Source organism: Marmota flaviventris, chromosome 1, assembly GCF_047511675.1.
Source record: "Marmota flaviventris isolate mMarFla1 chromosome 1, mMarFla1.hap1, whole genome shotgun sequence".
NCBI lineage: Eukaryota > Metazoa > Chordata > Mammalia > Rodentia > Sciuridae > Marmota > Marmota flaviventris.
The window spans coordinates 86,066,495-86,204,694 of record NC_092498.1 but is presented as its reverse complement, the minus strand read 5'-3'; the positions used below and the strand labels follow the sequence as shown (position 1 = coordinate 86,204,694).

At 48.7% G+C, this 138,200-nt stretch overlaps 10 protein-coding genes and 2 long non-coding RNA genes across 23 annotated transcripts in view; 10 read left to right on the top strand and 2 right to left on the bottom strand.

Moving 5' to 3' along the window:
- Positions 1-35,205: 35,205 nt before the first annotated feature.
- Positions 35,206-38,094, top strand: Hoxa13 (homeobox A13). Its single transcript, XM_027939720.2, has 2 exons — positions 35,206-36,124; positions 36,838-38,094. Exons 1-2 carry the CDS (start codon positions 35,206-35,208, stop codon positions 37,080-37,082), a joined length of 1,164 nt encoding a protein of 387 aa, XP_027795521.1. The 3' UTR covers positions 37,083-38,094.
- Positions 38,095-50,029: 11,935 nt separating this feature from the next.
- Hoxa11 (homeobox A11) lies at positions 50,030-52,394 on the top strand. Its single transcript, XM_027939716.3, has 2 exons — positions 50,030-50,735; positions 52,162-52,394. Exons 1-2 carry the CDS (start codon positions 50,030-50,032, stop codon positions 52,392-52,394), a joined length of 939 nt encoding a protein of 312 aa, XP_027795517.1.
- An 8,457-nt stretch (positions 52,395-60,851) lies between these two features.
- Hoxa10 (homeobox A10) lies at positions 60,852-63,346 on the top strand. The gene is made up of 2 exons (XM_027939624.2): positions 60,852-61,833; positions 63,010-63,346. Exons 1-2 carry the CDS (start codon positions 60,852-60,854, stop codon positions 63,282-63,284), a joined length of 1,257 nt encoding a protein of 418 aa, XP_027795425.1. The 3' UTR covers positions 63,285-63,346.
- A 4,488-nt stretch (positions 63,347-67,834) lies between these two features.
- Hoxa9 (homeobox A9) lies at positions 67,835-72,783 on the top strand. The gene is made up of 2 exons (XM_027939626.2): positions 67,835-70,368; positions 71,449-72,783. Exons 1-2 carry the CDS (start codon positions 69,786-69,788, stop codon positions 71,685-71,687), a joined length of 822 nt encoding a protein of 273 aa, XP_027795427.1. The 5' UTR covers positions 67,835-69,785; the 3' UTR covers positions 71,688-72,783.
- A 5,585-nt stretch (positions 72,784-78,368) lies between these two features.
- Hoxa7 (homeobox A7) lies at positions 78,369-81,375 on the top strand. 2 transcript variants are annotated; one of them, XM_071613911.1, is made up of 2 exons: positions 78,369-78,951; positions 79,340-79,878. In XM_071613911.1, exons 1-2 carry the CDS (start codon positions 78,573-78,575, stop codon positions 79,531-79,533), a joined length of 573 nt encoding a protein of 190 aa, XP_071470012.1. In that variant the 5' UTR covers positions 78,369-78,572; the 3' UTR covers positions 79,534-79,878. The 2 variants fall into 2 exon arrangements, with proteins under 2 accessions (XP_071470012.1, XP_027795440.1); XM_027939639.2 differs by lacking the exon at positions 79,340-79,878 and adding an exon at positions 79,888-81,375 and having other exon boundaries at positions 78,392-78,951.
- Positions 81,376-82,738: 1,363 nt separating this feature from the next.
- On the top strand, positions 82,739-127,333 carry Hoxa3 (homeobox A3). Of its 7 annotated transcripts, none has more exons than XM_071613892.1 (6): positions 82,739-82,827; positions 94,959-95,060; positions 108,012-108,207; positions 112,373-112,455; positions 123,571-124,222; positions 125,610-127,333. In XM_071613892.1, the coding sequence occupies exons 5-6, from the start codon at positions 123,691-123,693 to the stop codon at positions 126,419-126,421; spliced, it is 1,344 nt and encodes a 447-aa protein (XP_071469993.1). In that variant the 5' UTR covers positions 82,739-82,827; positions 94,959-95,060; positions 108,012-108,207; positions 112,373-112,455; positions 123,571-123,690; the 3' UTR covers positions 126,422-127,333. The 7 variants fall into 7 exon arrangements, with proteins under 7 accessions (XP_071469993.1, XP_071469992.1, XP_071469982.1 ...); XM_071613891.1 differs by having other exon boundaries at positions 108,012-110,393; XM_071613881.1 differs by having other exon boundaries at positions 108,012-112,455.
- Positions 83,411-88,137, bottom strand: LOC139706226 (uncharacterized). The gene is made up of 3 exons (XR_011707861.1): positions 87,743-88,137; positions 86,435-86,722; positions 83,411-83,508 (listed from the first exon to the last, which is right to left on the bottom strand). It is a non-coding gene; the product is annotated as an uncharacterized lncRNA (long non-coding RNA).
- Positions 87,208-89,533, top strand: Hoxa6 (homeobox A6). The gene is made up of 2 exons (XM_027939663.3): positions 87,208-87,847; positions 89,259-89,533. The coding sequence occupies exons 1-2, from the start codon at positions 87,406-87,408 to the stop codon at positions 89,516-89,518; spliced, it is 702 nt and encodes a 233-aa protein (XP_027795464.1). The 5' UTR covers positions 87,208-87,405; the 3' UTR covers positions 89,519-89,533.
- Positions 89,654-94,113, top strand: Hoxa5 (homeobox A5). The gene is made up of 2 exons (XM_027939662.3): positions 89,654-92,103; positions 93,078-94,113. Exons 1-2 carry the CDS (start codon positions 91,209-91,211, stop codon positions 93,326-93,328), a joined length of 1,146 nt encoding a protein of 381 aa, XP_027795463.2. The 5' UTR covers positions 89,654-91,208; the 3' UTR covers positions 93,329-94,113.
- Positions 104,274-106,325, top strand: Hoxa4 (homeobox A4). Its single transcript, XM_027939659.3, has 2 exons — positions 104,274-104,975; positions 105,528-106,325. The coding sequence occupies exons 1-2, from the start codon at positions 104,345-104,347 to the stop codon at positions 105,872-105,874; spliced, it is 978 nt and encodes a 325-aa protein (XP_027795460.1). The 5' UTR covers positions 104,274-104,344; the 3' UTR covers positions 105,875-106,325.
- A 3,694-nt stretch (positions 127,334-131,027) lies between the features above and the next one.
- Positions 131,028-134,452, top strand: Hoxa2 (homeobox A2). The gene is made up of 2 exons (XM_027939665.2): positions 131,028-132,393; positions 133,036-134,452. The coding sequence occupies exons 1-2, from the start codon at positions 132,009-132,011 to the stop codon at positions 133,773-133,775; spliced, it is 1,125 nt and encodes a 374-aa protein (XP_027795466.1). The 5' UTR covers positions 131,028-132,008; the 3' UTR covers positions 133,776-134,452.
- A 142-nt stretch (positions 134,453-134,594) lies between these two features.
- The window catches only part of LOC139706194 (uncharacterized), a 3,723-nt gene continuing 117 nt past the window's right edge, over positions 134,595-138,200 (bottom strand). Inside the window, exons 1-5 of one of the 5 annotated variants that reach the window (XR_011707843.1) lie at positions 138,037-138,200; positions 136,790-136,973; positions 135,540-135,701; positions 135,143-135,448; positions 134,595-134,732 (exon numbers count right to left, since the gene is read on the bottom strand). The exon at positions 138,037-138,200 is cut by the window's right edge and continues 117 nt beyond it. This is a non-coding gene — a long non-coding RNA (uncharacterized lncRNA). Of the gene's footprint in view, positions 134,733-135,142; positions 135,473-135,539; positions 135,702-136,789; positions 136,974-138,036 lie in introns of all 5 variants that reach the window. The other 4 variants (XR_011707841.1, XR_011707844.1, XR_011707842.1 and 1 more) reach the window with 4 other exon arrangements.

Here is a 138,200-nt window from a genome sequence, read left to right as displayed (position 1 = left end):
ATGTTTGTTCACCACTGTTTTTTCCACTTTTTCACCTCCATGTATCTTTTTGTGCACTTACACCTCATGATGTCATTATCTAATTTGCTCCTAACTCACCCTCTCATTCCTCCACTGCCTAAGGACATGGAAATCTTGTCTCACTCTGTGACAGATCAGAAAGTGATCTGAAACTGCTACAGCTGGAGTGGGAAAATTTGTCCTACCTGGAGATTTCTCTCACAAAAGGAGACCAGGAACCTTAAGATGTGACTAATTGTCTTGCTAGCTCCAGAGTGGAGAAGAGCAAATCTTGCCTATCTGGGTACCATGCCTGACCACTCCCTCTTCCATCCTGCTGGACAGTAGATAGAATGGAAAGAAGAGCCTGGGGAATAAGTGGGAAAGGTGAGGAATAGAAACAGGTTTTCTGAGCCTGGTGCAGTGGCTCATGCCTATAATCCCAGTGGCTTGGGAGGCTGAGGCAGGAGGATCGCAAGTTCCCAGCCAGCCTTAACAACAGTGAGGCCCTAAGCAACTCAGTGAGACCCTGTCTCTAAATAAAATACAAAATACAACTGGGGTTGTAGCTTAGTGGTTGAGTGCCCCTGAGTTAAATCCCCCATAGTCCCCTCCAAAAAAAGAGAAAGAAATAGGTTTTCTGTGAGCCCCAAGAACTGGGGCATATTAATCTTGACACATACAGAACTCTGTAAATGCCTCCCACAAACAGCTTCTTAGGTTTGAGTTTCACAAAAACACTTTGTTTTGTTTTTCAGAGCTGAGGGATAGAATCCAGGGCCTTGAGAATGCTAGGCAAGTGCTCTACCACTGAGCTAAACTCCCCACCCCCTAGTCCCCACAAGGACTTTTCCTTTTAGGACATTTTAAGATGATGATTTAGTGGAGCGTGGTGCACATGCCTGCAGTCCCAGCGATTCAGGAGGCTGAGACAGGAGGATCACGAGTTGGAGGCCCTACTGAGTAGCTTAGTGAGCCCCTCAGCAGGTTAGTGAGACCCTACTCATACTTAAAAAAAAAAAAAAAATCAAAAGGGCTGGGGTATGTCAGTGGCATAGTACCCTTGGGTTCAATCCCTACTACCAAACAAATTAATAAATAAAACATTTTTTAAAAGTTAAAAAAGTGATTTAGGCATCTGCTCTGACTGGTTAAAAGCAAATAGCTTTAGAGGAAACAAAAGGGTCCAAGCCACATAGCTAAAGATATAGATGCTTTTTCATTCTCTCAGACTTTTCTAGTATTAGTTACATCCTGAGATGCTATTTAATAAGTTAAAAGTTAGAACAAAAGTTATAAATTAGGCAGCATGGGACCATGGTACTCCCAAGGATACCCAAAATAATGTCCAATGCCCAAGAATAAAGATAGCCATAAATATCTTCTGAGAACCGGGTACTATTCTAAATGCTTTACATGTACATGTACATCACTTAATCCTTGAAAATCCAGGAGGTAACTATAATTATCCCCATTCCACAGCTGGAGAAACTAAGTCCAAGAAGGGTTAAATGTTTGCTCAAGTTCACACAGCCTAATAGTGGCAGAGTTGAGATCTGAATCTCAACAGTGTGATTCCAGGGGCCAGGCTCCTGCTTACTGAATTAAATCCCCGCCTCTGGAAGCCCTCAAAGGATTGATTTTGTTTCTAAAGGTGGCTAACCTAGTTGAAGCTCTAGAAGAATACTTTGCCAGGAATTCATAGCATTAGTGGCATTAATAATGATTGACAGGTGGAGGTACACATGTAGCATTGTGGTAGAGGGCATGCTTAGCATGCATGAGGCTCTGGGTTCATTCTTCAATACCCAAATAGTAGTATCAACGATAACAGTTGGACAGTCTTTCTTATTCAGGTAACACTTTCATACCCACTGTCTCATTTGATACAATAGGCTGTGAAATAGAAAGAACATCTACTATTACAATCCCCACTTTACAGAGGAAGACACTGAGTCCCAGAGAGATTAAGTACCTCCTCCAGGGTCTCTCAGCTAATGAATGGCAAATCGAGGAGCACTATTATTTCTTTTTTAAAAAAATATATATATATATTTTAGGGACTGGGTTGTGGCTCAGCGGTAGAGTGCTTGCCTAGCACATGTGAGGCCCTGGGTTCAATCCTCAGCACCACATAAAAATAAATACATAAAATAAAGGTATAAGAAAACAAATTATATATATATATATATATATATATATATATTGTCAATGGAGTTTTTATTTATTTATTTATTTATATGTGGAGCTGAGGATTGAACCCAGGGCCTCACACATGCCAGGCAAGTGCTCTACCACTGAGCCACTACTCTGGTCCCAGCCCCACTATTATTTCTTTTGACTTGTTTTTTTTTCTTCCATTTTCATTTCAGATACATATTCATGTGCCATCATATCTTACCATCTATGAACAGCCCAGAAGGACTTCCCCATCCAGCAGTTTGCTGGTTCCTCCTCAGGTGTCGAACAGGTTAAGAGGGGATAGAGTTGTTCTTTCCAGTTTCCAGTTGAGAAAGTCAAGATTTGAAGAGGTCAGAAGACTTGACCAAGTGTGCACAAGATCAAAGTGTCAGACTCTTCATGGAGCAAAAGTTTGAATTTTGTAATGAATTCTACAGAATGAATGAATTATTCTCAGGCCCTGCCCCATCCTTAAAGCCTGGCAATACTAACAGACTTACACAGGAAAGGCAGACAGTTGTAAAATGCCACCAACAACGTACAAGTATACAAGACATAATGTACTGTTAATGCAAGCTTTTATTAGAATGGACTTAAGTTGTTTCATTGCTTTCATTATTGGCAATATGTCAATTTTTGAATGTTTTCCTAATTATTCTGGAGTCAGCCTTACTGTTCTTGGAAAGAATTAGAAGAGGAAAGAAAGGTCACTGTGACAAAAATAGTTATGGAAAAGGCCGAAGGAACCCAGATCTGGGATTTAACTTTGTCCTGGTCCAAAGCCCTGAGGAAGGGGTTTGAATATTTTTGCATGTGGCAACAGTCTTTATCAACTGAAGAGCCAAATTCACCAAAAACTGACCAGGTTTTCTTTCATTAGAACTGTGCTGCCATCACAACTCCCATCTTTTCTCACAGGCAACTAAAAAAGGCATGTGCCTTGGCACCAAATGAAGAATATGGCTTGTACACTCATTTAAATCTCATAACAACTCTCAGAGGGAGAGACCAGTCTCCTCATTTAATGAATGAGAAAACCAAAGTGTAAAGAAGTCCAGTAACTTGTCTGAGGTCACACAATAATAAATAGGAGAATCAGGGAGAACCTCATGCTTGTAAATTTTGTTTCCAATGGCCTTGAATTCTCTTTCTCTATGGATGTAGAGTGTGAAATCTTCTGGTCCAGCAAGAGAGAAGCATCAAGAAGCTTTTCTAAAGTGGAGTGAGGCCTCAATTTCTAGTCTAGGAAGGAGAAAGACAGATCCTAGGGGTTTGGGGGAAAGGAAGTTGATCTATAATTGCAATGAGAACCTAACTGATAATGAAGCAATGCTCTCCAACTTGCCCAGCAAAGACTTCTGGTACTTCAAAGAAAATTAGAGACGTGGCAAGAGCATGTAGTTGGAAGCCAGCCAGACCCAAGCTTGAAGCAAAAGTTTGAATTTTGTAGTGCAGTTCTAGCTCTTACCAGCCTGACCTTGGGCAGCCCAGAGCTGCAGGATGTCAGATCTAAGATGCGGCTGTCAGGGGAAAAATAAGAGGCTGCCTCTTGGAGCTGTTCTCAAGATTTAATGAGATGTCAAATGAACAGGGCCTTGCACAGTGTCTGGCCTACAGTGGGCACCTTGTAAGTTCAAGTTCCTGCTCATCACCTTGGCTGTACCCCAATTCCACTCTAATATACCTGTAACTCTCCTGTCTCAACATTACTCTCTTGATAAATGAGAAGCAGCAGTGAATGGAAAGGAAGGGTGAACAATGACCAGGGAACTATATCATAAGTTTTTGTACCCTCTCCCTACATGGGAGCTAACATATGCACAACTAGGATGCATTCACACTTCTGTTGGAAGTAAAAAAAAAAAAAATGTGGAGATGGTAAGTGTGAAACTGAAATAAAGAATTGTCTGAGGGCTCAGGATGTAACCCAGTGGTAGAATGTTTGTCTAGAGTATGTGAGACTCTAGAATCAATCACCAGTACCAAAAAAAGAAGAAGGAGGAGGAGGAGGAGGAGGAGGAGGAGGAGGAGGAGGAGGAGGAGGAGGGGGAGAAGAAAGAAAGAAAGAAAGAAAGAAAGAAAGAAAGAAAGAAAGAAAGAAAGAAAGAAAGAAAGAAAGAAAGAAAGAAAGAAAGAAAGAAAGAAAGAAAGAAAGAAAGAAAGAAAGAAAGAAAGAAAGAAAGAAAGAAAGAAAGAAGGGGCAGGGAATCATCTGGCTTAGAACTTGACGTCTTTGCAGTGCTATTGTAAATGGCATCCAAGACCCTTTGTCCTTTCTACAAAGGACATTCACTGGGATCTGAAATAATGAGAAGGAAAACAAGATATGCCTAGTAAGATAGTAGAATATTACTTTTATGGTGAACTAAAATCAGCTGATCCATAAATAAATAATAATAGAGTATAGGTATTACTCTCTTAGCTATAATGGCATTTTTTAAAAAAATTTTGGTACCACGCATTGAACCCAGGAGCACTTAACCACTATGCCACATTCTCAGCTCTATTAAATATTTTACACAGAGAAAGGATCTTGCTTATTGCACAGGACCCTACTAAATTGCTGAGGCTGGCTTTGAACTTACGATTCTCCTGTCTCAGCTCTGGGCCACTGAGATTACAGGCATGTGCCACCACACCTGGCCCACAATGGCCATTTTGAATAATGGATAAGAACATAGACTCAAACTAGACTGCTTGAATTCTTTTTTGGCAGGAGCAGGAGGTGGGTACCAGAGATTGAACTCAGGGCACTCAGCCACTGAGCCACCTCCCCAACCCTATTTTGTATTTTATTTAGAGACAGGGTCTCACTGAGTTGCTTAGCACCTCACTGTTGCTGAGACTGACTTTGAATTTACAATCCTCCTGTCTCAGCCTCCTGAGCTGCTGGGATTAGAGGTGTGTGTCACCGAGCCCAGTTTAGACTGCTTGAGTTCTAATTCCAGCTGTGCCTCTCTCATTATACTTCTGTGTGATGTTAGGCAAATTACTTAAATTCATGCCTTAGCTGACTTGTCTGTAAAAAGGAGCCAATGAGGATAAAATGAGTTAGTACATATAAAACACCTAGAAGAATATCTAACACACAATAAGACTCAATAATTGTGGGATATTACCATTATTGTATGGTAATTTCTTGAATGGGAGCCTGAGGGACCACCATGAGTTTGTGGGATGAAATATAAAAATGAGTAAAACAAAAACCGCATGCCTGCAGCAAAAATACCAACAGGCAGCAACATATATGGAGAGCCCAAAAGACCTGAAGGGTTTTTTTTTTTTTAAGAGAGAGAGAGAATTTTAATATTTATTTTTTAGTTTCCGGCGGACACAGCATCTTTGTTTGTATGTGGTGCTGAGGATCGAACCCGGGCCGCACGCATGCCAGGCAAGCGCGCTACCGCTTGAGCCACATCCCCAGCCCCGTGGAGGGTTTTTTGTTTTGTTTTGGTACCGGGGACTGAACCCAGGGGTGCTTAACCACTGAGCCACAATCCCAGCCCTTTTTTTAAAAAATATTTTTTAGTCATTGATGGACCTTTATTTAATTTATTTATTTGTATGTGGTGCTAAGAATTAAACCAGGGCCTCACATGTGCCAGGCAAGCACTCTACCTCTGAGCCACCACTCCAGCCCCAATCCCAGCCCTTTTTGATATTTAGAGACAGGGTCTGAGTTGCTTAGTGCAGATGTGCAAGACTGCACCCAGCTAAGACCTGAGTTTTAATACTGGCTTCACTACTAGTAGGCTTGGACAAGTCACAATCTTCAGGAGCTTCAATTTCCTCCCCTGTAGAAGGGGATGAATAATCCCTGATTTGCTTTCTTCATGTAGTTATTGGCCCATATAGAGCCCTGCTGCCTGTCATCTTAGCTTTTATCTTTGGACCACAGAGCACACACTCCTGGGAGGAGCTGCATGTTGGGGCATTCCCTGCTCAGGGCCAAGTGATCCATTCACACTTTGTCATGTTGTAGGGATGGGAGGGAGGAGGGCTGGTGACATAATGGAGGAACTGAGGAAGACATGGGTGGACTTCCAAGATAGCTCAATGCCCTCACATTGTTATCCAAGGACATCCTGCTCAGTGTCTTATAATACCTGACTGCTGTGATATCATTCATTACCAAAAACTATTCCTGTCAGTCTCTTTTTTTACTGTGATGAAAGAGATAAAGTTTGAAGGTATGGGACTTTATCTGGTATCTATGGGGGTGAATATGTTAAAAGAAGAAAGAGAGAGAGAGAGAGAGAAAGAAAGAAAGCCAGCCATGGTGGCACACGCCTGTAATTTCAGGAACTCAGGATGCTGAGGCAGGAGGATCCCAAGTTTAAGAGTAGTCTCAGTAACTTAGCGAGATCCTTTCTCAAATTTTAAAAAGTGGGGGGTGGGTGGGGATGTAGCTCACTGATAAAGCACACCTGAGTTTAATCTCCACTTACCAAAAATTAAAAATAAATAAATAAAAGAAGCCAGGCTTGGTGGCACATGCCTATAGTTTCAGCTACTCAGGAGGTTGAGATGGGAGGATCACTTGAGCCTGGAGGTTTGAGGCCTACCAGGGCAACATAGTAAGGCCCAATAAGAGGAGCTGGGGATATAGCTCGGTTGGTAGAGTGCTTGCCTAGCATGCACAAGGTCCTGGGTTCAATCCCTAGCACCAAAAAAAAAAAACAAACAAAAACTCCAATAAGAAAGAGAGAGAGAGAGAAGCTAAACTTGATCCTCTCACCAGATCTACTTCTAGCTTTTTGTCCCTAAGCCCAGCAGAAGTTTCAGGTGTTATTAATCTTCCTCATGAAGGTCACAGAAATCTCCAAGGACACTTTAACTCAATCTATATAACATGTACTGAGTCCCTACTATGTGCCCTACACTTTGCTTGTAATTACATAGTTAACTGTGACAGAGACATCTCTCTCCCTCTCCCTCATCTCCTCTCTCTCTCTCACTCTCTCAGACAGGATCTTGCAAAGTTGCTCAAGATGGCTTTGAACTTGCCATCCTCCAGCCTCAGCCTCCAAGTCACTGGGATTACAGGCATGCAACACCATGTCTGGCTCACTCTCTCCTTATATGATGAAAGAGCTTCCAGCCTTCATCTGTGCACATGGCTTTCAAGTCTAAAGCCCATATTCTCCTGCCTCATTGCACTTGCAACAGAAAGTAGCCTTGTAACTAAATTCTGTCCCGATGGAAATGTAAGCAGGAACATCATGTGGCCATTTCCAGGAGCATTTCTGAACTGTAAGGTATAAGCCTTTGCATGGTCCTTGTTTGTTTGCTTTCAGTGCTGGTCATCTAACCCAGGGCCTCACAGATGCTACACAAGAGCTCTACCACTGACCTACATCCCCAAGTCCCTTGCATGTTCTGTATTTTACCTGAGTCCTACCTAGAGCTTGTCTACTAACCTTCTGGGCCTACATAGACAAAGCAAAAGGGTAGCAACGGGGGCTTGCCTAGCATGTGTGAGGCACTGGGTTTGATACTCAGCACCACACAATAAGTAAATAAATAAAGGTATTTTTTAAAAAGGTAGTAACAGCACTCCATGATGTCATGGAGCTTTGCACCAAACCTGGAGCCACCTGCCACCCCCCACCCCCCAGGTTTGTAGGTAAGAAACTTAATCTTTTATCATGGTTAAGCCACAGTTAATTTAAATTTTGTTTTATTTGTGTTTGTTGGCACTGGAGATTGAACCCATAGCCTTACGGGTTTGATATACTAAGCTAATATATCATTAAGCCATATATCCCCAGTCCCTATTTTAGGTTGTGTGAGACTGACAGTCAGTGTTATTTCTCATTAGCATTATATGAGACAAAGTTCTTGACCTATGGAAGCTGAGCCTGCAACTCCCATGAGAATATACCATACCTATTCTGTTAATGTCTTGTCAACAAAGAGCTAAAGAGATGTCAAGAGGCTGAGTAGTAGAGCTCTATCCTAGCATGTGTGAGGCCTTGGTTCCATCCCCAGCACTGTAAAAAATAAATAAGGAAGACACAGAATCATTTAGACTCTGTTCTAAAACAGAGTCATTAGAACCAAACACCTACAAGAGAATAGGAAATGTAGGAGTCATATTTTCTAAATGAGAAAAAGTGAAACAAATGTCGATTTTCCTAGTCTTCCTGAGCAATGATAAAGGTGTGTGTGTGGGCGATTATGTGTGGGCGCCAAAGGGATCAGATTGGCACTTTCAAACTGGGCAGGTCTATTTTCAGACTATAATTGAGAATGAGAAATACCTGCCCACAATTTTAGGCAGTTGTTTCCTAGACAAAAACTCCACACCTGAAAGCAAAACTCATGCCAGCACTCTTGGATTCTCTTCGTTCTGTAAGTGTAGAGAGAGCCAAAGGTTGGTTCAGAGCCCAAGAGCCTGGATCAGAGTTATGTGCAACATCTTTGGCCCTTGGCTATGTTTTATTAAGGCTCCTGTGCAGCCAGGAGAATGTATCAATGGTCAGGGAGGTAAACTCTAGCTAGGCCTGTCCTTACCACGGTTTAGCTGGGTGACCCTGCAGAAGTCACTGCACTAGTTTGGTCCCTCATGAGTGAGCAGAGTACCAAGCCCAACTCTGCCACACACTGGGTGACCTTGGCCAGTTCAAATATCAGAAAAAGGGGTTTCTTTTTCAGGGTGCCCCAACTGTAGCAGTCTGTGACTCCAGCAAGGGACACACACCAATGCCTACACAGAAGGCTGTCAAAAGAAATGGGAGAAGTGGCCTTGGTAATATTAGGGACTTAAAAAGAGGGAGGCAACAGATTCTCGGCTCTACTTGATAGTATTGGCAGATACTTCATTTTCAAGTGTTGGAAACTGATATTTGTTGAAAATATTTTTTAAATTTCTATATTGACCAATTACTACAGCTCAGAAGTGGCCTGGGGGGCCAATTTGGGCTCCCACAGTCCAGTAACCCAAGAAAGATGAAGACTCAGTGGGAACCTGGGACAGTGGTGGAGGAGATGCAATCACTCGGAGGTCACCGCATCCTGGACAAGGTTGGGGTTGGCTGTTCTGAGCTTCCACCCCAGTCTCAGTGTCCCCAGCTCCTGAGTTTCTGAGGTGGTCTAGGTCAGTCCAGGCCCTTTTCCTCTCCCCTCAGACTGGTGACACCCAAAACAAAAATAAAAATGAACTCCCAAGGCGCCCACACGTAACTGCCTGGTCCTGCCAAGCCCAAGACAGGGTCGTGCGCCTGCGGCCCTGAGCCTAGAGCAACATGAAGGACCTTCCACACTGGGAGCAGTTTCTGCAAGAGGCCTCGGTTTTAGGGACTCGGGCTTGAAGAGGAGGAAGTAGGGACACCTAAGCGCGCACTCCCTGCGGTGGCCGCCTGGGCTCTGCTGGTTGCAAGCTCAGGGAGACCTGCAGGTGCCGGGTGACGCGCGCGGCGCCGGCGGGCCCCGGGGCTCTGGCGCCTCCGGCTGTGCGCACAGTCACGCCGGCGGAGAGCCCCAGGGCTCGCGGCCTCGAGGCGGGCGGGACACTCGGGTGCTGGCGGGAGGGCGGCAGGGCCGGGCCCCAAAGGTTCGTATTTGTTGGGAGGAAATTCGACGCTCCAGGAGCGGTGGCCCGGTGTCTGCGCCCTTTCCTGTCTGGGCTTAAAAAGGATTCTCCGTCTGCTGAGAAAGACTCGGGCTGCGGGCTGCGGGCTGCGAGGTCCAGGCCCTCTGAATCGCAGAAGCCCTGCACCCACGAGGGTCCTCGCCTCGACCCGCCCCTCCACTAGAACCACGCTCCGCGATCTGGTGCTCCTTTCAAGACCCCCACTTATTCCAACCTGCCCTCCACCTGGGAGGAGCTCAGTCAAGTTCAAATAAAGAAACCCATTTTCAATATCATTTGTATGAAGATCTGTAAAAACAAATTGCAGCGTGCGAAGACAACGTCACTTTGGTACTATTGGTGAAATGGGAGAAATAACACAGTCTAGTATCCCATGTTTAAGGCAAGTAATAAATTTTGTGCGTTCTTTATCCTGTTAAAAAGGAAAAGAAAAAGTAAAGCCTTTTGGGAGGCAGTTTTGACATTTGTAAGTTTAGTTATTATTCAGTTTGTCTTCAAAGTGTCACTTCTGGAAAATTTTCCTACATCCTACGTCCAAGAATATTTACTACATCATTTTCATCTTAATGAGAAAATGGAACCAACTCAATAGTTCATCAATATGTAAGTAAAATGATGGTTAAATAAAATATTTAGCATAGATATACTTGATATACAAAGAAGATCTGTGTATTCACAGGCAAACAGGTCTAAGCTTACATTAATTGAAAAGAGTAAGTTGCAAGGAAAAAAATTTGTATAGCATGATTCCACATTTGTTAAAATGCAGAAAGAAATTCTAAGCAAATGTCTGCAACTAATCAGATATGATCAGTGACTTTTCATGGGTGATTATATAGGAAACATATGTATATTTTATATGCACATATATCTGGAGGAATATATGCCCAACTGTTACTTTAGAGCAGGGGGGGTGTGGGGGAATTAACTTGCCACAGCATATATTTTTTCAAAATTTGATATCTCTCTAAATGAGCATGCATTAGTTTAGTATTTCCTCCCACACAAAACAAGAATGATTTTTAAAAATCGTATCCCTTTCCCATCCCAAGACTACTAGATTGTTATCACTTGTCTGCTTCTCTCTGATCTTTTCATTACTGTGTTAATTTTCCCTTCAAACTCTTCTGCCTGTACAGTATCTAAGAAATCGGCATTCCTTTCATTTTCACTTACGATTTCCTGTTTTATACATGCACATAGTTTTAAATCTTTAAAAAATGTTTTATTAGTGCATTATAGTTACACATAATAGTTATATGTATTTTTTACATATTCATACATGCATTTAATATAATTTTCTGTGTTCCAATTCCCGGTACTTCCACTTTCCCCCCTACCCCCTCTCTCCTTCCTGTCATACTCTACTGGTCTTCCTTCTATTTATTTACCTTTTTTTTTTTTAATTGGTGCACTATAGACATATATAAAAATGGAAATCATTGTGATATATTTATACATGTAAATCTTTTTAAACAAGAGAAAGAATAGTATTTCCACTCAAATCGTTCATACAATTTAAATGGAAAGATCTGGTATAGTATTTTTTGACCCTTGGAAGTATGACAGGTTTTGTTATTCTTTGTTTGGGGTGGGAGTGGGGGTTGGACCCAGGGCCTTGTGCAGGCCTGGCAAGTACTCTACCACTGAACCACACCCCCAGCCCACCATCAGTTTTTTTACTTCTCTCAAGTTCTGTATCAATATGGCCTGTTATGTTCTGTAACTGCACATATTCTTTCTCAGTGCAGCAAACCAAAAGAATGGATTTTTAGGGGCTGGGGCTGTAGCTCAGTGGTAGAGTGCTTGCCTAGAACACGTGAAGCACTGGGTTTGATCCTCAGCAGCACTACATAAAAACAAGTAAATAAAATAAGAATATTCTTTCCATCTACAACAACAACAACAAAATTTAAAAAGAGTAGATCTTTAAAACACAGTATTTGTTTCTATTCAATTTGGAAAGACTTTATACTGCCTGGAGGAATAGATTGGAAAGGTGAAGAAGATTTCCAGGGGCAGGAATGGGGGTGGGAATTGCACTCTTGGTTGAAGGACAGGCAGTGGGAATGAGGCTGGGGGAGGAGGATGTGAGTTGGAGCTTGGGCTGTGATTCTGGGATTGTTTAAATCAGTCCAAACGTTGTTCCAAAAACTTGATCTCAGTTCATACTATGGGAATGAGCATAGCCACACTTCAAACATTTAGAAATGAAGGGGTTGTCTGGCATTTTAAAATATTCATACAGAAAAATGGCACTCTGCAACAATAAGCAGGGAGAATCCACCCCCCACCAGGATCTGATGTGGTTCTTATTTACACATGAAACAACATCACATTTCTTTAAGCAAAAATCTTTGGATATTCCAGGCTCAAACTCATACAATGTAACTCAAGATTTTTGCCCAGACTCTGACATCTCTCCTTTTTTCTTAAAGTGAGGATCAAACCCATGGGTGCTTTACCACTGAGCCACATCCCCTCTCCTTTTTAGTTTTCATTTTGAGACAGGGTCTGGCTAAATTGCCAAGGCTGGCCTCCTGGCTCATCCTTTCAAGTTGCTGGGATTACAGTCCTGGAACACTGTGCCCAGCTTCTTCCCTCCCCCACCCCAGGCTTTTAATAGGCATTAATATCATCAGGGTAAACTACAGGTGCTCTGCATTCAAATCCTGATCCTTCAATATATTAGCTTATGACTGTGGTCAAGGTATTTTACTCCTCTGTGCTTCAAGTTTATCATCTCTAAAATGGAGCTAATAACACTACCCAGTTTGCAATATGTCATGTAGTTTTTAAAAGCCAGTAGATAGGGCTGGGGATATAGCTCACTTGGTAGAGTGTTTGGCTTGCATGCCCAAGGCCCTGGGTTCAATCCCTAACACCACATAAAAAAATAAAATAAAAGTCAATGGATATAAGGCTTGTAGAACAGTACCTCACACATACTAATAGTTTCATAAAAGTTAGCTACAATTAATATTTACTCTTTTATCCCCCCCAAAAAAAGCTTATTCTTCCCCACTCTGCCCTCTTTAAGACACTGTCACCTCCACATTGTACAGTTTAGTGATTTTTAGTGAATACCAAGTGGTGCTATCGTCACAATATATTTTAGAACATCTGCACCACCACTCCTAGTAAGATCCTTCATTCCTTCATAATCTTTTATAATTAAATGCCCTCCCATCTCCAGCTTGAAACAACTACTACTTTCTGTCTCTATAAATCACATTTTCTGGACATTTTCAGTAGATGGATCATACAATAAGTGATCTCATATCCAGCTTTCTGTACTTAGCTTAATATTTTAAGGTTTACCCATGACACAACATGACTCAATAATTCTGTCTGTTCTGATCAGAATAATTTTTCTGCCATCTCTATGAAAATTACATTATATGACAAGATTGAGAATTCATAATTAAAGTCAGCTCTTATTGCATCTAGGCACTCCAGGTCCTGAGTTAAATGCTTTATTTTCATCATTGAACTTTTGCAACAACCTTATGGGCTAATTAGATGACACTATTATATCCATATTCAAGTTGAGGAAAGTAAAGTTAGAAATATAAACTTATTATGTTATGAAGCTAGTAGGTGGCAGACTGGGGACTCAAATCTAAGTCTCTGGTTCCAGAACTAAAGCTAGAATCACTCATCTTGCATTTTTAAATGAGTAAGTGGTCTTTGAAATACATACCTTTCTTCTTCACAAAAACAGAACAAAACCCAGGGAAGCATTCATATTAGCCCATAATGGAGAAATGACCACTGGTATGTAAGGAATTCTTACTCTATCATTTTCTCCACACTCATGCTATCCTGTTCTGAGATCTTCCAGCTCCCTTGGTTTAAGCTGGTGGCCTGAGGACTCAACTCTGCTGGATCATGATTTTCATCTCTGAAGAGTTGGTCCTAGGGAGTTTTCTGGTGTACCTCCAGGCCAGGCAGTCTGAGAAGGAAGACTTGGGTGCTCCCCAGGGAGTTAGGCCTCCTACTGTTTATTTTTAGGTTAGAATTCAAGGCATGGCCTTAGCACAAAGGGGCTGAACCCTTCTCACCACCACCAAACACCCTGTGGTTCTTTAGGGGACTATCCAGCAGGAAGATTCTGCTCACACAAGCAGCAACATCCTTTTCTAAAGCCAATCTAGGAGGACTCTTCAGTTATTTAAAGTAGTAACTTTTCTGGGATTTCATGGTGAGACTCAGGCCCTACATTTGTTCCAACAAGTCTGCTGGAGACATCTTCAAACATATGTTATTATGAATGTATTAATATTTGTATTAGTAATCAGAGAGCAATAAGCTGCATTCTGAAGCTGTCCTTCTGAGATACACCCCATCTACCCTCCTCAGTCACAGGAGAAAGGGTCTCCACAGTGAAGGCCACCCTTTCACTCCATTGAGGAGGGCCACAGGGATTGCCAGGTAGCCTAGGTGCTCTGTAACAGGCTGGAAGTGAGAAGCCAAGCTCCAGTCCCTTGACAAGACCTAGAAGCAAGTAATCAGACAAATTTCATAGCAGCTCAACAGTTGGTAAGTAAATAAGGGAACATCGTATTGACAGCACTTTATTGAATGCAATGCCCTCACACATTGCCAATAAATTTCCCAGAATTGTTTTTTTTTTTTTAATAAATATTGATGGTAGATATTAGAATAGAGACTCTCTTTGATGACAGTAAGGTGCTGGTTATGTTCTGTTCTCTTGATAGGTTGCTGGTTACACAAGTGGTTTCATTTTGTGATATTTTGTTGATCTTATGACATGCACTTTTTGTATGTAGGATTTCAATAAAACTTCTCCAAATAGACAAAAAAATAAATATTTCAGAATGTAAAGTGCTTAGCACAACGCTTACCAAGCCGTGGGTGAATATTAAAAATGTATTCGTTGACTGTATGATCTCATTTGAGCCTAAGGTACCGGGCAGGCAAGCCCACAGTATTATCCATGTGATCATTATGACGTTTTCTTCACCGGTTAGAAGTTCCGTGATTTTACCCAGGATCACGCAGCGCGGAGCCAGGGGCGCTGGCAAGAAACCCTTGGGTTCCTCCCCACCGAGAGGGAAGAGGGTGCGTCCCGACTTCCACCTCCGGACTGCGGCCACATGGGGTTGGGAGGGCCCTTCCCTCCGCGAACCCGGCGGAGGGGAGGGCGCGCGGGAGGCGCCTGTGCCAATCCGCAGCCTGGATCGAACTCCGAGGACGTGGCCCGGCCCCGCCGGGAGGACGCCTCGCTGAGTCTGAGCCTGGCCCGCAGGACTTTTGCCGACCTGTAGCCTGGCTCCGTGGGGCTTCGGTTTTCTTGCGGTCGCTTGCCAGGCGTCACCCGCCCGCCAGTCCACCCGTGGCGACGTTTTGCATCCCACGCCCTGGGACCCCCACTCAGAGCCACAGTGCCCTCTGACCTGTCCCTGAAAATAATGTTTGTTTGTTTGTTTTTTGTCCCCTCATCACTATTAGCTATGTTCCTACGATGGGACTGACGGTGACAGAGGGGGAAATAACAGAAATGTAACAACAGCACAGCTCTTTAATATTCTTTTTTTTTTTTTTTTAACAAAAACAAGCAAAGTCACAAACAGAAGCTTCCCACAGGGTTCCCTTTGACCCGATTAATGGCAAATGCCAAGCCCTGGGTTTCCCCTTGTGGATCCTGCTCAGAGTAGTAGAAAGAGGAACTGTCTGCCACTGAGCAGAAAGATCTTATACCAGTCACTAACCCTCTGCCTCTATTTGCATACCTGTGAAATGGGGATAACACCAGTACTCAGCTCATAGAAGTGTTGTGGGGGACCTGGTAAAATAATCCCTACAAAATACTGCATTTGACACACAGCAGGTGCTGGATATACTTCCTTTACCATCCATCTCTAGCCAAACATTGCTGTACCTAACATCTCCCTTGCATTTCCTCCATCCCCAGACAACTCACTCTCTCTGCCTGCCCAGGCCAGAGATACCCGCTAGACCCAGAACAACACCCCAACCTCCTTGCTTCCCACCTTCAACCAATCCCCTAGAGCCCTCTTAGCACACTATTCATAAAGCTTCATCCCTGGGTTCTTATCTCAGCTTTTCAGTGCTAATTTATACTGTAATGTCACCTCATCTTTGTCTCATCCACAAACCCACACATGCACGCACTTACAGATTGTTAGGGCTACTTGAGGGTAAGGTTCACTGAGCTCATGTTAAATGCCTAGTGGTGCCCAGCACATCATTTTGCTGACTGGATAAATGTCTGCTCCTAGGAAACTCTGGGCTGTGGATAGAGAAGGCTGGCCCCACCTCCAGCCTCCCCACCCAACCTTTGCAGCCCCTCCCCCAGCCCTGCAGCTGTGGTGCTAAAAGGTAAGCCTCCCCCTCCACCAACTCAGAGGCCATATTCACCCTAGCCGTGGTGACAGGTTGACGACTCCTATAACAGGCCCCTTTCCTCTTCTGGGGGGGTTCCTGCCTTTACAGAGCCTGGTGGAGGGGCCACCAGCAGGGCCGGAAACCTGGGGAGACCGTCTCTGGCTGCCACTGATTTCTGTTAGTAGAATAGATGTTTTTCTACAATTACAACCTTCCCTCCTTCATTATGTCCCCCATGTTCCTGGAGTAGTAAATACCAGGGATATGCATTACATTTCCCATAACTTACTTTCAATTATCCGAAAAGCTTCTATTAATAGACCCACTGTTGACAAGGAATCTGGCCCTGAAGCTCAAAATAAGGCTTCCAGGGCAGTGGCTACCTGCTTAGCACAGAAGTGCCTACCTCTCCAATAGCTGAACTCTGGGCCACTGTCCCTACCCAAAAAGTTAATAAAAGACAACAGAAATTAGTGGTTAAAATATGAGCCCTGGGCTGGGGATATAGCTTAGTGGTAGAGCCCCAAGCTTAGCATATGCAAGGCCCTGGGTTCCATTCCCAGCAATAAAAATTGAAAATATGGGCCTGGATCCAATACCTGGATGCAATACTAGCAAGATAACCCTTACTAGCTGAATAACCCTGGAGAAGTTAATCTGTCTGGGCCTCTGTTTCCCCATTTGTGAAGTGGAGATGATTATAATAAATTTCTAGAATTGTGTTAGGTAGATTAAATGAGTTAATTTTTGTAAAGTGGTCAGCACTTTCTAAGAATCCAACAAGTGCTTTTTGTCAAATACCTAAAGATATTTGTCAAATACCTGAAGACCACGATTTTCAAATGGACCTTGTTATCCCTAAATGTCTATAACCCCTTCTTGTACTGAAATATACATATAAAGATCGCACAACTTAACCTTCATGTTATTATTGACATTCAAACCTAATGGAACTATCCTTGGGAATTAATCAATTTCTCTTCATTTTTATGTTTCTTCATTTTTGTTCAATGTGGACACATTCTAAAAGGAAATTCAAAAAGGAGGGAAATAATATGATTAAAATAGTTGGATTATAAAAAATCCTTATTTTTAAGTTGATTTTCATCTGTATTATGATAGTAGTGCCAAGCTTTCAATAAATTATGCCAAATTCACTTTCTCTTGGTCCTTAGCAGATTCCAGAAAGCCTCAGAATCAAGTTGGTTGGGTCTCAGAGCTGGAGGAATGAGACAGGTGCACAGCTATAGAGCCACTTACTGAATAAGACTCTGCCTAACATCATTCTAGAGACAGTCTTTCACCCCAACATGTGCCACAGGCTCTCCACTCACTGACAACATCATTTACTGGTATAAATTGCACAAAAACCTGACTGTTTCCCACTTCAAGGCCAAACACACCAAAGAAAACAACCTTATTTTATTCAAAAATGCAGAACAAGGTGAGGCCTAGATCCCCCTCCCCTAGGTTTATCCTGAACACATGGACACACTCACGTTTATCTTGGAATCAGTGTGTGTGTGTGTGTGTGTGTGTGTGTGTGTGTGTGTTTAAAGAGAGAGAGAGAATTTTAATTTTTTTTTCAGTTTTCGGAAAACACAACATCTTCGTTTGTATGTGGTGCTAAGGATCGAACCCTGGCCTCACACATGCCAGGAGAGCGCGCTACCGCTTCAACCACATCCCCAGCCCGAATTCAGTGTGTTTAAAGGTTTGGATTTGAAGCTACATCTTCTTGATGAGGGTGTTACAATGGGGATTCAAGATTCATGATCCACCTGGCTGTAGAGGCCCAAACTAAAAAACAAAGTATCCACCAGGCTCCCTCTCCAAAATACTAAAGATCATATTAACCAAAGATGTCCACTTTTACCCTAGAAATGCCTGCCTCATAGAGGCTCAAACTGGCTGTTCTTAATTGGAGGTGTTTTTTTGCCTCCCAGGGGATATTTGGCAATGTCTGGTTGTCATTGGAGTAGGGGCTACTGGCCTATAATAGAGGCCAGAGATGCTGCACCATTATCCAGCACACAGGACAACTCCACAGCAAAGGATTATTCAACCCAAAATGTCAGTAGTTTCCAGGTTGAGAAATCCTGGCCTAGGGTAAATCCCACCACCTTGAAAGGAGGGTTCCCTCAGGACTCCTCCAGCTATTGAAGAAAGAAGCAGCCTGGAGCCTCAGAAGGGAAGCCCTTCTCAGGCCCCAACTAAGAATGGGGAGGTACAGCAGACCCCTTCCTCCTCCTGCTTTGCCTCCAGAACACAAAAGCCTGGCATCTGAAAAGATTAAATAAAATCCATGATTCCCAGCTCCTCAGGCTACATAACCCTGCCCCCTCATATCCTATTTCCCTCCCGCACCCCTCACTCTTGGAGCACAGTTGGAAATTCAAATTGGAATCTTTACTGTCCAGCCCTCAAAGGCTTGGCCTAGCTTGCTTCCTCTCCCAGGGACAAAGTCTTCTGGCCGTCCTGCCTCCCTTTGAGATGAACCCCCAACCCTGCTTCTTGCACCAACTGTAAGTTTTTCTTTCCCCATTTCCCCCTACCCTCTTTCTCTTTCTAATTAAGTCACTTCCCTGGTGTTGGGGGTGGGGGAGGGTTCTGAAGGCTTCTGTGCTGCAGATTCTGGGGGCCTACAGCCTTATGTTTTTTTGTGAGGTGCCAACCATGCTGTGATCATTAAACCCCACAATGGCGGTGGTGGGGTGGCTTTTCTGATTGCTGTTAACCTGGGAGCCTGCTACATCTTGTTTATCAGACTTGTTTTAATTCAGCTTGGTCAGGTTCCAAGTGTTGAGGTGGAGATTAAAGGCAACTGAAGAATCCAATTAGCTGCCCAGTCTTCTTTAAGCCAAAAACTCAGGTCACAAACTAGATCAAAGTGAAATTATTTCTCGACAGCTCTGTTCATTAAGGGGAGGGTGGGAGCTCACACTGCTAAGCTGGGCTCATTACTGGGACTGGCATTTTAAATACAGTATCTCCCCCAAATTACATGTTTCAGAGGTCAGAGGGAGAAACTCAGATTATCTTACATGAAGTCCCTGGCTAATAGAAAACAGAAAGCCAAAGAATGAGCATATAGCTTCTAGGAAAAGATTTAAACAAGGATCCAATTTTCTTGGGCAGGAAAATCAAATCTGGAAATGAATTGGCAACAAGCACTTCCAACCAAGGAATCCCTCCTCCAGGGACCTAGAAAACTGAGAAATGTAGGTCTTCCAGGTGGCCCTATTCACCCATTTCCCAGAGTCCTTCAAAACTCGTTCCACCTCTTTCCTAGTTGGGTACAATTGCAAGAGAGATCCCCTTGCTGCTCAGACAACCCAGCCAAACCTCTCCCCAGCCTCAGGACATAAGCAGCCTTTGGAGGGAAAACACTCACCATTTTTGGATTCTGGGTCTCATGCAGAGTCATTTCCAACAGCAAGAGACTCCTCTGGGTTTTTCTGTGTCTCTTTGGGCTCTTTTGAGGCAGCCGAAGAATAGAGGAGGAGGACAGCAAGGAAGAACCTGATCTGGTTCACTTTCCATAGAGAGGATCAAATATTGTATTGCTGTGAGGGTATTTAGAAACTCAGAATTCTATATGAGAGAAAGAGGGAGAAAGAAGCCAAAAAATTTACATCAGGACAGCAGTCACAGGACACAGGTCCTCCCTCCTTCCACTATGAACACAGATTTTGATCCGGAGTCAGGAAATGTACAGAAACAATGGCTTTTTCTCCCATTTGTCTCCTTCTGCTTGGGAAAATCTCCTCAGCCTCTGAGGCAACCAGGCACCCTTGGGTTAGAAGATGGCATGTTTGGGACCTTCAGGCCACATGCTTGTGGGACAATGAATGTGGTTAAATTTTAATTTTTCAGCCTTTAGAACATAGCCACCTCTAAGGTCTCTGAAATAAATGAGACCACCAGTGAGATCTTTCCTCAACCTTCTTTTTACCCAGATAGGACCTGGGAGCAAAGCCGAATGCACTTACAGGTCTGACTTCCTTGGGTGGAAGAAAAGTGGGAGACAGTAGAGAATATAGGGAGTAAGAAAGAACAAGAAGAGAGTCTGAAAGCTTTAGTCCACACCTCCTGCCAAGGTCTTGCTGTCCCTAAATATCTAGCTGATGCATAATTAACTTGCCCTTTCAGGTCTGAGGAAGCCTTGGAAAACTCATTATGCAGAGTCACTCAAAGCATAGGGTTCTCTTTGCGGATGTAGCCACCCAGGACCCCCACTAGCTTTTTCCATCTGTGGCTAGAGCCTGTACCCTCAAGAGAGAGATTGGTGGTCTTGGCGTCCTCCTCCCAAAGGTTGGTGAATCTTAGGGCCCCAGATCCCAAGCACCAGTAACTGTAGAGGAGAGGGATTCTCTTTGGATGGTGTATTTGGAGCAGGAACAAATCACGTCTGCTAGATTTTGTTTTTCTTCTCTGTGTGAACGTTTCCCTCCCTGGGATTTCGTCATCCTCCCAGATCCTTCCACGCCCGCCTATTCTCCATGCCCTGGGGCGGCAACAGCGCTGCCAGGCCTCAGAAAATGCGCCCTGGATCCCAAACAGATTTTCTTACATGGCCCACGACACAAATCGAGCTTCCAATGGTTTTGTTTTGTTTTGTTTAAAATCAGCGACCTAAAACGAGTTTCAAAATCCGAATTTTTTTTCTAAGGAGACAGGACTTAGGCTCAAAGGCGGAAGGTCGCGTTAAAGGGAGCCGGGACCCAATGGCTCCCGACGTATCTCTGCCCGCCTCCAGCAAAGAAGCCCTTAGGCGGGCATCGCCCGCAGCCACTTCGCTGGGGCAGAACTTGTGCCTTGCGGGTCGCCAAACCAGAGCTCGCCGGCCTGGCACCTGGACTAAGGGAGGCCCCAGCAGGACACCGCGGCCCTATTTGTTTTTGTCCTAAAAGCCCGAATCAAAATGGAAATTTGGGACCGGGGTGGGGTGGGGTGGGGGAGCTACTATTGGCTTGCAAATGCACACCTTTGTTGCTCAGGGGCCGGGATACACGCAAGGCCTGCGGTTCCTGCAGTAGTCACTTTCACTAGGCGGGCGGGGCCACAGTCTGCACCCGGGGACCCAGTGTATGCCACTGGATGGGGAAAGGTGCCAGTACAATACCTTACAAGGTTTCCGGAGAGCCCAGGCTCACGTCTTGGCCACTGGGAGGGTGGGGGATTGACTAGTCCAGAGGACGTGCAGGCCCGGGATGGAGGCGGGGGTTCCTCATCCCAGCTGTTCTCCTGGCCCCGCGGGACCTGGGACCCGAAATAGCAAGTTCAGCCCGGGTCAGCCTTGCCAGAGCTGACCCGGCACCCCACCCCCAGCAAAAGTAAGTCCGTGTCTTTGAGAACTGCTCCCGGTCCGGGACCTTGGCCTAGCGGTCTTATTTCAATCCCAAGCAGCCTCGGAAACCGATTCGGAGAGGGCGATCAAGGGAGGGTGCGGAAGAGCCCAGAACAACCCTGCGCAGCTGGAGTATCTGCCCCTGCCCAAGGTGGGCCAGCTGCAGTGCCAACCGCCAATCAAAGCCTGGCCAGGGCGTAGGCACTACGGACCCGCATGGGCCGCTCCTCTGCTGGGCTCGCTCCTTCTCTCTCTCCTCACGCCTCCTCCCTCCCTCCCTCCCTTACTCAGAGCCCTTGAACCTGGAAAAGAGGACGCCTGATAGACACTTCGAACGATCCGGGATGGGGCGGGTTCGGGGGGAGAGCGAGAGAGAAGAAAAAGAAGAACCCAGTTGGCCACAAAAACGCTGCTACTCATTCTCAAAGTTTTCCTGGCTTCTCGTAAAGGTGGCCGGGGCCATTTACAGTAAGAGCAGAATAATGTTTGCGACTGTACGACATAATTATCTCCAGACCTGCCTCTCGCCCGCCCCCAGCTAGGGTTTTCACCAGCGAAAGCGGCTAATGCATTTGCACACATTAAACATCTTGAACGCATAATTACAGGCTGCAGACAGGCTGGACAATAAAATATCTCGGCTCGATATTTTTGGAAGCCTTTTGCGACTGTGCCTGGAATAAACAACAACTGCTTTCTATATCCTCAACCATCTAACTGCAGTCACCATTATTTCAGTACACCCCCACCCCACTTCACTAGTGCTTTTGAGAAACATGGGGTAGGTGGCAGGAATCAGTGGGAGAGGTCTGCCTGGCCTCAGGCTATGCAGTGGGATGGTATGAGCAGAGATGACTAGAATACAAAGAAGAAAATGTGTTTTGAGTCCTGGGGATCTACTTCCTCATTCCAGTCCCACAAGTGGGGCCCACTAGGCCTCATAGCCTCTGGACACCAAGCCCTCTCCACTGTCTCCCTATAGGCGAAGACTAAAGCATTTGAAGGAGGAGATTGTCATGTTCCTGACTCACAACCTTACTTCAAAACGCAGCTCTAGGGGCTGGGGTTGTGGCTTAGGGGTAGAGCGCTTGCCTTGCATGTGTGAGGCACTGAGTTCCATCCTCAGCACCACATAAAAATAAACAAAACAAAGGTATTACATCCATCTACAACTAAAACAAAAATTTTTTTAAATGTATCTCTAGACTGAATTGACTTCAGCCACCTGAGAAATCTGCTAAAAAAAAAAAAAAGAAAGAGCTGGCTACTGAAGCAAGACTGAGAGGAAGAAGCTCAGGTAGTTGTTTTCATCCATGTGGTCTGGGACTCTAGCTTCCCCATGAGTCTTAGCTGACTGGTCTGTAAAATGGAGATGATTATAATATCCTTGGGACCTACTTCACAGGTCGTTATGACGAAGCACTTAAAAAAATTTTTATTGCCATATAACTTACATATAGCCAAGCATACAAATCTTAAGCACCCAGCTCACTGAATTTTTATATATGTATACACTTGTGAAACTACTACAAAGATCAAGATATAGGGTATTTCCAGCCCCCAGGAGGCTCCATGAAGTTTTAAAACTAACTTTAACCAGTGATAATATCGTCTCTAACTAGAGAGGTCAGCTCCCTAGTCTAGTATATGAAGCTTCTTGACACTTGGGGGTGAGAATTGATAAACCATAGGCTGGAGATGTAGCTCAGTGTTTAATCTCCATCATCACCACCACCACCACAGCAACTACAAAAATCAATAAACCAAATATACACTATTCTCCCGTAGTTAGGAGCTGTGGAAATCTCAAGTCTGGGGAGCATGCAGGGGTCTTATCTACAGACCCTCAGGCACTAGGGGTTTGGGGAAAATTGAAGATGATTCATTTTTTTAAATATTTATTTTTTAGTTTTAGGTGGGTTGTAGAATCTATAACCTGGGTTCTAGATAGTAACTTAAGACAGAATAGTTAAAAATTTTATTTTACATGTATGTGGTGCTGAGGATCAAACCCAGAGCCTTGTGCATGCTAGGGGAGCACTCGACCACTGAGCCACAATCCCAGCCCCAAAGATGATTCATTTTTGAGTCAATGAACTTCTGTTGCTGTGCATAGCTGGGGCTTTAAGTCTTTGGCAGGCATCTTCATTTCCAGGTTAGGGGGTGAGCCCCAAAGGAATCTAAAAACCTCTCCCAGGAGAAAGGAGTCTATGTTGATGCCCATAAAACTGAGGTCCAAGCCTTGGGATACCTCCTTTCAGCATTCTCCCCTGAATTCAAATCTGGTTTGATGTATGGAGAAAATTTCCCCCAGAGGGACACTTGACCATGTGTGTTTGAGAGAGGAGGACTTCCTGAGAGTGTAGCTAACATCTAAAACTGGTACACTTTACAAATAATACCCCCAAAAAATTCATTTTAAAAAAACAGTGGGGGCTGGGGTTGTGGCTCAGTGTAGCACACTCGCCTAGCACATGCAAGGCCTTGGATTTGATCCTCAGCACCACATAAAAATAAATAAAATAAAGTTATTGTGTCCAACTACAACTAACACACACACACACACACACACACACACACACACAGTGAGAGGCTTCACAATACGTGCTGTCCTGACCTTGGGTGTTTTCCTAAATATTGCCTAAGACAATTCTCCATGACAGGTGTACTGGCTCAAAAAAGTTACGTTCAGACCCAGTGACTCAGCGAGTGAAACTGAAGCTAACCTTGTGTGGCCCACAGGAAGGGCTGCTACAACCTGGGTTCTAGATAGTAACTTAATGCTAATGAACTTGGCAACCTTCAAAACAGTTGGCTATGTTGGCTTCTTCATGAATACTAGATCCCCCTCCTTTCCTGGGTGATGAGCCAAGCTGGGAGACAATGAATCAATCAAATCACTGACCATGACTTTGGAACTTCAACCATTCTCTTGGATTCTGAGGAAATTGGAAGTGCCTCTTGGAATTTTTAACTATTCTGTCTTAATAGCTATAAAAACTGTGCTCTGGTCGTTGGTCCACCCTGTGTTTCCACCCCCAATCCCATTTTTCAGTCCACTTTGGAGTTCAATGGGGTGACCAAGGCTTTGATTCCCCACCCAGGCCTAGGCAGAGGCAGGGGGGCATGGTAGGGACCCAGCACTGTGCCCTGAGACCTTGGACCCCACAGTGTCTGCCAGGAGACATCGGAGGAAACGGGTTTACCACCTGGGCGACCTTGACTGCAACCGATTAAAGTTTAATCCGAGGTGTGTGTGTTCAGCCTTGCCATGTTATTTAAACACATCAAAGGTCATAAAAAGATTCCAATGGCATGAGCCGGTCGGACGCGGGCCAGCAGGGAGCCAACATTTGATTCTGGTTGATTTCCAGAGCCAGGATGTGGAGCACGGGACGAGGAGGGGGTCATTAGAAATAAAGGGAAAGGTTTCCTTTCTCAACGAAACGCCAGACTTCCAAAAGAGGCCGGGGAAACCGAGTCTCATACATTGGGACAGAAACAGCATCCTGCAATTCCGATTAACTGGGAAGACATCTAGTGGGAAGAGATCGCAACTGCAGCGGCGTTCAGCGATCATCCCCAGCTTCTGCCCACCGCGACCTCCACCTGGGCTGACTGGGCGCGGGTGGGACGGTGCAAAGAGAAGCCCCTCTCTTCCTAGCCGCCCCTTAGACAGTCGAGTGCTCGTTCGGCTATCTTAAAGATCCCCAGGCCCCAGACTGCGCTTCAACTCAGGGGAGAGGCGCCATTTCCACCTTTAGAGGAAAGATCCGACTTTTGTCACTTTCCTCTTCTCCATGTTGGGGTCCTGGTAGCCAAATGACATCACGAAAGGCTCCTGAACCCGGAGCGGGCAGAGCTCTGGAGCGCGCATATGTGGGTTCTCTTGGAGCATCCTGAGTGGCTCTGGGAATCAACAGATTTCCTCAGAAGCCAGGTGAGTTTCTCGCCAGCTGCGGATTCCTCTAAGCACGTTAGCAGAGCGCAGGAGCCCCGCTTTCCAAGATGCGCAGGCAGCATTTCGCCTCCATCTCCTTCGTAGAGTGTCAAGTCTTATACCGGCTGGCACCTCCCAGTCAGTCTAATTTCTGTAGAAGACTGGGCTGTCCGGTTGCCCCTGCAAAAATAAGCCTCACATATAGAGTGCTGTCTCGTCTTTGTTCTCACAGCTCTAGGAGCTGTTACAAACCTGAAGGCTGAAACAGCACTCTGTACAGTCATCCCTACGTGCCACGGAGATGCCAATTGCAGTTTCACCTGCTTTGAGTGGGGGTTCCCTTTCTAGGAGGCCTCCTGGCTGACTCCTTTGGCTGGGTCTGAGTTTCCCCTTCTTATTCCACTTATTGTAACATCATACCATCCTAGAATTGTCAGGAAGAAAAAATATCACCAGGATGTCCCTTTTTTGGATAATACAGAAGGCCCAGACACACTGCTTCACATTTCAATATATGAATCTCAGGACATTTTGTAGCCACAACTGGGCCTTGAGGCAGGGAGGTCTGCATCTCTGCTCATAGACTTTTCAGGTCCTCTGGATGGAACTACAGGGGACAGTAACTGCTATAGGTAGTTGCCCTCTATAGGGTTCCTACACCCTTTAGTGCTAGAAATCATGGCTAGCCAGGACTGTAGCCTCCTCTTCATTTTGCCCATCAAGTGTTGTTCACCACTCCTACCCATATGCCTCCCCAGGGTTTGGACTCTCCTTGTTTCTCAAAGGAGGGCTCAAGTAACCCTGTTCTCTGTTTTGTGCTACCCCACCTTCCCAAATGAAAGTAATTGAAAATGGTGGGGAGTCCATTCTAGGCAAAATGCCTTGGAGTCTTTTATAGATATCACCATCTCTCTTCACACACAGAAGTGCATTCCCCAAAAGTCTGTGCTCCTTTTGTCCCCCAACTTCCAACCCCCATCACTTATTGATGGGATGAAATTTAGCCATTCAGATAGGGAGACTCCCTTAGATTTTACTGAATCAGATACAGACTGTTGAAGCAGGATTCGGGGGTGGGATGGGAGGAAGGTGTGCAGTTGGATTAACTAGATTTAACTTCAGGGAATGAAAAATATGATGTGTGGATTGCAAGTGGGGCCTGCAGTGTCCAGCCCAGGCTGAGCTCAGATGAACTGATGTCTGAGCTTGGAGCCTAGCTGATCCCCTCTTCCCTTCCAACATAACACAGGACCTAGAAAACCCCCTTCTAGCCCACCTGGCTAGGCTGGCACTGAACTCCTAGCTACATCCAGCAACTCCACCCCCATTCCCAGCCAACCCCACTCTGCCCCATTCCCAGTACAGGCTGTGGGGACATCTATTCTTCAGGGTGACAAACGAGTCTGCTTGCTCTCAGTGACATCAAATTACTTTGCACCAGCCCAGGGTCCCGTGACCCGACATAACCTCACATTAGATCCTAAAAATGTAAAGAAATATGGCCTTTTTAAAAGTGGCTGAGAGCACATAATTGCTAGCAGGCTTGAGGGTTGTCCCCAACTCAGCTTCTGACCTATGCTTCCAAAGCCTATACCAGCTGGAATTCACATGCTCTGACTCTCTATAGACAGAAGTTCAATTGCATTTAACTCTGGAGCCTAATCACGTTCTCAAAGTCCAGATTATTTTTATGTAGTTACAGAAATCACAGAAGGCTTGCAGCCTAAGCTGTAAGTAGGACTCACCAGTCAGGGATGGTGGGGGAGGGGGCAAGGCAACCAGGCTTCGGCATAAAAATAAGTTTCCACACAATGTGGGCTTCTTCTGAGCTTCAAAAACACAGGCCTTCCTTGAGCTACCATGGCTTAAATTTTTGTTGAGAGTTATGGTTTCATTATTTTTTATTCTTCTCCCCCCTACCTCCGTTCCTCATACTCTCCCAGCTTGTCTCTAATGCGTCCTTTTCCTTCTCTCGCTCCTCTGAATATTCTCATTTGTGCAGTTTCCACCCTGACCCTGACCTAAGCTGTCACCCCCATGAGAACTCCATACTAGGACCAGGGGACCATGGACGCTCCTCCCCCAAGACACTGATCCTTAAGCCTGGGAAGAGATCAATCTTCCTAGTGCCCCACAGGCTGTATTCAGGGGACACATGGGTAGTATTTCCAAGGCTTTCTGCTGCATACAGTTGAAATTGTTAGATTGATAGAATATACATAAATATCTCCTTTTGTTTAATTTACACACCCCTTATGAGTTTGGTCAACTAGCTCTTATGCTATAAAGCAGTTACATATGCTTAGTATAAAATCATCCCAGATATTTAACAACTCAAAAGAAAAAGGGGGAGAGGGATAATTAAGAAACCATAAACAATCCAACACTTTGCTATAGAAAAAGGACTTGAGGTTAGAACTTATTAAGTAGCTGACTGGTACAGGACTTGTCAAATTCAATAATTTGCAATTTTTTGGTTTTGCCTTTTTGGTTTCTAAAATTGCCAAAGCTTTTAGTTAAATTACCTTTAGCATTCTCTGGAGAAGATCATGCTCCTAGTCAATTAGACCACTGAATTAAAAGAAACCTCAATGTCTTTATTAATTCTTTTTAAAAATCTCTTTATCTCAGAGGGATATTGTTAAAAATACATAGAATTACATTTCTTCTTGAAAACTATGTCCCCTGTGACACAGTTTTACCAATATCAGTCCAATAAAAAATTTCTCTTCCTAGCTTAATTATGAGAAATCTCTCTAGAATTTCTACCAGGGAAGGACATGTGTTGAAATGAGAAACAGTCATTTGCCTACTAATAAGTGAATATATATCAAGTTTAGGACGTGGAAAGAACCAAGGCAGAGTTTTTCATCTCCCCACAAAACTCTGGATGCAGCCATAGAATCTTCAATTAAAGGGCAATTATGTAGACAGAAAAGGGTGATATAAATCTCCTTCATGCATATACATTTTTATAAAGATGAGGCATACAAAATTTTAGGCAAGGTATGATCACCACCCAAACTTTTTCATCAAAAATTTTCCTGGGTGGAACCTCAAGTTCATTTTAGATTGTGATCAAAACAACTCAAGTTCAAGTCTTTTTCTCAATCCTGAAATATACCTTCAAAATCTTATGTTGAGAGTGCAATGATTTCATGTCTGGAATTTAATTTTAAATATGAAAAAGGAATGGAGCTGGATGATGAAACATGTAAGACAAGATGATAATAGGTGTTGAAGCTAGAATTTGGGCGTATCAGGGTTCAGAACAGTTTTATGTATTCAGGAATTTTCATAACAAAAAGTTTTCTTTTTAAATTGTGTTAAACAAAGGTGGAAAACTATCCCTGCAAGAGGGTCTAAAAAAATAGTGATCTATTGAATATCATCTGGTGTTGCCTATTTAATCTTTAGTTTCCAGGACCAGAAAATGACCTTGTTCGTTTTTTTCATTTCTCCGGAATCAGCCGACCATCCCTGATGGTTTCTTTCCGGCAAGCTCCCTTTCCCAACCCATAAACTGAGTATCCAAACCCAAGGTTGAGGGCTGATTAATGGAGCTTCCGTACTCGGCTCCCCTCACCAGAGTGTAAAGACCCATAAAAACTAATATCAAAAGTTTTTATTGAGTTGCTTCGTTTCTCTGAGCATTGGGCCAAACCGGGCTCCAGCTCCGGGGACAAAGGGACGGCGGCTGCTTCATGAGCAGCACCAGACGCTGCAGACCAGCTCAGTGAGGGTCCCCAGAGCCCGCCAGAGGTTCTGAGAAGGACATTCGAACCAGGTAAATGCCAGTGGGGACCTGTTCTTCCACTGAGAACAGGTGTATTTACAAAACCAAGGAAGAGGGAATGAAGAGTAGTTGGAAAAATCAAATGGGTAAAGGGGATGCACCAGCCACCTCAAAGTATGTCATCAGGCTGGTCTGACAAGGTGAAAGTTTTTTCTTAGGGGTTGGTATGATGCCTGTTTTTCACCCACACCACATTGGATGTGCACAGTCACTGCTTGTGCATATTCGTTGGATGTGTGAATCTGTGCGTGCTTACCAAGGCGCACACATCATGATTACAATGTATCATGTGCCAAGTATCAAGTCTGATTACAACTCAGTGTGCACTGGAAAGAGTCCTGAATCCCCCTTCCTCCTGGCTGTACTGGTGAATTTCCTTCCTTCTGTCGCTTTGTGCTTTAAGAATTCACAGCCTAGGTCTGGGGCACGGGAGCCCTTAGGGAGGGATGGACTCCCGCGGGCCCAGGCTGCCTGGCTGCCTGCACTGGTTTCTCGGGGAGAAAGAGCAGCCTGATGGGGCCAGACTTACGTACAAACCCTCTACTTCCTTCAAACGCTGAAATGTCTTCAGTGTATTTGTTGACATAAAGTATCCACAGCCCAGCACTGGTTTCCTGTTTTGTTTCGGGTGTGAGCATCAAGCTTGGGAGGGGGTGGGGGCCGGCGGTAGGATTCCTTTCGTTCAGTGGAGGGATTGACTACGTCGTCATTGTCGTCGGGTGCAGAGACTCCTCGTCCTTCTCATGTCAGAATCGTAAGGGGATTCTCGGGACCATTCCGCTTTTTCCCAACTCCGACCCAATAAATGGCGACTTCACTCCCTGGGTGGATTGGGTCCCAGAAGGCTGGTGCCCTCACCCGCTGGCCAGCCAGGCACTTTGGGAAGGCGGGTCCTCCTCCTGGAGGTTCTATTAATACCCGGGAGTTCAGTTCCCCTGTACCAACGCACCTTCAGGTCTTTAGGCAGAGGCTGTTTCCAGGTTCAAGGAGGAGCATGATAATGTTGGGGGCAAGGAGCCCTCCCTCCACCACCACCTGAACCGCCTGCTTCGGAATCACTCAGAGCCAGATCTCAGGGACCTTAGCACTCTCCCCTCACTCCAAATTTGTCAAGTTTGCGCCAACCCTGAGGAGTCCGGGTGCTGCTGGCTGCTACTATGCAGTGGCAGCTATGCACTGGGAGTCTGGGACTCAGGGCTGTTTGTTTTAAGTGAAGAGGTGCTGCCTGTCTCCTTTCTCAAAGGCTCCCTGGACAGGACAGGGCAGTGTTGAAAGTGGTGTCCTTCCTGAAGTGGTCTTTCCTAGTGGCTTTGTGGTCCTGGATGAAACCTCCCATGCACAGGAGAACTGCTCCTTCAAAAACTTGCTTTCCTCAAAATCCACCCTACAAGGGGATCTTAAAGGCAAGGTGGGGTCAGTGTGGGTCTTCCTCAACCACACATTTCTATTTTCAAATGTTAGCATTTGGTCACCAGGATGGAAAATGACTTCCCATAGTCCAAACCTAGCCCCACAGCCTTGAAATTTCAGGGCCTTATTATTGCTTCAAATGCTCAAAAATCTAGAACAAAGGCTTGAATGACTCACAATGCACCATTTCCCTACCCAATGGCCAGCTTTAGCCCAGGTTTCAGAACCTATATGCCCCTTCCCTTTAAGAAAAGAGGGTACAGCTTCCACCCCAGCGGAGATAGGGCTGAGGACACTCAAAAAGCCAGAATGAACATAGTAGTCCTCTACTTGCTTGCTTCCCAAATGCTGTGCTCTAGCGAGGATTCAGAAGTGCCTACCCTGTTTGAGAATTTTCCCCTTCTCAGTCTTTCCTGGTGAGCCTCAGTCCCTCAGTCATTTTTTTCTTTCCTTCTGGATTTTTTTTTTCTTCCTTTGCCATTATCTCTGCTCTCCCAGTCCCCCTGGGGTGGAAGGGAGAGGGTTAAGATATTCTGCAAAGGCAGCTCGTAAAGCTGCTTGGATACATTAGAAACACATGAATATCCTGAAATACAAAGTGTCTTTAAAACCAACCAAGGAATGTTTATCCTAATGCTGGATAGATGCAAAGAAGTAGTGCCAGGAAGCAGTGCTGACAGCGTCCTCCAAGTTAAAGTGAGAGCAGGTAAATTTCATTTGCAAATGAAAATCAAATTCAATTAAACCTTGGTTACCCTTTGTCCCTTTTTTCTTCCAACCCTGGGAGAGTAGGGTACCCTGTCCCAGGCTGTCATGGAATCCCCCACCCAGAAAAACCCAGCCAAGGTCTTTGTCTTCAGGGGGAGGCTCCAGGGAAGCCGAGGCCCGACAGGATGCCCTGGCCCGACCCAGGAGGTAAGAAGCCAAGGCATTTTGGAGCAGGAGAAAGGCTGTGGAAACGCCTTGAACAAAGGTTTTGCTGCAGCTGCGCCCTCAGGTTCTGCCGGCATTGCCCTCTCAGGGCTCTTCCAGAGAAATCTGGGCACATCAGGCAGAGGTTGGAAAATGAGCCTAGTCTCTCCAGCCTCCACTCCTGCAGTCCTCTGCTTGACTCTGTTGCTCAACTGGCCACTGCTGCCTGAAAATCCCAGTGGGTGCCTTGACTTCCACAGCCTAACCCATGTCTGAGGATTAAATTATTAAATTGATGGTACTTCTCTGCAATCTTATAGGAATTCCTGAGCCTGGGGAACCAAAAATTTAAAAAAGGATGAGTGTGGCTCAGAAAGGTCAGACCCCACTAGCTGGGCAGGCAACCAAATTTTCACCTTACTTTTGAGAAAAGAGGAAGAATGCTGGGAAGGTCCACGATGATACCTTCCCAAAACATAGTCTGGTCTTCATTGTCCTCTGACCTTTCTTTTTCCACAGCAAGCCATTTTTGTGGCTGCCTGGTGGATTAAGAAACCATATTGAGAACCATTAATGAATCTCTTATATTCTTCAGTGAAAGAAGGAAGAACAGTGATTATTCTTACTTCAAAGTGTGTAGAAATTCTAGAAACTCAGATCCAAAATTATCCACAGAGCTCATTCAAGTTCTATAAACCATTCCTGCAGATTGATGGCTATAACTCAATATCTAGAAGGACATACAGACATTTAAAAATAGTGAAGGCATGCCCAGACGCCTGGTAGAAAAATCACATCATATATATCGAGATCCAAGACAAGAAGGGACAAGCAGGCTGCCTCCCTCTAAGAAACCATATCTTGAGAATTTTTTTAAAAATTGATAGGGAGACATAAATCTCAATAATTCTAGCCCCAGGCCCTTGCTTGGAGGGGGTGCCAAGTGTGGAAAGCAAAGCAGAATGAATTTGAGAAGCGACCCAAAGCCTTCCTCCCTGCCCCACCAGGCGCTATCGCTCCCAGACAAACCTGCTTGTGGCTCCTCAGAGGACAAGATGAAATCTTGTCTCACCATTTTTGGTGTGGAGGGACCCAGTCGACTTTGGCAGTCTGGGGCTGAGGCCCTTCCTCTGTTCGCTGGGCTCCCGGCTCCGGTGAAGTTGGCGGGGGAGGGAAGAATGTAGAGCTGGCCTTAGCCGCCGCGTGCACCAGCAACCGCGCCACGGCCAGAGGTGAGCTGGCACAGGCGCCGGCTGAGGGGGGCTTCCCAAGCAGTGTTTTCGTTTTTCTGGGTCTGGCTGGAAAACAGAATAGACTACGAAACCCTAGCCAAGAGCAGGGCGGAGGCAGAGAAGAAGAGTCCGTAAACACCGCCCCAAAAACTCTACGAAGGCAGAAAAAAAAAAAAAATGCTGGGTAGCCAAACAGAGCCAAAAACTAGAATTCCGGAGTAAAAGGGAATTAAGAATGAGGGGAGATGAGCGGTGGGCCTTATGCAGCCGCCTTAGTCTCCAAGTTTGCGAGGCAGTTTTCTCACGCTGACTAGACTACAACTTTCAACTTGACCTTGGCCTCCAGCCGTGTCTGACCCGTATGTAAAACCGCCCTCAAGTCCCTAGGAACTGGGGCCTCGAACCCTACTCTTTTTCTTTGTCACCGTGAGTTTTACAATGCCACTTGGAGAGAGGAAGGGGGTGGGGGATGAGGAAAGGGCCGGAAAGTAACACAAAAATCAAATCTTTACAGAGTCTGGTTCCTTAGTTTGCAAATGACCAGTCACGGAGAAGGTAAACTGGGGGCAAATCAATATTTACCCAGAACTGCTAAAAAGTCAAGAGGGAAAGGAAGCACTGGGTGGGGGAGAGGGGAGGGCTGGGGGGTGTAAGAGAAGGTTTTATGGGGCGACATTTACATTGGTCAGGGCAAGCTTGGAATCTGGGCAGATAAAATCCTAAGCCAGCTTCATCAGTCTGGACCATGCAGGAAGCCCAGGGTGCTTGAAGAGCAAAGCAGTGGGGTGGTACATGCAGTGCCCTGAGTTTAGGGATGAATCTGCAAGCTGGGACCAAAGAGCAGGTCCGAGCCTGGCTGCTCACCAGTAGCCTGAGAAGGAAGGGAGTCCAGTACTCTCCACGGCTTGCATGGTCCCGAATGTGCCCACTTTCATTTTGAATGCCTGTTCCCTTTATGGACAACTGACCAGTTCACAGTCACAAAATCAGAAGTGGAAGTATTTGGCCCCAAAGTGGCAGGATCTTCAAAATCCCTCACTAAAACATGATGACTCCAAGAGGGGTAGTTGCTTTGCTCTGCCAATACCAACATCCACCATGCTCCCAGGAAAGGGTTGCATTTCCTAGGCACAAAGGAAAGACTTCTAGGTTAGTTCTTGGGCACTGGGCACCCTCTGCAGGTTGGAGCACCAACTTGGTGGGGAAGGCATTGAAGCAACCCCTTTCTCTTCCCAAACAGAATGAAATTGTGGGATCCCAGATGCCAAAAGTCAGGTCCACCCCAGGCTCTATGCAACAGATTGCTGAGGCCCCAGATCTGAGGCTGGAGTTCCAGTCAACAGCCCAGCTGGAGCCTGTTCCTCCAAAGCCCCTTCTAGGAGAAGCCAGCAGAACTGGTGGGACAGGAGCACGGTGAATGTTGCTCTTTCCATCTCTGTCTCTGAAGAAGGAGGAAGAATTTTACTGGGTCAGAGTAAGAAACAGACTATATTCCTAAGTGTGTGAAGGCGACTGTGTGCATGTGTGTGTGTTTGTGTGTGTGTGTGTCACTGTAGGGTATCATAAGTTGTTCAGAGTCTATGGGCCTAAATGTAAGTGTATAAAATTGCCCACTGACATAGGTACAAGGAAGGGAAGGGAGCTCCTAAATGCAGTCCAAGTTTTCCAGTGGAATGTCCTGGGATCCATGAGCCAGGCCTTTCCGAAACAACCAACAAGCAGCAAACGCCCTGTCCCTGTTCCCCTGGAAAGAGAGCCAAATTGAGAATGTGACATTGTCGAAGCCAAAATTCGCACAGTAGACCTAGGGTCTCCCTGCTTAAAGATACCTAGAAAGAGAACCTCCCAAAGGCCCCAAAAAATACCCAGCCCGAGCTGGGCTGATCCCATCCTCCCCAGTCTCTCATCCCTGGTCATTGCTGGATTTACCTGACCAGTCCCCACGGCCTCAGGTCGCAACCCAACTGCTTGCCCACGTCCCCTCCCCGACTCTTGCGCTGAGCTGGTCCTCACTGGGATAAGGGAAGGGAAGGGGGGATGCGAAAGTCACGCCCTTCCCTTCCTGTCCCACCCGCCGGGTTTTCTATACCCCACCCGCCTGCGTCCCCCTCCTCTCCCCTGGGTGTACGCGGCGCGGCCGCACGGCTAGTGCTAGTGCTAGTGCTGGCGCTGGTGACGGCGCGGGCGGCGGCGGGGACCGCGGGTGCACAGAGCGGAGCTGGGTCTGGAGCCGCCCGCTTTGCATACGCCGTGGGCGGAGCGGGGGGGGGGGCGGGCCAATGGGCGGCCGCCTGGCGCGACCCCGCGGGGCGCGATCCGCCCCCCTCGCTCGGGCCCCGGTCCCGCGCCGCGCGCTCTTCACTTCTTGGGGGCTTTTTAAAACAGCGCCACTGGGGTCTTCTCCATGCGGCTCGGGCTATGACAGCCTCCGTGCTCCTCCACCCCCGCTGGATCGAGCCCACCGTCATGTTTCTCTACGACAACGGCGGCGGCCTGGTGGCCGACGAGCTCAACAAGAACATGGAAGGGGCGGCGGCGGCGGCAGCGGCGGCGGCAGCGGCAGCGGCGGCCGGGGCCGGGGGCGGGGGCTTCCCCCACCCTGCGGCTGCGGCCGCGGGGGGCAACTTTTCGGTGGCGGCGGCGGCCGCGGCAGCCGCGGCGGCCGCGGCCAACCAATGCCGCAATCTGATGGCGCACCCCGCGCCCCTGGCGCCGGGCGCCGCGGCCGCCTATAGCAGCGCGCCGGGGGAGGCGCCCCCGTCGGCCGCCGCTGCCGCTGCCGCCGCCGCCGCGGCCGCCGCAGCCGCAGCCGCCGCGTCGTCCTCGGGAGGGCCGGGCCCCGCGGGCCCGGCGGGTGCCGAGGCCGCCAAGCAATGCAGCCCCTGCTCGGCGGCGGCGCAGAGCTCGTCGGGGCCAGCGGCGCTGCCCTATGGCTATTTCGGCAGCAGCTACTACCCGTGCGCCCGCATGGGCCCGCACCCCAACGCCATCAAGTCGTGTGCGCAGCCCGCCTCCGCCGCCGCCGCTGCCTTCGCGGACAAGTACATGGATACTGCCGGCCCCGCGGCCGAGGAGTTCAGCTCCCGCGCTAAGGAGTTCGCCTTCTACCACCAGGGCTACGCAGCCGGGCCTTACCACCACCATCAGCCCGTGCCTGGCTACCTGGATATGCCGGTGGTGCCGGGTCTCGGGGGCCCCGGCGAATCGCGCCACGAGCCCCTGGGTCTTCCCATGGAAAGCTACCAGCCCTGGGCGCTGCCCAACGGCTGGAACGGCCAAATGTACTGCCCCAAAGAGCAGGCGCAGCCTCCCCACCTCTGGAAATCCACACTGCCCGGTAAATGGCGCCCCCTTTGCAACCCCGGTCTTCCGGCTCTGCTCTAGATTCTCCTCAGTTCATGCCCGGGGTCACCCGGGTGCCCCTCTGATCTTTCCTTGGCCTGCCCTCGCGGCGCTGCACCCCCTGGGAGACTGACCCCGGCTGACTGACGCTGTCCGCACCGCCCTAAGTTGAACTGGCCCTGCTTGGGTAAGGGGTGCTGGGAGGGAGCTTGTGGGGACCCTGGCTACCTTCCTTCTCCCTCTGCGCCCCGCCCTCTCCAGCCCTTGACAAGAACTTAAGGATGAGAAATTGACCTGATATTCGGTTCATCAAATTGCCACTGTTCCTTATCGGAGGAGTAACCTTACTTGTAGAAGCATTGAGTGCTGGGACTCAGAGCAAAGTGAGAGGAACCAGGCACATGAGTATTGTTACTCTGAGTCGGGCGCTAAGGTGTGGGCCGCTAGGCTAAGCTATTGAGGGAAAACACGCTCTGCGTGTGCAGGATAACCCCGTTGGGGTGGTCACTGGAGCTTTGGGAGATTTCATTTCAGTGCAAAACTAACCATCCTCCCGGCTAACCCCCAGGCTTTGGCGTAAGGCCGGATTGTACAGCTCGTGGCAAAGCGCAGCCGGGCACTGCAAGGAGGGTGGCTCAGATCGAGGTGTCTTCTGTGTCTGGCCCAGGTCTGATCCTTGTGTAACTTGCCTTCTCCCCTGTATTCCAGACGTGGTCTCCCATCCCTCGGATGCCAGCTCCTATAGGAGGGGGAGAAAGAAGCGCGTGCCTTATACTAAGGTGCAATTAAAAGAACTCGAACGGGAATACGCCACGAACAAATTCATAACTAAGGACAAACGGAGGAGGATATCAGCCACGACGAACCTCTCCGAGCGGCAGGTTACAATCTGGTTCCAGAACAGGAGGGTCAAAGAGAAAAAAGTCATCAATAAATTGAAGACCACTAGTTAATGGATTAAAAAGTGGAGCACAGGGCAACTTGAAGAAATGCTTCAGAACTGATTGTTTTTGCCCAGCTAATGGTAATAATGCTTAATAATAATCGAAGAATTGGAAAGAGAGACACTGGCATTTTGCTGTCTTAAGTGGGAATTTCTTTTTAATGGAATCTACAACTTTTTAAAAACTTTTTAAGATGGTAAAGACTGACAGTTCTCCCGCCAACAGACCGTTAAATGACAAATTCTAGAGTCAAACGTCAACCCCTAAATACGAAATTTCAGATAAGTTACGCACTTACTAAAATCTTGTAAGTATTTATGTGACCGTTATATTTTAGGACACTGTGTTAGATGGTAATGATTTGAAAGTTGGTTACAAAAGCAAGAGTCTGTTGTAAACATCTGATTGTTCTTCTTCGGTCGCCATTCCCTTTGCATGTTAAGTGCCTGCTCAGGTAAATCTTAGTGAAATTCCTACCATTGTATGTTCTGAAAAATGTTTCATATATAGGTTTAAAGCAAAAAAGAGAAGGCACTGAAATAATGGTCTTTAATTTTTATTATGAAGGGAGAAAGGAGAGAAAACTCTTCCGAGGATCATTTGTCTTGATAGTAAATACAGCCTTTAATCCTTTGAGGCTAGAAGGAAACACCAGGTTGGTAATGTCCTTCTAATAATAGCAAGCATATTTGTGATTGGACTACCACAATATTAGAGATTTTCCAAAGAATTGAGTACTTTTTAAATGTTTAAATTACCAGATGATCCGCAGGGTTGACATTATGTTAGATCTCCCAGAAAGTCCTACCCAAACATGAAGGACTTCAGTTTGAATGCAATTCCTTTTAAAAAAATTTTTAATTGGCATTTTCCAATATTTTCTAAACGTTTTGCTGGATAAATCTTTTTTTTTTTATTTTTAGAAAACTCTGAATGGAAATCCATTCCCCTGAAATATTTAGATGGCTACATTCTGTATTTTGATCTATTAAGGTGTTAGTATTTTCCTTGTTTATTGTGTTATGAGACTTCATTAGAAAGTTTAGGGATTCGTCTTCACTGCACATTTTAAACCAAGCAGTTATTTCAACCAGCACATTCGGTTTGTTCATATTCACTATAAAATGCTATCTTGTAAATAAAGACATTCAGCACACTGTGAAAAAATGTATTTGTGCACCTGCTTTTTAAATATTTCTACTAAAAAATTAGACTTGTATATAGTAATATAGTGGTATTGATTCTGTTAATAAAATAGTCACTGCCATTAAAACCTGAAGGAAAAACTCATTACTTTCCTGTGCTAAATGCGCACTTCACCGAAAGAAAAGGGAAAGGTTTGTATCATACAAGCCAAGGACCATTCATGTCTATTAATTCAGCTTTTTTTTTTTTTTTTGCTTCAAATTTTTTAAGAAAAGAGGAAAATTCCTCTTAGCCAAAATCCTAAGTGTTCAAGGAGATGAAAGTATCACTTATTCTGAAAAGGATAGAAGAGAAAGGAGGAAGAGATAGTACAAATTCCCAAGTTCCCTGTGGAAAATGAAAACCAGTTGTTTTGTACCAGCAGTGCCTAGGCTATCGTATTTTAAAATCTGCTCTTGGATTTGAATGTGTCTGAAAGGGCAGGTTTTGATATTTTTTGAAATGACAGGACTAGGTAAGGCCTTAAACCTTGACCTTGACAAAAAAAGACAATTTGTGACCTTGACTTTTGACAGCTCATGAATTGGCCTAGGTTGGATTAGTAGATCAAGGGCGCCACCTCGTGTTGACAAGCCTTCTTGTAATTCTTCAACTTTAAGGAAATCAAAACCTCTTACCTCCTTGACTTGTTGTTTTAGAGATTTAACACTCATTCATTTGGCTTCAGGTGGAGTAAATTTGAATATATGTAAATTATACATGTGCCTGTATATATGTGAATATATCATATGTGTGTATACATGTATACATTTGCATATCAGTGCTTGTGTGTGCTTGTATATATAATTGTAGAATCTGTACAGATATAATAACATTAATTGCTGATGACCCAAGACAATGTAACTTAAAGTGATTTCTAGAGTTCAGGTACAAAATGTTTGTTACATGATGAAGTTTTGTTCATTTTTTTTTTTAATGGCCAAGTTTGATTTGTCTTCACAGCAGCTCAATCAGATTTCTGAAAATCCATTTTAAAGCTGTACATTTTTGTTACAGTTCAAGAGGTGTTCTTAAATAACAATTTTCTTTCCTGGCCCTCGCCCTCCAAGGTGGTCTCCCACCCTAATTAGAGCTATTGGGGAGTCTTTACGGCAAATAAAAAGTTTCGAATGCCTTGCTAACTCTAGAGTTCTAGAGTTACATTTCAGAAATTCAAAGAAATCCACCTCTCAAGAGGTCATTAAAGAGATCTTATAAATATCTCATATCTACAAAATGACCATAATATGGAGGCAGAAGAAGAGTTATCCTGAATAGCTCAGAGCTGAGTGCTGCTCCAGGGTGGTGTGCAATCTTATATTGATGCTTACAAATCTTCCATTTGATTTGTGGGAGAAATAAATATGTTTAATATTAACAACCACCATCAAAACTATAATAATAATATTATTATAGCATTATATCTACTGTTTATTGACCCCTAATTACACATCAAGTGCTGTGTTCAGAGTCATAAATAATACATATGTATGTTTATATATTTAATATACACATAAGTTAATTTTTGTCAAATCTACACATATATTGAAACGTTGGTGGAACCAGTAGTCTTGGGATGCAAAATTTTCAGATGCTGATTAAGTTTACCTTTATGTTAGAGGAGAGTAATAGTGAGTGGAAGAATCAGATTCATAATGATGGAAAATGATATTGGTTGATTACAAACATGGCTGCTGTAAACCTCTATTACCTTTCCTGAAGACTGAAAGCTTTAGAAATGAAGAGTTATGGAAAGAATCTGAAAGTTTTAAAGAAAAAAAAAAAAAGGATGGTTCTGAAACATATATTGAATGGTCTCATGAAGTGCAATCCTATTTGGCTGCCTGGAGGATTTTCACTCCACTTGTGGAAACAAATGAAAATGCTGCTGCAGATCCACCTCCTCACGTCTTGTTCCACAATTCCATTTCTTAATGAGCTACAATCAAGCCAAAGTAATGACTTTCTCCCAAAATGTTTAAAGTGGTGGAAAATCCCCTCAAAGCTGGATCAAACAGTGTTCTTATGAACAGCTCCAAAGGGGGCTCTCCTGTTGATGGAGGATATTTTTCCTTAGATGTAAGGAATATTTTGAGCCTCAGGCCTAGGAAAGAGGCCAACAACATCTCCTCAGCCGGAATACTGCCCCTTTCAAAAGCCACCACCACTGCAGGAACCCTGGGTAAAGTAGTACCCTTCTTTTTCTTTGTCCATTTTTTGAAACTGTAATGACAGAAGATATGTCAGAATGGGTCCCCCTTCTAAAATGGTTATTTATAGTGTTAATCTTACCTAACTTCCTTCTTATTTAAAATATTCATGAATCTACCAGATAAGCTTAGGTGGGCATGGATTTTGATGGCTCCTTAATGCCTAAATAGCACTCAGCCTAAGACCTTTAGAACAAAGACAACCAGGAGGACACCAGCCTCCTTTTGCAACATAGGAATAATAATGTCAGACACTGACCCATAGATGGTATTAATGAAAACCTGATCCAAGTATTTGTTTCTAAAAAGAAAATTCTTACTGAATAAAAAATTATAAATATGAGACTTTAAAAAAAAACACCTTAGTTTTCCGATATGCTCTTCATATCATCAAATTTATTAAGTTATTCTAAGTGGATGATTATAAAATGTCCCAGGGTGTTTCACCACAATTTATGTCTGATGCAGAACTGAAGCCATCCAATTAAATTGTTCTTGTAATAGTAAAGGAAAGAAAAAAATTAAGGAGTAAAGGAAAATTGTTCTTTTTTAAAATTCAATTTAATTGAAATAGTTTCATAGAAATTCACCATAAGGCAGTGAAATTCAGCTGACAGTGATACATTTGTGTGCCAGTACTTAACGACCAAATTTCACCATATAACAGATATGTGCAGATTACTCTGTTGTGTGTGTTTGGACGGTTGGGTGGGGATGCGGCATCTCTCTTCCTCTGCGAATTCCCCAGTTCAGGAATGGAGACAGAGGTTGCCCAGGACTACTAATCCCTAGACCATTTTGGTTCAGAGGCGCCCTTCTGGACTCCCGGACCTCTACGAAGGAGACGCTGGAGACGCTAGCGGTTTCTGATTTATGGGCATTCCTTTAAACTTGATCGAATGCGTGTCAACAGCCCAAGACCTGCAGAATCAGAGAAATGTGCAGCGAGTTGCTCGCGTCCCATTTTTCATAAGCAAAGATGTAGCCTTATCCGAAAGGCCTGAGGAGATTTATTCCTAGGTTTTAAGACAGGCATGCTAATTCAGTTTTTATCTGCTCAGTCGCCTGGTAAATAAGAGCCAGTTGCCTTCTTTATGAAAATATCCACTCAATCCTCACGCATCTAGCCAGCACCGACGAATGCCTGAGAGATACTTGCTATTTTAAATTTTATTTTAAAGAAAAAAAGACGCTGGTACAGAAAAATTCCTCGGTGAAAGCCGCCAGGGCCTTGCCACAGTTGATTTTATTTCTGAAGGGCTCTATCGCGCGGCTGAGAGCTGGATCCACCCGGCAGAAATCATTACAACGGGTGTCAGGTTTTCAAACCTTTGGTAGAGGTTGTGTGGCCGCACGAGGCCTCCTCCAGTGCAGGGGTGTGGACAAGTGGGAGAAGCCCCGCTGTGGACTCAAGAGAGTGGCCTGGTGGTGTTGTACCCGTCGGGACAGAGGCCCCAAGTTCTCCACGCTTCCACATGAACCCCCTCCTCAAAATGGAGGCTCCAACCCTTACTGAACCTCCTTTACTCCGACGGCTCTAGGGCTAGCCAGAGACGCGCCGCAGGAACCGAGGCAGAGATCTGGACAGTGGAACCCGAGGCCCGCTGGACTTTGGAGGGCCGGGGACCCGCTCGCTCGGTGAGTCTCCCCAAAGCTGCTCGCTGACGTCACTGCAGGCCAAGCTGGCCCAGCGGAGCTCTGTATTTAGCTATTTGATGAGGACAAGCCGATTCAAATGAATGTTTTGTGCGGGTGCCCCCTTCTCCGCCCCGCCCCTCCCTCCCCAAGAGAATAATCGGGTATTTAATCTCTCCTGGTCTTAATTCTTGGCAGCGTGGAAGGTGGTTTGCAACGGGAAATAAAACTTGACAGGAGCATTTTCTCTAAAAGGGGTTTTGAGACGGGCTGAAAAGAAACCGTGTTTTTCTCTACCAAATACTTCCGCTTTCTGAGCCCGGAGTTGAGCCGTGCGATGAGATCCGAGGGAGCCAAGCGCCAGCTGGGTGCTTAGGCCATGTTTTGGACCCGAGCTGCCGAATCCCGGCGCTCCAGACAGTTGCTTTCTCCACCTGGGCGTGGAAGCGCCTTGGGCCTCGCTGCGCCCGGCGCATCTGCCAGGTCGGGCTCTGTGGGCCCCGGCGCCGCCCGCAGCCTGACGCCAGGACCCAGCGCACCGGGTCTTAGCACAGGCGGGGGCCGGGGTTGGCATCCAGCGTAGTACCCAAGCGCTGGCTGAGGGTACCTGGGATCAGGCGAGAGAAGAGGGCCCTGGAGAGGGTGTAGCTTTAGCTCTGCGCCTTCTGACCTGGGGGAATTGGGACTAGAGCTCCCAGGGGAGGTGGTGAGAGCAGCGCTGGGGGCTTTGTTTCTCCGCCAAAGGCCTGGGAACACTGCGCAAAATGGAGGGGGGTAAGGGGGTGAGCTGCGCAGCATGCGTGGGTTGTCTGGGCTGCTATTGGGTGAAAGAGGCTGGAGACAGCCGCGTCCCCCTCCCGGCGGCGGCACAGAGAGCTCTCTCCTCTCTCTCCATAAAGGTCAAGTCCTCGGCGCCACTGCCGCCTCCACGGTCAGGGCCGGTGGCGGTAGCTCCCGACCGCAGCCGCAATTTCAGGAAGGCTCAGATGTACAATTGGCGGGGTCATCATTCCTGCTGCAAGTGGGTTCTGGTACCTTGGGTTCCAGCACTGGAGCAGTATTCTTTCTTGATTTCCAACGCCCTTACTCCTATCCCTATTGGAAAGGAGTCCCGGGAACAGGGATGACCCAGACTATGTCCTCGTCCCGGAAGAGCGGGATCTTCCCCAGCCCAGAAGACTTCAGAACCGGCCGAGGCCTACCCGGGGCAAGAGGGAGCACCTGCAAGCCTAAGGAGCAGATGTGACTGGGATGGAATTCTGGGTCCAGGTAGGAACAAGTGGCCTACAAGACCAGCGGCCTAGTGCAGGAAAGGAAAGCAAAGGCCCTGCTGAGGTCCCGGAGTCCAGGCCCTTCATCACGGTATGGCAGACCTTTGGGGAACCTCTATGCTCTTCTGCCAGAAATCTGCACCGAGGAGGACTCTGCCGATGTAAAGATTTCAGATTCCTGGACCCCAAGAAGCCTTCACTATGCTATGCAAGGAGGGGAGCCCTTTAATGCCCTGCCCATAGCCTTCCTGCTGTAGGTCAGTGCTTCTGGCTCAGCAGCAAACATCTTGAGCCTATTCTGCTTCTGTGGCTGGCTATCACTCCAGATGAACCAAAGAGGACCTACAAATGATTTTTTTTTTTTTAAGACTGAAAAGCTGGGCTTTACCCCAGGGCTGCAAAGGCAGGGTTGGGTCTAGGGTGGGGATAGGGTGGAGATATATAGCAGAAGGGATTCCAAAGTATCATGGCAGAACTGCCTGGCAGTGTGGGTAACGAAGGCTCCTTGGGCAGGGGTAGATAGGAGCAGAGGCTCTTTTCAAGCATGGAGTGTGAGCCACCAACAGCACTAGTAGAAATGAAGCTTGGGGTAAGTTGAGATCCTGTGAGCCATGGCCTTGGGAACTAAGACCAGGACATAGAGCCAACCTTCTGGTTGGACTGCCCTCTTTTGTCATCCTATTGCAGGTACATTCGGCAGGAGAAACCCGTTTGGGCCGAAACTGCAGGGAAAATAGACGGCAGACACTGAGAACCAGGGCTTTGTGCTTTAATTTTCCCCATCTACTTGTTCCTGCTCGATAGGAAAAAAAAATAAAATCTTCTCTAATGAGTTGGCAACAGTAAAAATAAAAATAGTTCTCAAAGGTAGTAACCCTCCCTTCTCCCATCAGTTTGAGACCCACTAAACTAAATGATAACCAGATTGCTTGGGCATTTGAGACACTCAGCTGAACCCTATGCCCTACCCCCCAGTGGCCAGAGGAAGAATATGGACTTCTTCAGGTATTGAGGGGCACTGGAGGATGATTCTACCCGTTGGTCAGACCAAAAACCAACTATGAGGTCAAGTTCAAGGCACTATCTGTTCCTGTGCTTTAGGGAAGAGTAAGAGAATTTAAGGGGAGGGTTGGTGCTTGACAAAGTGACAAATTAATCCCTGCCTTCACCTTGTAGTAACAGAAGTGTTCCCATGATATTTTATTGAAGCAAAAATGGTAGATTGACCATGATCTTCCAATAAACCATTCCCTCAGAACAAATACTTAGAGATCTCTTGGGCCATTGCATTCAATCCATCTCCCTAGCCCACTACCAAGGACAGTAACCCCAAGGACACCTCCTACTTGGAAGGAAAGATTCTCCAAATAGAGACCTGGCCTTCAATCCTGTCTAGAGCTCTGTGGCCATTTCCACCTTCATCCTCCTGGCTGATTCTTGCACCTGTGTGCATTATGGTCACCAGGGTAGCAATAATCTTCTCTTCAGCTTTTTCAAAACAGTCAACATTTGGGACAGAAGAAAGTAAGAGCTTATGTCAGCAAGAAGAGGCAAAATATTAAAGGTGCCCTAAGAAATCCATTGAGAAACAACTGTAGACAATTAGGAATGAGATTTGGTCTGACAAAGGTGTCCAACCCTTCCCAGGTCAGCTACTGTTGGAGATTGCTGAGGCCAGAAAAGCAGGAGCTGGGTCCCCAGAAGAAAAGTGTTGGTGAAGGAGGGAGCGAGAAAAATAAAGCAGACATAGTAGGGATTTGGGATGGAGTAGTCCAAAGAAGGAGGTGAGAGACCCAGTTCAGATCTAGACAGGGGAGGTGGGAAATCTAATAGACCCCTCTCTCTATGCCTGCATACTAAGTGCCCTCCAGTGGCATCTTAGCTCTTGCACAGCCTAGAAAAGACATCAGAAAAAAGCAGGAGAACTGAGAAGGGAAGACTGGCTGGAAAGAGGCAGGATAGGAGAAGAGCTAGCAGGAACTGCAAGAGAACAGGACCGGTTTGAGAAGGAATGTGTTGAGTGGGGGCAGCTTGGTTTGACATTCACACTGTGGACCCTATGGACCACTAGCTTGCATTCAAAGGGCTGCAAGTATAGGCACTTGGAGACTTCAGATTTTCAGAGTCAGGGGACAGGGAGCGTCCCAAGCCAGGGAGCATCCCAAGCCAACCCCAAGGATAGCGAGGACAGCCTTGCCAGTTGGGGTTAGGAAGCTTGGAGTCCAGAGGTGCTCTCTGCCCCACAGCTCAATCCTCCCTTGGAGTGAGAAGATGTTAAGCTGACTGTCAAGTGATGGTTTTTGCAGCACCTGTCCCTTGAATGTGTTGGAAATGCCCCAGGCACAACAACCGGGGTAACGGGCTTCCAATTGCCCAACTGCGCAGTGACTGCCCCGAGGCCACCCCGCCCAGGCTTTGTGGAGGGCTCGCGGCTGCCCAGACCTCCTCTACTACAAGAAAAAGCGGATGCGGCAGAGGCGCCTGGACAGACTTTATTCTGATATCCCGCCTGGGAAGGCGGGTGGAGCGCGGGTTGCACTACCACCATCCTCAGACAGTGGCAGTCAACCCTCCAAAGAGGGTCCAGGAAGCGATGCGCAGCACCGCCCCCACCCCCCAACTTTAGAACAAACCAGAAGAAGCCTCAGAAAGGCTTGGCCAGTTTTGTTGACCAAATTTTGTTAGCCATTTCCGCCTGACAAGGCTGGCGCGGGCGCCGGCCTTCTCTCCGGGTGGCCACCTCCAAAAGCTACGCCGGGAGAGAGGGGGCCAGCCCTGCGGAGATCTGCCTAGAACTTGAAGTTCGGAAAAACAAGGAGAGATTGAACCGGCTCCCTCCCTTCTTTACAGACACACACGCACCGTCAGGCCGCCGCCACTTCCTGCCTTTGTTTTTCTTCCTCCAAACATTTTTGGCCTCGCGCATTAGCCGCCGGGGAGCTCCGGATGGACGATTAAAGGAAATACACGCCGAAGAGTGTTTTCTGAAGATGGCCCCGCGCTGTGGAGCTCTTGAGAAACGGCAGCTTATGGGAAAACAGTCGCCAGGGCCAATGTCACAACCTTGCCCGCCGCGGTCTCTTCAAGAATTGGAACTCGGACTTGGCTTTCCGGGGTGGCCTTATTCCCATTCGGTTCTTCCCCAGAGCCCGGCTCCGCTTGGCTGCTGGGCCTCCTGCAAAGCCGAAGATTCAGTTAGGCTCATAGGAAAGTCAAAACCAAGGTTCTGCAGTTCTCTCTCCCGTTCTTCCCCAAGATTTGGTCGGAACCTCAGAGCGGCGCAGACCCCTTACCCCTGCCGCCTGCATAGAAGAACATTCACACTACCTGTGCGTATTCCGCGCAAGTGGGGCGGAAGCGGTCAAAGCTGGGAACGTTGCGCAGCCTTGGGATCTGAGCACCCGCTTCTTGTTCCTGCTGGGGAACTAAAAGCATTCTGCAGCTCCGGGGCGTTTTCCCTTCTGCTGGCATCAAAAGCCTCTTCCCTCATTCATCTTCACGGCAGCGCCCCCACACGCCCCCTTCCAGGTTGCAAGTCCCTCTGGGCACCCGGCTTCGGTACAGCTTGCCCAATTGCCCTGCCAACCACTCCGGAAGCTCCTTCCTCTGTCCCCATGCTTTCCTCGGGAATTCTCCTTGTCTCCTTGCAGACACCCTTAGGATCCAGACAAGCAGGCACCCACTCAGCTTGGCCCTGGAGGACATAGAAGGCAACGGTTATGCAGAGCACGCACAGACCCATACCCACCTTTCTGCAAGAACTCCTTCCCCCTGGCACCAGGGAAACCGATCTAATTAAGAGAGGGGCTGTATTCTGCCTGGGGAGGTAGCTTGGCGTCCCCCAGCTGGTGGGCCACCGTGGCCCCACTGCTCAGACACAAGCTGAAGTTGACTGCCAAAACTGCTATAAAACCGCAGGTCTGTCTAGAACTGTTTTCGGTTCTCCTAGACGCCCCCGGGGTTCAATTATGGTCTTAAAAGCCCTAATACAAGTGCAAGAATTTGTTTGCCTTCACCCAGGGGCGGGGCGAGCCCTGCAATGGTGGCGCCTTTGTTATGGCAAAGTCACTGAAACCCTTCATGCATTCCTTTTGTTCAAGGTAGGGGTGGTGAGGACTGGGTGGGCTTCTGGGAGAGAGTTTGGAAGAGTCAAAATCAAGGCAGAAAGATAAGAAACTACTCAAATACTGCTGTATGAAACCTCTCTATCTCTCTCTCTCTTTCATATTCTGTCTCCAAGAGCAGATACTGTATAGAGAAATAAATATTTTGCCTTGTTGATCACTGCTGGAAATAGAAGTTTTTTCACTGCAGGACAATCCCATAATTGTGATTCCCAGCTTTAGGAGGTCTCAAGCTACCCTTCCTCAATAACCTTCCCTCCCACTGGACCTTCTTATTCACACTGCTGCTGCCCTCTATGCAAGCCACAGTGGACAAATATGTCAAGCTGAAGATACACGAATAATTTCAAGTTTAGCTCTCAGGGATTCAAGGGGCATGAAAGTTCTTGCAGCAAATCCTGAATAAAGAGTTCATTAAACCATTGTGTCTGAGTAGCTTGATTTGTAATAAGCAACCCTTGTGTGTGTGTGTGTGGGGGGGGGCACATAAACATTAATGCTAATAAATTAGTTTACTCCACTACAGAGTAATTACTTGATATTATTGATATTTACAGGGTATTCAAATGCAGTGGTGGGTCATTATTTGGAGAAAAGACATAATGAGAATATTTTTTCCAGTGCAATACATGATTAAATTTGTTATTGAGTCGGTTACAGTCAGCTCAGCAATAAATACATTAATCGATGTTGACACTTAAATACCAAAGACCTTAGAGTTTATACTCTAAATCTCTCCACATATATAAAGATCTTTGGCTATTTCATAGATGCAGAAGGGAAAAGGTTTCCATTTTTGATTTTTGGACTTCTTTCTCTGACACCCCCACTCCTTCCTAGAGTTGTGGGGAGGCCTCAGGTCTGTATTCCTATTCCTGGCCCTACCTGTCTGCTCTGTGCCCTCTCCCTTCTTTCATTTCCCCCCAAATATTATTCCTTTAATCTGCAGAATGATAAACATTATTTTGCCTATTTAATTTCCCAATTTCCTTCTCCCAAGAAAGGTATGTTCAAACCAGCAACTATGGCCTCTGCTTTTATCTTTAGAGCAAACCTAACCGTTTTAAGGCATCCTTATTGCCCAAGGTGCAGGGAGTTGGAAAGCATCTCTCTCTCTCTCTCTCTCTCTCTCTCTCTCTCTCTCTCTCTGTGTGTGTGTGTGTGTGTGTGTGTGTCTTTCTCTCTCTCTCTCTGGTATTGTGCTCCTTCTCTGGAATGAGTAGCCGAAAGACACAGAGCTTTCTGAGTTTCTGCCTTGCACATCTCTCACTTTCATTCTTAGGATGTGCAAGGGGGAAAAAAAGAGGCAAGTCACCCCTTTCTTGGTCAGGACTCCTTGGCTATCACTCCCTCCTTGCTGGCCCCCCTTTTCCCTCACAGCCCCATAGCTCAGCAAGCATCCTGGCAGGGTCCCCCAAAGGTGCAGCATACCCAGGGGAAGGCTCCTCGGATGTCAGCGCCTCTAAAACAGCCCAAGGCTTGCCTCAATTGCATGGTTTCCCGATTCCTCAGCTCCAGAAGACCAGGCAGGCATGCGGACCGGAGAGCAGAGGCGCAGCCCCAGAGCGTCTGGCTCTGCCGAGTCACTGGAACCCAGGCAGGCTGCTAGGAGAAGGGGGTTTCTCCAAGGACAGCGGGTGGGGTGAAGAGACAGGCGGGGAAGATTAAGGGAAAGGTGGATCCCGGGTGAGACGAAGGACCTTCCGGACCCCGCGAATCATTGACAAACCGCGGGGGAAGCCGCCTTGGTTCTTGGCGGTTTAGGGACGGAAGGCACTAAAGCGCTTCGGAAGTGACCGTGAATGCGAGCGTGTAATCAAGCCACCGTGCAAATCAGACAAGCCTCGAGGCGGGCACATCCACGGCTGCGAACCCTGGCCCCAAAAGGGGTCTGGCTAGCTTCTTAGGCTGAGGTGCTTCCCAGAGCAAGCCTGTGGGAGGGGGGCTGAGAAGAAGGGGGTGAGAACGTGAGTCTCCAGAAGAACACACTCTGAGACCATGGGCCACACAGCTTCGGGCTTCCACCTGGTCACCCCCAACCCAGAGCATCCTTCACCCAGCCGGGGAGTGGGGGTGGGGATGTCGGGAGTTCAGATCTCTCACCGCCCAGGGCGCACTCGAGGGCCAGGATCATGCAGCTGAGCAAAAGCGAGCTGCACCGGGGCGCACCCCAGCCTCACCGCGCGCCGGGAGGCCCCCCAGCCAACATGAGTTACACCGGCGATTACGTGCTTTCGGTGAGAACACCGAGTGACGATCTGTTGCTTCCCCTGAGGTGGCTACAAAGAAAGGAAGCCGAGGAGGGAGGGGAGGGGAAAAAAAGGAAAGGGGGGAAAAAGGCCCGGACTAGCTCGCAGCTTGTCAATTTCAACATCGGGTCACATGACCAGCACCTCCCTGCTAAGGATGGGGATAGATTTCCACGTCAGCTTACGTCTCCAAATTTCTACTTCACGGATCCGCTTCAAAGAGGCAGCTGCAGTGGAGAATCATGTTAAGCTCGGCTACTGCGGAGAGCCCAAGGTAGCCCAATGATGGATTTTGATGAGCGTGGTCCCTGCTCCTCTAACATGTATTTGCCAAGTTGTACTTACTACGTCTCGGGTCCAGATTTCTCCAGCCTCCCTTCTTTTCTGCCCCAGACCCCGTCTTCGCGCCCAATGACATACTCCTACTCCTCCAACCTGCCCCAGGTCCAACCCGTGCGCGAAGTGACCTTCAGAGAGTACGCCATTGAGCCCGCCACTAAATGGCACCCCCGCGGCAATCTGGCCCACTGCTACTCCGCAGAGGAGCTCGTGCACAGAGACTGCCTGCAGGCGCCCAGTGCGGCCGGCGTGCCTGGCGACGTGCTGGCCAAGAGCTCGGCCAACGTCTACCACCACCCCACCCCCGCCGTCTCCTCCAATTTCTATAGCACGGTGGGCAGGAACGGCGTCCTGCCACAGGCTTTCGACCAGTTTTTTGAGACGGCCTACGGCACCCCGGAAAACCTCGCCGCTTCTGACTACCCTGGGGACAAGAGCGCCGAAAAGGGGCCCCCAGCGGCAACGGCGACCTCCGCGGCGGCGGCGGCGGCGGCCACCGGCGCGCCGGCAACTTCAAGTTCGGACAGCGGCGGCGGCTGCCGGGAGGCGGCGGCGGCGGCGGAGGAGAAGGAACGGCGGCGGCGCCCGGAGAGCAGCAGCAGCCCCGAGTCGTCTTCCGGCCACACTGAGGACAAGGCCGGCGGCTCCAGTACGTATAAAGGCAGTGTGCCCCGCGCTTTATGAAAGGGGAGTTGGAAATCTAGCGCAGCACCGCTGTTAAATTTTTATATGCTGTTTTATAAGCATATAAGGTTTATGAAGGGCCTTTAGGTTTCCCCCAACAAAACTTTGTTATAAAAGGCGGGATCACGTGGCGAGTGCTGAAATTGGCCGTGAAATACCCACCGGCCAAAGCATGCCTGCAAAAAAAAAAAAAAACAACTCCCCTTTTCCCTTTTTTTCCTTTCCCAGCTCCCAAACTCGGCAGCTCGATCCCGCTCGGGGCCAGCTCCAGGCTGGGGAGCCGGAGGTGGGCGCCTGTAAATTCCCCCTGCAAGGGCTTCAGGAGCCTTTGATAGCGAGGTAATCCGGAGATTTTTATAAAAGCCATGTGTTGCGCCGGGACTCTGGTCCCGGCTGGGATTCAAAGGCATCGCTTTTTAATGATGGCGCTAGGAGAGCGTTTAACAGATAAAGTGGCCCGCTTAGCTCGAGCAATATATTAAAGAAACAAATTAACCCAAAGTTGGCCTTTTTGTCCAAAGGAAGCCATTTTCCTCTGGCGCTGTGGCAATTACGTGCCGTCTTCTGTCCAACTGCATGTTATTCACAATTGTTATTAAATCTGTCAAAAGTGAATTTTGGGTTTTTTTTTGTCTCATGGGTTTTTTGTTGTTGTTGTTTTAAGGGGGGGGGGGGAGCAAATTGAGCCTGCCTGAAGCTTCGGAAAGCCTCTATTGCATCCACCCTACCTAAAATAGCATCCCTGCAGCCCCTGAAAGCCCCCTGGCTGTGTGGTGGTGGTACTTAACTGAAGACCAAGGATAGGGGGCCTTCCGCTGCCACCTCCCACCTCGAAGGAACTGGGAGACTGGTGGAGGCGGCAGAAGGTTGTGGCCAGGACTCAGGCTGACAAAGACCGGGCAGCCGCCCCAGATGTTAACGATAGAGGAATCGTGGCCGCAACAGGGAAAGACTGGGGCCCCGGCCGCCTTTACTACCTCGGGAACAGGCGGTCCAGGTGCTGAAGGTGAAATGTCCGCAGGCGGCTGTTTGTTTAGTCTGGCGGGGCAAGAAGCAGCCAGCAACCCCCACTCGGCTGCTTTCAAAGCGGCTTCAGCAGAGCAAACTCGCCTGTTGCTGTGAGGAGCCCTCCTTTCTGCTCAGGGGGCAGCAGGAGCACCTTCCCCGGGGGCCTATCTAGGGAGCTGCCTTTTATCTGCGGCTGAGCCTCCCATTGCAGCTTGTCCCCTGCCAGCAGTAGGAACTTGAGGCCAGGGCCTGGAGAGACCTTAAGGGGACTTAGGCTGAGACTCCAGATCCTGTGGTGAGCCCCTTTCCTCAATTCGGGGCTCTGGTGAGGGGGGATTGCAGGCACTGTGCCTGACTCACCCCCTGCCTTTCTCCCTCCATAGGTGGCCAACGAACCCGCAAAAAGCGATGCCCCTATACCAAGTACCAGATAAGAGAGCTGGAGCGAGAGTTCTTCTTCAGCGTCTACATCAACAAAGAGAAGCGCCTGCAACTGTCCCGAATGCTCAACCTCACCGACCGTCAAGTCAAAATCTGGTTTCAAAACAGAAGAATGAAGGAAAAAAAAATTAACAGAGACCGTTTACAGTACTACTCAGCTAACCCACTCCTCTAAGGCTCCAGCCTTCTGGAAATGGGTGGGGGGGCTTCATACATATGAGATCATATGCAGATTTTGCCCTTGACAAGGTCAAGCCACACAGTGACTTTTGAAAAAAAAGGAGGTGTACAAGAGAGGGGAAGAAGCTGCACCAAGATAGCTCAACAGGAGGGGGCCTGGGATTCTCTTGGTTAAGATCTCAATGGTTAAGTTTCCTAATAATAATTGGATTCTGGGAGTTGTGCATTCACTAGAATGAATGGTTTGGGACCCCTGGTGGTTCATTCTTGGAGCCTGTAGAGCCTGAGGCTGGGTGTGGCCTCCCCTGGGGGACTAGGCCTCCTGACAGGGCCCCTGGAGACCAACGCCTCCCAGGACCCTCCACACAGAGCCTGCCCTACCCTAGGACTCCTAAGTCAAGAAGCTGTGTGCCCTCCAAGCCCAGTTCAGCTTGAGGACACAGGGCAAGGAAAGGGGAGGATTCCTAGATGCCCAGAATGAGGCTGCTTTCCAAAACCAATGTGAAAGTCAGTTGAACTAAGAAGTAGCTATGAGGTGGAAGAAGGCTGAAAATCCTTGAGGGAAAAGAAATCTACTGTCCAGGTGGTGCTGGTGTCTTTCTATCCCTCCTAGCTACTCACCATGCTGTTCCAAGCCTAAGCTCCTAGCAGTCACCTCCTGCAGCCCACCTGGATTTTCTTCCTGCCAAACAGGGTTCTTCTTCCCAGCCTGCTGCTCAGGCCCAAAGCCTGGTTGCAGAGTGGACTATTCCCTGAGGTGGAAGACATGAAAAAGCAGAGAGGCTGCACCCAGGCCGCTGGCCCCTGAATCTCCACAGGAAATGCCTGTGGAGTGCAGCAGTTTGGCAAAGTCTCCACCACATTTAATGAAGCTTGGACTTGCTCAGTGTGGGGCAGCAGAGCAGCTGGCCTGGCCATCAGGTCCTAGGATATGGCTATGAGGGGCTGGAGTCCCCCATAGTCCCCATTTTTCTTGCCACTGTCTGCTCTCATTGGCTCAGAACTGAGCTTGGAAGCTTCCGGCGGCCTTCCAAGAGCTGGAGAATGATTTGGAATTATTTTAAATGATAAATATTATATTATATTATATATATATATTTCCCTGAAGGAACCAAAGCGAATTTTAAAAGATGCAATGTAGAAGGGGTAAAATGAAAATATTTAAAGGCTCTAACTGTTTACAGTGTTCCACGGTTAAACATGCTCACTGCTAAGAATATTTGAATGTACGCTTCATACAGGGATGGTGTTCAAAAGACTTGTAAATAAAGAAACCATAACCTAATTTGTTTGAATACAGTTTTGTTTTGTCATTAGGTGATTCCCTTTGGGATGTTAGAGGGTGGGGAAGGGTATTGAGAATGGTCTTTTTAATCTCTTGCAACATTTGGAAAGTGTTAGGGGATGTTTGGAGGCAGTTCAGCCTGCCAGGACCTGAGGACCTCATCTGAGAAAGCCTCCCTCTGAATCTTTTCTGCCTCCCTACGTTAAGAAGTGTCCAGTGGCTCTGTGTCATGGAAGGGCTGGCCTGTCCTGGATTCTTACCCACTGAATATGTCACAGCATACACAGGCAACAGGGCACGAGGAAAATAAAGACAGTGGAAACCTGAGTATTGGGTCCTGGTGTGACATTCCTCTCCTTGCTTGCTTTTTACTGCCAAATGTCTCCCCTCCCCAACACCCTTTTTACTACTAATAGGACAAGGTTATCAAGCCCCTCAGGGAATGAGGAGGTGACTGAATCAGAAATTTGGTACAATAGAAACCAATCTTAAGAAGCCAAGGTGGTTGATAAACCATGTCCTTGTGGAAAGTGGGCTCCTAGGGGTGGGATCTCAGGCTCTAGAATGCGGTACTTCATCTTCTCAGAGTAACCTCAGCCCTAGAGAAAGCCTTGGGGCCTAAAGAGGCCAATGGGCCTGACCCCAAGTTGCCCTTGCTTACTTCAGGATTGGGAGGCCTGAGTAGAACCCCTCTGGGATGCCCTTTTGATCCCCTTCAACAAGAAGGGAATCAGTCTGGGTACCAGAGCAGAGCAAATTCTCAAGAACCTCTAAGTGTGCTTTCTCCCCAGCTCCTAGATGAGGCAGTCTTTTCTTTGGGAGAAAAGATGCCGGTTTCCTCTTTGTTTGCTGCCTTTGAACTTCTGCCTTAAATTTGGACATCACCCATAACCTTGAGGGGCAGGGACGAAAGGACAGAGCCTTTTGTTGCCCACCCCACCCTCTCTCCAGCCACCCAGACAGGGCCAAAGCAGCAAAGAGGGTCGCATTTGAAGAGAGGCCCCAGACCCTGCTCTGTTTGTTTGTTTGTTTGCCTAACTGGCCCGACAGGGGAAGCCAAGCTGAAAGGCCAGTAGAACAGACCCCTAGATGAATGTCTAGGTTGACAGACACACAGAGAAGAACAAGGGCCCTCCTTGGGGGGCTGGGAGGGGGGCTGGCAGGGAAGCCCGGATTTAGGGAAAGACTTCCTTTGGGATGGTTAAAGATTAACCAAAGTCTCTCAAGTTGCTAGATAGAGTCTAGCCAGGAGAACTGCTCTCGGGCGGGCGGCGGGCGGGCGCGGGTTTGATTTCTGAGCCCTATAAAAGCCCATCCTCTGATGGCTGTGACAATGTGGTCGTAAACCCGTCCGGGGCTGGCCAATTTGCATATTTGGATTGCGCCGCTATAAACCCGGCTGGGGTTTTGCAGCAATTTCTTAGATGTAAAAATGAGATCTCAATAGCAACGGGCTAGGCACATTCTCTCCTTCTGTCCTCTCTTCCTCTCTGCCGGGAGCTGGCTTCCCTCTCCTGGCTAGAGGCTGGAGACTGGAGCTCCGTCTGAGGCTAGTCGCGCAGCCGCCACGAGATGGCGCACTTCCGATCAATGTCAAAGCCGCCGGGGAGCCGGGAACCCCAGCGTGATTCTTGGCCTTTGTTTGCTTCTGATTCTAAGAGCAGCACGGTACATTATTTCACTTGTGCCGCTCCCCTTCGTATTAAAAGGTGTGTGTGGGGGGGGATCACGCATAAGAAGTAGTTGGTGTAATCTAGAGCAACGTGCCTTCCCTAGGCCTCGCCGGCGTCGTGGCGCGGAAGAAGCCACTTGGCAGTGATTTCGGAAATGTGTCAAGGTAAGAGGACACAAGTTTAGCACTTTCACTATTGTATGGGTGGGAGTGAGAAGGTGGCCATTGTCTAAGCAGGGGCCGGGAACCTAACCGGGTTTGTGGGGTGACGCAGGAGACGTTCGTCCCACCACCCCCACTTCTCCCATCGCTCCCTAAGGTTGGAAAGCAAAAGGAGGCCTAAGTGAGAAAAGTTGTTGATTTTAGCTCCGAGCGCCAGGATTTCACCCAAGGAGGTCTTTTGATTTGGTGGAAATACTCCAAATAGGATGAGCGAGGGTGGGAGGTATCCAAGCTAAAGGGTTCCAGCCCCGCTGAGATAGGGAGCTATGAGGCAGGGGAGAAATTGGAGGACTGGGCAAACAGAAAGTTTCTACTCAAAACAATGGGGTGGTCTTCATCGGCAGCTCGCTGGAGCAGTCTTATTCCCTGGGGCAGACCGCCAGAGGCTGTTGGTTTCCTACTAGGTGAGGTCTGAGGTCTGCCTAGCAGACAAGGGAAAACCTTTGTTTCCAAAAAAGGCCAATTCGGTGAAGTTGCATTTGATTCTTAAGACTGCTGGAGAAGTCTTTGTATTGCTTATCTGGAATGTGCTGTTATAAACCTAGCTGGGATTTTGCAGCAATTTCTTAGGAGAGAGGGAGAGAGGGAGAGAGGGAGAGGGGGAGAGAGAGAGAGATCTTTTGAGGATTTTACAAATATGCAAAAACGCATTGGTAAATACCTATCCATTTTCAAAGCGGACTAGAGGATAAAGTCTGAACAAGGGGTCATTCCTTCAGGGCTGTCATAAATGGAATTTTAAATTATCAAAATGCTAACAATTTGGAGTCCAAATTAAAATTCCCTTTTCCTCCTGTATTTAAAATTTTATTTCAATATTTTAACAGTTTTTTGAAAGCATTATTTTCTTTTCCCAAATATGCAGTATGTGAGATTCTACAGGGAATCCTAGAAAAAGTAGATGTTGCCTCTCTACATGTATGTAAATTTTGCTTATTAGAATCACTAGTCTTTGTTGAGAATGGGATCCCCAAAAAAACTATGTCAGAAAAAGGCAGCCATGAAAAAAACAAAAAAACACCCAAACGGTGAGCGGCTCTCTGCACTAGGAGCTATTCCTACAACCTCAGATGGGCCTTTCGTTTCAAGGCAAGGGGTCATTTATTGTGGGCAAAACTAAGAATATTGCAATTTAAGGAGTGTGTGAAAAGGCCTCAACACTCCCCCACACAATGCGGGGAAGAGCTAGCTTGGTGGTTGGATTTAGAATAATTTTAAAGCTTGTTTAAGAATAGATTGCACCTGACCGGTTAAAAAAAGACACATTAAATATCCCTGGAACTGTTGACATTCTTAAAAAAAAAAAAAAAAAAAAAAAGCCAACAGAAAAAGAACGTCATTGTTTTGGGAAATTTTTTAGTTATGCACAAATTCGTGAATTAGAGAAAACACAAAATTTTTGTTAATGCTGAATATGAAAAAACAGCATTCTTTCTTTATTTATTTTTTCCTTCTACGGAGCATCAACCCAACCCCACAGCCTGCTGGATAATTCAGAAGCCAGAAAGTATTGAGAATGGCCTCCAGATATAAATTGTTTACTAGCTATCTCAAGCTAGGGAACTCATTATTTTTCCTGTAAAAGAACACAACTTGTTTTTCGTAATTTATTTCTCCTTGTTTGGAAGGGCCTACTCAGGAAGAGGAATCGGCTTCTAGTGAACTGCAAAGTAATTCTCCGCTAACGGGCTTGCATGTTCCACGGGCCTGATGTGTATCTCAGGCTCCGTGGAGGGACCCAGTGTTATCATCAGGTAGAAATGGGCAGTTTTTACTCCTGAATAAAACTTAGGCTCTGGCTGCCGCTGCAGAGGCGGCGGAACCGCAGCGGCACAAGCCTGGTGGAGGCAAGCAGGCACCCGGGGTTTCAGGTCAAAGGCATCCTGAGCAAGAGAAAGAAATTCAGGGAGGAAGGGTGAAAGGTAAGAAGGCAGACGGGCAAGAGGGAGAGACAGTGGACAGAAGGCGACCCATGTGGTAGTTGAATCGCTTTTCTTAATCTCTCCGGAATGGGAAACCTCCGGAAACCAAAGCGATCGATAAACGAAAGGAATATTTTATTGAGGAGGCTAACACCTAGAGAGGTCCAGGAGGCTTGGGGCTGGTCAGGAATACTCGGGGCTCCAGACCAACTCAGATGGCTGAGGAGGCACAAAGTAGCATTTAACTTGAGTTTCTGCTGCGTTGATTCTCTAGCTCGAACCAGCCACAGCAGGTCAGTCCGCGAAGGGAGCGAAGGGAACCAAGGGAGCGCAGCTGCGGGCTCTTCTTTCCTAACTCAACAGTCCCAGTGCGGGTGGGACCCAGGTCCTAGGCTAGAGAGGATCTTCCATACAAGCCTGCACACTTTTCCCTCCCTTTAATCTAAGTTCAAACTCAACATCCGATTGCAGGGGGTTGGGGGAGTCACGCTGGAAGAACTCATACCAACCACCGCAAAGGTCCATGAAGACCCAAGTGTCAACCCCAGGGGCTGTGATGCTGGTGGCAGGCCTTCCCGCTCCTTCACTCTTTAACAGGGGTGGCCTTTTGTAGCAGATGCAGTATGTATGCTAAGCTAACTTTTGTAACCTTGTTGGCACGTGCAGGCTCCTGGATCTCATCCAGCATAGAAACCCATTTGGCGGTCCTACAGGGCCCTGGCCAAAACTAGCCTGAGGGGTGCCTGCAGCAGGGCATCAGGGTGTCTTAGATAGGCATTTTTCAGTGTAAGTCAGATTTGCCTTTTATTTTTCAGGGGGGTCCCTGACACCCTAAAATGTTAAGAAAGACAGGTTTACATCAATGTCTTTCACTTTATTTTTGTAGCTTTCACCATCTCAAACATACTCTCCAATGGCAACGGCCCTTTCCAAATTTGAGCCTGGAAAGTTGCTTTTTACATTGGATCCGGACAGGCAGGACGCTGGGTCCTAATCCTGGCATGCTGGCCTGCTGGGGCTCATTCTCCTCAAAGAGCCTTTCTCACTCTTGCCACCTATACTTGCCACATGACCTTTCCAGAGAGGCACAGGCAGTGCTGAGGAGAAAAGTGTCTTTTTTGGGTAGCCCCCAGTTTTGTAGCATACCCAGGTGGCACTGCTAAACACAATTCCAGTGAGTTTTACCCTCTTATTGAGCAGAGCAGGGACCAGGCAGATCCCAAAAGCCCAACGTAGGGCCCTAGGCTGCAGCGCTGTGAGCTCTTCAGTGCTCAGATTTGCTGGCTACTTAGGCATAGGGGGATGAAAATTTGTCTTGGCCTGGGGTGCAGGAACAACTCTCTCCAAGAGTGGAGAGTTAGCGATGTGTCAGCACAGTGTGGACCCGAGTCTTGATTCCGATTGTGCTAAGCAGCTGCTATAGCTTGAGGACTGAAGCTGGAAAAAAACTGGCTCCCTCAAGCTCTCCTCCTCTCTCATTTTTCTTTGTCCTTCTCTCCTCCATTCCTCTTTATTTTTCTCTCCACTATCGCCTTGTTTTGTATTCTGATACCTAGTCTGTGTAGAGCCGGTCATCACAGGGATGGAGGTAGAAGTGGCTGGAACACTGGATGACCATAGCAGTGGCATGGCCTCTTGGGCACCAATTATAAAGCAGCCACAATGGCAGCTGTTGGATTCTTAGAAACCAGAGCCTGGGCTGTACCTAGCTAGCTCTCTCGTGCACTCTTCAGGATTCTCTCAGGATGCCTATCTCCTCAGGTTGAGTTCATCCTGGAAGGAAGCATAACAGACCACCCGAATGTAAAAGTCTTTCCCTGCCACTGGCAGAGAGGTCTGATTGCTCTACTTCCTGGGATCCCCAGGGTCAGTAACTCCAGCTTTAATTGAAGCTGGATGAGTAGCCAGCCTGGGTCATTCTGGAGACCTGTAGCCCACAGGTCAGGGGCAAGGCAGAGACCTCCCCGGTTCCACTGGATCCAGCCGGAAAAGGTCACATTTCCTGAGCCTGGTATGGAGGCCCACACTTGGGGGCTAGCGCCCCAGGCTGGCCATTTCCAATTGGCTAAGAAAGCACCCCTGAGTAGGATCCAGTCAATGTTTGTTGAGCAAAGGGTCTGGCTTGGAACTCTCCTATAAAAGGGTCACAGGCCCAGCTCAGTCGCTGAGGTAATAGATTTCTTCACCCTGGGCCTTGTTAAAATGTGCACACCTTAGGAGGAAGAACTGCCCCAGCCATAGGTTTGGAGAGGATGGAGTAAGAGAGGTGGGGAGAGGCAGAAGCTTAGTGATATCAGCTTTTATTATAGCCTCCAGGAACATAGGAATGCCATGGCCCAAAGGAGAGGAAACAGTGGCAGAGGTGTCTGCTGGGCACATTCCTCCAAGTTTCCCCTTCCAGGTCTCTCCATCCTAGAACAAAAACCCTAGGGCCAAGCTTTCAATTCTCTTAAAGGACCTGAGTATGGGATCTCCTCAGGGTGTTGGTGAGGGTGTCTGGACCTGGCTCTGGCCTCCTGTCTGGTGGGGAAAGTCTTCCAGCCAAGGATGCCAGTCACTTCCCATGCTCACTTACACCAGACCTCCAAGGTTCCCCAACAGGAGATGTATAAAAGGCAAGCCAGGTGAGCACTGAAGAGGAGTAAATCCTGACTGGATGAGCCCACGGGGTAGGACACTGTTGGAGGCTAAAGGATCAGGGATCAGCTATTGCATTTGGGGGAGTATTTGGTGTGAGATGTCAGAAGTATGGCAATAGCTAGCTTCCAGTTTACTCCAGACACTGTGAGGATCCCAGTGGCTTTGGGACCAGGTTTGCTACTTTGGGAAACCAGATTCCAGAGATGGGGCCACTTCCAGGTCCAGAGCTGAATAGGAAGAACGTGAGTCCCCGACAGGGTTCCTATATGTAGTCACAGGGCACCTGGGCCTAGTGGCCATTTCTGCAACAGGGATGGGAGCACCCAAGGCGGGCTGGGGTGCGCACCGTAAACACCCCACTTGTTAACTGCGCAGGGCCCAAGAACACTTCCAACAGACCCCCGCTTAGGGCTCACATCAGAATAGGGGCGGGGCGAGCCTAGGGCCAGGCCCCCCACCAGCCACTTTAGGGCAACCCCCACAGCTCACAGCCTTCGGGCCAAGGTGTCAGGCGTGCATCTCCTGGCCCATCAATACAGATTACATATTTATATCAATCGCGGGCTCTGAGGGCGCCCTCGGAGAGCGGCCCTGCGCCTACGAAATCAAACTGGGAGTGGTCGCGCGGAAACTCTGGCTCAGGATTGGCTGCGGACGCCCGCCGCGGTGCGGGGGGATTGCTAATCGTATTCAGCATGTTTTGCACAAGAAATGTCAGCCAGAAAGGGCTATCTGCTCCCTTCGCCAAATTATCCCACAACAATGTCATGCTCGGAGAGCCCCGCCGCGAACTCTTTTTTGGTGGACTCGCTCATCAGCTCGGGCAGAGGCGAAGCGGGAGGTGGTGGAGGTGGCGCTGGGGGCGGCGGCGGCAGTGGTTACTACGCCCACGGCGGGGTCTACCTGCCGCCTGCCACCGACCTGCCCTACGGGCTGCAGAGCTGCGGGCTCTTCCCCGCACTGGGCGGCAAGCGCAATGAGCCGGCTTCGCCTGGCGGTGGTGGCGGTAGCGGGGCCCTGGGCCCCGGAGCGCACGGCTATGCGCCGGCGCCCATAGACCTGTGGCTAGATGCACCCCGGTCCTGCCGGATGGAGCCGCCTGAGGGGCCGCCGTCGCAGCAGCAGCAGCAGCCACCTCAGCAGCAGCCGCCGCCCCCGCCACAACCACCCCAGGCCCCACCACAGGCCACCTCGTGCTCTTTCGCCCAGAACATCAAAGAAGAGAGCTCCTACTGCCTCTACGACTCGGCGGACAAATGCCCCAAAAGCTCAGCGGCCACCACCGATCTGGCCCCCTTCCCGCGGGGCCCGCCGCCCGACGGCTGCGCCCTAGGAGCCTCCAGTGGAGTGCCAGTGCCCGGCTACTTCCGCCTCTCTCAGGCCTACGGCACGGCCAAGGGCTACGGCAGCAGCGGCAGCGGCGGTGGCGTGCAGCAGCTCGGCGCCAGTCCATTCCCGGCGCAGCCCCCGGGGCGCGGTTTCGACCCGCCACCGGCACTCGCCTCTGGCTCGGCCGATGCCGCCCGGAAGGAGCGAGCCCTCGATTCTCCGCCGCCCGCAACGCTAGTTTGCGGCGGCGGCGGTGGGGGCTCGCAGGGCGACGAGGAGGCGCACGCCTCATCCTCCGCCGCGGAGGAGCTCTCCCCGGCCCCTTCCGAGAGCAGCAAAGCCTCGCCCGAGAAGGACTCCCTGGGTAAGCAGGGCGCGCCAGAGGGCTGCAGTCAGGAGGGTAGACAGGCAGACCCAAGAAAAGGAAGGAGCAGAGAACCAGGAGTCCGCGCAGCAGCCGGCCAGCCTTGGCCCAAGCTGCAAGCAGGCTGACCTTGTGAACTCGCTTTTTAATATTTGGGCGTGGGGATGCAGTAAAAATTCATGTCCAGCTTAGAGGCCCACACCAAGACATTCTCAGCGCTGGCCCCGGCTCACCCTGACTGGAGGCGACGACACCAGCGAGCAGCCCCCCTCCTGTGCATGATCTTCCCTGTGGCCCGGAGCACCCCAACCCCTGGTCCGGGCCCAGCCTGCACGGCGCGGCCCACGCGGGGGGAGGAGGAGGGAGGGAAAGTGGCTCGCCCGCAGATAGTGCGGATGTTTGTAAGGCATCCAAAATAAGCAGCCGCCAGCGCCAATAAATAAGCCCATTAACCGGCGAAGTTCGAGTTTACGATCCCCCATGCCTTTTTCAAAGTTGCAGGAGGGGCGGGAATCCCTGTTGCCAGAGAAGAAAAGACAAATCCGGCCTGGACGCCGGGGCCCAGAGCAGAAAACTAGAGAGGGGCTATTTCATTTCCCCTGGAACTCAGAATCGCCCAGCTGCATACCCCTGGCTCTTGCAGAGATGCAAGGGAGGGCCCTTGACCCTAGAATCAGTTTTTCTTGCCTTCCCCATTGGCCCAATTATGCCCTTCTCCTCTTCATCATGAGCAATGGGGGGGGGGGGCTGTAGTAAAACAATCCGCTGCCGGTCCCCCATCAAAGAAAGCAGTCCTTTCCCCCAACCTGGAGGCTTCAGGAAATACTTGTCTGCCATAGAGGAGATGAAAAGAATGGCGTTAAGTTCAAGATGTGCAGCCTGCCCTCCCAGGCCTTTCATTCTACAAATACCCTGGCAGCTTTGTGCTTAAACAGGTGTTTGGGGGAAAAGTGGAAGAAAATGTAAATTTGAGGGGTGGGAGTAGATTGAAGGCCCATTCAATTTGCCATGACTTTTGGAGGAACTGCTTGTTCTCCGCAAGCCAAACAGGGGCATAACCCTTCTCTCTGTGACTTGGGGCATCCCTCTTATGGGAAAGACGTCTGGAATTCACCCCCGCGTGCAGCCCGCGTGGCCTCGACTTAACCTTCCCCTCTGTATTCTCTTAAACGCCAGGCAATTCCAAAGGCGAAAACGCAGCCAACTGGCTCACTGCAAAGAGCGGCCGGAAGAAGCGCTGCCCGTACACCAAGCACCAGACTCTGGAGCTGGAGAAAGAGTTTCTGTTCAACATGTACCTTACTCGAGAGCGGCGCCTAGAGATCAGCCGCAGCGTCCACCTCACGGACAGACAAGTGAAAATCTGGTTTCAGAACCGCAGGATGAAACTGAAGAAAATGAACCGAGAAAATCGGATCCGGGAGCTCACAGCCAACTTTAATTTTTCCTGATGAAGCTCCAAGCGATGCTGGGTTGTTTTTTTTTTTTTTTTTTTTTTTTTCGATGCCAGAGCGCCCGTCCCCTCCCTCTGTCTTCAGCCTCTTCCCCAGAACTCGCACCTGTGTCGGAGCCCCATTCTACCCTTCCACACTCGCCATCTCCCGGGCCGTTACATCTGTGCAGGGCTGGTTTGTTCTGACTTTTTGTTTCTTTGTTTGCTTGGTGCTGGTTTACTTGTTTTCAGGGGGAAAAAGCCATATCGCGCTAAATTCTATTGAAATAGATATTGTCCTAAGTGTCAAATCCTGACTGGGCTTGGTTTGCTGTCTAGGGGTCTCAATGCTTGAAATAACCCCTATCCTCCTCCTTCCATCCTTCCAGCTATTTTCCTGCCCACCTCAGACAACCTAGCCAGAAGACGGAGGTCCCACTGTCGGCCCTAAGGTGTCTGGCCTGAGGTCAATGGTGCAAGGAGCCGCCACTGGGTCCACTTGCCTGGAGGGCTGGGCTGTGTTTAATCAGGGGATTCAGGCCCCTGGGTTTCTTTTTTCTTCTTCCTTTCTTCCTTGGCCAAGAGAAGGGCATACAGGCATAGACATGCAGGTTGGCAATAGAGCTTGGCTTTGGCTGATTGAAAAAGCAGAAAGAGAATGATTATTTTTTCCTTCCTCTGTAAGATATCCCAGCTTTAAAAGAAAAAAAAAAGTGACCAAGAGAAGGAAACTTCTCTTTTAGATTGTGTAAGGTCTTGCATTGCCTGACTAAAATGTTTCATTTACCTCTGAATTTCCATTTTCTTCTGGCTGTTGATAATAATGTAGTTTTGTTTATATGTGTGGAATTAGTGGATTTTTTTGTCATTAAAATCGTTACCACTGGTAACACCCGAAAAGCACACCACAATTCTCCCTGTCTTGTGGAGGTTTATTATTATTATTATTATTATTTTACACTTTTTACATCTTTTTGTGTGTGCATGGCTTTCTGAAATTCACGGAAGCTAGGAGGGCTGAGGCAAGAAGAATAAACTAGAGAAGGGAGACATTGTTTGGATTTCCTTTATACTGTGAAGTTACATGCATAAAAGGGTCAAACCTGTAGGTGCAGAAAAGAGAAAAAACCTATAAATACAAATCTGTATAAATGTCTATTATTATGAAAAATTGCCAATCATGTTTTAAGCAAATGCATTCTATCATTATTATAAATGTTAGTTCTAGCTCTATTTACTTCTAATCTTAAATCAGAATAAATTAATATTGTATTGCTGCTGTGCGTGGAAAAAAGACGATGTTTATGTTCTTATAGAATAAAAGCTGTGGAATGAAGCTTTTTAATTTTACCTCTTTTTTTTTTTTTTTACTTCTTATCTTCACCTTCCACTTTATTCCATCCACCACTTTTACAACAGGAGTACTAGCCTGAGCCCCCTGCAATTACTTTAGGCATCTATTTAAATATTACCTAGACGGTCGTAATTTGTCTGGGCCCTATAGCCCTGGTGCCGTAAGGTTTGTCGGCTTTTGTTCAGTTTTATGACTTGCTAGTATATCTGGATTGTGGCTGTCTTGGACCAGTGGTTTCAGTTGAGAGGGGAGCTGCATAGGCAGAGGAAGCTAAACAGGATTTCTTTCGGGAGCCCCAGAGAGGCTCGTGGAGGCCAGTTATTTTGCGGGTGCCCAGGTCCCAGATGACCCTTTGCCTAAATCCGGGGGAGCAGGCCTGGTCCGCTGCGCATCTTAGTGATGCGACCGCGGTTAGATGGACCCAGGTCTGGCCGCCCCCTCCCCCAGCAGAGCCTCCCCCACCTGGATGCCCTCGGCAGGGCCACGCATTTCCTGCTCGCCGGAGGTGGGGGGGGGGGCGACGTTAAGGGGGAGGGGGCGCGGGAGCGCGCGTCTCGGCGGGCGGGCGGCTAGGGGAGAGAGAGAGGGGGAGAGCGAGCGGCCGAGGGGAGCGAGCGTGGAGGCCTCCGCCAAAGAACCCGGCTCTGTGCTGTCCTCTGGCGCTTTGAGTCGCCCACGGCTGCCGCCGCTCAGCGGCGGTTCTCGAAGCTGCAAGATTTGGGAAACCAGCGCGCGCTCTGCTCTTTCCCAGCTCTCTTCTCGCCTTCTCCCCTCCTTCCTTTTTCCTTTCTCCTTTGCTTTCCCTCGCTCCCTGCCGCTGTCCCTCCCTCCCCCAAGCTTACCTTTTTGGGGACCGGTGGCTTCTCCCTCCATGACGGGTTTGTGGCAGCCCGAGGCATTCGGTGGCAGCGGTGGGCGCAGGTTGCCAAGGGACTGGTCCAGGCATGATCTCAGGGTTCTCTCCTTGGCGGCGGCGGTGGCGGCAGCGGCGGTGGCGGCGGCGGCGGCGGCGGGCGAGGGAGCCCCGCGCGGGCAGCACCAGAACTGGTCGGTGATTTAGGTAGTTTCCTGTTGTTGGGATCCACCTTTCTCTCGACAGCACGACACTGCCTTCATTACTTCAGTTGAAATCGTCTCCAGGTACCTGTACGCGCGGGGGCCGGGCCGGGCGGGGCATCAAGGCCCCGGTAGTGCCAGGCCTGCGGTGGCAACCTCGGCTTTCTCAGCGCAGGAGCCTCTCTTCTTCCTTAGCGCTGTGCCAGCCAGCAGGCCTCATCACTCCCCTAACAACACCTGGCCCAGAGCAGGTACCATCAGGTTAGTTGCTCCTTCGCGGATGCCGGGGGCGTGGTAAGAATTCTGGGCCCCGGGCCATTCAAGGTCAGGGGCGCTAGCTTCAATCCTGAGCTGCTCCTACTGCAGGCCCGCGCCTGGCCTGGGACCCCGCCATTCCCTTGCAAGGCTTGAACACACACACACTCCTATCTGGGATGTGAGCTCCGGAAAGATCCCTTTGCCAGTGGGAGAGCCAGAGAGCCAGGCCGAGATAGGAGGGATAAGGGTGGACAAGGGCTGGTATCCTGGCCTTGTCACTTAACCCTTCCCTCTGAAAACGCTCCCTCTGCTCCCAGGAGCCACCTCTTTTTTCTTCCTTCTTCCTTTGCTCCTTCTTCTTTTATCCTTTTATTTTCTTTGCTCCTTTCCCCCTCTTCCCTTCTCTTTATTTTTCTTTCATCTTCTGTTTCTTTATCTGATTCTCAGTCTTGCTGCCTACTCTCCTTTTAAAATCCTGGAGAAGAAAAGGGCTGGTTTGAGAGAAAGCCAGAGGTCTTATTTTTCTCTGGGCGCTTAAGTAAAGGTCGGAGTCTGAAGAGGAAGGGTTTGCGTGGGACCGCTGTCCAGGACGTGGGTTTGGCCTGATGTGCCTCTGTGCAGACAAGGCCTCGGTTATGATCACGACCGGCTGGCGGCGGCCTTGCGTTCCTTCTCCCTGTCGCTAACTGGCTGTCTGGGAGACCAGATTAGGGGGCACCCGCGGTGTCTTTGTGTGCCCACATCCAGGGCAAGGAGGCGTTCACCACCCTCACCCGGAACACGGGCTGAGGCCCAGCCAGACGTAGTGGAGCCAGACCACTCGGCTCCATCGGGAAGTTCCTTGCTGGCTCTGCCGGGCCTGCAGGTCCCATCTCACTCAGGCTTTGACTGTGATGGGGGAGCTCGTTAGGGCAGAGCTTGACTGTTTGCTTGCCAGGGGCAGGCACCAGGTTCAGAATATATTCGATCTGGCCGCTTTGTACAACTGGGTGCTGGCGAAGAGGGCTCTTTCCAGCACCAGTAGGTTCAAATAGGTGAAAGGAATCCTAAATTCTAGAGTCATCGAGATACAAACTTAAATCCTTGTCTTAAGCTAGGGGCTATGGATGAAAACCAGCTTTGACCATTCTCCCCACCGAAAACTGAAAATAATCCATTCCCCTTTCCTCCAAAACACTCACATAGCCTTCAGACTCAATGCCCACAGAGCTGTACTTCCCTTCCCAGCTCAGCTGAGGCCCAGGGATTGTTTTCATTGCTCCGCTGGCCAACCTGTTATCTGAAAGACCGGCACACCCGGTTCCCTTCAACTTCTCTCTGCTATTTTCCGGACCAGTGTATTGGATTTATTTCAGAGGTTTATTTCAAGGTTTTTGGAAAATTCTCAGCCAGGAAGGGGCAGTTTGTAATCACACCCATTTATTATTTCTTTATGGACATGCAATCCCTTTAATAAAAGCAGAAGCAAAAGTATGAATATTCTGTTTCCAAGCCTCTGGGCTCAAGAGGGCCAATATTTGGTTTTGTGAATCCCCCCCCCCCCTTTTAGGCACCAGTATCAGCTGCTTAACACTCAATGCTTGGTGATTATTTAGTAATTCGCCTATTGTGGGATAAGGCTATTTAAAGCAACAGCTTTGTATTTATTTAAAAAATACTAGTAATATAACGTGTCTTCTCTGGGTACAAATGGAAAGGACAACCAAGCATGCTCTTCCATTTACAAACAATTACAAAAAGGGAAGTTTTCCTCCAGAGTTAAAATTTTAAATGGAAAATCTGAGTCCCTGTGGACTGTGGGACATTTAGGACACCTTGGGCTGTGATAGGGGTGGGGATGACGCATAGGAATTTACACGGAAAGGAAAATATTAGGGGGGAGGGGGTTGTAGCGGCCGGGACAGGCCACTTCGCTAGTTCATTGTGTAGGCCACCTTTCTCAGCGCAGCGCGGAGCAGAGGAAGGGGCACACGTTTGGAATCTGCGTGGCTTCCCAGCTTCCCTCCCCAGTATATACTAACAATTGAGGGTCTCAGCCTCTAAGGATAGGGATATGTTTTCATGATGTGGTTTTTTTTTTTTTTTTTTTTTGGGGGGGGGAGTACTCGAACTTTTGGTGAGAATGAAAGCCAAAAGTTAGAAATAAATGCCTGAGGTCGCCAGCCTTGCTGCCAGCTAAGTGGACTAATGAGAAACACACTTCCAAGCATAGTGTTCACACGTGAATTTAATTACCCCATTTTAGGAGTCGCTACTTTCTGTTTGGAATTGTGATGGGTTTTCCTTTTACCTTTTCTTCCAAAAAAACAATAGAGGCTGCGGCCTTTTCATTTGCTTTCACCCCCCAAGACTCCAAAGGGTGAGAAATAATCTCCCCAATTTGATCAGGTCAAAGGATGAGATTAAAGTCAATGCCCTGTGCCCGATGCCCCGTTTTAATTTCTAGTCCTGGACTTGAGCTGCGGCCGCCTTGCTTTGGGCCTTGTAACTCTGTAACTCTGTAAAGTTACTCGGTTCCGTCGGTAACCGAGGTTGGGCACCGGGTGATGGCCAGAAGGGAGGGAAGAAAGGATCCCTGAAGGGCATTCATACTGGGTGCAGGACCTTTTATTCCAGTGCGGGCTTCCCAGTCCCTGGAGCCTTGGAATCTCTTAGGCGGGACTGCCTTTTAGCAAGCCGAACTCCCCTTCTATTGATGCTGTCTGGCGGTTTTTAACCATCTTTCAGACCTCAGTTTAGGGCCTTGGCGAATAGAGCATAGGACCAGGTCGCTAGCGGCCTCCAGCCAGATGAAGAGGTGCAGAATGCTCTGGGCGAAGGAGTGTGCAGCAGGGTCCTGGGTCAGGGGCCTAGCGCTGCACAACCAGACTACTCTCAAAAGCTTCACCTTGTGGCAATTGGCAGCTCCCTCACTGCCAGCTCCTGGATGAAACAAGTACGAACTTGGGGGGCTGTCAGGGTGCTAGACTTTCTTTTACCGCAGGCTGGGGTGTGGGTGGCAGACCAGATGGTTCCCCCCTAGATAGTCAGTCCCTGCTGGGCGAGCTCTGGCAGGGGCCAGTGTCTACTCTACTTGGGACCCATACTGCGTTGGATTTGACTTTTCGCGTCCGTCCAGGGGAAGACTCCCGAGGACCGCAGGGATTATTTACAGGGAGCTCGCCAACCAAACACAACAGTCTAATTTAACCTTTCCAAGGCCTCGTAAATTTTTACAGCTGGGAGCCACGGCGAGGCAAACGAATCTGTTGGTCGTTCCCGACTTCCCAACCAGTCTGTGTGGCTTCTGAAACAATAACTCCTTATGAAATATCATAAATATAGATTTAAATACAGTAGAGCGAGAATGCGATTTGGCTGCTTTTTTATGGCTTCAATTATTGTCTAATTTTATGTGAGGGGTTCCTCTGGCCGTAGTCGCATGCGGGACCCGCGCCTTCCTGATGGCGTGATTAATTGTGATATAAAATAGTCCGCTTAAGAAGTGTGTGTGTTGGGAGGGGGCAGGGGAGAGAACAGAGGCAAGGCCAGATTTGATCTTTTAATCTTCGTTGGCCACAATTAAAACAAACCCGATCGTGGAGCGGCGTGATCCCTTTGCATAAAAACATATGGCTTTTGCTATAAAAATTATGACTGCAAAACACCGAGCCATTAATAGCGTGCGGAGTGATTTACGCGTTATTGTTCTGCCGGGTGGACACGTGACGCGCGCGGCCAATGGGGGCGCGGGCGCCGGCAACTTATTAGGTGACTGTACTTCCCCCCTGGTGCCACCAAGTTGTTACATGAAATCTGCAGTTTCATAATTTCCGTGGGTCAGGCCCGGCCGACCAGGCGCGGGACACGGCAATGGCCACCACCGGGGCTCTGGGCAACTACTATGTGGACTCGTTCCTGTTGGGCACTGACGCGGCCGACGAGCTGAGTGCTGGCCGCTACGCGCCAGGGGCCCTGGGCCAGCCCCCACGGCAGGCGGCGGCACTGGCCGAGCACCCAGACTTCAGCCCGTGCAGCTTCCAGTCCAAGGCGGCGGTTTTCGGCGCCTCGTGGAACCCGGTGCACGCGGCGGGCGCCAACGCCGTGCCTGCTGCAGTGTATCACCACCACCATCACCACCACCCCTACGTGCACACCCAGGCGCCCGTGGCAGCGGCGGCGCCGGACGGCAGGTACATGCGCTCCTGGCTGGAGCCCACGCCCGGTGCGCTCTCCTTCGCGGGCTTGCCCTCCAGTCGGCCTTATGGCATTAAACCTGAACCGCTGTCGGCCAGAAGGGGTGACTGTCCCACGCTTGACACTCACACTTTGTCCCTGACTGACTATACTTGTGGTTCTCCTCCAGTTGATAGAGAAAAACAATCCAGCGAAGGCGCCTTCTCGGAAAACAATGCTGAGAATGAGAGCGGCGGAGACAAGCCCCCCATCGATCCCAGTAAGTGTCTTCTCCTCCAAATCAGCCGCCGCCTCCACGCCGGCCCCCCGGATCTGCTGGCCCGTCAGCTTTCTTTGAGCCTGCCTTCGTCCTTGCTGGGAACCTCCCCGAGCTGGGACCGGGAACCAGAAGTTGGTGTTTGGGACACCTCAGACGGGGCCCCAAGTCCACAGAACTGTGACGAGCAGGCCTGCAGGGCTGGGGAAAGGGGAGGAGGCTGCTGCAGCGAGAGGGGGCGGGGCGGGCGCTACAAGCCGAGCCAAGACCCGCCACCCCTCTACTAGGCTGCCCAGGCCCAGGACTGAGCTACTTTGGGCCGTTCTTCGAAAGCAGCGCAGCGGAGAGAGTCTTTTGTGCAGCCAGATTGTTCGCGAGCGGCGGCAGCAGCAGCAGCCGGGCAACCTGACCCCGGGACTCAGGGGGACACGGTCGATTCCATCCACTTCTTGCCTTCAGCCGGTGGCGGCGTAAATCCTGCCTAGGATGAGGCTGCGGGAGATCGGGCCGCAAGGGTCCCCTTTCCAGATTATTCAAATAAGCTGGAGACGTGATTAAAGGCGTTGGGGCGCCCTGCCGGCCAGCCTAGCTTTCACGGCCTTCCAGGAAGGTCAAATAAGAAGTGGGAAGAGTGGAGGGAAAGCTGGGGAAGGAAAGACAGAGTCAGAGAGAGTCAGGGGGAGAGAGAGAGAGAGAGAGAGAGAGAGAGAGAGAGAGAGAGAGAGAGAGAAGCATTCTTAAATTTTGCCACACAAACACAGCGTCTCGTTTCCCTCTGCGTGGCCCAAAAGGAGATCGGTTTCTAAATTTCACTCTCTTAGAATGTGCAAAGAATGGGAAAAAGAGGCAGGGACAGAAGGATAGAGGAGAAAGGAGGGCGGTGGAGGGGAGGGGGAGCCTAGGTTTTACTGCGGGCAATTGTAAGTGACCGTCCGTGCGTCTGTCTGCCAGGGTTCCATTGTGTCCGAAGCTGGGCTGCCTTCCCTAATCAATTCAGCAGCGTCCTGCATATCGACCAGACACCCACCTCGTACCCAGCGAGGGTGCTTCTCCTTCTAAACCCAGTGTCTCTCTCCTCCGCAGATAACCCGGCTGCCAACTGGCTTCACGCACGCTCCACGCGGAAGAAGCGCTGCCCTTATACCAAACACCAGACGCTGGAACTGGAGAAAGAGTTTCTGTTCAACATGTACCTCACCAGGGACCGCAGGTACGAGGTGGCCCGACTGCTGAACCTCACCGAGAGGCAGGTCAAGATCTGGTTCCAGAACCGCAGAATGAAAATGAAGAAAATCAACAAGGACAGAGCAAAAGACGAATGATGCCATTTGGGTTATTTAGAAAAGAGATGAGCTAGAGAAAAAAAGACAGGACTGCTTGTCCCCTTGTCCCTGTTCTCCCCCAACCCCAGCCTCCACCACCCTGCACAAAGCGGCTCTAAAACCCCAGGCCTCATCTCCCCCCTGGCAAACCCTGCTCAGGCTGGCTCCTAGGCCTGCAGCTTTGATGGAGGAGGTATTGTAAGCTTTCCATTTTCTATAAGACAAAGGGGGGGGGGTGTGCATTAGCGCTGATGGCTGTGTGTGCTAGCTTGTATATATTTAAAAAAATCTACCTGTTCCTGACTTAAAACAAAAGGAAAAACTACCTTTTTATAATGCACAACTGTTGACGCGGGCTGTATAGTTTTTAGTCTGTGTAGTTAATTTAATTTGCTCTTTGTGCGGCAGATCGCTCTGCCTAGATACTTGAACACTGTGTTTTATTGTGGTAATTATGTTTTGTGACTCAAACTTCTGTGCTGGGTGATGCACCCGTTGTGATTGTGGAAGCTAGAATTCAATTTGAACTCAGGTTGTTTATGAGGGGGAAAAACAATTGCATAGAGTATAGCTCTGTAGTGGAATACGTCTTCTGTATAACTAGGCTGTTAACCTATGATTGTAAACTAGCTGTAAGGATTTCCCAGTGAAATAAAAATTTTAAAATGGGGGGAGGTTCTTCAGGATTGATGGTTTCTCTACTTAAGAAATGCAGGCATTTTAGTCTCTACATATGCTTTATAGTCTTATCTTGTTCATGTACATATAATCTATATATTAAAGAAAAAGTTCATAATCAGACAAGCTTGAATATTGTTTTTGCACCAGAGGAACAGTGAGGAAATTCGGAGCTATACATATGTGCAGAAGGTTACTACCTATGGTTTATGCTTCATTTTAATTGGGGGAAAATGCTTATTGTAATTGAATTAATTTTATTGATAATAAATTATACACCACAAAACCGCCATTGGGCTACTGAACATTTGTATTCTTGAATAATCTGGGTTTTCCATCGGGCTGAACATACACTGTATATTTTGCAATAGTTACCTCAAGGCCTACTGACCAAATTATTGTGTTGAGATATTTAACTTTTTGCCAAATAAAATATATCGATTCTTTTCTTTTTTTTTTTTTTTTTTTTTGCGGGTCTGCTTTTTGCACCTTCTCCGCCGTCGGGAAGTCTGGGCAGAGTCTCTGACTGGAGGCCAGACTAGGGGTGTCGGGGAGGGAGATCCCTAATTTTGCGTCTAGCCTGCGTTGGAAGCTGAGACCTGCCAGTCACGGCGGGGCCTAAGCTTTCCCAACGTAGCCAACTGCCAGGCGGCACAAGCAGCGGAGGAAGACTGACTGGAAAAACACGAGGCCTGGACTCACGACCTTGTGTCTATTCACTGGACCGCAGGGAACCTCGGACGAGATGGGCTGGGGCCTGGGTATCTCTGACCAGTACTGGTCAGTACCGGTGGAAAGACCACTTGTTCATCCTGGTGCCCCAACAAATTTCCCAAACTCGGGTCCACAGCCGCCTGCGGCCTTTCCTAGCAAGGTGGGAGGAGTGAGAAGCGCAGGACCCACAGGGCCCGCCTCCTGAGGAGGCTCTGAGGAGGGAATCGCAAACCTCACCCGCCATCGTGGCTGCCCGCTCACGCAGCTGGGGACTTGCACGGGATTCAAGGCCTGCGCTCTCTCCCCACTACGTCCTGGAAGCCAGGCCCGGGAGAATCTGCATCCTGCCCCACAACCCCCTCCCGAGAGCACAAGTCCTGGCAGAGGCAGGGCCCAGGCAACCGAGGAGCCCCGAAGCGCCATAAAAGAAAATGAGGGCTGTTACCGTTTATGGGGTGTAAAGGGCTGCGGAGGGAATGGCCACAACTTCGGAGGCCCGAGCGCTTTCCAGATGTGGCCGGAGGGTTCATCCTCGCTCCCCTCTTTTCTTCTCTCGCCCTGCCCCCCACCCTCCGTGACTCCTGCAAAGTTGACCGTGTTCGGAAGCGTGAAAGAGGAACCAGGCGCGAGTGGATGGAGTGTCCCCTCACCCCCACCCCCACCCCCATCCCGCCGCCAAGTTGGGACGCACTCTGTTGTTGTAGACAGAAGGAACTTCAAAGAATGGGCAGTGAGGGTGCGCCATAAAGACCGGGTCTGCGAACTGTCTGGAATTCGGTCCTTAATGAGTTTACAACTGTCCAGCCCCAATTAGGATATTCCACCAAAGCCCTTTCATTTGTTTGCTCTGTCTGCCGCCGATAAAGCGGTTGCGGAAACAGCTCTCTTTTATGGGCATTACCCGCTCCGCGGCCTAGATTCCAGGCCCCACGCGCCACCCCTCCCCCCGCCCGGGACTGGGTCCTCGCCCCGCCCTTGGGAGTGAGGCATTTTGTGGACCGCAGCCGCGGTTACCGAAGTTCAGGCTGGCCCGGGCTTCGGGGGCTGCAGTGCCAAGGTACGGCCAGGAGATGGCAGTGTGGCTCCACCAAAGAGGTGCTTGAGCCGCCATCTCCGGCCACCGCGACCCTGGGAAGCTCCTAAGATGTCGACTTGACGCGAGCCTTTCTAGAATGGGAGCCCCAGATTTAAGTGGACAACAGTCATATATTATTGGTGCTACTCATGCCAGGCTGGAAGCCTTCCTGGGAAGCATGCATGCGGTGGGTGCTTGCCTGACCCTCACCGCCCGCGCCTCCTAGGCCCCATCCCAAGGGCACAGCGCTTTGGGGCTGCAGCTCCAGGCGCGGGTAGACTCCAGGGGTCACCGCCCTCAACCCAGCACAGGCTTCGGGGCAGCGAGACGCGCGGGGAACCTGGCTCATCGGCAGATGGACACAAGGACCAACGTCTACAGCCCTCGGACCTGATGAACCCACAGAGGGAAAGCAGAGGGCGCACACCGTGACCACGGGTTCCCTGGCGGCCTCGGAGGCACCGGAAACCTGCGCGGTGGTTCAGGGCCGGGTTCAGGACCCAGAAAGCCAGCACCGGAGAGAGCCAAGACCCCGGGACTCGGCCGGTTTGAATACATGACAATAAAATTAGGCGGGTGAAAATTGGGCGTGAAGCCATCATTGGTGAATGTCTAGAGTAGATTAGCCAGGAGTTGCTTGGGAAGAGGAATCTTTTGGAACTGACCAGGAACTATTTGGTTGTTCTAAAATAAATGTGATGTTTAAAATAACAATTATAATATTATCCAAGCTCCAGAATTGGCGCGCGTGCACGTCGTGGAAACATCCTTTACTTTGGCTGCGGTATTTCCTTGACTTTAGGTGCAGAGATTACTCTGGCGACCCTGCTGAGCAGGCCAAAAGGAAGGGACCCCAATCCATGCTCAGTCTATCCCTATGCTAGGTGGGGAACATGCTTCGAAGCCTCTGCAAAGGCCACCCATAGCCCGTACTGGAGGATCAGCCACGGGTGTAGAATGGTTTCGGAGGGAAAACACAAAAGCAAACCGAATCCTTCGAAGCACCCCGGAGCCTTGTGAACACGCCGCGCGGTGCATTTATTTGGGATTGTAATAGTCTCTGCCAAGCCCACAAAATGTTTACGACCTGCATCTCCTCGCTGAACATGCTGTAAAACTGGGGGCTAGGTTTTGGCTGACATCTCTCCTGGGGGTTTGCCTCACTCGCTTTTTCTCTTTCTCCTTTTTTCCTATCTATATATACATGTTAGTATTAGAGGTTACATCTTCATTATATTTCTGTATAAAATGCATACTATTTCACAACATCCGATTGTAAGAAGGGTTTTATAAAGCTTCCCCAGAGTGACCCGTGGCCGTATATTGTGTATTCAAAACTGCAGATAGAAAGCTTGATTTCTGTAACTACAAATAAATGAAGTCACAAATAGGTTGCACCGCTCCTCTCCACTGATCACAAAGGAACCAGGTAAGTGCAGGCCTCCCAGAATCTCTGAGGCCAGCTCCGGCAGAGCCTCCTTGCCCTTGGCCAGCTGGCGGCTGGGAGGCTGTTTGCTCTCTCGGCTGCCTAAGAGCTGCATCCCGCAACCGCTCTTCGCCCAGACCAGATTCTGCACCAGACGGAGCTCATTTGCCCGGGTCGGGAATGGGTCTTTCCCTGTGCCCTGGCCAGGGACCTCTCACTGGATGGGGAACGGAGGCGAGAGGCGTGGGTAGAAACATTTAGAGAAGGAAATCGCTTCCTGACTCTCCTGACTCTCAGGGCCATTCGCTTCAGACAGCTGGGTTTATATATTTAACTGGATTTAAATATCCAGGACTATTGTTAACAAGAAATGGGAAACACTCCGACAGTAGGGGAAAAGCTTGCTTCAAGAGTACAGTGGGAAATTATCTAAAGATAATCAATTTGGCTGATTAGAAACCAGCCTACAAGGGCCTGTTCCAGGCCCGGCATCAACAAGGATTTCCATGATTATAATTACACATAACCCAGTGTATTTGCATCTTTTTAGTCAAATAAGTAGGTAACCAATGGCTCAAGAACTCATGATTAAATAGGTTTTATTGAAAACCTCTTTTTGTTAGGCTGTTTTCGTTTTAAAATCCTTCCACAGGAGGCAGGACAGAGAGAAGCACAGAAAGGAAAGAGAGGTTGAGGTGCCTGCGGGAGTGGCCCAGTTGACTGACTTGGGCCCAGAAGAACCTAAGCCTTTCAGGCAGCATCTGGATCCTCCTTGGCCTAAGGAGAGGAGCAGAGCTCCTGCCAGGATTGCTGGGTTGCAGCTGGGGGGCCAACCTGGGGCAGAGATAGGCATGTGGAGCTTGCATACAGCTCTTTCTTGAGGCGGGTGAGTTTCTTCCTGCACTCCCTGAAATCATTCCCCACCGGGCCTGTAGGATCCCCCTACCTAGGGCAGGTTCTACTTTAAAGGAGGTATCTTTCAGCCATCCCAGCCGCCTGAGTCTAGACAGACTGTTGCGGCAGAGCCAGGTCTTTTTCTTTGCGTCTTTTTGTGTCACCGGAGGAACAATTTATTGGTCTAAAGCTGTCTAATTCTGCTTCTTTGATCTCTTCTTGTTGCTTCGTCTTCCTTTAGCTAACTTAGGTTTTTATCTCTCTCAAAAGGCATTGTTATTTGGAATTTTTTTCTTCCTGTTTTATGCCCTTCATGTCCCATCTGAGATTCTGAGACTGTATCATCCTGACCCACCATAAAGGGCATCCCCGGATATTGTTCCTCTAGGTTCTCTGTACCCCCAGGCAGCCCCGGAGCCCACCTGCCCCCACCTCCCCCGCCCAAGTATGAGCCCTTTACTGGACAGAAGCTGGGGATCCTTGCTGATTTGAACTATCTTACAGCCTTTTGTGCCCCAGGACCCCCTGAGAGGGTGCTGTGAATAAGGGGGCATCCTGGACCCTCTAAAACTGATGAAGAGTGCTTTGTACACAAGGAACCAAACTCTATAATTTAGAGGAGAATTTCCGGAGCAATTCCATTGTGAGGTCGGGTTTATGGTGTGCAATCGAGCTGGGCAGTAAAAGGTGGCCAGGCTTCCAGTGCGGCCTGGGCAGTTTATGAGGCGTTTAGAGGAAGGGTTAGCCCAATCATCCTCTGCAGAACAGTGGGCAGCAGGGCTTCAGCTGATCCAACACCGCAGCAGGGCAGGGAAGGTAGGAACCGTGGGTTGAGGGTCTAAATCAGAAGAAGTAAGACTACTATGCACTCAGCTTTCTGTGAGCTGGATACTTAGAAAGGTAAAGCCACTGTAGCTGGGTGGTGTGGGGGGAAGGCTCCCGTATTTGTTTTTGTTATCTCCTAAAGAAATGGGGTCCACAATGGGCTGCAGTCCCCAGATGCCTGGATCCCCTTTCCTGTCCAATTCAGGTCTAAAGCATTTATTGCTCCCAGGCATCCAGAACCACAAGGTGGAGGTCCAGGGTTGGCTAGGGTGAAGGCTGCCTGGAAAGGTGTGTGGTGGGGGTCAAGGTTCCTCCAAGCTGAAGGGAATAGAACCAGTTCCCCAGTGAGCCAGGGGGGGAACCAGGGGTTGTGGGAAGGACAAAGGAGTGTTAAGCCATTTATTGGTTTGCCGGAGGCTAGCCAGGTGCTCAGGAGTGAAAGCACAGAGCCTGTAGGGCCCTGGTGTCCAGGAGGAGGGAGGAGAACCTCATGCTAATAAATCTGTTGGCAAATGAGGCTCATTAATAGATAAATATTTCACTGCTTCCTTTAGTGCGGATAAACTGTGCGCTGCCGATTAAGGAAAGGAAGCCGGGAGAGGTTGAGTTTATTCGAACCACATGGTTCCAGTTTGCGGTGGCATTCTCTCTGCAGCTGAAAGCGACGCTGCGCCTGCCCGGTGTGGATCAGAGTTTAAATCTGGCCTGTTGCCCATCGAACATGATAAAGACCTAGGCAGAATAGAACTGCCCATAGCGGAGCCCTGCCTGGGAGGCCATAGGGTGGGCGGGTGCGCAGGGTGCGGAGAACCTCCAGGGACTGGGTCAACACACAGAAGATGGACAGGGAAGATCCACACGGTTGGTCTGGGGTTCGCTCCTAAGTATGAGGAACTGTGCTGCGCGGACACTGCCCAGAGTCCGCAGGCTCAGGCGCCTGAGTTGGCGGCCAGCCGGGTGCTCCCGCGGAGCCTCGGGGTCCTGTTCCACAGGGTGCTCCAGGCTCGCCTGGCACTGGCGGATTCGTTGGTAGAATATTTGAGCCTCTTCCCCTTCCATTCTAGGCGGCCGCGGGTCCCGCGGAGCGAGACCACCTGTGAGGGCTGCTGAGATTGGCGGAGGCGGTCATGTGGGCGGTCACGTGCTGCCGCGAGCTCCGTCCAAAAGAAAATGGGGTTTGGTGTAAATCTGGGGGTGTAATGTTATCATATATCACGCTACCTCGTAAAACCGACACTGAAAGCTGCCGGACAACAAATCACAGGTCAAAATTATGAGTTCTTCGTATTATGTGAACGCGCTTTTTAGCAAATATACGGCGGGGGCTTCTCTGTTCCAAAATGCCGAACCTACTTCTTGCTCCTTTGCGCCCAACTCTCAGAGAAGCGGCTACGGGGCGGGCGCCGGCGCCTTCGCCTCCACGGTACCGGGCTTATACAATGTCAACAGCCCCCTCTATCAGAGCCCCTTCGCATCGGGCTACGGCCTGGGCGCCGACGCCTACGGCAACCTGCCCTGCGCCTCCTACGACCAAAACATCCCCGGGCTCTGCAGTGACCTCGCCAAAGGCGCCTGCGACAAGGCAGACGAGGGCGCGCTGCACGGCCCAGCCGAGGCCAATTTCCGCATCTACCCCTGGATGAGGTCTTCAGGTAGGCGCAGCCACCAGGCGGGGCGGGCGGAAAAGTAGCCGGGAGCTCGGCGCTCGGTAGCGCGGGGCCAGAGAGAGCGGAGCCAGGCGGCTGTGTGCCGGCGGCCCGTGACTCCCGGCGGCGCTGCCTTTCTGGTTTTAATTAGAGCTGAGGCGCCATTGCGTGGAGAGCCCATAGTATTGTATGTAAATGAGGCTCATAAAACTTTTTATGGCCCAATTAATGGATTCAATCCTCGTAAATTTATTTAACTCTCTTTGCCTTGAAATTTTAACATTAAGTTTGTTCGCTATTTTCCCTCTCTCTATCCTTGTCTCTCTCTCCTCCTCCCTCCCTTTCTTCTTTTTCTCTCCCTCCTATTCCTTTCTGCCTGGCTTTTCTTTCTCAGAGGCCGAAAAGCCAAGTCCTCTGGGGGCCTCTCACCCACCCCTGTGCCAGGGGCCATTTCAAGACGTGGGCCCGGAGGGAACTGGGACAGAGGGTCAGAGTGCCCTAGGAAGGTCTGGAGACAGGGGCGAGGGTTGCTCAGGAGGGTCGCCCACTTGCATTGCAAGGCTGGGGAGCAGAGGGGCTTGCCTTTGAATGGCAAAAGTGCAGCGGCTCCTATTTGCCCACACTCTATATTTACAATTTCCCTTTGTCAGGGGGAACCAGGACATTGTGGAAGCGTAGCCGGCTGGAAAGGTCGGTTGTAAAGTTGGGATTCTGTGCCTTTGCTCCTTACAGAACTGCCTACACGTCTGGCACCACAGTTGGTGCCTTGTGCTAACATTCCCTCTCCTCCCCCTGTTCCGTTCTCGGTTGCGGGGCAGAGCCGGTTTTACGGTCTGGGCAAGGAAGAAGGTGCAGGCTCTGGGATAGTAGCCTGGCTAAAGCACTGTTCTGTCCATGTCCCTGTCTGCTTGTCTGTCCATGTGTCTGCATTTCTACTCTTAGGACCTGACAGGAAGCGAGGTCGCCAAACCTATACGCGCTACCAGACGCTGGAGCTGGAGAAGGAGTTCCACTTCAATCGCTACCTGACGCGGCGGCGCCGCATCGAGATCGCCCACGCGCTCTGCCTCACTGAGCGCCAGATCAAGATCTGGTTCCAGAACCGCCGCATGAAGTGGAAGAAAGAACATAAGGACGAGGGTCCATCCGCCACTGCAGTCCCTGAGGGTGCAGTGCCCTCCGCTGCTGCTACTGCCGCTGTCGCGGACAAGGCCGATGAGGAGGAGGAAGATGAAGAGGAGGACGAAGAGGAGGAGGAATGAAGGGCCACACTGGGGCCCTGGCTGCACTGGACAGTCAGAAAAGCGTCTTTGAGAAACTCACTGGTTTTATTTACAAAAATGGGGAAAATAAAAAGAAAATGTAAAAAATAATAATAAAAATAAAAACACCCTGACTCCAACCCGCACCCCACCCACCCCATCACCCACCCTAGTTCCCAACTTTTCTGGACTGAGTGGCCACTGAGACTAGGTCGCCTTGGGATCCCCTCTGCCTATGAGTATCCCAGTAGATACCCCAAACCCTAGGCCAGCGCTTGGCTCTGGCATGGCCAAAATACTACCTAGCACAGGCCTCCTTGAGAGGCAACCCCCAAACTACCTATGGGCCCAGCCCCAGTGGGCCTCCACTCCCAGGAAGCCCCCTTCAACACTGGCAGACACCCAGCACCACCTCCTATACCCTTAAGAATGGTGATTCTCTCAGTACTACCTACTAGCCCCAAACTACCTATTTTGTGCTGGCTGGCTTGCCTGCTACTTGGTGCCGGCCTCTCCCAGGCCAGGCCCCTGCTTCTCCCAGTGGACTGCCTTTGAGGCATCACTGAGAAGGCATGGGGGTCCAGGGACCAGGGCATTGGCTTCTATTTAAATTGAAAAATAATATATTTCTTCCAAAGCATACTATGTGCTGCAACCTAGAATCCCTCTTTCTCTGGCTTGGGCACCTCAAGTTCAGGCCCATCACCGCCCCCACTTCTGGAGGGAAGCATTCCTGAGATGGCTGCAGACCTCTGGGTTAGCTTCTGCTTCATAGAATTGCAGAGATGCTCCCAGCCTCCCTGTCCTCTTCCTAGCCCTTGTGTCCTACTGTTCAGCCATGTCAAATATGTACACCCTGATTTTTCCTACAATAACAAATACTGTTTATTTGAGGTTTTTTTTTTTTTTCTTTTGTCATTTCTGTAGTCTTGGAGCTCATTTACAAAGGAATGTCTTGACTTGGAAAGGATGTGTTAATGGGGTGACTTTGTAGCATGGTGTGTTGTCTTGAGCTAACTCTGTAGTGGCTGGGAGGCCCGATGCCCTCCCTGATGCCTTTCATCTCCTGTGTTGTCTTGTGTCCCTCTTAGCTCCAGCCTGGGGTTCAGGGAAAATATGCTTCCCAGCCCAGCTACTTGTGTTTTATGTAACAAAATAAAGATGCTTGGTGACAAAGAAACATGGACTACTTTATCCAAAAGGTTGGGGAGAAGAAAAGGTGGCTATAGCTGAAGGGCAAGCCCTGGGTATGCCTGTTTGCCCAGGGTGGCAGTAGGGAAGCAAAAATAGACTATCCTCCTATCCAAATGTTGGGTGTACATGTATTAGTGTATAAGTGTGTCATGTATCTTTTTATGCTTTATGTGTAGATTTGTGTGAGTATGCATGTGCCTATTTTTGCATGTTTGTTTTTCTATACATGCTGTGTATATTCTCATATAATTTCATAATTGTGTATATTTCTGCATCCACAATTGTGTGTATATCTGTGCCCATAATTGTGTGATTATTTCTGTGTCCATAATTGGGTGCATGTGTTTTTGTGTGTCCATAATTGCACATTTTCCGTGTCCATAATTGTATCTCTTTGTAGAGATTTTTGTCTGGTGTCTCTGTGTGCAGAAGATCACTTGAAGACGGAATCTATGACAGATTCATTATGTTCTACCAACCTCCCTAAAAAACTCCACAAATTCCATAAGAGAATTCGAAATCTACCCTCTCCTCTAAGGATGTGGAGCGGACTCAGAAAGGGACATCATCTACCCTACAACTGATCCCCAGATTCTGCACACCCTCTGACCCAGCCCCAGGATAGGAAATAGGATTCAGGGACTCTGCCGCTGCACCCCCACTCTGTCTTTAGAAGAGGCTGAGGGTGCCCTAAGGTTCAACACGCTAGCGGAGGGGTTCGGAGAGAAGCAGGAACCGCAAAATTGGCTACGCAGCCTCGGCAGGGGCATCTCGGTGTTAGGGAAGGGGCGAAAAGCATCCTGAGCTCTGCCAGCGAAGACCTCCATTCTATCTCTTGCCCGATGGGGCCAGCTTCTTAGAGCTCTTTTAATAAAACCCGGCCCAAAATGGTCTGTAAAACCTGCGGCCCCAAGTAGGGGCCGCCTCGGTGGTAAGATGGCGCCGGTGTAAGAGCTGCCTCCTCTTAGTGATGGGGAAAGGGTCATAAATCCGTTGTTGTTTATGAAAATTTACAACTTTGCAATACAACTTTATGAGTTGTTCGGCCCTTCCATTGGCCGCTGTCGGTCATGTGGATAGGAACCGTGAACATGAACTTTTTTATAATTTCCCTTGCGAGAATAGAGCCGCATTCTTTTGCTCCGCTCCATCCTGCCTGCTTCGGAGCTCGGCCTTCCAGTCCCCGCTGGTCCGCGCTTTGTCCCGCGATGGCGAGCAAAGGGAAGCCCCAGCCAGGCCTGGCCGGGCTGCTCGCGCTGGAGGTGGGGCGCGCCCAGGTCCTGGCGCCGCAGCGGCCGCTTTGCAACTCGCAACCTGGCTAATTTCCTGCGTCCTCTGGCACCAGGAAGGAGGACAATTCGTCTCCCGGGCTGCCCAAGCGACAGCTGTCAGAGGGGCAGGAGCTTCTGGCAGCCGCCATCTGAAGGTGAGACATGTGGGAAGGAGACAGGAGCAAAGGTGGTGAGGTGCTGCGCAGGGTGAGAGAGGGAAACCAGCACGGCTTTGAAGGGGAGCAATGCAATACCCACCCTCACCCCATACTCCCCTGTTCACACTCGCCTGCATTACCCACCATAGCCCATTGTGACACACACACATACACACTCATACACACACACACACACACACACACTCACACCCAACACCACCATCAGCACCACTCCCTCTTTCTCCCTTCCCTGGCTCATCATGTCAGTAAATGCCATCTTCCCATCGTGGCACCTTCTCATCGACCCCATGTTCCTGGCAGCAGTATTTGAGTCTTCTCTCGCCCTTTCTCCACTGACCCCACACTCTGTGTTTCCTGCCAGCTTCTCGGTTTGGATATTTTTGTTTGTTTTTTCATTCATGGCCCAATTGGTTCGATGGAATTCTCCAACAACAGGAGATAGTTCCCAACCCGGGAAGGTGGGAAGAGGTGAGGACAAAGTGAGTTAACCCAGAGGCATCAAAACAGTACTCTCTATTCCATATAAATTGGTTTCAGACAGAAAGGAACTTACTAGTTCAGCCAGAGTTCTCCGCAGATTGCCTGCATCCTTTCCCCGGTTTTGCGATGAGAGGTGTCTGAAGCTCTGAGGGAGGGAATAGGTGGATGGGTGGAATTCTGTGTTGAAGGAGAGGATGGGGTTAATTGTCTGGTTGTTGCTTGGTGGGACATTTCGGTGAAAAAAAAACAAAAACAAAATAAACAACAACAACAAAAAACACATTGTGGTGTTAGTGTGGGTGGCAGGAGCCTGCCGCTAAGGTTGAAGGACGGATGCAAACCGAGTCTTGGCAATAACGGGAACCCCCCAACCCACCTGGCACAAGGGTCTGGCGTCCACTAGCCCCACCTCCCACAAGCAGGGAGAGTACTGCGGACCTAGTAGAGTGGAGGTACTGAGGGTCTGCTAGCGGTGGCTTTGCCTAGCGCGATGATACGAACTGCGGCTCAGTTGGTGCGCTTCGGCCCGGATTTGCCCCGGGGAGCTCCCGGGACAGCGACAAGAATCAATCCCGAGGTTCTAGGCATTAATTCTTTTTATTTGTTTTTTTCCTTTGCTGTTTTCTCCGTTTTGAGAAACCTTGGTATGCACTGGATAATTTAAAAAGGAGTGTAGATGTTTGGGACGTTCGCCCGCGCGGTGGGTGCGCTTGGGGCAGATAAAGCGGCGAATTTGCATGGTGGGGCGTCCGGCTGCCTGACTGCGGCTGCCGCGGGCAGATTATTTATTGCGACCGAGTCGGGGGCTCGCTGCTGCCACGCTGTGGCCGTCGCCGGGACCGGCGCCAGCCGCAGCCCGCCTCTTACAGCCTGGCGCGACTGCTCTACCGGCCCCTCAGAGATTCCCCAGAAGGCAGTGGAGAGGGGGAAGAAGGGGGTCTGGGGGCTGTCTCCCAGGGTCTATTTGGCTGGGAAATCTTGCTGCCTCCGCCACCCCTGACAGCCGGACGCCGGAAAAGACTCGGGTCCTCCCTTCACCCTCACCCCAGCACCATGGAGACTGGTCGCACAGGCCGCCTGGCACATCATGGCTGCTTCTGTCCAAACTGCGCGTCCCAAGGCGCCCTGAGGGCGCACGCCGATTGGGGGAACACGCTGGCTTTGGGATTCTGACATTGGAAAGACCACTTGTGGTCCTGAGGCCTGCTGGCCTGGCTGGCCCTGAGGAGAATTGGCTATGGCAAGGAAGGCGGGCTGTGTCTCCAGGAGAGGGCCTGTGAGGGACAGAGGCCGCACCTGTGTGTTTTGGGTTCTGATCCTGGCTAGTGATTTGGCTGAACGGAGGTGGGCCTTCGAGGTCCCCACACTCACACCAGCAGGCCAACCTCCAGGTTGGCGGAAATGGAGGAAGTGGACGGGTAGCCCAGGGCAAGGGTGGACTGTGTGACCCTATTCGCCATCCTGCCCCCGTTGGAGGAAACTGAAAGGTAAGTCTGCTTTCTGTGTAGCAATGAGAGAGAAGAGAAATTCCTGGGACGGACATTCTCACCGTCCCAGGAGAGGCCTTATGGAGGGTCTACGGAGACTGTGAGGTTCCTATTCTTGCTTGAATGGGTCTGTCCAGTGTGCTTGCCTGCCTCCCCCCACCTCCACCCCATATATATATACACACGTGTGTGTCTGGTCAGAGAAATAAATTCGTTGACTGCCAACATAATATGCACTAGCCTTGGGTAACATGTAGATTTTAATTTAATATATTGTCCCTTCTTAGTGCTTACAGAAGCTAGAAATATAACGTTTTCTGACTCTTAGCTGAGAAATCAAATTCTCTTTGAAGGCTGTGACAATTATTAGATCAAGAATATGGGTCAAAGCATAACAATAATAGTAGTAAAAAACTACAAGCTCCAACATTGTGTGGGACATGGAGAAACAAAAGAAAATTGTAAATTTAAATATTTATCAATATTTGCAAAACGATTATTTTCATTTTAAATAATAGCTTTCGTGAAATCACTGCCATCTAATGATTTTAAGAAACAATTACAGAAATATGATATTCTTCAAACTTGACTTTGAGAAAATAATTTCCTTTTTACGTTTTGATTCCTGAGTTTTCATTTTCACCTATTAGATCATTCCCCTGAAGAAATGTGTAGGAAATGACAAATTTTGTCTAAGAATGAACCTTCCTTCTATGCAAAGGTAAAACTTTCTCCAGTGAGTTTGATCAAGACACTGGCACAAGGCTTCCTGGCAACCTTCATGGTGCATGGGCTTTGTGGAAGCTGACCTTAGGCCAGTTCTTTTCTGATTTTTTTTTTCTCCCTTTGGGCAAAGGGAAGTCAAGGAAAAAATCAAAAAGTAAGGAAGGGATTAAGAAAGTCGTTCACAGATTCCTATGGGAGCATTACCACTTGTCACTCCCCCAGCTAAGTCCTGAACCCCATTAGCCTGTGTTGGCCAGAGTTTTATAGATCTGACAAACAGCCTTCTGAAATCAAACCAAATCACGTCAATACTCTTTCTTCAACCTCCACAGAATTGAGGATTTTTAAAGCTAATTCAAGGGATTTTACAAGCCTAACAAACACAGTCTTAAAAATGTCATTGGACCAATATCACATTTTGCAAAATGAGATTGATCCCTGTGCTGTAAAAGGCAACTATCTTGAATGTACACCTCTCAAGCAAGAGAGAGTAGCCCAGAACTGGTTTTTCATGTCCTATCTGGGGACTGCCAGACTTCGGACAGCGGTAAAAGCAATTTAGGATTTCTGGAGCCGTTGAGACAACTATTCTGGGTTCTGGAGCTACTGCTTGTGGCAGCTCCGGGAATAGTCTCAGGAAGGACAGGAAAGAGGGTACAACCCACACAGTGTGAACTACTGGGGCTCCTGAAACCAAGCCCATTAATTATCCCCTGTCCTTAGGCCCCACCGGGCTAGTTCTCTCTGCCCTGCTTGGCCAAGGGCCCTGCATCCCCTCTGCCTCTGGAATGAAGAGGGAGCAGGTCTGCATCTGGATTTGTATCTGTCTCAGCTCTGAGCTGTACAAAGGTGGAGAGTCCCCCATGCTGGGTGAGGGGAGCAAGTCCCACCTCTGGATTCAGATCTCAGTCTCACAGCTGTTCCTCTATGGTCTTTTCTTGTTGAGACAGTGGTTTCTGGTCTCTCCATTGCCGGGGTTCAAAGACAGGATGGGAATGCGCAGTTGCTGGCGGTGCTTGCTTTGAGACCAAGAAGGCAAGGGCCATTGCAGAAGAGCCCATCAGTGCTCAAGACGTGTTGTATGTGGGAGGGAGAGGCAGCAGGAAGAGCTTAAGTTTAGCCTTGCGCTGGGTAGTTGTGAAGTGAGCTTTCAGCCCTTGGCTGCAAGGCCTAGACCTCTGGTAAGAATGAGAAGGAGAGAATAAGGGGTTGTATCGATTTCTGAGGTACAGGAGTGAAGAGCAGACAGTGAAGGCCTGGCTTCTAAGAGTCCCTTGTCTAGCTCAAGAACCCACATCCACAGTAGGGGAGCGCAGTGGGAGGGGCAACTCTGGGCCGTGCCTGGAGTGCAGGCCAGCAGGGAGCAAAGCCGTCCGTGCTGCCGCCCCTCCTGGCGCGGGGTTGTCAGGTTTCCTGTTTGGAGGAAAACCCCAGCAAAATCCAACCAGGCAAAATGAGGAGGAGGAAAGAGCGAGCCTGGCTGGGCCTTCCCGCGGCCTGGACGCTAGTTCCCCCTACCCGGGTCTGATCTGCACATCCCTGCCCGGGCCGTGCCCGCCGCTGACGTTCGGGGAAAAGGAGCTGGGCCGGCTGGCTGTGCGCGCCCATTAATCTGCCGGGCGGGCGGGCGGGCGGGCGGGCTGGGGGCTGTTTGTAACTTTGCTGCCTCGGTCGCCGCGGTCCCCGGGGAGCGGGCTCCGGCGCTCGCTCCCATTGGCCGCCGCCGCGTCAGCTGGTGCGATTTGCTGCTGTCGCTTTTGGCGTTCGGCCATCCAGAAACAAACCAGTTCGATGACTACTAATAGTTATAGCCAGATGTACTAATACACAACAAATCACAGTCCTGCAGAGGGGCGCGCAAATGAGTTCCTATTTTGTGAATCCCACTTTCCCCGGGAGCTTGCCCAGCGGCCAGGACTCCTTCTTGGGCCAGCTGCCCCTCTACCCAGCCGGCTATGACGCGCTGAGGCCCTTCCCGGCCTCGTATGGGGCGTCGAGTCTCCCGGACAAGACATACACCTCACCTTGTTTCTACCAACAGTCCAACTCGGTCCTGGCCTGCAACCGGGCATCCTACGAGTACGGGGCCTCGTGTTTCTATTCTGATAAAGACCTCAGTGGCGCCTCGCCCTCGGGCAGTGGCAAGCAGAGGGGCCCCGGGGACTACCTGCACTTTTCTCCCGAGCAGCAGTACAAACCCGACAGCAGCAGCGTGCAGGGCAAAGCCCTCCATGACGAAGGCACCGACCGGAAGTACACGAGTCCTGTTTACCCTTGGATGCAGCGGATGAACTCCTGCGCTGGTAAGGCTTTTCCCTGCACCCCACCCCACCACCACCACCCAAGACAGTGGAGGGAGAGGGGAAAGGAGACAGGGAAAGGAAGAAGAAAGGAGATAGTGCCAGAGAAAGTAGGAAGAGGAATTAGAGAGAGTGGAGGAAAGAATGAACAAAGTTTCTTTGGCTTTTTAAAAATCGATTTTTAAAAAAGAAGAAAACTATTCCCAATGGAGCCATCAGGCTGATGCGAAGGAAAGCAAAGGCAGGGTCCTTGTAAGGTGATACTTTAGGGGAGGGTGGGGGGAATCACTACCAGGCTGTGTGAAAACCTTGACAGGGGCAAACTTGAGGGAAGGTGGCAACCAGAAAAGGAAGCTGGTTGGGAGAGCCTGCCCCTGCTACACCTTGGCTGCATCCTAGTCGGGTTCCCAAGAAGACTGGGCCTCCTTCGGACATCACTGATAACTTTTTCACCTCCCAATTCCCTCTCCTTTCTGCCCTTCAGAAACCCAGACAGAGAGGGCCCCCCATTTGACCTCTTCCAGTGTCTCCTCAAAGCCTTTAAGGGCCACATTCTCAGCCTCAGGGTCTCTCTCTCTCCCTAGCTCTCTCTCTCCCCCTCCCTCCCCTCCTCCCCCTTCCACTCAACTGCTCACTCTTAGCCAACTTCTGCCTCCTTCTGAGCCTTACACTGGCTTGGGGGGATCCTCCCACCCTTGGGAACCTTTGGCAGCAGAACAGGCAACCCAACACATCCCTATTGCTAGAAACTCCAGCTCACCTATAATGCCATCTTTTTGGCCCTGGTTTTCAAAGACTCCACCGGGAATTTCTCCCCCCTTGGAGGAAGACAGAACCTAATGTGGATTTTAAAACTTAGAGTTTTGCTGTAAAAGTCACTTTTCCCCAAGTGGATCTCTGTATTTTTCAGATGGGTCATATAATTTGGGAGAATTGCAGAGATTTATCAGGGCTGACCATATTTAACTTTCAAAAAAAATGTTTTGAGTCTTGACATTGGTGGCCTTAGTAGCGTCCTCACAGAGACCAATGTGTGAATTCAGTGTCTATACTGCTCACAGGGTTCCACTCCCACTCACCCCAAGCACACATACTATTCCTCACACATACAAAAATGACTCTGGTGTTCCAAATTAAGAATGTTATTCTATTATTTCCCTTGTAATTGTTTTCTTACAAGCCAAAAATTTCAAAAACTGTAACTTCCCACTCCAAGTCGTTTAAGGTGAAAAACACCTCGCTTGCTATGAAATATCTTCTCCATTCAGCCCGCTTTCATCCCCAGATGTAGTGGGAGAGGCTAGAGAGGAGGCGGGGTGGTTTCCAGCCCAGAGGCCCCTGGCGGGAGGCAGGGAACTGACTGGTTTGGCCGTCGGGACCTCGCTTACCTGCACCCGGCCATTTCTGCCTGCAGGTGCGGTCTACGGGAGCCACGGGCGCCGAGGCCGCCAGACCTACACGCGCTACCAGACGCTGGAGCTGGAGAAGGAGTTCCACTTCAACCGCTACCTGACGCGGCGCCGCCGCATTGAGATCGCCAATGCGCTCTGCCTCACTGAGCGCCAGATCAAGATCTGGTTCCAGAACCGCCGTATGAAGTGGAAAAAGGAAAATAAACTCATCAATTCCACACAGCCCAGCGGGGAGGACTCTGAGGCAAAGGCGGGCGAGTAGATGCCTGGGCAGAGACCAGGCCAGCGCTAGAACCTCCTTCAGCTTTGCCCCTTTGCCCTTGCCTGCTCCCTAAACTTTTCTCCCCGCCTGCTCCCATCCAGGGGCTTCCACAGCTTTGGGGGGTGCCAGGAGCTTTGCAAGCCCTGAGCGTTTATTTATTACAAAAACCAAGAAACCCACACACGGCAAATCCCAGCGGTCGAGCGGGGCGCACTGTACACACACAGGCCTGTTCCCCAAGGCTGCCCAAGACGGCTCCGGGGTCCCAGGGTGCACTCAGAATTCATCTAGGCCCCTGTTAGCATCTCTGTGCTCTCTGAGCTCAGACTGCGGGGTTGCCAGAAAGAAAGAGCCCCAGGCTGTGCCCCGTTTGGTGTTTGGGCGTCTTTGCCGCGGTCCCTCACCATTAAGTCCTGACGGGTATCACCAAGTCATCTCTGGCCACTAGAAAGACAGGGCCTAAAGGCTGGGGCCCCAGTTTTTTGGCGGTTTATGAGGCTGCCCCCAAACAGGAAGAAGCTCCAGGAACAAAAGGGCCACTACAGAGTCCAGTCTCTAAGGCCCGCGCACAACCGTCAGTGGAAAAGCAGCAGCCTCAGTCGTGAACAGCCAACCTGGGAGCCGGTGGAACATTACAGCCCCGGAAGCAACTGGGCTCCCACAGGCTCCCACTCCAGATTCCAGATTCTTCCTCCGACAGCGCTGGCGCCGCCACCAAGCGGCTTTCAGAACACAACAAGGGGGCCCAGGGCCATGGGAGCAAGAAGAGTCCTGGCTTCCAAACGTGCCAGGGGCGCCTCGGATGCTGGGCCTCCAGTGGAGAGACTCCCCTCGCCTCTTAGTTGTATTTGTGATTTACTTTCGTCTTTCAAAGCCCAGAAAAATAACTACGGAGATATTATAACTAGGCACCGCTGCGAAATGATTCCATTAACTTCCTCATTTCATTCCTGGAGATCTAAGCAAGACCCCAATAACTCGACTCGCGGATCCCTAGGCCCCAAGCAGCCTCTGTGGCTGAGGGAAGCGTGGACCCATTCGCTGGGTTCACCGAGAACCCTCCGACTTGGGCCCGGGCTAGCTGGAGGAAGGCAACCCGGTGGTGAAGATTCTCCAGGCTGGATACGTAGGCAAATCAAATAGGAAACTAATGACACGAAAACCATATTTACAAGAAAGAAAAAAATCAACTCTAGTTATAAAAGTGTATGGAATTTGACCTTGCCTCGAAGAAACACTACACAAAAGCTATCTTTAATAGACGCCTGTCACTTAAGAGCGGCAGGGACACTGTCCCTCATGCGCTCGCAAAAACAGAGCCGTAATTGTAGCTGCTGCTGCGGGCAGGATTTATTTCTTCAATTGGCTAAATGGCCTCCTCCCCTTCCCCGAAGGTGATATCTGTATTTCAAAATTCAGAGCTGCCGGCAGGACGGGTGGAACCGACCCCAACCTCGACACAAAAATAAGAGGGGCTGCAAAGCAGGGAAATAAAGTTGTTGTAAATAAATTCCAAGTCACCACCTCCCCCTAATCCTCTGCATCCTCGCCGGGCGCACGATCGGCAGCTGACGGCCTCACAATTGGTACATCCTAATGGAACTGCGAGGGAAATGCAATAATTTTGCCATAATGGGCTGTAACCTCAATTCGACCCCGGCCCTTGCATCCCCGGGTCGGAAGCGGAGCGATGCGCCCTGCCTCCAGCGGGTGGCGCTCGAGTCCGACTGAACGGCGGCAGCTGGTGACGGGCACGCGCCCGAGGCGCGCGCTCCACCCCTCTCGCCTCCACCCAACTCCCCCATTAGTGCGCGAGTTTACCTCTAGAGGTCATCAGGCAGGATTTACGACTGGACAACAAAAGCACGTGATTCGAAGTCGTACCCCATATTTGGGTGCCTACGTAGGAGGGAACCAAGTACATGTCCCAGTCATTTCCATAATTCATCATAAATTGTGCAAGGGTGCTATAGACGCACAAACGACCGCGAGCCACAAATCAAGCACACATATCAAAAAACAAATGAGCTCTTATTTTGTAAACTCATTTTGCGGTCGCTATCCAAATGGCCCGGACTACCAGTTGCATAATTATGGAGATCATAGTTCCGTGAGCGAGCAATTCAGGGACTCGGCGAGCATGCACTCCGGCAGGTACGGCTACGGCTACAATGGCATGGATCTCAGCGTCGGCCGCTCGGGCTCTGGCCACTTTGGCTCCGGGGAGCGCGCCCGCAGCTACGCGGCCGGCGCCAGCGCGGCGCCCGCCGAGCCCAGGTACAGCCAGCCGGCCACGTCCACGCACTCGCCTCCGCCCGACCCGCTGCCCTGCTCCGCCGTGGCCCCCTCTCCAGGCAGCGACAGCCACCACGGCGGGAAAAACTCCCTGGGCAACTCCAGCGGCGCCTCAGCCAACGCCGGCAGCACCCACATCAGCAGCAGAGAGGGGGTTGGCACGGCGTCCGGAGCCGAGGAGGACGCCCCCGCCAGCAGCGAGCAGGCGAGCGCGCAGAGCGAGCCGAGCCCGGCGCCGCCCGCTCAACCCCAGATCTACCCCTGGATGCGCAAGCTGCACATAAGTCATGGTAAAGCCAGCCTTTTTCTAAATCCACGCGTCCGCGGGGGCGCGGCTCCTGGTCCCCCTCTCTCCTTGCCGCTCTCTCTGTGGTTCTTTCCTAGTCTTGCCTTTCCCAGCCCTCCGGAGCTTCTCCCTGCCATTCTTCCCCTGCCTTCATCCTTCTTCCTCCTCTTTTCAGCAGCACACTGTGCTCACAAATAGTAAGGGAATGAGCTGGTGGGCAGGCAAGTTTAAACGTTGAAAGTGAGAGAAAGGGGGGAAAATCCATCTCAAACCCCAGAGCCTCTGAATGCGCTACGGGGTCTGGAGAGCCGAGCAGATAGCAGAGAGGTAGAGGATGGCAGTAGGGGCCGTGAATCGGGCTTGTCAGGGCGGATAATTTATGAGGAGGGCTACCCTGGGAAAACAGCCTTACTAATTACAGCCCCCCAAAAAGGATTGGGGGGGAATAATCGAGGCGAGGGCCGGCAGGATTCTGAAGTTTGGGGGTAAGAGGGAGACAGGAGGAAAAGAAGAAAAAGAAAGCAGGCGCCCCCAGCATACAGGATGGAACAGGAGGCGGCTCGCGGGGCTGGAACTTTAAGGAGGGTGACCTGGAGGCCACTTAGGCACTCAGAATAGGGCCGTACTTGGGCTGGTTTCCGAGGAGTGGGCAGCCTATGATGGCTGTGCCCCCCAATCAGGGGTGTCCAGGGCAGGGCCAGAGGGCAGAAAAGGGGCGAGGGAAAGCCCGGCGGTCCTTCGGGACACGGTTCCAGCCTATGATGGGCCGATTGTTCCCAGAGTTCAAATCGTATTGTTTCTCTCTAGAAAGGAAGAGGGAAGGAAATTCGGGAGGGGAGGGTGGACAGGCAGAGAGGGAGGACTTGTTGAGTCTTTTGCCCAGGTTCCCTGCTCAGGACCCTGGCTTGTCAAGCTGGTGGACTTTGGAAGCCAAGGACTGAGGAGTTGGTGGCTAAACCGCTGACTTTTCTGTTGCAGACAACATAGGCGGCCCGGAAGGCAAAAGGGCCCGGACGGCCTACACGCGCTACCAGACTCTGGAGCTGGAGAAGGAGTTCCACTTCAACCGATACCTGACCCGCCGAAGAAGGATTGAAATAGCACATGCTCTTTGCCTCTCCGAGAGACAAATTAAAATCTGGTTCCAAAACCGGAGAATGAAGTGGAAAAAAGATAATAAGCTGAAAAGCATGAGCATGGCGGCGGCGGGAGGGGCCTTCCGCCCCTGAGTATTTGAGCGTTTAAAGTACTGAGCAGTATTAGCGGATCCCGCATAGTGTCAGTACTAAGGTGACTTTCTGAAACTCCCTTGTGTTCCTTCTGTGAAGAAGCCCTGTTCTCGTTGCCCTAATTCATCTTTTAATCATGAGCCTGTTTATTGCCATTATAGCGCCTGTATAAGTAGATCTGCTTTCTGTTCATCTCTTTGTCCTGAATGGCTTTGTCTTGAAAAAAATAGATGTTTTAACTTATTTATATGAAGCAAGCTGTGTTACTTGAAGTAACTATAACAAAAAAAAAGAGGAAAAAAAACACACAAAAAAGTCCCCCTTCGACCTCGTTTAGTGCCAATGTTGTGTGTTGCACTCGAGTTGTTTAACTGTGCATGTGCGTGGAAGTGTTCCTGTCTCAATAGCTCCAAGCTGTTAAAGATATTTTTATTCAAACTACCTATATTCCTGTGTAATTAATGCTGTTGTAGAGGTGACTTGATGAGACACAACTTAACTTGTTCGACGTGTAGTGACTAGTGACTCTGTGACGAAAACTGTGACTCCAAGCGGTGTGTCCCTGCGTGCCTTTGTAGGACCCTTTGCACGAACTCTGGAAGTGGCTCTTATAAGCTCAGCTTCAGTGATGTATGTTTTTGTGAACAAAGTTACAAATATTGTCCAAGTCTGGCTGTTTAAGCAAACTGTGATCAGCTATTTTTTTTTTTTTTTTTTTTGGTATTTGTTTTTAAGGAAAAAATACTGACTGGAAACAAAAAAAATAAACTTTCTATTGTAAGTTCTCTTGGTCTGGTTTGTGCCAAACAGTGAGCGGCTCTTTCTGCTTTTCTGTCTGTCCAGTCCTGGAAGTTGGTGAGCCTGAGGCCACCTGAGCAGCCTGCCTGTGCATGGAGGCCTCAGACCATCCTAACCAGCTACCTCCCTAACTTTGACCCATCAGAAAGTTCAGGGCAGAAAGTGGGAAAAGCAAAGCTGTTCCAAAGTCCACTATGCCCATTTCTGAGGAAAACAAGTTAACTTGCTGGGTACAAAAAAAGAGAAAAAGGGAGAGAAAGAAGGAGAAAAATCCAAGGGCTTTGTTAGCCGCCCTTGGGGCCCACATAGACCCTGCCTCTTTCCTTAGGCCTCCACTTGCTGAAGAGACTGCTATGCCAGGTTATGGACCCCAAACCCCCTGCCCCTAACCCATCCCAGCACCCCTTCCCCACTCCTCACCCTGAACCCAGTTGACTTCTTTTGCTACAATTAATTTGCTACAAATGGAAGGTACTTACCCCATCCTAGCTCGATTGGGAAACTCCTCAGAGCGGCTAAAGCCCAACTAGAGATTTGCACATTTACCGACTGCTTACACTGATGCCGTCTTTCCTTTTAAAAGTTATAAAACAGTAAACTTTATAAGCCCCAGTTCCGGCTATATGACATTTGGGTGCCAAATGAATAGGGTTTTGTCTATGAATTAGATCGTAAAATCATCCATAGCACAGACAGATCGGCTCACTGGCTATAAAACGTCACGTGGGGCCATTAAAGTAAGTTTTATGGTTTTGGGGAGTTGACATCCAACATTATATACCACATAACATATAATCTCACTGACGCTGGACTCCATTTGACTCTTTTGCAGGCTACGTGTGCCTCCTGGTCATTCAAATTGTCAATTTTAGGTCCAGAAGTGTCCAAACTACAACTTCTCAAAACTCTGAAAAATGGCTCCCTCCGAGTTAAGGTAAGGTAAGCTTGCTTCCTGAGCTCTTTCAAGTTTATTTGTGCTCTGAAAACTTTCTCTCTCTCCCTCCCCCCCCCCTCCTCTCGGAGGTTGCCTCTGAATTCAAAAAGGGACAGCAAAGTTTTCCTCTGCTCAAATTAGCAGAGCCAAGAAACCAGCTTTGCGGAGGCAGCCCAGTGAACAGCGCCTGTGGCCCGGCCGCATCCCCAGGCCTAACTTTAATTGCTGCACAACCGCGGATGTTAATGACTTCCGCTGCTCCTGCCGGCGTGCAAAAAGATGATTTTTGTGTGGGAATAGGCCTGCGTGTGGAGTCTTGGCAGGCCCGTTCCCCATTCCGCGCCTGGCCTGTTCCGGGCTCTTTGGGGGTCGAGGAGCCCTGGGGTGGGGGCTGGGAGACAGTGGGGCGCCGGCTGCGGGCGCCAAGGGCTGCGCTGAGCTCCAGAGTTTGAAAGAAAGGCCCCGGCAGGGCCGAGGCGGACTCTGGCGGGATTCCTTATGGGGCTGTGGCAATATGTCTTCGCGGGCCAGGGTCATTTGGCAGGACTGAATTGAGGCGGCGGCCTTCGGGGCCGGGTTTCAGGCTGGCGCGCGAGAGCAGGAGGGTGTTTGAGGCCCGCGTGGCGCGGGCTGCACCTTCAGGCTGGGCCCCTGGTTGCGAGGCCGAGCCCAGGCTGCTAAAGCCCACTGGACGCTGGGGACCCTAGGTCCCCACCTGGGGGATGGCTCAGCACCCCCTCCCCCGCCCCAGGGACCAGGCCCTGAACCTTGTTTGCCTGCACGTTCTTTTTATTTCTCTGGGACTGTTCTCACCCGCCTGTGAGTCTGAAGCAATAAACTTTATGGCCGGATTTAACTTTAGTCTTTGAATCCCCAGGCTAATTGAAAGGGGTTAAAAACGCTTTCTGTTCTTCCGCCTTGTCCGTTCTCCCGCTCTTCTTTCCGTTTCCTCTCCTTCTTTGTAGAATTAAAACACAGGACCCTCAAAAGGCAAATTAGGCATCCCCCTAGATAACACTGAAGATTAGAGCAATTTACTCCCCCTCAGCATACAGACAAATTCTTTTTTTCCAAACTGTGCCCTAAAGTTTGGGGGGAAATCGAGGTGTCTTCAATGCTCAACTTAAAAGTCCCTAGAGCCATTAGGTTGTTTTTCCTGACACATCATAAAGGGTAGTTTAGGAAAGAAATTGGTAGTTTGTCAGTAGGAGATTTCCGCCTCTCTTTTGTTAGTTGCTCTTTCTGTTTGATCCCAGGAAATTTACATAATCTGTGATTTCCAAAACAGTCTCCAAAATTGCACCAATGGGTGAAGTAAGGTGAAATGAATTTTTCCCGGGTACAATTCCATCTTGGTCCCAGCTACCCCTTCTGGCCCCAGCCCCCTACATTCTTCAATGGCACAACTAAGCCAAGTGACTGGGGACATAGTGGCCTGTCTTGGTGTCTTTTTCTGGGTGGGCACCCAAAAGGGACCTAAAAGATTTCCCCCCAATCCTGTCTGAGGAGTTAAGCCAAATTCTCTAACTGCATTGAGAAATGAAACAAAAAAACAGGATCTGATTTTCTCTCAGGAGCTAGGCAGCTTTCCTGCAAGTGCTTATTGGTAGAGATATTAACTAAATAGTTAAAGAGAAAAATTTTGAGGCATAGATTTGGAATTTTGACAAACTTTATTGCACAGGTCACCTGTACCCAAAGGAAGTCCAACAGTTGTCCCCAAAGTTAGAGATACCAAAAGCAAAACCTTGAAAGTTTGTTTTGTTTTGCAAAATTAGAGCCCTCCTACCTAACTCCTACTTTTCATGAATGGTGGCAAGATGAAGAATTCCTGAAGTCATTTTGTGTAACCCATTAAAGTGATATGGATACTATAGCACTAACATATGTGTCCAAATCTTAAGTGGAGACCGGAATAAGAATTCTATGTAGGGTCTGAGAATTCTGGATCCTTTCTTTTGCTACTATGGCTGTTTTTCTTTATTGGCAAAATATTGGGTGGTGGTTCTATTTTGGTTACTTATTTGGTAATCTTGCTTGAGTGATTCCTTGGAGACTGAAATTAGAAGCAGAAGAGTCACAGGGATCCTGGCAGGTTTGTCGGAGAACCTTGCATAAAGAAATTATCTTTACCACGTTGGTGGCATACCCCAACTTGGGGTGAGAGGTTGAAAGAAAGACCGTTGGAGTCATTTCCAGCACCATACAACAAAGAGAATCTTTCTGGTTAATTTTAAAAATTACAGGCTATAAATACTGTCAGCTTGTCCATTTCTATTTTAATCTTCACAAAACTTGAGTAGAATTTAAGAGAGCAGGTTGACCCACATGGAGTAAAATGGCTTTTTAAGAAATACAATATCCAGTCGGACCTATGTAAGTGTTATTAGAGGGATTTTTTTCTTTCTTCCCAATTTCATAGCAAGCTTGCTAAAAAGGATGACTGGTTATCTACTCATTTTGTAGATAAGCTATTTCTTTTTGTGATTATTTTGGGGGGGGGTTGTTTTTGCAAAGGAACTTACTTAGGAAAAAAAATCTCTGTCACTGAAGACATCCAGCCTCAGCCGGTGGCAAAAGTGTGTCTATGCTCCTTCTCATCTTGTAAAGGGAAAAGGCGGCAGGAATGTGCAGGGGCTTATTTGTTTCCACAAACCTAAGAGAAAATATTTCCTGACCTATAAATATAATAGGAAGCTTCTGGTCACACTTACTTAGGGGTTTGTTAGGGTTTGCATGGTCTAATTTCACAACATTATGCCAAGAGTCCTTTTCTCCTGTGTTTTCCCCTGCTTCACTGGTGGTGGCTCTGCAAGGAGAGTGTCTTAGAATTTTCTACCAGAAACAGTCATGTTCATTTGTTGAGCTTCAGAGAGGATTATGCCCAAACAGCCACATCCTAAAAGATGGGCTGATAAGAGGAAGACTGTCATTTTAGCTTGAAAGATGCCCTTTAGTGTCTCCCTGCTTTGGCTGGGGGGTCTATCCATGGCTTGCCCACCATGGAGAGGGCAGAGCATTGTGGGTTCCATCCCTTTGGCTTCTAAGGAGGGATTTCCTTGGAGTCAATGACAAAACTATTAATGGGGCTACTAGGCATGGGCTGAGGGGGTCAGCCTAGGCTCCCACCCACATAGGGGAGGGATCCATAATTCTAGCCATTCTAAGCCCCAGAACTAAAAGATCAGCCCAGGTTTGTTTTGTTTGGTATTTTTTCACAAAGAAATTTGTCCTTCTCCCACCAGATCCTTTCCCCACAAATGGGTCTTTTTAATAATAATATTTGTTATGAAGGTTATTAGGTAATTATTGCAATTTTGTGAAGCAGCCCTTGCTGGAGGTGAAGTCTGTCATCGCCTAACAAATGACGCCCGCGCAGTTCACTGCCGGGTTAAGTAAATGCAGAGAAGATAAATCTGCACACCCTAGGAATCGCCAGCAGAGCACGCTTTAGTACAAGTTCACAGTCAACTTGCCCGCCTGGGCTAGCTCTCCCAAACAATTAGGGCTGCATCTTTATTTTTAAATAAAGAAAAAAAGTCCCCATTTCCCATTGCTAGTCCCCCCATCTTCTCTTTCATTTTTTTGAAAAATTCTCCTGTTCTACTCCAAATTTACCTTGTTACTGAAATCATGAATGATTTCAAGTTAGTCTAGTTCCTATGTAAGTGCTGACAAAAATAAGTAGCAGACTAATTTGACAGGAAATACAGTCAAAAACACACAGAAATATCCAGTTCACCCTCCAGTTCCAAAAGGCAGTGGCAGAAGCAGAGTATCCTGAGATCTTCAATCCAGGGGGTTGGGGTGGGGGAGCTTCTCCCTGAAAGAAGAAGCTCAGCTTTGTGTATCTTTGTGGTTAGTGTGCTACAACTGCAGGTCAAAAAGTTGAGGGTCAAAAGTTTACATTGTGTAGCACTCTTAGTCATCTGCCCAGACAGAGTTTGATGTCAATGTTAGAGCTGCGATCTTGACTATCAGCACAAAAGATAAAATGGCTCGGAGTGACGCGTGTATCACAGTATGGACTCCAGGTGAACCCTAGTGGTTGAATGACCTCAATTACGGAGGAAAGGATAGAAAATTCCTCTTTTCAAGAGTAATACATGCTGTATTTCATGTTGAATTATTGCTTCCATTCTGAGGGAATAGCAGCAGGTAAATAGGCATAGATTTCTGAAACACCAACACCTTAGATGTTGGAGAGCAGGAGTGGTTTGTAGGTTTGTCAGCAAGAAAAACGTTCAAAAACTCATCAGTGTGCCTTTAAGAAACAATGTAGCAACTTTCCCATGTTCCCTTGTACCCACAAAGGCAAGAGAACTGTACAGGAAACCTCTTTTATTTGATAAAGGTGATTTTGATTGGCTAAGTTTTTTTTTTTTAAGTACCTATAATGACCTCAAAAGTGTGGAGAGAAGGGCAAACACAGGTACTTCATGCAAAATGTGTTCTTTGCAATTTTCAAACATAGAAAACACTTTTTCTGAAACGAAATGCAAAGTTCTGAGAGCTTGAAAGAGGAGGGAAAGACGTGGAAACCCTCTAGAAAGAGACAGGATTCCTACCACCACCACCACCAGGGAGAAAACATTCATGTTGTTGAAGAATTTTTAGTTATATTTATTATTAACCCACAAGTGAATGTAGACAAATGCTACAACACAATTGAATAACTAGAGAATGCAAGAAGGTGGAATCTACAAATGCCAGTCCACGCCATAAGATTTCTGTTCTCCAGAATATACTTTTGAAAATTACCTGTGGAAATGGGTGGGGTGGTGGGGTAAGGAGTGGGGAAAACAAGCTAAGCAGGAAGAGTGGGCAAGTAGAAAAGAAAGGGAATAGTGTGCTATGGAAGCAGGCTGGAACCATAGCTCCTGTGTGAGTTGCAACTGAATAACTAAACAATATTTTCTTTTTCATGCATTAAGTTGGTTTTAAGTGTTGATGCTGTTAGAATCTATTTCCTGGGGGACGTGGTTTTCTTTTCTATGTATTGACCTTGAAGTGATCAATGTAGGAAAGTAGAAGAGAAAGATAAAATTTTTCTAGGTTTTTCTTCTTAATTTTGGAGATAATCCAACTACCCAGAATGTAGACTATTGCAAGGATGTTTGAGATCATCTTGATATATTCAGGTTGATTAGATTTAACAGTGCCAGGTATGTTCAGTATTAAAGTAAATATTTCCCAAACACTGCCTTCATGGAAGTAATAAGGGTGCTTCTACTGTGCAATGTGTAAAGTTTCTACCCTGGCCAAGAGCTTGGAGCCAAATGGGGTTTTGCCAGATGAAATAGAAGAAAGGAAACAACTGTGGTGATTGCTGTTACAGCAGTACACACTTTACCACATCTGGGCTAGTGAAATGAAGAAAGTGGAAACCCCTCTTACTGAGACAATTCTATGTCTCTTGTAGAGGACCTTACTATTTATTGTATTTCTGGTTAAAACCATGTAACACACCTTAGAAACATTTTAGCTTTAATATCCATAGATACCTCCCAGCTAGTCTTTAAAGGGAAAGAAAAAGGCACTTGCATACTGCTTCCAGAGTATTCAGAGGATTTCAATATTTAGGCCTCTCATACAATCCTGGTTGAAATTCATGTATGATCTTAATATAAATGTTAGGTTTTCTGTCTGGGTTGTGTTCATTATTTTAAACTACTACAAGGAAATTACCCCCAAACAATTAATTGGTCAAATAGCTGGTAACATGTTGTTCCTTTACAATCATATGCCTCAGGGTAGGTGGGGGGAAGCCCTCAAAAGCCACCATCAGGCATTTTGAAATTCTACCATTCCCCAGTTTGCTTTAAAGACATGCTTCAGATAGAGAACAGTCTGGGGCTCTGCCTCTAAAGAACAAAGGACAAATACAGTCAATACATTCCATAACGTTTACATTTCCTTTGCTTTCCCCCCTTGGTTTTTCCCCCTTGGTTTTTCCTGAGAAGTGACCTGGGCAAAGCACCCTACTCTCTAAAAGACACTGTATAGACCTTTTAGAAGCGCAAAGTCCAAGGCCGAGGTGAACTTCAGGTCAGCGCGTCTAACAAATATGAAAATGTCGGCTGGTGAAGGGCGCGCCTTGTGATTTAACAAAGACTGTCAATGTGTAAGATTAATAAGAAACAAAATGCACACGGTGTCACTGTTCGGTCACTTTGAAACTTGGGACAGGGTTGCATTCAAGAGGAAAGGCTGTTCCAAACATATTCAAAATGATTCAAATCAGATTCAAACCAAGCTGCAAATACTGCCTCCCTCTTGCCCTCCCTTTCCCTAGGACTCCCTTCACTCTCCTTCTCCATCTGGGATGCGAGGACATGATGAAAAGTTATTTTACTTAATGGGATTTTAAGAAAGCTTTTGTTGGGAATATATGTTATCCCTGCACGTGGAAATGAGCAAATATGCTTACCAGTTTCCCAAGGAAAGGATAAAGATTTCACTCGGCTTGGGACTGGAGCCAGTTGGTGTGTGAAGATTAGCATGCTCCCTCTCTGCTCGATTTCAGGGCATCCCATCTTTTCTCGGGCAAGATGCTGCTGGTAAAACTTCAGGGCTTTGTTTTTCTTTCTTTCTTTCTTTCTTTTTTTTTTTTTTTGAGTTAGTATCTTCCTAGTTTTTCCTTTGCTGTCTTGGATTTTATGTAAAGGCAAGAGGTGATTTAGAATATATATACATATACGTATAATTACATATATACATATTTAAAAAGATTATTTGATTCAATGGAATTGTGCTATGGTTTTTGCAAAGGAAGATTGTGGAAGGTTCAGAAAAGGTACTGGGATTGTTTATTACAGCCATAAATCTTGCAGTAAAATGTCAAAATGTCGGTGTGTGAGATAACACTTGGTGGTCCTGGCTCCGTTTGTGTTTATGATACGAACCGCAAAGACAAGTTACAGGCCTTGGGGGATTCTGTGTAAGCCCATCTTCCTAAAGTAATAGAACCACACGAAACACATGCACAGTTAGCTGGTTTAGCTTATCCATATACAAACAGTGCCTGTGTCTCCTTAATACTTAAAAATAGAAATTTCATAGAAGGTTCTGAGGCTAAACAACATGAATTTTGTGTTTTAGTGTCCATAAATAATATTAAACAGACATAGTTAAGACCCTAATACTCAAGGTTGATGACTTGAGGAGAGCAAGATTTCCTTGTCACGATTTTTCTCCCCTTGAAGCTCAGAGAGCTCAGATTTGTAATACGTATTATCTATATGTATATTATTTATATTACATAGTTTACAATCTAGGTACCTATTATTTTTTTTTCTTGCTGGCAAGACATATTGGTTTAGGTTGCTGTATCACAGGCTAGATTTTCCCCCACTCGAGTCTAGAGAAGATGTCTAAAGATTATAATCAGCGTTGATTTTTGTCTGTGCCTCAGATTCCATTAAAAAAATTCAGGGTGCCTCAAGTCAATGGGCTGCACTTTTCACACACACATACACCCAATGCGGAAAAGCTCTTTATACCACTTCAGGAGGGTTCCAGTTAGAAAGCTAATATGATCCCTTTTTTAACCTCTTCTCCTAAATTAGTTTAAAGATTAGTCCCATATAATAGGCTTTATGTGGCTAAGCATTAAACGACTATCCATCAAATAGATATATTCTAGCATTTAGTAACTCATATGAGTAACCGATATAAATGAAGATAAAATTGACATTCTTTTTGAAGTGTCTCCAGGCTTAAGCTATAACTTTCCTTGTCTGCGTTCCAGACTCAGTTGTGAGAAGGCTGTTTCTACTGCTCTTTGAAAAATCAACTAAGGTGCACCAGCTGAAATATCCTTGCTTTGCCTGCCAATATGAAAGTTATTTTTAGAATGATGACTATGCTAGTTTGCACCGCTCTAATCTAGGCTGAAAATTGGAGGATCTAGTTGTGTCTGGTACTCACAAAAGGAAAAGTACACACTACGAATAAGGCATCAGTATTTACTTCAAAGATCAACATTAGGTGGAATTAATAAGTAATTTATTTGTTAATAATGGCATAATTAGTTTACCCATCAAATTTCAATTACCAAATGGCAGGCAACAGTCCCTTTCCCTCCTTTCCGGAGCTACTGATATCGTTAATATGCTAATTTTCAGCAATTCAGAAATTATAGATTGTTCTGTAAATATAACTCTAGTCTCAGCTACAGCCTGAAAAAGCAGCATCCAAAAGAGAAAACAAAATTCTTAGCTGGAAAAGACCCCTGGGGATCAGATCTGGCAAAGGTCTTATTCTATTTTAAGCTTGCTTTTATTTGGGGATTGTTCTGAAATAGGAAGTTATTTGTTTCAAAGCTCGGTTTTATGGAAGTGTTGCTTCTATCCATTCTTATCCTTGAGCCGTCGTCTGACTGCACAATCGCACTTCGTCAACTCACGCGTGTTTAGTTCTTAGGTTGACCCCTCCATCAAATAAGATGCTATTAGAAAGGTGGGTTTTGTTTTGTTTTTAATAAGGTAAAAACAAAACAGACTGTCTTAAAAGGAAAAAATAAGAAATGTCTGTCCGATTACACTGGAATGGCTTCGCTGTACACCCCTGTGTAGATTTCTCAGCTACACACCCAACCTTTGCAGCTCCTGCCAGTCTTCTCAAAATAGGGACGAGTCAGCAGGGTGTAGGAAAGGAATAAGCGGGTGGGAAAATTTGTCAGTCGGCCACGTTCATTTTATTCCAGTGCCATGATAAAAAACAGGATGCCCCTTGGTGTCGACGCCTTTTCCCTCCCGCAGCGGGCCTCGAACCTTGGAGGACGCGGGGCCTGACTGGGCTGGAAATCAGCGCTGAGTCTGCCCTGGGGCCTAGGCTAGAAGTAGGGCATTCGCGGGGCCCAAGGGAGCTACAGCCTGACAGGCCCTGAATTCCCTGCGGTAATCCAAATTGGGGGGCTGGAGGACCAAAGCCCCTGCTCACTCCCCCTCCCTGGGCCGGGCAGTGGTATCCATCACCCACCCGCGCGTTTCCTGATCCGGGTCCGCGCGCGCGGCGCGCCCATTGGTGGGGGAGTTGCACGTGGGGCGCGGGGCGGAGCGCGCGCGGGGCCGAGGCGGAAGGCGCGCGCGCGGGGGGAGGAGCGGCGCGAACTTTGGTGGTGGCGTCGGCGGGAGGGGGTGGGGTGGGCACTTGACAGCGGGGGGAGGGGAAGGGCGCAGAGGAAGGGGGGATGGGAAGCGAGGCAAGAGGGGGAGGGGCCTCAGCGAGCCCAGAAAAACGACAACGCGAGAAAAATTAGTATTTTTGCACTTCACAAATTAATGACCATGAGCTCGTTTTTGATAAACTCCAACTACATCGAGCCCAAGTTCCCTCCCTTCGAGGAGTACGCGCAGCACAGCGGCCCGGGCGGTGGAGACGGCGGCCCAGGCGGGGGCCCCGGCTACCAGCAGCCCCCGGCGCCCGCGACCCAGCACCTGCCGCAGCAGCAGCCCCAGCTCCCTCACGCAGGCGGCAGCCGTGAACCCCCTGCCTCCTACTACGCGCCGCGGGCCGCCCGTGAGCCCGCCTACCCCGCGGCCGCACTCTACCCCACTCACGGTGCCGCGGACGCCGCCTACCCCTATGGCTACCGCGGCGGCGCTAGCCCCGGGCGGCCACCACAGCCGGAGCAGCCCATGGCACACGCCAAGGGCCCGGCGCCGCACGGCCTGCACGCGAGCCAAGTTTTGCAACCTGGGCGGCAGCCCCCGCCACCACCTCCCCCGCAACACCGTGCTGCGCCCCCTGCGCCCCCGCGGCGCTGCGAGGCAGCCCCCGCCACTCCAGGCGTCCCTACAGGGGGCAGCGCCCCCGCGTGCCCGCTGCTCTTGGCCGACAAGAGCCCGCCGGGCCTGAAGGGCAAGGAGCCCGTGGTGTACCCCTGGATGAAGAAGATCCATGTCAGCGCCGGTATGTGGCGCCGCTGGGGAGGGGCGGAAGGGTGGGCTGGGGCCAGACCAGGGTTGGAGGGTCGGGACCGGGGTCAGGAGCGAAAGGCCCGGGGAAGGGGGCCTCAGGAGGGGAGCCCCCATCTGGCCCCGGCTGCTGGGGGATAGGGGTGTGTGCGCGCCAGGCTGCAGCCTGATCCAAACGTGAGAACCCTTTTGTACCCAGGGTCCCTTTATCGGGAGATTTACGAGATGCCAAACTGTTAGGGCAGTAATTATAGCCCCCATAAATTTAATTGCCCTGGCAGAGGCTTCGGGCCATGTGTCTTTGAAGCTTTTCTTCAGCCCCAATGCCCAGCACCATTCTTTATGGCTCTCGGGTGTTTCCCGTTGTCAATAGCCTGTGAAACATTTTCTTTGCCGTTTTATGTATCTTGCGTGAACTTGATGTCAGGTTATTATATAATGATGATGTCCAATTGCTCTTCCCCACCCTATCTTCTCTCTCCTCCTCCTTTCCCGCTCTTCCACTTCCTCCTCCTTGGCCTTCTTCTTCGGGGTTCTGGGCATTCAGTCAATCCCAGTTATAATGGAGGGGAGCCCAAACGCTCTCGAACAGCCTACACCCGGCAGCAGGTCTTGGAGCTGGAGAAGGAGTTCCATTTTAACCGCTACCTGACCCGGCGCCGCCGCATCGAGATCGCCCACACTCTCTGCTTGTCTGAGCGCCAGGTCAAGATCTGGTTTCAGAATCGGAGAATGAAGTGGAAGAAAGATCACAAACTGCCCAACACCAAGATGCGAACCTCCAACCCGGCCTCGACCTCTGCTGGCCCTCCAGGAAAAGCACAAACTCAGAGCCCACACCCTCATCCTCACTCTCTTCCTGGTTCCTCCACACCCATTCCCTCTTCCATATAATGTTCTAGAGACCTAGTCAGTTTCTTGTCCGTCCCTTACCTGTTTTTCTTCTCTCTGCTCCTGCCCATTTCTCCATCCCTCTCTCCCTATCTGGTTCATAACAGACACCAAAACAAAGCCCAACTTGGTGAAAAGGATAACCAAAAAAGAAGACATTACTCCCAGGAAGAGTGTGTGCTGATTGCCACCCTAGAGAGGACACTTGTCCAGGTTGCTGCTTGGTGGCACAACCTGCTGGCCTGGGTTTGTATACCTGAGAAGAACTACTTGGTATCGCATATATTTAAGATGTCTAAAGTCAGCTGGACATAACATACTGACTGGAGACAATGTATTTGTATATTTGTTGCAAGAGGAAAACAGACCTTTTCCCACCCTCTTTACCTCCTCCTTCTCCATTAGGGCAGCTCATACAAACGGTGTATTGAACTGAATAAATGAGTGGACATTGTGGGCCTCACACGATTATTTAATTCTCAAAATGTGTAGGTGTGATGGTAGGTGTGCCCATTAGTTTCCCTTCCTTGCATTTATTTAAGATATTGTTAAAGAGATACTGTCTTATTCAGGGGCACAATCTCCAGGGAGAGGGGAATGCATTTAGATCCATGTGCAACTGTATAAATTGTGATATGGCTGTATAGAAAGCCATGTGCCAAGAATAAACTTTGTTTTAAAAAACATTAAAAACTAAAAGATATGTGTGTTTCCTAAACTTTTCATTAAAAAATAATAATAAAAAAAAACTTCTGGATTGAAGTGTTTGCCCTTGCATGTAAAAACCTTGTAGATGGCTTGAGCTGTGTAACATAGATTCTGACTGATCACATAATTTGTGTGTGTGCGTGTGTGTGTTTTCAACTTGAGTTGAACTCTTGTCAGGCTTGACCCGCTGTGGAAATGTTCCAAAGAGCAGGAAGGCTCTTGAGCTCTGAGAGGGCTCCTCTTCTTCCCAAACTTGGCCAGGATTTCAGGTTTCAAGTCTCTGTAAGGCATAGAAACGTGTCCTTCCCTGCAATGAAAGGTGAAACCATGCAGTGCAGCAGGGGCCCAGGAGTTTCTGCAGCTGTTCTACACACTGAACTCTGAGCACACTTGGAAAGAAGTGGTCCCTTTGGTATTTGTTGCACCTTCCCGTTTAATCTGCCTGTTTCCCTGGAGATAAAAAAAAAAACAGTTTGTGCAAAGGGTTGAGATTGCTTTTCGTTTCTAGGCTGGTTGTAAGAACCTCATCACCAAGTATAGCTTGAGTATTTTTGTTCGCTTGTTTCTCTTTTATTAAAGAAGAGCTTTCAAAATAAAAGAGGTTTTCCCCAGTACATCCTCCAAAACATCTTCAGAGGAAATAAAAGCATAATGACACCCCAAAATGTACCTCAAGCAAAGTAGACCTGGAAGAGTTCACTGCTGGAATAAAGCCAAATTCTGAAAGGAGGGTCACTTTCCTCAAATGTTTTGGGATCTTTCTTCTCAATTCCTAGAACTAGATCCAAAGGTTGAAAATTAAAACTCACTTCTTGATCTCTATAACTCTAGTATTTGTATACTGAGTTCAGGTTGCACTCAAGGCAGAGAGTACCCTATAGAAAGATACAGAAATGATGATGATGCATACTGATGCAAGAAGAGTAAAACTGTCATCTGTCCTTGAAAAAGTGAAGTTTCTAGGTCATGAAGTAATGTAACAGAGATGGGAGCGGGTGTTCACCTACCTGTACAACATCTGAGGACTGTTAAACCTAATTTTCCATCAGCAGGGTACAGTATTGGTGCTGGTACCCCTTTCACCCCTGCCGCCTTGTGTGTGATATAAGCAGGGGTGATCTGTTCTTAACCTACAAACAAACCAGATTTGAGAGAGAAAAATGATAGGCACCAGTCTCTGAGGGGTCAAGAAAATTCAGGGGCAAACAAATACACCATGTCAGAAAAAAAAGAAAACTGGCATAAAGTGCATTTTATAAGGTGTGAACGGGTGCCAGGCTTTTCTGGAAGCAGTGCAACTGCTGCTGAAACTTATTAACCCTCCCCCTACTACACGCACTTGTAAAACGAAATTAAATCACGCTGAAAATAGCAATTTTCCCAGGAATCATTAATCACCTCATACAATAAATACTTCTTTGTAATTCAACAGCAATTCTGAAAGGCATTCTCTGGGAAAAGTCTGTGAAGGAGAGAGGGATCTTCTTGCAAATAATGTGGTCTCAGGCAAAGATACAGCATCTTGGTTGTCTGCTAAAAAAAAAAAAAAAAAAAAAAAAGCCTAAACTCTTGGTGGAAATTGAGTGTCAAGCTGCAAAACCTCAAATGGCAGATTATCATCATTTAAGGTAAATACTTATATTTCCTTTGTGGGGAGGAAGGGTTTGGATAATTTAGCTCCATGTTGGATATAGAGGTAAAATGGATGTCTTTCTTTCATTTGCTTTTATATCCAGAAAAGGAAGAGAGGACTGAGATAATTTTTCTGATATTCCAGGACAAAGTGGCACTTTTGCCCAAAATGTATTGATTATTAAGGTATTGGTGAGGTTTATAAAACCAAAATCATCGGAAGTAATCCAAATGATTATGCCATTTCTTTGCACTGTTTTGTCTGCTTCATGTTTGGCCTTAAAAGAAGCTTGTTATAACAGCTTGGAAAAATCTCACTTTGTGTTTCAAAATCCTGCATTGTCTGCCCTTTGCTAGGGCAACCATAAGAGTTCACTGAGAGGACAAATTTTCTATCTCATTAATTGTCTTTTTTAAAGGCAAACCATGCTAGCCCCTCAAACCCTTGACCTTTAAAGACAGTATTTTGTGTAAGCTCTATAATTCTCCTAACAAAATGACCCTTACACATGCTCTCCTGTTCCCTCCCTTTTTCTCCCTCCCTCCCTTCAATACACACTCATCTGCTTTAGTCACAGAGCCAAGTTGTGCATGACTTTGGAGATAAAAGTTTTGTCAACATCTGAAATCAACCTAAATAGGATAGGAGACACTTTAATGGTCACAGTTTGAATTAAGTACTTAACACTCTCCCCCTTGAAGAAAAATGGCACTTTGCAGGCTTTCTTCCCTGATTTTGCTGAAATCTACGATATACCCGGTGTTTTATTACAGCAGGAATTCAACTGTGACAGGCATAGTAGAGTACTTAATACCCAGGATGGAGCTCTTGGGAAGATTACCTAGATATATGGGGACAGGCCTACCGCAGTGTCTCTGCCTTTATATCCACCTGTCCCAAGGTGCCCCTTTCCCCCCACTTCTCACCCTTCTCCCCACAGGGTGGGTATCATCATCTCTCCTGCATCCACCTGTTCCCCTGAGCTTCCAAATCTGTTGTTCTTGTCACTGATGGCTATTTTCTAACAGTTCCAACACAGAAATAGATCAGGGACTCTTTAAAATAGAAGGAAAGAAAAATCCCAAAGAACAAATGCAATAGAAATCTGAAGCTCCCCATTCAGATGCATAGGTTCTGTGTACGAAATAGGCCACCCTCAGCCAGGCTTGGTCTCTACATACCTAGGCACACTCCTATGTTGAAGAACATAGGTTCAACCTTTTCCAAGTGCTGTTCCTGGCAACCCTTCTCTATATTACACACTGGAGAAAAAATGCTTTGTACCTCAAAGAGTATGGGCTGGAAACAACAGAAGGAGGAGAAGATGTGTGGTTTATCTCCTTGGTAGCATCAGGGAGGTGGCTGGGGCTGTCAGGAAATCTAGTCTGCAGCTTCTGGCTTGGAACTCTTGGCATCCTTCTTCTGAAAGTTCCAGACTTATGAAGCAGCCCCTTTCTCTCTAGGATTGATTTTTGAAGATGAAAGAGATCTCGAATTGAAAGAGACCTGGAGACCATTTTTGATCAATCTTTTCAATTTACACAAATGAGGAAACTGAGGCAGCTGAATAATCTCCCATCCTGATGTTCCTTGTGTAAATGAGTGGGTAGGTTGAGTAGAGCCTTTGCTCTCACGGAAGATGAGAGTAAGTACAGGCATTTTCCCCTCTGCTGAGGTTATTCTTCCAGGAATGGAAGGTATACATTTAGGCTTATACTTGATGTGCAAGGCCACAGGTGTGTATAGCCTGGAAGAAGGTAAGTTCTTGCCTGATGCACTATCAAAGCTGCCCTGGTATATTATGTAACCAAACTGCCCTACTCTTGGTGATCAGACAGGTGGTTGACTGCTGGATTCAGGATGTGATGGATGTCAGGGTGCCAGAGAGAGCAGTGGGTTCCCCACTGTCTACAATGCAGAATAACCAATTTTGTTTTCTCCCTTGTTACTTCCTCGGCAGTCACTTGCTGGATCAGGGCAAGGGTGAATGCACTCCTGAAGCCTGGGGAGCAAAAAAGCCAAACAAGGATCCTGGCTGCAGCTGATAAAGGTGTAGCGCCTGTTCCAGGGAGATATTGAAATTGTAATCTTTGAGATCACGTGACTCATTAAATAATTAATGCAGATCATCAGGAATGGATCGGAGTCGTCAGGGCCTCACTAGGAATGAATCTCTCAGAAGTGAGACTCCAACTTCCTATTTGATTTTTAAATACATAACTCTCAAATTTATCTCCAAAGGTTTTTAACTCCTTCAGGAAGGCAGGAAAGAACCCTTCAGCGTGGAGAACCAGAGCTGGCAGGCCCTTGCTGGGTTCTGGGGCTTTTCTTTTCTTCAGGGTTTCTGCGGGTCCAGGGAGCATACTGCATCTGGTGAAACGTGAGTTCGGGCTTGTGCTTTTTGCGGTCACATCCTGGCTTTCGTGATGAAGTGGGACGGATGCGCAGACAGTTGGTAATGTTCTGATTCTCGCTGGGGAAGGCTGCAGAGATACCACAGGACGGGCGCGCGGCTTTGTTCAATTTTCCCGGCGTTCATAAATCACCCGCGCTGGGCAAGCTAGGGAGCAAGCCAACGCCAAAAACGTAGAGAGGGGCCACAGCAGTGGTGGCAGCCATTGTAGAGCAAGAGACCTAGGCAACATATTTCTGTGACTTATTAGTCTAAAAGATTTATGGGGAACAACAGCCATGAATATCAGACTTGGGGATAAGGAAATAGCAGTAATAATAATAATTGCAATACTCCTAAGCCTGGAGCAGGGTGGTGGCGGTAAGTTGTGGCATAGCGTATCTCTTTCTGGGGTGAAGTTGAGTGGCAAAGTGCAAGATGGCTGAACTCCACCCTGCCCAGGGTCATACAGGAGCCCTAAGGACAAGGGCAGTCCCAATGAGGGCAACAGTGAGAGTTTGAACAAGAGAAAGGGGCCCAGCATGGTTTCTGAGTCCCAAGTACCAGACTAAGAGTAAAGGCTGTGAGTCTAGTAGTGGCAGAAGGCAGCTGCCAGTTTGCTGCTACTTGTTCAGCATGCTAGTGGGCTGTGAAGCCAAGGGTCAGGAGGCTTGTCTGCTATTTGGTAGTCCCTCTCAGTGCTCTCAGCAGGATTACATGGATGTAGGAGACAGTGGAGGACTAATTTTAACCAAGCTGCAATGTGGGAAGTTATTTAGGTCTGGATTAAAGAGGAATGGGTTCAGGGTTAGGGCTGTAGAAGCAAATGCCCTGCGGAGAGTCCTAGTAGAGGGTAGAACTTCTCACAGCCAGAGCCCAGAGCTCTGGGATGATTCTCTGCTCCTTCCCCAGCAACTCTCACCCCAGAAAGTTGGCTGAGGTCTCTACAACCCATGATTGCTGGTAAAAGTGTAAGAGAGTTGCAAATATTGTTACCAATGAGGTTGAAGCAGTACTACAGAGTTGAGCCAGCTTGTGGCTGTTGTGCAGGGCAGGGCAGGTCAGGTCAGGAGTAGGCCCTAATACTGGAATATTAATACTGCCCAGTGCCCTGGCTTTGCCCATTTCCAGCAGAAGTGTTTGGCTCTGAGAAGTGGGTGCTTGGGTAGTCCTGCCAGCCCACCAGAACCAAGAAGTGGCTGGTCTAGTACTTGAATGAACCTAAGGACAAAACCTCCCAAGACTGTCTCTGGTTTGTGGACTGAGCTGGGGTCTGATTTCGCGCCAACAGAAATGAACGCTATTAGTGAGGTTTCTGGAGAGTCTGTGATTGAATGCTTCCAGACAAGGCTTCCCTTTGTTAGCAAAAGAAAATAAAGCATGCATTCACATTCCCCAAGTCGGGGTGCCTGAGGAGCTCTCCCAGAGGAACCAATGCGACCAGCAAAGCCTCTTCACCTATCTTCCTTCTCTGTTCATTTTCTTCTCCCTCCTCTCCCAAAAAAGAAAGAAAAAGGAGAGAGTGTGGATGTGGAGATGGAGTATGTATTTATTTTACAGAAATAAATCACCATCTTCGGGCCATTTGTAGACTGGAACATTTCGAGCTATGAACGCGTCGCATGGACGAGTGCCCTGGCGACTCCTCCGTGTCGGCGTCACCCCCGGGGCCACCCTGGCGCCCGCGCAGGCCGCATTTCCAACTCCAATCTTCCGACTCCCTTTCTTCGCAGCGACCGTTCACCCTCTGCTGTTTATTTGTCCACAGACCGCCTGGACACCGGAAAAGGAGATTCCCTGAGCGCCTGGAGTTGGAGGCAATTCCTGGTTCAGATTTAAACATCTTTGGAGGTAAGCGTTCTGCCAAAACTCTTCCCAGAGCAGGACTTTGCACCAGGCATTTGGGAGGAGATTGTCCTTCCCAGCTCCTGGCAACTACAGCTGGTTGAAAGAGATTCTGGTCAATATTTAACTTTGGAGGAGTTTGGGAGCTGGCTTCTCTTTAGCTGCACGCCCCGACAATGCGGGACTTCAAGCAGACAAAGAGTCTGCCCTAAAGCCAGCAGATAAGCTGAAGGAGTTGAGCGGTTGCAGAAGCCAAAGATGGGGTGGAGGGAGCCAGAGGGGGTGTTTGTGTCTTCCTGTAAACCACACGAGGAACTGCAAGGTAAAAGCAAGTAGAGGCCATGGGCGCGGCGGCGGCGGCTGCGTGGGCTGCTCCCCTTTTCTTCCGAGGCAGCTGCACTGGGGCTGTGAGTTTGGAAATACCAGCACCAGCGCTGTGAGTTTGGAAATACCAGCTCTCGGTTGAGGAAACTTGTCTCAGTGCCTTGCAGTTTCACTGATTCTTTTGCCTATCCGTGAGAGAAGTCGCTGTATTTGAATGTGTAGGCCTTTGGAGCCAACGGGATCTCCTTCAGCTTTTCATCAGGGCTGACCCACGGTTCTTCCTACAGGAAAAACTATCACTTTCTAATCCTAGCATTTTCTTTTCCTATTTGGAACAAGGAAAAACTCTTTAAAATTCTTTTCAAGTTCTGACTTAATTTGTTCTCTTAGTTTGGGATGCAGGGAGGTAATTACTGTGGTTTATTACCTTGTAAAAGATCCATAAATTATGTGCCTGTTTGGGGGAGGGGCTGCTGGAATAGCTTTCAGAAGCTTGGTATGAACAAATGAATTTGCTTTATTGTTTCAGGAATTACTTATTTTAAAAGAGTTTTTGAAATTTTGTTTTCTATTCCTTAGGTCTAAGTGCTCCCTAAAATTTGCTCCCCAGATAGATATCAACTTGTTAAATTAATTGCAACATGCTATTCAGTGGTGGTATGGTGCTCTAGATAAAATTATTATTTTATCAGATAGGAAGTCAACAGAATAATAGTAATAATATTTTCTCAGCAACTGTATATCTGTTCATATCAAATATAGATGGAACATTTTAGGAACTTGCAACTCGGTGTGTATACATGATTTGCATTTCTGCAAACAACAGAACAATTGCAGGTATAATAGCTGCAAGAGTTTGGGGCCATGTGTATAACATGATACACATATCCAGAGAATCTGGAGCCCATTTATACTGCAGTTGAGACCACAGGGAATATCTCATGTTAAATAATAATCTATCATCTACACACACACATACACACACACACACACACTCAGTGGGCTGAGACCTGATGCTGAGTGGCAAAACCAATAGAGTCAACAAAAATGTTGAGTGTAGTTTTGATAGAGTTATCAGATTGCAGTATTTGAGTATAGATATAGCTAATCTGCTAACAGCCTTGCAAATATTGACTAAGGGTCTGTATCCTTGGTTGCCTGCTCCTTCCAAGCCAACTTTCTTCCTATTTTGGCTGGTGGCCTGGATCACAGCCTGGTCAAGTTGGAGGCTAGTGGGGTGAGTGGAGGGAGATTGGTAGCTGAGTTTTTAAAAGGCTTATAGCTTGGCTCCAGGAAAACAGAATTCAGAGTGGTGAAGGAAGACTCTCAGCTGTTAGGTCTTCTGTGAATTGCCCAGCTCAAAATCTGTCTTGTAGGGGTGGGGGGTGTCATTTTTACCTCAAAAGTTAAGTTCCTTTGGCTTTCCTTTTCCCTTCTCATCCTACCAAATCACTGCATCTCAAGTGCTTCATGTTAATTTTTAAACAGCAGTTCGATTATTAACTGGGATGGTAACTGCATAGAGGCTCTAGGATTGAGCTGAGATGCTTCTGGGCCCTGCTGGCATTAAGGTATTTCTCTGAAGCAGTACCAGTGCCTTCTGGCGTTGATTTATGGCCTCAAAAGTTTCAATTTGTCCAAAACTCTCCTGAGAGTTCTAAAGGGGGCCCCTTTTCATCTGTGGGTAGATGCTTCTATAGAAACTGAGGTGGGGGAAGTTGTCAGCAAGTGGGCAATACTTCCAAGTTCTTTCTAGGGTAGAGTGTTCAATGTGAATGAATGGAGGTTCATAAGGTGCAAGAGGCACAAGAATGAATGGACTAAGTCCTTGGGGGACAGGAGAATTCATTTGGAAACCAACCATAATCCTGTTCCCCATCTCCCAAATCTGAGAGAGGCAAGTTTTCACTTTGGGTTCTGACTTTTCAGCTTCTGATTTAGGTCAGATGTGGGAAAGGTCACATAGAGGTCCTCTTCCAGCTATACCACAAACAGAACCTTATGGCAATACTGCCACCAGCTTTGTCCAGGGCTTGCTTCTAAGGGCTTAGGTCTTTTATTGCCTGCCTGATTTGGACACCCCCATGACCAGGCACCCTTACTAGGGTGTTATGTTCTCATCAGACTCCTGTTCCCTTTCAAGGAAGGAAGGAAAGGGAGCATTCTGCAGCTGCTACAATTGAGTCCTAAGACTTAGAGATAACTAGCTTAAGACACACTCTTAAGGAACAAAAGAATATAGCTTGAGGAGCTCACTGGCCTTAGAGCACTCAAAGTTCAGAAACTAAGACCAGAAAAGGGAAACTTATTATTGACAGCTTGTGAAGGGTTGAAGTATTGAAACGAATGGGCAGTGTCACCAAGCAAAAGGCACAAGTTGGGGTAAAGCCTGGGGTGCAGCTTATTTATTTTAACCAGATTCTTCCAGAACAGAATTGGTTCAGTTCAGTTTCTGCTGATAGATATGGAGTTGTGTTAGGGGAGGGTAGACAGACCCTCCTGCAGAGAGGGTCACAAGTTGTCTTATAGGTTAGCACAAAGGACCCCAGTGAAGGTTGGTACTTTCCCCCCACCCCTCTTGTAGAGGCATATAGATAATTTCCCCTTACATTTTTCTTCTAACAATTTTATGTAACACTCAGCTATGCACTGAGTAAATGTGTAAGTGCAGATTTGGCCAGGGCATTATGTCCTCCAGATTTTTCAAAACTTTGACTCACTGCTTTAAAGCAAAGCATATCTTTGCTAGTAGGCGCCCATTGAACAGAACTGGCTGGACTTGGAGAAGAAGTTTTAACATTTTGTCAGGTAATCATAGGCCTTTTTTCGTGTCTCAAGTAGATATAGTACATTTTGTGGGTGTTACAAACTCCACTGGTCATGATAGGCCAGTTGTTTTCAGGCTTCTCTCTTCCATATTCTGGCCTGTGGGCCAGAGGAGACAGGGGACTTGGGAGTGCTGAATTCAGTTTGTCTGCGGTGGTAGGAAGGTCATAAGGAAAGTTAAGTGGACTCTCAGAATATGGATAGCATTGCTGTTCCCTCATGTTTGGAATGTGTTTTAAGAAATATAAGTGGAGATAAGCGCCTTGTGTGGCATGTCTGTGTGTATGTAGTGGGGGTGGCCCCCAGCATCCTACTACTTAGTACACTTACTGACTACTGGTCAAGGTCCCCCTTTTCTCTTCCCCCAAAGCTAAATGTTTGGCTTGGAAACCTAGTTCCTTCAGTGATTCCCTATTTCAAATAAAAGGATTTAAGTTGACGTATGACCACGTGAGCACATAATACAGCACATTATTGTGGCATTTGGAGCGAAGACCCAGGCAGGCTTAGCCTGTGATTACGTTTTCTAGATTCTCTACAGAGAGAGAGAGAGCTTTTCCCCCACCCCCACGTACCCACCTCCTCCTTCTCCTTCCCCTTCTCCGGAGAGTGCTCTTCCAGCGGGTTGCAGTTTTCAGTGCTCATGGAGCGGTTCTAGGAGAGCTAGCTGATGGGACTGGAGGCTACACCGAGAGGATGGAATTTATTTTAAGGTATTTCCGTTGATTGTTCATATCTAGAGTGAGTTATAGCTGTGAGAGACAAAGGTCAGGCGAAGAGACCCTGGATTATGGACAGGACCCTCAGCCTTTCTCTTCCTTTGTTTCTCTTTTGGAAACGAAACCGTTTGAAAGATTCCCAGTAGTACCTCAGACTCTGAGTTTAATTCCCTGGAAAATTGAGGGTTATAAAGAAAGGAATACTTGGGAGCTACTAGGTGGGCCCAGTAGTCTCCAGTATGGGGGTGGCTTTGTCCACTGCCAGGCTGGAGTCCCAGGAGCTCAGCCCCAAGCAGAGGGAGGGTCCTGAAGTGGTGGCGGAGCACAGAGCTGGAGGGCAAGACCTCATGGAAGGCGTGGGGGACGGGTAGAGAAGAAGGGAAATATTTCCTAGGTCAGTAGTGTTTGCCGGTGGGGATGGAGGGTTAGGGCTGACCTGGGAAGCCTGAGCAGATGCAAGAGGAAAATCGATGGAGGAAATGTACAGATGCGCTGCCATTTTATTGATGATGCTTCCAGCCACTTTGTTCAGTGCTGGGTTGCAGGGCATGCTTCCCCACACGCTGGGACCTAAGGAGCCAACCCAGAGGGAGCGCCATTGTTTCCATGAGCACCGAGGACCGAGCACTGTCTGCCTGGGAGGGATGGAAAAAGACAGCTCAGACCTTGGAGAGGCTAGGGGTGGTGGTGAGCATGCTTATTGCCTGGAGGCTGGGTTATTCTCACATTCAGAAGGGAGCTGGTACTATGTTTGGGTTTCATCGGTGTGTTCAGTGTGGGTGCTCCCTGAATACCCCCAAGCCAGGTTGAAGAGTTTAAGAACTGACCAGTGTGCCCTGAGTGGGACAAAAGTCTAGAGACAGAGTTATCAGGAAGCAGGGGCAGACATCTCTGGCTTCAGAGCCCCAGAAACAGAGTGGTTGCCAGGATGGAGGAAGATGAGAGTTAAACTGTGCATCCAAATTACAGGGAAAGCCTGAGCTAATTGGGCTTTGGGGACCCCACACTCCTGGGAAGAGTGAAAACTCCTTGAAAAGGTGGAAGAAATTCCACTTTCCTCTGTTCCGTGGAGCAGGAAAAAAGGTGCCTGTGAGGAGTTAGGAATTGGATTTGCCTCTTTTACTTTTTTTTTTTTTTTAATCTCATTTCCTTAAAAAAAAAAAAATAAAACCAGACTTCCCCTACTTGAGTGGAATTTACTTCCCTAGAACAGAAGGGTTGGTTGATTCTACCCTTCCCTATGCCGGTCTCTGCCGTAACTGTTTAACTGAAGCCATTTCTGGTGCTCTAAAACACCCCTTGGAAATAAAATGTAAGCTTTAATTGCTGTTCAATTACTTGTCAGCATTTCATATGATTTATGACCCAGTTCTGGCACATTTTTGACCCAGTTAAAGACTCATAAATAATATAGTTTCGCTAGAAAGAATGAGAAAGGGAATAGAGGTTTGTTAGAGGCATCTTTTTATTGTCGCTTCAATGCCAGCAAACAGAATAAATATCTAACGATGGACTCTTGAGCTGGTTCTATATAAAAGCATGCACAGTGAGAAGAAGCCAATAGCTGCTTTTATAGAGCATGGGTTAGTTTATCCTCCCAGGAAAGAACTAAAACCACTCCATTATAGCTAAACTATCAGCTATTTTAAAAAGCCGGTCCCGTTCTACCTTCAAAATGCCAGCCTCACTCTCACAGGCAAGTATAATTCCTCAATGACTTTTCTCCCCATTCTGAGATTTCAATGCCTCTTCTTGCCCACAATTACCCCTCACCTTCTTCCCTGGTTGCACAGGTAGCCTTGGAGCCGCTGAGGCTCTCTCACAGATATGCAGGACATTGCCTTGCATGGTAGAAATGTACCACCAGGCACCTTTGTTGCTCCAAGTACTCTTCTACTGCTGAGAAAATGTTTTCTTCTAGTCCCCCTGGAAGAAAAATTAGGAACCATGGGGACTTGAGGTGAGTTCCAGGAGCCATTGGGTCCTCTCAGCAAAGAGAAGCTTGGTGAGTTTGAAGAAGCCGGGTGAATTGTTGAGGGATTTGCCTAGAAAGGGCACAGCCGGCAACGGGTAATTTCTGAAGGCAAAAATATTTTCTTTTAAAAAACAATAACAAACCAACAAACAACTTCAGCCATTATAAATTATTTTCAATCATCTTGCCTGCGCTTGCTCCAAAGCCAATCCTTTGGATTTCAGAAGAGAAGAATGAGGCCCGCCTGCCGGGGTGCCAGACCTTAGTCTTTAAGTCAGAGCCCCACTTCTGCCTGCCGGGCCTGTGACTCAGAAGCCACCTAGTCAAGGGCGGGTGGAGGCCCTGATCCGAGCTGAGTTCCCACCCCAGATCTCCCGGGCTCCTGCCTTTCCTCAGGTCCAGTCTCCGTGGTTTGCCCGGCTTGGTCTTGGCGTCCTGAGAAGGTATGGGCTCTAGGAGCCCCAGCCTCTGCTTGGGCGCCCTCAGTCCCCTCGGCCCTCTCGGCCCATCCCGTCCCCTCCCGGGGCAGGTTCTCACAGAGAGCCGGCCTTCTCTGCAGCTGGCTTAGCTGAGAGGGCGGTGAGAGTCGCGTCAGCAGTTTGGAGGAGAAAGTGCGGGTTGATTATTGACCCACGCCTTCTTTCTTCAAATGCCCTATCCGACTCGGCGGGTTTGAAGAGAAAATGCCGCGGAGCGGATTTTTGCGGCTGACTCTCACCTCCTACGCGGCTAGCTCCAGCTTTCAAGTTGTGCCGCTGCAATATGCCATAAGGAGCAAGTGTTTGCTGTTTTGTGCTCTGTTTACAGCTTTGGGGCGCCGAGTCATAAATCTTGCCTGGCCATAAATGACAAAAACCATTGGTATGCATGAGGCCACCCTGGCCCAGAGTGCTTTTTGATTTCTCCCTTTCCCCTGGCTTTGTTTTTGCTCTAAGGTGACACTTTGGCTCCCTGACAGTTTAAACATACTACTTATATTTTTAACACCTTCCTTTGAGAAGGACCCGGCCATTGACGCCTTGGAATTGCAGGAAAGCTCCATTTCTCTCTTTTGCCACACTCATACATGTTGCAGAGTTTGCTTCTGAACCTATAGAGCTCAGGGAAGACTTGGGAGGAATATCATCTTTTTTAAAGTTATGACAATATTACCAGGCAAACTCGTGCCTTTTCTCAGCTCTCAGTTCAGTAAAGGAAGACCACTTTACTAACACGGGTTTTGGGGAGAGACATATCATGCATGTCCATTTGTGCTGGGGTCAGAGTTTTATCTGTCTTCCCTGTAGGTGAGCTTCGTGTCTGTACTATTCAGTGGGCACTGGAGAGCTGCTAGGCACCCTTGCTTGTGCTTGAGCCCAGACACTCATTTCACCCCGGGTCAAATGTGCCTCTCCCCCAGGACACTTCCCTCCTGCCTACCAAAATGCCAAGAGTTTCTGCTTAAAAATATCACCAAAGAGACCAGTTGGCTCTTGAGAAGGTCTCTGGAGAAAGGCCCTATCCCAGCACCCTGAAGATTGGCTTTGGGGTGCCTGGATCAGGAGTGGCAGGTGAAGTAAACTCCCAAACTCTTGGGGGAACTCATTTCTGGTTCTCTCTTTACCTTTACCCTCACCCCTAACTGGAAATGACTAGGGGAGAGGGTTGTGTGGTTTCTCAAACGGATTCCTAAGAAATAGAGCCCAGCAAGAGAGCCCCTTTGTGAGAGCCGTTCGTCCTCATTAGCATAATTTTCCTAGACTTTAGTGACGCCTAGGAGCGAGGAGAGGGAGGGGTGGGGGGAGGCTGCCCTCCTCCCGCCGCCGAGCTCCCTCTCGCTCCTATCCCTCCCCTCGCCTCAGCCCCATCCCCCACGCCGGCCCGCGCTTCCCCTGCCGCCTTGGTCTTCCCTCCCGCCCGCCCCCAGCACCCCCACCGCACCCCCGACCAGACGTTGCTCCGCGTGTAATATTCATAAGAAACATACCCAAGTCGGTGCCACTAGCCCAGGCAGAGCCCGGCGCTGCGCTAGCGCTTATCTCCTGGCCGCGGCTGCTGCCCTCAGAAAGGGCAGGGGGCGGGTGTTGTGGGGGAGGGGTGGGCGGGTGGGGTGGGTGGGAGGGGGGTCCAAGCCGCCCCAGTCCGCCCTGGGCGAGCCGTGCCGGAGCAGCAAGGCGACCACGCTGTGTGCGGCGGCGTCCGGGCCTTGGGGTCTCCAGCCAGCCCGCCGTCTCGGCTGATGCTGAGGGTCGGTGCCCATCCCGCGCGAGGGGACCCGGCGGGGCAGCGGAGCCGGGCTGGGGGCTGGAGCCCGAGCCTGCGCTCGCGGCGCTCTTCAGAAGTTAAGGTAAGCAGGGGCACAACCGGCCGCTCTGAGCGCTGAATGGCGGAGTTTACGTCTCGGTGATTTATAGCTGCAGACTTAAATCTCGGTTCAAGAAGAGTTCACAAGCCGGAGCTTCCTTCCCGGCAGTGACTGATACCCTTACACTTTGAGTTCAGGCCGCTTTCCCATCCCCGCCCCCACTCACCCCTCTCCCCTCATCTCGGCCTCAACTTTTCTGAGTCGGGAAAGGAGCTAGGGGGCAAGGGATGCAGGGGCTCTTTCTCGACGATCTTGTTCAAACTCGGGGTGAAAGCAGACTAAGAAAGGGACTGGAGTGGAAAAGGGGGCAGTATCTTGAGGAAGGAGGTCGAATTGGGGCATACCTTGCAGAGAGACAATAGCTCTTGTTGCCTGCACTGGATTTAGCCTCCTTCAGCTCCTGCACCTAGGGGTTATTGTCCAGAAACAGATCTTTGCAGAGGAAACTCCCTTAACTCCCAATCCTTGCTTGGGGGGTACAAAGCAAAGTTTCCTGGCTGGCAAATCTCCAACTTCTTTACTAGGTTGGAAACTTTGGGGGCTGAGTTGTGGGAGAATTGTGTGAGGTCCAAGGTGATTGCAGACCTCAAACAATAGGAAGGACTTTGGTGGGATCTTGGTGTTGAATGTATATTTTAAGTTTATGGGGGCTGTCATATGCTCTTTGATTTTTTTAAAAGGTATTTTCGTTATTTTACAAGACAATGCACAACTTGAAGAAAAGGCTTAAGTAAGCTGCAGGCCCCTGATAATGGATTAGCAAGTCACTAGAAACATTGCATGTTCAAAATTAACTTAATTTTGTTTTATCTAATATCTTGCTGTTCAAGTGTCTAGAATAATTTCTTGACCTGACGTTTTTTACACAAGTCTGGTATCTAAAAAATTTTATAATGCCAGACATTAACACTGTCAAATGTAATAGGAACTGTTTTCAGCGAAAGAACAAGAAACCAAGACAGTAAATTGCTATTCAGTTTTAAATTTTACTTTATCCTTTATTTGCTTTCCACCATGGTATCTGTACCTGCTTATCTATTTCCAAAAGAGTAACAGTACTCCAGGGCTCATGATTATGCACAGTAACTCCGGATAAGTGATGCTTTAATTTTTAATTGAGGTTCTGGAAAATTAATTGTGCCTGTTTTCCAGATGTTGGTCAGATTGTTGGTTTAATAATGAAATCTAAAGGAGTCCATTATTAAAAACAAAATTATAATCATCCACTGGTAGATGCTTATTAAATTATTTTTTCTAGTTAACATCTGCTATCCCTGGAAAACTTGAATAATTCTGGGATTTAATATACATAGTTGGGGCATGAAGTGTATACCATTTTCTTAAAGAATTATCATTACAATGTTAATAGAGGGACTTACATTTTGAATGTGTGATGTGTGTGAATATATGCAACTCATATGGAACTTTTCTTGTGAGAGCTAGAGGTTAAGCATGTAAAGGTTGAAAACAAAGAGTAAATGTCGATTTCATTTCTGCAAACTAAATTAAAAAGGGTTAAGGTTTTCACTTGCTTTTCAGATTGTTGTTACTCCTCACCTTTTCTTTTCTTTTCTTTCCTGGTGGTGTTGGAGATCAGGGACTCTTGCAAGATAGGCAAGTGCTCTACCACTGAGCTACATTCCCAGACTTTAGTGTTATCCTTTACTTGGTGTTTCTGAAGCAGGTAAATAGACCAAGTAACAAATATCAACAACAGCAGCACACAAAGATCAGGGAACTCTGGCAGGATTTTATGGCTTGTGCTTCCATTCCTCTTCCAGAGCCAAATGACCCCCATACATCAAATTACATAGCAGTTTCTAAGACAGAACCTATTATCGTTAAGTTGGAAAGAGAGTTCAAGCCGTGGTCATGGAGATGAACGCTGGTTTTTCAGGTTCCTGGTGGGCTGTTTTTTTCTCTAATCCATCATGTTTTAACAGGTAGAATTTGATCATTGCTCTGAATAACAGCACCTCAGAAAATCCAAGACAGGGGGATCTGGGAACTTGTAACTGGGGAAAGGAGGTGGGGGTGACTTGCTGCAAAGTGCCTGAGAAGTAGCAGAGGAAAAGAGTAAAGAACTGTCCATGATTTGAGTTGTGACTTGCTGGATAGGATGATGTTGTTGGTCCCTTCCTAACATACACACAGACCTGTGTTCCACCCAAACTTTTATCTCTGGGCTTCTTAGCCACAGGAGCTCATTTAGAGGAGGTGGGTCCTATCCCTGAACAAAGGTAGATTAACTGCCTAAAAAGCTCAGTTTCTGAAATCCAGCCTGGTCAGATAAGGCAATTGCTTACTGTGTGTGTGTGTGTGTGTGTGTGTGTGTGTGTGCGCGCGCGCGCGCGCAGAAACCTCTCTTGAGGACAGGAAGATCCAAGCAGGGGCTGGATGAGGAATAACCACATCTTATGGCTCTTTTTGGCAAGTGTCAGTACTAAAGTGGGGATTCCAGGAAAAAGCGGGAAGACCCCCAAGCTCCCCCTTGCCTTCTGGCTGGTTCTCCAAGATCCAGACAAGGGGAGAGGCTTGGGGCCTCTGGATGATAGTAAAGGGACAGAGATGAAGGGGCACCCACGTTTCTTTCCCCCCATCCAAAAGAAAGATTACAGTCTTGTTCTTTCCAGCCTACCAGGCCTTTCTTGTTTTGGACCTCGGCTCCAGAGACTCAGCTTCCAGCCTCAGTCATTCTCCTTTCTCTCCCCGGAAAATCCCCCAACTCCAGACGCAAGTTAAGCAAATATTTGTAGCTGCCAGTAAATTCCAGCGGCTTTTTATAGTGCGGCTCCCTGCGCCCGGGGCCAAGTCGTGCTGCTAAATATTGCTGACCACTTTTTCTTTTATGGCTTTCATGTCACTTAGCTATTGAGAGTAAGATGGATTTGCGCGGAGCCCTCACCGCGCTGCGCTTCTCGCCCCCCTCCCAGGTCTGCGGCAAGCGGCCATTGGCGGCGGAGCGTCACGTGACCTCGGGGGCGTGCCAATGTGCGCCCTTACGGGTGTCAAGCCCCTGTCAGAGTGTGCGATCAAGATTGTGAGACAACGCGATGCAAAAAGCGACCTACTACGACAGCTCGGCGATCTACGGTGGCTACCCCTACCAGGCAGCCAATGGGTTTGCTTATAATGCCAGTCAGCAGCCATATGCGGCATCCGCCGCTCTGGGCTCTGATGGCGAGTATCACAGACCTGCTTGCTCACTCCAGTCTCCCGCCAGCGCCAGCGCAGGGGGCCATCCAAAGGCGCATGAACTGAGCGAAGCGTGCCTGCGCACCTTGAGCGGCCAGTCCAGCCAGCCCCCAGGCCTGGGTGACCCGGCTCTGCCCCCACCACCACCCCAGGTTGCACCCCCTGCCCCACAGCCTCCCCAGCCCCCACCGCAGCCCCCTGCACCCACCCCTGCGGCTCCCCCGCCCCCTTCTTCTGTCTCCCCTCCTCAGAATGCCAACGGCAACCCCACCCCTGCCAGCGCAGCCAAGAGCCCCCTGCTCAACTCGCCCACCGTGGCCAAACAAATCTTCCCTTGGATGAAAGAGTCGAGGCAAAACACAAAGCAGAAAACCAGCGGCTCCAGCTCAGGTAAAGGGGTGCTTTCTGGAGGAGGCTCTAAGCCACTTCCAGCCACAGCCAGCAGAGTGTAGAACATTTCCAGAAATCCACTGCTCCCACTCTCCTTCCTTCCCACCTCAAAGTTTTCCAGAATCTTGGCAATTTAAGGAGGTGATAAGGCCTCTGTGTACCAGGAACCCCCAGACACAGACCTGATGGGAGTCTCTCTGGACCTCCCCAAGAGCAAGTGGAGACTAATGAAGTTGGAATCCCTCCATTTCATTTTTGGAGTTCTGATCTCTAGGCAGAACCATCCTCAGCTTCACGGTTTCTCTTTTAGCACAGCTCCTGTATTCTAATGAAACAGTGACATCCTCCCCATATTGAAATGTGGCAGAATAAAAGCAGGCCTAGTCACCCTCCAAGTCAGATTCAATGCTTTGTCTATGATCAGAGCCATTTTTGCTCCAGCAGATGGAGTGGCTACCTCACCTCTGGGAAGGCTTTGCTCAGACTTAGTTACAATGAAGGCAGCCAGGGATTTCCTGGGGGAGGGGATTCAGCTTGTCATCTTAATGGGAACCACATGGGCCTCCTGGAACTGGAGGCCAATGGAGGAAAGGCCCCAGGCCTTGGGCTTCCTAGCATCTTGGCTACCTTTGCCCCTGCCCTCTCTAGTTGCCAGTGCTCTGCTCCAAGCCTGAGCATCTGGGGCCTCCAGAGCCAGGATTTGGGGGCCAAGGAGGACAGGAGGGCATAACACTTGTGGACAAAGCTCTAGTAGGCTGCTTAATGACATGGGGAGCTCTAATGGATAGGTCATCATGAGGGACCTGAGCCTCCCCACCAGAAATGGATAGCATCAAGGAGATCTCTTCTGGGCAGAAGCCTTTCAGTTTGGGATTTTCACTCTGCCCATCTCTGGATAGTTGGAGAATTGGCCAGTTGAATCTGCTGCCTCATCATTCAGTCAGCTAAGGAGGAAAAGAAGGTTTGGAAGTATACATTAGGTGTCCCAAAGTTACTGGATACTGGAAAAGAATGATGATGGTGAGACCTGCCCACAGGAAATCTTGTCTGATGGGCCTAGAGGACCAGTAAATGTGTCAGTGCCAGGAAGGAAATACAGACCAGGAAGGCTAGTGGAGATTTCTCTTCACCTCAGTGGAGATTTCTGTCCACATCCCTCTTTGAAGAAGCCTATAATTTGTTCCCTGAAACAAGCTGAAAGAGGGACTAACCACCTACACTGTTTCCCCCACCAGGAGAGAGGACAGCACCTAAATCCTATTCCTCTTGGGGCCCTAACAGATGGAGGGATCTTTGGGTCCTGGAGAAAGAGAGGCCAGGCTGGTTCAGGAGCTGGGCGGGGCCATATGCAGCCCCTGACGTGCTCTTCCTCTCTCTGTCCTGGCAGGAGAGAGCTGCGCTGGTGACAAGAGCCCGCCTGGGCAGGCTTCATCCAAACGCGCACGAACAGCCTATACGAGTGCGCAGCTGGTGGAACTGGAAAAGGAGTTCCACTTCAACCGTTACCTGTGCCGGCCGCGCCGGGTGGAGATGGCCAACCTCCTGAACCTCACAGAACGCCAGATCAAGATCTGGTTCCAGAACCGCCGCATGAAATACAAGAAGGATCAGAAGGGCAAGGGCATGCTAACATCATCGGGGGGCCAATCTCCAAGTCGCAGCCCCGTGCCTCCTGGCCCTGGTGGCTATCTGAACTCTATGCATTCGCTGGTCAACAGTGTCCCATATGAGCCCCAGTCACCCCCACCCTTCTCCAAGCCCCCACAAGGCACCTATGGGCTGCCTCCCGCTTCCTACCCTGCACCCTTGCCCAGCTGTGCCCCACCGCCACCCCCACCCCCACAGAAACGCTATGCAGCGGCAGGGGCAAGCGCAGGGGGCACTCCTGATTATGACCCGCATGCTCATGGCCTGCAAGGCAACGGCAGCTATGGGACCCCACACTTACAGGGAAGCCCCGTCTTCGTGGGGGGCAGCTATGTGGAACCCATGAGCAACTCCGGGCCGGCACTCTTTGGCCTAACTCACCTCCCCCACGCCACCTCTGCAGCCATGGACTATGGGGCTGCTGGGCCGCTGGGCAGCGGTCACCACCACGCGCCAGGGCCAGGGGAGCCACACCCCACCTACACGGACCTTACCGCCCACCATCCTTCTCAGGGAAGAATTCAGGAAGCTCCCAAGCTCACCCACCTGTGATGGTGGGCTGGGGCTGCGTGCCGGGAGAGTCCCCCCCCCCCCCACCTTTTTCTTTCTTCTTTTTTTTTTTTAAATGTTTTTCCTGCCCCTCCCTTTTCTCTCTCCTTCGCTCCCTTCTCCCGCCCCCCCCCCATTTTGTTTTCTTTGGTAATGCATTTTTATTGTTTATGTGACGTAGCAATTTTGGTTGCTGGAATGGCTGTCAGTATCAGTAGCGATATTTATCTCTTCCCGCCCTTCGCTTGGCCACTGGCCCTGCGCCCTTTACCTTCTCCACTCTTTGATCAGAAACAGGGTATATGAACAAATTTTCTAGTCGAGTTTTCAAATGTGAATTTGTTCGTACTTTATGGTTCCCGAGGGGGAGCGATTACTTTTTATTTTATTTTATTTTTAGTTTTTTAAATTGCACTTCTTGTAAAGAGCGAGAAAAAAAAAATCAAAGGCGCTTTGAAACAGGGGCTCCCTGTACAAGGATGACTAAGTGTACGTCTTTCCGTGTGTGTATGCTGGTGAACAGTCAGATTTATTTATATTTTTTTTGCAAGCATTGAATAGTCTAAGTTTTAAATATTATTTATCCCCATCCGTTCGTATTTATATTAAAGAAATTCTGTACCCTGATTGTTCAGAAGGTTTCTTGGGCCTTTTGTTCAATGGTGTATTGGCGTACTTATAAAATTTTTATTTGAAAGGGAAATATAATTCCTTGATAAAACGGTAATGATGCAATAAAACCAGAGAGGATCCAGCGTTTGAAAACAGTGATTTAGGTTTGTAACATCCGGCAAAACTGAACAACCAATCTGTAAACGCGAAAAATGCTGATTTGTTTTGAGAGTTCTACATTCCTTGCTGCTCACATTCTGAGAACAAAACAAAAAAAAATAATAAAGTTTTTATTCTGATTAACATCCGTGTTCAAAAGGGGTTCTTTGGCTGAAGATGGGTGTCTGCGTGGACTTCAGGCGGAGGCGAGCTGGCGGAGTAGGCCGCCACCGCCTACCCAGCTCCTTGGGCTTGGGGCCTGGCCGGCGGCTCGCCTAAAAGCTCGGCGAATATTCCGGAAGGCAGTCGGGGTTCTTGGTGGCGGCAGATCTGGAAAGGCTGTGTGGCGGACCTGCTGGGCTGCTTGGTTCCCAGCTGCCGCGGAGGCAGGCGGAGGGCGCAGGGGCTGTGGAACGACCGGTTGTCAGAAACAAAGGCAGCCGGGCCCAGGCGCGGTGGGGGGCGCACAGGTGCCCCGCGGCCGCGCGTAGGGAAAACTCAGGGCGGTCGTCCCGTGTTCTTCAGCTCCGGTCAAAGCGAACCGGCCGACGTCTTAACCCCGTGAATCACCAACCATGCAGAGGATGCAGAACTCTTTCCAAGAGCGTTCAGACTTATGGTCTCCTTCGCGGACGCTTCGCAGTCGTTTATCGCGCCAGAAGAGAACCATCTCTCCCGAAATCGCCTCGAAGAGCCAAACAGATCTAAAGGGATTGAAACTCCCCCAAACCTCCAGAAGAAAAAAAAAAAAAAGGAGGGCTAAACTCAGGAGAATCTCCCTGATCCCTTCCTTGGACTGCCTGAATGCTAGCATCTGTTTCCTAGAGGAATTTAGCATTTGCCATTCTCTGGATTTATTTCCTCTCCTTCTTCCCTCCCAGCTTTCTTTTTATGGCCCCAGGGGGAGGGGGAGAGAGAAAGGAGATTGGTATCTTTCTAATAAAAATGCAATTGTATAAGTACTTCTTTCATTTGATGCTACAGGAGCTAAATATTACATTTCCCCTCCTGCATTTAAGATAGAGCTGCCTACTGACTGGAAGAGGCAAAGACAGGCACAGTAAAAGGACATATTTCCATCTTCTGATTAAATAATTGCTCAGAGAAGGATCTAAATTCAAAAAATGCAAACCTCAGAGCTGCATTCCTCCTCCTCATCATCATCCTCAAAACTGGGAGTAAAGAACCGCCTGCGTCTGGGGATCAGAAGCATCTGATGTAAGAAATAAGCCCCATCCTCCCTGGATTGTATCTCTCAGAGGCAGAAGTGAAAAATGTCGCCATTTTGTTTGCAATCCAAAATATCCATCATCATGGCCTTTATCCATCCTCCCGAGAAGTGCCCTCAGAGGATCCTTAGAAGCAGGCACTGGAGCCATTTCTGGGTACCTGTTAGGTCCCAACGAACTGCTTTTAGGTAACCTTTTCTTCTTTTAAGAAAAAGAAAGTCTTTTAAGAAAAAGAGGCTGCAAAGCCAGGCAGCTTCAGAGAGCTGGGTGTTTTTCTTACACCCAGAGGTGCTTTCTCCACATCTGTCCTGCAGCTCCTAATATATATGTTTTCTTTTCAAAGAGTTTGGTCTGTGGGGAAATGGTCTTGCTCCCCCTACCCCAACCTCCCTGGGGAAATATGATCAGACCTCAGAAATGCAGAGGCAGGAAGATCAGCCTTTGTGAGGATTGGAGCTTCCACTTTTTGGTTGTTTACGCTGAGCAGATACAGGAGTCTTCTTTTTAAGTAACTATTTTAGAGACATGTGTAAGTTACCTGGGAAAATAAGGAGCAGTATATATGGAGGAGGTGAAGAAGGAGGAGGAAGAGGAAGAGGAGGAGAAGGAGAGAAAGAGAATCGAAGAATATGGATATCCACCTAAGGATGAAAATCTTTCTGGGTTACCACCATTTGAACCATTTCTAAAAATCTACTCTAGCTGAGGGAGGAATGCTTTAGAAGCTTCTTCCTTCCCTCAGGGCAGAAATTGTAAAATGAGAATCTAATATGATTTTCCATATCTTGCCACTCTAAGGCATTCATTTTGGCTTTCAAAGAAAAATATTGATCTCATCCCCAGCTTTCTAAATATTCAAAGAAATTCTTATTAAAATATATCCTGAGTTAAAGTAATAGATTTGGGGACTATTTCAGTGTTGAGCAGCTTCAGAAAAGCATTTTCTTCCAGATGGTATTTGAATTAAGGGGGCTGAAACAGGCAGAAAGCTCTCACCCACGCAGCCCCTGACAAAGCCCAGCTATATAGAGGCAGTGCTGCTTCCTCTATGCATCTCCCCTCCCCTTCCCTCAAAATTTTCTGATAAAAGCAAATGCCAAAAGCCACCATCACCAAATCCACAAAGCACCTTTCCTAAAAGCAACCCTAGAACCCTTCCACTGCCAAAAAATATCTTTAAAAGACTAGTTTTCCTTGTTTACTTGCGTTTCCTGCTCTCCTCTTTGCTCGGCCACATTTGATCTTGGAAAGAGCTTGAAGCTGAAATGTGTTCTTAAGGGCCAGAAGCTGTCAAGGCTTTTGGTGAGCAAGATTGATCGTGCCCAGACTTCCTTCAGAGCTTTGTTTGGAATAAAAGCAAGAAAACTGAAAAACCTCACATTTTCCAAAATAGCATCTCTATCTGTAATGCAATGCCTCTTGGCTAGTTGAGGTTGGAGGCCACTTTAATATCTCATTTCCAACCCAAACCCCCTCTGATGCTGGCCTCAGAGACAGAGTTCTGCCCTTGCTCCTTGGTCAGCCTTTCTTGTTTTCTACGAAGATTTTTCTCCCCCACCAACCTCTCTCTCCTTGGCCATCAGAATGATTTATTTTCCTGCCACTGATGCCTGCCGGCCTAGGGGAGTCTGATCACTTGGTCCATTTCAAAGAAAGCAAAAGCGAATCACCATCCTCAGGGTTGGGGGGGTGGGGAGAAGTACCTTCAGACCTCTCTCTCTCCTCTCTCTCCTCTCCTCTTCTCTCTCTCTCTCTCTCTCTCTCTCTCTCTCTCTCTCTATCTCTATCTCTGCCTCATGCCCTCTTTTTGGCTTGGTGGGCTTTTTTTTTTTTTTAAGTTGTCATTTGGTACCTAAAGGTGTTATCTTTTCAACCCCCCAGCACTGTCCAAGACACACACAGTTTCAAGTCCTGGAATTGAAAAAGAGAGACAAGGAAGGAGAAGGAAAACCTGTATAATCCCTCCTTGGGACACCCGGCTCTTTCCCACAGTGCTCTTTCCCACAACAGAACCCGGGTGCAAACCTCCCTGGTGTCCAAGGAGTAGGAAGGTGTGGGAAGCAATTCAGGCTGCCAAGGAACACTCCTACATCTGAACCAACCAGCCCCCAACCAGAGCGACAAGGACAAGGAAAGAAGGGTAGGGGGAAAGAGAGAGGAACAAACGTCTTCTCCCTCGCTTCTGGTAACTTCCAACAGACTTCCTGGAAATCGGAAATACTCACCGCACCCGAGCCATAAGGGTATGAAACCCAGAATGCCAGAAGCCGCACTCGCCAGCTCGGGGCGGCATTTCTTTGGCTGGCCGCCGCCCTGGCTACGGGGATTTGGACACATGGACCTGGGGTTGCTGTCTCGCTTGGCACATGCATCTGTTTTCTCCAGCCACTCCTGAGAAGTTGATGGCGCAGGAAGGTCGGGAAGCTTCGAGAGCCGCCTCCCGTTTTCCGCTTCCCCCTGGAGCCAGATGCAAAGCTGCGGTGGAAAAGCCGGCTAACAATGGGGCCTGGGGGCGCGGATTCCAGGCTGGACATTGAGAATGGGGCGAGGGACTATGGGATGGGGGGAGCGAACAGACAGCGAACAGACAGAAGAGAGTGGGAGGGGAAACGGGTGGAGAGAGAGAGAGAGAGAGAGAGAGAGAGAGAGAGAGAGAGAGAGAGAGAGAGAGAGAGATCAGTTCTGAGATCCAAGAACTGGTTTTTAGGAAAAGTAGAGGATAGGGAAATAAAAGGATTGCCCCCCAAATCTTTCTTCTTTCTTTTCTGTCTTCTTTCTTTCTCCTTCTCTCTCTCTCCCTCTCTTCCTGTCCCTTCCACTGTCTTTCTTCTCCATCTCCCAACTCTTCTTTCCCTCTGCTCTTTCCTCCCGTCTTAGCAGAACTTATGTGGCTGGGATGCGGGGGCCCTCGGGTGTCAAAACTTTGAAGATTAATGGATTACTTTGTTAATGACTGCAGGCGTCAGACTGAGGTGCTTAAATGATTTGTGAGGTGCGAGGCGTCTTCCCGACAGTCCCAAACAATGCGCGGAGTGTGCGGGGGAGGCAGAGGGCAGCCGCTGGCGGGACCGGCAGCCAGGCTCACACTCGCACTCACTCATACACTCAGACACACTCCCAGGCGCACACACCGATTCCTTGCTGAGCAGGAGTAAGGCAGGCACCCTCGTCCCGCACTCACTCTCGGGCATTCCCACCCACATCCATATATATATATATATTTTTGTCCTGAAAAAAGTGTAAATAAAGCCTCACTGGCCCCCAATGAGGCGTTCCTTCCCGACTTTTTTGGATCAATCAAACAGACAGTGGCTTCTTTTGATTAAAGCCCAAATTGTCATTGGGCAGAAGCAATCATGTGACAGCCAATTCGGTCCAATTTCAACCTTGTCTCCATGAATTCAATAGTTTAATAGTAGCGCGGTCCCCATACGGCTGTAATCAGTGAATTAGAAAAAAAACACCCCAGCAGCGATCTTCTATGATAGATTTTTTTTTCCTCCGTGCTCGCCTTTTTCCTGGGCCTCGCCCCCCCAAAGCCCCTCCAAAAGAGGGAACTTTTTCTCCGAGGGGGCTCCAAGGAGAAGGCCATGAATTACGAATTTGAGCGAGAGATTGGTTTTATCAATAGCCAGCCGTCGCTCGCTGAGTGCCTGACATCTTTTCCCCCTGTCGCTGATACATTTCAAAGTTCATCAATCAAGACCTCGACGCTTTCACACTCGACACTGATTCCTCCTCCTTTTGAGCAGACCATTCCCAGCCTGAACCCGGGCAGTCACCCTCGCCACGGCGCTGGCGGCCGCCCCAAGCCGAGCCCCGCGGGCAGTCGCGGCAGCCCGGTGCCCGCTGGCGCCTTGCAACCTCCCGAGTACCCCTGGATGAAGGAGAAGAAGGCGGCCAAGAAAACCGCGCTGCCGCCGGCTGCCGCCGCTGCCGCCACCACCACTGGCCCTGCCTGCCTCAGCCACAAAGGTCAGTCCCAAGACTTGGCCCCAGGTCCCCAGGACCCTGTTCCCCCTCCGGGCTGCCCCGAGAGCGGTTATGGGGGAGGGGAGCATGGGATAGCAGCGAATGGGGAGAGGGACAGATGCCTGGTTGCCTTTCCTTGCCCCCTTGGGTTCAGGAATGGGTTTGATGGAGAGGAGAAGAGATCCTGTGCTCCACAATGAGACATATATATTTTTAGGGAGGGAGGGGGAAACTTTCCCTAACTTGTGTAATGTGGGATGATTTATTTGAGTTGGAACTGACCTCCTCTTGTCTAGTTGTCCTAGAGTTTGGCTTTTTGACAGTAATGAAGAGTGATAGATCGCTCTTGCTCAGCTAAGCAGCTGATGCATTAATTATAAATTGTGTTGTGGCTAATATAAAGTTTGCTCCCGGATGAAGAGGTTGGGGGGAGCTACAGGCAGGAATTTGATAGAGGTGGAGGAGATGGGGTTTCCCGGGGCTGAGCTCCCAGGAAAGGCAGCACAATAGCTCTACTGCATCCAGGGCGGCCATTTTGTTGCAGTTGATCTTTTCTGCTATATTTATTCTCCAGTGGAATAATCCCTCTTGGACCCCTCCACCTCCAACTGTGCGTGTGTCTCTTGTTGGTTTCCCTTTCCGCAGAATCCCTGGAAATCGCCGATGGCAGCGGCGGGGGATCGCGGCGCCTGAGAACTGCTTACACTAACACGCAGCTTTTAGAGCTGGAGAAAGAATTTCATTTCAACAAGTACCTTTGCAGACCCCGAAGGGTGGAGATTGCCGCGCTGCTGGATTTGACTGAGAGACAAGTGAAAGTGTGGTTTCAGAACCGAAGGATGAAGCACAAGAGACAGACCCAGTGCAAGGAAAACCAAAACAGTGAAGGGAAATTTAAAAGCCTTGAGGACTCAGAGAAAGTAGAGGAGGACGAAGAAGAGAAGTCCCTCTTTGAGCAAGCCCTCAGCGTCTCCGGGGCCCTTCTGGAGAGGGAAGGTTACACTTTTCAGCAAAATGCCCTCTCACAACAGCAGGCTCCCAATGGACACAATGGCGACTCCCAAAGTTTCCCAGTTTCGCCTTTAACCAGCAATGAGAAAAATCTGAAACATTTTCAGCACCAGTCACCCACTGTTCCTAACTGCTTGTCAACAATGGGCCAGAACTGTGGAGCTGGCCTAAACAATGACAGTCCCGAGGCCCTCGAGGTCCCCTCTTTGCAGGACTTTAACGTTTTCTCCACAGATTCTTGCCTGCAGCTTTCAGATGCAGTCTCACCCAGTTTGCCAGGTTCCCTCGACAGTCCTGTAGATATTTCAGCTGACAGCTTTGACTTTTTTACAGACACACTCACCACAATTGACTTGCAGCATCTGAATTACTAAAAACATTAAAGCAAAAACAAAGCATCACAAAACAAAAACCCCCTGACCAGGTGGTTTTGCCTTCTTTTATTCCGGGAGTTGATTTTTATTTTATTTTCTTCTTGACCTACCCCCTTACTTCTTTAATGTTGAGCATTTTGTTTAGTGATTCCCTGATTCAGTTTCAGAGTCATCTCTTACAGATTACATTGGAGTTTTAGTTGTTTTAAACCTCACCTAACAATCATTTGTGTGGTTTTCCTGAAAGCAATATATGAGGCCTGCAAGAAAGTGATTAGAAATTGTATCATCACTTTCTTTTTATTTTTGTATTACATTAGGATGCATTGTCATGCGTATTTTTGGTAGAATAAATTCTCCTTTGCTATAAGTAGCTTTATTTTTTTCTCCCCCTCTTTCTCAAGGATCATAGTGGTTTCTTTTTTCTTCTTTTAGTCTAACTTGGTAAATAAAATTCTGGTCACAATTTATCTTCTTTTTCAATTTTAATATATTTATTAATGTGGCATGTTCAAAGTCTTCAATAGACCGCAACAAATAAAGCCAGAAAATGGCTAGGGCTTCTGACAAGTACTTTTTGTTTTTAGGGTTTTTTTTTTCCTTTCTTTTCTTTTTTCTTTTTCTTTTTTGGAAGGGAATGGATTTGGCTTTCAGTGTAGTGGCTCAAGCCATAAATTTAAATTAGTAGTAGAAACAGGATTGGGCAGCCTAAGAGTTGGGCAAGCTCAAGCTTTTGAAGGTGGAGAAATAAAGTGCCTACTGAAACCCCAGCTCTAGGAATGAGCAACTCTGGGTTTCTTTAACAAGCTACCAGGTCAATAAGTTATCAACAATTCATTTATTTATACACATTGGTTCCAAACATCTACATTCCAACCCCTCCCCCACAAATCCCCCGTACATTTTCAGAGTGGTTGATTAATCTCCCAGCTGTTGATAGGTTCAGGCAAAACAGACCTAAAAGATAGAGAAAAACAATAAAACAAAATAATGGTTACTAGCTGGAAAATGCACTTCGGGAAAGACTCTTTCTAATTGTCTGGTCCAGTCATTCTAGGATACTCCCCCCTCCCCCCACATCCAGGGTCAGAAAAATCAATATTTCATTCTTAAATCTGTTTACATTGCTAATAATGGATCATTAAAGCTTTGAAGTCAGGTTAGCAAGTTGAGATTTAAAATGAAGTGCTTCTGCACCCTAGGTTATAAAGTAACCCAGTTAGGCAAAGAAAGAGAAAAAACACTTTAAATGAAATATCAATAAAATATGACCTAGGGTGTGTTTGGGGGCTGTTCTGTTTTTTTTCAGTTTTTATGTCTCCCCATGTTTATTTTTCCCTTTCTGTGCTCTTCTATGGGCTACTTACCGTGAGAAAGCGCAGCAACATGTGTGTTGGGCCGGTTGATTTAAGAACCCTGCTCTTAACAGCAAAGGCTTGGAAGTTAGAATAAAATCGCGATCTTTCCTCATGGGTTTGCTCCCTACTTTCTGTCACCTCTTCACCCGCTAAATCCCAGCAGCAGCAGCAGCAGCGGCGGCGGCGGCGGCGGCGGCGGCGGCGGCAGCGGCCTGTGGCGTTTGTGGCCGGCTTCCGGACCTAGGCTCAGGCTTAGCGCCGAGCAGGGCGTCCGGGCTGCGGCCAGGGCTGCGCCGCTCCTGGATGCGATTCGTCCTAAGCTCATAAATCAAACGCTTTCTATGAATGAGAATGTCATCAAAGAGATCAATTGCAGGAACACATGCACAAATAAAAATCCTCTTACGTATTTGCCGGGGATCCCCGTCCGAAAGCATTAAGTTAGAAGGCGTTCAGTCATAATTCATTTTTATTGCTCTTTTAAAACAACAGCTTGGCTGAGCCGCGGATGCCATGAACGGCTCCGGGGCCTCGGCGGCGTTTTGTCTCCTCCTCGCTCTTTCTCTTTCTAGAAGAGCCCCGAAAGAGGCGTTTTGAGCAGAGGCAGATACTTGCAGGCGATTATTTTAATCGTAACCAAGCTCGCCTTTCACCCACTCTCCTGAGGCATTTAAAGAGACTTTAGCTGAGTCCTGGGTCACTGGCCTACATGCCCAGAGGACCAAGGGTCTCTTATACAGCAGAATGGCTCCCACGATTCCTGGGGGTGGGGTAGTGGTGGTGTGGAGGCTGGGGAAGGATCCGAGCTACCGAAGCCTAGCCTACGGGCTGGATGCCGCGGGAGGCTGCCTTTGTGAGCCACTCCAGGAGAGCGGCACTGGGGGGGGGGGGGACCAGCGGAGGCAGAGCCGGCCTGCGGGAGCTGGAGCAGTGCGAAGAGGTGGGATGGCAGTTGGCCTGTATGTATGCAGGCTTGTGTGGCAGTGCGAATTTGTGATCCAAAGGAAAACACCCCATGCAGGTTCCCCTGAAAACAGGCCAGGAGAAAGAGAGGTGGAGGGAGAGAAAAGACAGCGGCTGAGGCTGAAGGCGGCTTTGTGCAGGCGAACTACAACCGGCCGGGAGGATATTGCAAACCAGAGTGGAGGAAGCCCACAAAGAAGGTATAGGAAGGAGGCAAGCGGGCAGAGGGCCTGGATCTCCCTCACTGCCAGCACTGACCCTCTTACATCCTGTCCCCTACCCAACAAGACCCCCTTGTTTCCCCAACCCTGGCGATCCCAAGGAGGCTATCTCCAAGAGGGTCCCCTTGTCTATCCCCTTCTGCAGGATGAGGATCCCTAGGAGCTGAAACTGGGGTAGGGGAACTTTCGGAGCTCTTCCTCTTTCCATGCTTGGGGTGGGTCAAAGGTCATAGGAAAATACCGTTCCAAAAGGAAATGTTTGGGAAAATGTTTCATTGCTACTGAGAGAATTCAGAGTAAAAGGTCTACAGAAATTTTCCCTCTTGTGGGGACAGGTTTTTGGAGAACTTCTTTATGAGAACTGAACACAGATATATGTAAGGATGACTAACACATTTGAAATGTGCCTGCCTAGAGAAAAACTTCCTTTCTTTTAATGTAGAAAAGGAGGACATGGGAACCCCAAACCCACCTATAATCCTCACTATTAATTTCATCTATCCGATCCAATGTCACAAACATGTCAAAGTAAAATCTATGCAGCTTTGGTTGTAAAGCTTCTTAGATGATCTCTGGACTTCTCCTGCTTAAGAATGCATCAGTTCTCGGTCTCTGCTTGGCCTTTTTTCTCCACAAGCCCGAGGTTGACATGAAACCTAATAGCAAACAGCAATTAACGACCCCAGCAGCATCAATATAGGACTAGGGTGAGGGAGACCAGGACCCCTGGCCTGGGGTGACGCACGTATCTCTCTATGGAAAGACTTGAAAGTTCACTCAAGCAACTATACAGTCCGTTGGAAAGGGGAGGAGATGTTGGGGAAGAGGGAACTGTCCCATTCACCCTCAGCCATCTGTCCACCGCCTCTCCCACCTGCCAGCCCCGACCTCCACTCCAGACGTGCAGTAGATGGGGTGAGGTGGAAAGTGGAGGCAGTCCTAACATCCCCCTCCAGAAAAAGAAACAGGGAAAGTTCGGAATGTTTGTAGGAATTGCGTTCCGGCCTTCCAAGCGCTAAAGATTGCACGCAGGCTCCCAAGTCCTTAAGAGCCAGCAGATGGCCTGCAGCTCAAGGCCCGGCCCCCACGCTGGCCACGTTTGATAGCGTCATCCCCCTCCCCCTGCTCCTACCCCCTCAAACTCCAGCAGTGGAGTTGCTTCGGATCTCAGAGGGCTCCCCTAGCAAAGCTGAGTGGGGAGGAGAAAGGGGCGGAGAGCAAGGAAAGAGGGAGGGCAGAGAAGAGCCCAGCAACCCCGGCCTTTTCCAGCAAGCTTGGTTTCAAGGGCTCAGTCGTCCCTGGGGATCGAATTACATAGGCTCCTCATGGCCATGCTAATGATGACCGGGGGTTGGAAAAGAAGGCTGGGGAGACCCTCCTTGGAGGAGGGAAGTTTCTTTTCTTGCTCTCGTACCTTCCATTCCCACCCGGGTTCCCCGCAGTCAGTTCTTGGCACACTACCTTCTCCATTCCGAGCTTGGAGAGCTAGTGGCCTAGCCTCGCCCTCCTCCAGCGTTCTTCGAGCTCTTTACGGCCCCACGGCCTCACAGCCCAGATTGTACGGTGGAATTACCCTGGAACTCGGGCGCGGTTACGACTGGATTCCCACCCTTCCTGCTCCGCGCTCTCGGGACTGGGCCGAGGTACTTGCGGCCACCCAGCGAGCTCTAGCCCACGGATTCCCACCCAGGGGAGCCAGGAGCCCTCTTCCCTTCTCACCTCTTGCCAGTTCATCTTTCTGAGCGTGATGGGGAGGGGGCGGAGGCGGGGGATGCCTCCCAGCTCCCACCTCTTGGGGGGAGGGGGGCGAGCGGAGTCGGGAGCGCGCAGAAGGCAGCCTCTGCTCCCTTCGCCCCAGCGCTCGGAATCTGTCGTTGCAGCCG

Coding starts and splice junctions, on each gene's coding strand:
- Hoxa13 (XM_027939720.2), top strand. CDS start 35,206: ATGACAGCCTCCGTGCTCCTCCACCCCCGCTGGATCGAGCCCACCGTC. Junction 36,125..36,837: donor CTGGAAATCCACACTGCCCG/GTAAATGGCGCC, acceptor CCTGTATTCCAG/ACGTGGTCTCCCATCCCTCG.
- Hoxa11 (XM_027939716.3), top strand. CDS start 50,030: ATGATGGATTTTGATGAGCGTGGTCCCTGCTCCTCTAACATGTATTTG. Junction 50,736..52,161: donor GGACAAGGCCGGCGGCTCCA/GTACGTATAAAG, acceptor CTCCCTCCATAG/GTGGCCAACGAACCCGCAAA.
- Hoxa10 (XM_027939624.2), top strand. CDS start 60,852: ATGTCAGCCAGAAAGGGCTATCTGCTCCCTTCGCCAAATTATCCCACA. Junction 61,834..63,009: donor GCCCGAGAAGGACTCCCTGG/GTAAGCAGGGCG, acceptor CTTAAACGCCAG/GCAATTCCAAAGGCGAAAAC.
- Hoxa9 (XM_027939626.2), top strand. CDS start 69,786: ATGGCCACCACCGGGGCTCTGGGCAACTACTATGTGGACTCGTTCCTG. Junction 70,369..71,448: donor CAAGCCCCCCATCGATCCCA/GTAAGTGTCTTC, acceptor TCTCCTCCGCAG/ATAACCCGGCTGCCAACTGG.
- Hoxa7 (XM_027939639.2), top strand. CDS start 78,573: ATGAGTTCTTCGTATTATGTGAACGCGCTTTTTAGCAAATATACGGCG. Junction 78,952..79,887: donor CCCCTGGATGAGGTCTTCAG/GTAGGCGCAGCC, acceptor TTCTACTCTTAG/GACCTGACAGGAAGCGAGGT.
- Hoxa6 (XM_027939663.3), top strand. CDS start 87,406: ATGAGTTCCTATTTTGTGAATCCCACTTTCCCCGGGAGCTTGCCCAGC. Junction 87,848..89,258: donor GCGGATGAACTCCTGCGCTG/GTAAGGCTTTTC, acceptor TTCTGCCTGCAG/GTGCGGTCTACGGGAGCCAC.
- Hoxa5 (XM_027939662.3), top strand. CDS start 91,209: ATGCGCCCTGCCTCCAGCGGGTGGCGCTCGAGTCCGACTGAACGGCGG. Junction 92,104..93,077: donor CAAGCTGCACATAAGTCATG/GTAAAGCCAGCC, acceptor TTTCTGTTGCAG/ACAACATAGGCGGCCCGGAA.
- Hoxa4 (XM_027939659.3), top strand. CDS start 104,345: ATGACCATGAGCTCGTTTTTGATAAACTCCAACTACATCGAGCCCAAG. Junction 104,976..105,527: donor GAAGATCCATGTCAGCGCCG/GTATGTGGCGCC, acceptor CTGGGCATTCAG/TCAATCCCAGTTATAATGGA.
- Hoxa3 (XM_071613892.1), top strand. CDS start 123,691: ATGCAAAAAGCGACCTACTACGACAGCTCGGCGATCTACGGTGGCTAC. Junction 124,223..125,609: donor AACCAGCGGCTCCAGCTCAG/GTAAAGGGGTGC, acceptor CTGTCCTGGCAG/GAGAGAGCTGCGCTGGTGAC.
- Hoxa2 (XM_027939665.2), top strand. CDS start 132,009: ATGAATTACGAATTTGAGCGAGAGATTGGTTTTATCAATAGCCAGCCG. Junction 132,394..133,035: donor TGCCTGCCTCAGCCACAAAG/GTCAGTCCCAAG, acceptor CCCTTTCCGCAG/AATCCCTGGAAATCGCCGAT.